General features: G+C 51.2%; 2 protein-coding genes across 3 annotated transcripts; one reads left to right on the top strand and one right to left on the bottom strand.

Moving 5' to 3' along the window:
* Positions 1 to 84: 84 nt before the first annotated feature.
* Positions 85 to 36,890, top strand: SYT13 (synaptotagmin 13). Its single transcript, XM_036259305.1, has 6 exons — positions 85 to 309; positions 25,838 to 26,063; positions 28,612 to 28,746; positions 30,228 to 30,529; positions 34,128 to 34,257; positions 36,354 to 36,890. The coding sequence occupies exons 1-6, from the start codon at positions 127 to 129 to the stop codon at positions 36,656 to 36,658; spliced, it is 1,281 nt and encodes a 426-aa protein (XP_036115198.1). The 5' UTR covers positions 85 to 126; the 3' UTR covers positions 36,659 to 36,890.
* Positions 36,891 to 52,606: 15,716 nt separating this feature from the next.
* Positions 52,607 to 133,170, bottom strand: PRDM11 (PR/SET domain 11). 2 transcript variants are annotated; one of them, XM_036260017.1, is made up of 8 exons: positions 132,936 to 132,956; positions 97,613 to 97,737; positions 97,167 to 97,270; positions 96,366 to 96,628; positions 74,725 to 74,792; positions 60,384 to 60,571; positions 55,889 to 56,515; positions 52,607 to 54,784 (listed from the first exon to the last, which is right to left on the bottom strand). In XM_036260017.1, the coding sequence occupies exons 2-8, from the start codon at positions 97,729 to 97,731 to the stop codon at positions 52,620 to 52,622; spliced, it is 3,534 nt and encodes a 1,177-aa protein (XP_036115910.1). In that variant the 5' UTR covers positions 97,732 to 97,737; positions 132,936 to 132,956; the 3' UTR covers positions 52,607 to 52,619. The 2 variants fall into 2 exon arrangements, with proteins under 2 accessions (XP_036115910.1, XP_036115911.1); XM_036260018.1 differs by lacking the exons at positions 52,607 to 54,784; positions 55,889 to 56,515; positions 60,384 to 60,571 and adding exons at positions 65,752 to 67,909; positions 70,832 to 71,253 and having other exon boundaries at positions 132,936 to 133,170.
* Between the last annotated feature and the right edge of the window lie 9,361 nt (positions 133,171 to 142,531).

The following is a 142,531-nucleotide window of genomic DNA, read 5'->3' as shown; positions in this document are numbered from 1 at the left end:
CTCGGCGGCAGGAGCTGCAGGCGCGCCCGGAGCCCGGAGCCCGGAGCCCGGAGCTGCTGGCGGGCGGCGGGCCGGCCTGGGAGGTGCGCGGCGGCGGGACCGAGCCCGGCTCGGGGAGCGGGCACCATGGTGCTGTCGGTGCCCGTGATCGCGCTGGGCGCCACGCTGGGCACGGCCACCAGCATCCTCGCGCTGTGCGGGGTCACCTGCTTGTGTCGGCACATGCACCCCAAGAAGGGGCTGCTGCAGCGGGACCGGGACCCCGACCCGGAGAAGGCAAGACCCGGCGTACTCCGGCCCGCCCAACAGGTGAGCGGGGCGGCGCCTCGGCCTCCCCCGGAGAGGTGGGGTCTCCGCGGCCGCTGCGGGGGAGCGTGGGGCGGGGAGCCGTCGCGGGTCCTCTTTGTGCCACATAGCAAGGCGGTGAAGGGGGGCTGCGGACGTGGTCGAGGGCCTCTCTGAGGGGCCCCCGAAAGCCGGGGTGGGGGGGGCTGTAATTAGGCGATGGGAGACTTCGGGGATGGGAGAGGAATGGGGACAAGGAGGGCCAAGGCGGAGGGGAGGGGACGGAATGGAGAAGGGGACTTGGGTAGGAATTAGGGCTGGGAGTGGAATGTGGGGGACCGGAGCGGAACGTGAAGGGCAGGGAGGAGTGGAGAGGGAGGCTGGGGTGTGGAGAATGTGCATTGAGGGGCATATGGGAGGGGCTGTAAAGAAGGTGGGGAAGGGGACTGTGAGGATTGGGGGAGACAGAGGAAATGTGGAGAATGGGAAGCTTGCAGAACTGGGGGGAGGAGGAAGGGGACAATGAAAGGGAAGAGAAGGTGGGGGAGGAGGGATCATGGGCTGGTGTAGCTGAGAAAGGGAGAGGAAACCGAGAGGAAGGGCTGCTGTACTGGGGGTGGGGGGTGGGAAGGGGGGCTGGAGAGGAGGCAGCGGGACCAGGAGAGCCTGGGGTCTGGAGAGGCTGGTGAATATGGAGAGGGCTGAGGAGCCTGGCGCCTCCCAGCTGCCCTAACAGCCAGCCAGCCAGAGGGGCTTGCTGTGGCCTCCCGCAAGAGGTATCTGAAGATGTCCCTGGGGACAGGAGGGCTTTTATCCTAAGCATTGACTTGCCTCCAGAGCCCTTTTGCGCTGGAAATAAGTGGTATCCCCATGGAACAGTGCCGCAGAAGGGCTCTGGGAAGAGGTTTGGAAGGGGCTTCCTGCATAGGCTTGAACCCCAGGGTGCATTCCCAAGCAGGGGAGAGCAAAATGTCCTCTGGAGAACCAGCGGAGAAGAGTCTAGTGTGGCTAGAGTATTTGAGGAAGACTGGCCCTGGGCAGGGGCATGACTTAAGGACTTCCCAAGGCTTAGAGTCCGGGAGTGGCACTAAAATGCCGTGATTCCACCTTCCCTTTTCAATCAATTATCCAAAGGCTCTGAGACCTTGTTTCATGGGGCCTGTGTCAGTCACTGCGTAGTGGGAGTGGAAGGAAATGGCTGCTGTCCTTGAGGCGTTTACAATCCAAGAAAAGTGACTTTGACTCAGGCAGGAATAGAAGCCAGCTGGGCAGCAGGATGTGGGACCTGGGATCATCAGGAAATGGCAGTAGTGGGCTCCCTACTGGGGAAGGGGGGAGCGGTGGTTGATGTGTCCTTCTCCAGAAGTTGTGGCCTGCTGCCTCTCAACCTTCTCTCCAGCCCAGTGCACTTAAGGGACAGCCATTCTGCCCTTCTCCGTGGTGGTCCTTCAGGCGCTACCCCCTCCCCTCCCCAGAAGAACCACTGGGGAAGGCGTTGTTGTGAATGAGCCCTGGGATCCCTTGCAACTCTCTGTCTCATTGACGACCCACACGATGGCCAATAATCTCTTAAAGCCGAACAGATCCTTCCTCTCCCAGCTTTAAATCTTCCACAACTGCTCACTGTGAGGAACGAGGCATCGCAAACTCTTCCCAGGCACGTACTGTGCACCAGGCACTGTTCTAAGAGCTTTACACTCAATGAATTTAGCAACTCACTGAAGGACATATCTGTTGGTCCCAACTTTTAGATGAGGAAGCTCAGGCTCAGAGAGGGTAAGTGACTTCCCCAAGGTCACACAGCCTGAGAAGTTTCCGAGCCGGATTCTAGCCAAGCTGGTCTGCTTCTGGAGTCTGTGCTGTTAGCATTCCAGTCTACTCCGTTAGCTCCATCTGGCAGCTCCCTCTCCGGCCAAACTCATGCCAGTTCCTCCTTCATTGGCAGTCTCAGCCTCCCCGGATTTATGATCCCTCTTAAAGACACCAACCCCTCCCTCTCCCTCCGGCTTTCCCACTGATGGCTCCTTCTTCTCCTCTAGTTGTCTTTCTGTTTACATTTCACCTTCTCGGGGAGGATTTTATCTACTGCCACATGTCACAAAGCACCCCCACCCCATTACCCTATTCCGTACATCCATTCCAAATTCTTTTCTAGCACCTGTGATAACTGGGTGCAATCTCTGATATCTGCTTACTTGTATATTTATTTCCAGCACCCACTCAGTACCCGGAACCCCAACAGGAAATTGTTGACAAATAAAGGCATCCCAGTGTCCAGCCGTGTGGGATCATCCTCCGAGCGACTTCTTCACGCGTGCATACGGGCTCCAGGCCTTTGCTGCCCAGCAGGGGTCACATTCCCTCACCTGGTTTCCGCACATGTGACAAGGGATTGGGCAGCCTGGGGCTGAATCTTCAGGCATGATCGTGGTGGGGCTGAGCTCTCGGAGTTGGTTTGCCTGCCATGAGCTCAGACTGATTCATCTGTGACCCAGATGGAGTAAACAGAGAAAAGACAATGCACTTGACATTTCCAAGAAAGTAAATAAAGGAGGCGGTGTTAGGGGTGGCAGGTGACAGAGGGGTGGTGGACATGGCACATGTTGACAAGGGAGAAGACATGGGGAAGGCTCTCTGAAGATGTTTGAGGAGACAGCACGGGGGCGGGGAGGTGGGTCCTCGATTCCTAGAGTCACTGAGGACTGGGATGTCTGTAGGCGGCAGAGTGACTGTCTCCTGACTGCACCCTCGCTGTTGCCTCCTGTTGTGCTTGCTGGGGAAATGTCCTTGGACGTGCAGGCCATGCCTGGGAATCGGATCTCTGGCCCTGAATGGTCAGATGAAGTAGAAGTTTGTGGTGACTGTGAAATGAATTTTGAGGTTTTCCAGGGGTTCATAGACCTTCTTCTTCCCCCACCCCAAGAGGTCTATAGATAAGGGCTCATGATCTTGGAGAGGAAAAACTTACATCGTTATTTTCACTAACTTCTAACTGAAAATTAGCATTTCTTGTAAGTAGGAATATAAACAACATATCACGGAGTATTAACAATATCAGTGACTTTGTCCCCAGGGGAGGTCACAGTTCCAGAGCACACTACAGCTTTACAGGGACTTCACAATATCATTTACGCTCATCTCTGATTCTAAATCACAGCACTTAAGGCTCCTGCTAGATCCTATTACTTAATGAATGAAGACGGAGGCACACATGTAACTATTTCACAATTTGGTGTTATTAGATGTCCCTCTGTAGTCTCATGTATTTTATTTCCAGCTTTTTCAAACATTCAGAAAACATTCAGTCCATAGACTCCTCCAGACAGCTGAAGGGATCCAGGGAACAAAAAAGTCCAGAATTCTCTGCTCCGTGGGAGATGGGAGATGGTGGAGCCCGTGGTCATGTGTCACCTTTCATCCGTCAGCTTCCGTGGTTCCTCCTTGCTTTTCGGAGACACACATTCTGGACCCTTTATTCTGCCTCCTGAGACAGTCCCTCCCTCTCACCCATGTGCGGTCTGTTGGGGGACACAGGAATTCAGTCTCACCATGACACGTGCTCACAGCCTGACAGGACCACCTGGGAGCACCCTCGCTGTTGTCAGCCCAGCTTTCGAAGCTCCATTATTATGCGGTGATGGGACGGTCTGCTTGAGCAGGGAGATAGAGCAGGGAGGCAGACGAACGTGTGAGTGTGCGTGTGCGTATGCGTGATCATCTTCCCTTCGCTGCTGCCTCTGAGTCTGTCTGTCTGTCAGCAGGCTCAGTGCCCCCCCCCCTGGCCCCCACTCCCATCTCCTGTTCAGCCTCTGGCTCGCACCACGTTTCTGGTCCTTTCAGGGGAAGCCTCCTCCTGGCTCACCTGCATCACTAAGAGCGAGCTGCGTTTCCCACGGCCCACTGCCCTGGACGCCCATCACTCAGCGGGGGCCGGGGCCTGTTTCCAGGAAGCTGTAGTTTCAACATCTGATGTTTCTCCCAACACAGTGCTCACCTTGTTGTACCCTTAAGTGAATCTTCTCAAATGTGTTGCAGAGGTCCGCAGGGGGACCCTGGTGCTGTCACATTGAAGCTAACTTGTGGTTAAAGGCTTTGTTCAGGCTGCTTGGCCCCTCAGCAGTGGTCCCTAGGCCTCTTCTGTCAACCTGCACCGTCCCCCACTGCCACCAAACTGCGAAACCCCACCCTCCTTCCAGCAGAGTGGAGAAGACCAAAGTGGATTTTCTTTTTTAAATCCTCACTCTACTTTTTAGATAGAGTGGGAGGGAGGGAGGTACAGAGAGAGAGAAACATGGATGAGAGAGAGACATCGATTGGTTGCTTCCTGCACAGGGATCGACCCTGCAATCGAGGTACATGCCCTTGACGGGGAATCAAACCTGCGACTCTTTGGCCCGTGGGCCGACACCTCAACTGTTGAGCCAAACCGGCCAGGGCCCAGAGTGGCTTTCCATGAACACTGTTTTAGTCCATTTTGGTGGCTATAACAAAAGACCACTGACTGGTTGGCTTATAAGCAATAAAAATCCATTTCTTGCAGTTCTGGAGGCCAGGAGGTCTCAGATCAGAGCTCCCACGGATTTGTGTCGGTGACGCCAGCTTTCTGGACTTTCCCTGTGACTCACGTGGTGGAGGGGCCGAGGGAGCTAGCTAGCTCTTCCGGCTGCTTATAAGAGCACTGGTCCCATTTCTGAGGCCTCCGCCCCCATGACCTAATGACCTCCTGAGGGCCCAGCTCCTAATATCATCACATGGAGGTTAGGTTTCAACATATGAATTTGGGGGGCGGGGACACAAACATTCAGACTGTAGCAAACACTAATAGATTGATTCCAGGATTTTGTGAAATAATATAAGTAAGTGCTGAATTTGTATTAAACAATATGCTATGTATAGCGGAGTCTCCCCCCCCCCCGAATCAGGGAGTGTATCTTTCATTTTTCCTGTACCCCTGACACTGTCTAGTGTGATGCTGGGCACATGATAACTCTTCAGTGTGTTTGAGTTAAAGCATCATCACATGTGACACACGCCAAATAAAAGAGGGTGACACAGGCGAGCGCCTGTTGTTTCCATGTCCACGAGGTTTGAGATGGAGCCAGTTTATTGATGGCGCTATTGTCAGGGGCAGGTGGAGACGGGCTGGGAGAGCGCTTCTGGGCTGTGGTGTGTCAGCTCCGCTGCTGACCCGGAACGGGTTACACAGGTGTGCTCACTTCGTGGAAGAAAACCCTTCCGGCTCTACAGTTACGATTTGTGTACTTTTCTCTATGGAGTTACCCTTCAGTTAAGTTTTGTTAAAATTTGTCATATTCTGACATAATGTTTGTGAACATTAATTTAGTATCGGCCAGTATTTTTATTACCAGGAGGACTTCGGGGCCATAACCAGGAGAGGTGGCCCTCCTTTTCGTGGTCAGTTGCACACGACCACCCTGGCCCAGTCGCTTTCCGCTGCTACTCCTGTGGCCACCTCCTCCTTGGGATGGGACCTCCCGACTGTCATGTGGCCCTGTCCACCCTCCTGCCTGTTCCCTGCTTCCTTGGACCACTGGCGCAGCGTTCAGATCACTCGTCTGAATTCATGCTTGTCAGAGTGATGGATCAGAGCCAGATGCTGCATTTCATTAGCTAATAATGAGTTCATTCATTAAAGGTTAATGAACATTAAAAGTTAATGCTAGGCACTGGGATACAGAAAAGAAAAGACAGACATGTTTTGTGTCTGATAAGTGGAGAGACAGACAATGAAGCCAGCAATTGCCAGGAAGCGTGTTCCAGTTCTACCATGATGGGGGAGGGGGTCATGGGAAACCCCTAGGATGAGCACCCCACCTTCAGTCCAAAGTGGAAATTTCTCCAGTTCTGGTTGGCTTCTCTGCTGAGGTCTCCCCTGTACCTCAGTAATCACAGGAGGCTCCATGAGTTGCTAACACCACTCCCAGAACAGATTTGACTCTGTAAGGTTTGACCTTCATGGAGTCTTACCCTTTGAAATTATTCATTTCTCAGCTGATCTGGCCAGTAGTCTCCTGTTCATATAAACAAGCAAACTAAAAACAGATTCCTCTTCCATAGAGTAATACATAATAGTGATAGTACAGCTAATATTTATCGAGTTCTTTATGTGTGCTGGGCACTGTTTTAAGCACTTTAACCATATTAATTGTATCCTCATGAGCTTCAGAAACCTTTCCCAAAGCTGAGGATTGCTTTGTAGCTTCTTAGGTCCACCAGGCTTCAGGCACTGGGTGCAACCCAGGGCCCTCCAGAGAGATTTACAAAGCAGACATGTTTGGGCTGGTTGCCTAGCAACATGCGAGACAGTATGAATTTTTCATCAAGAAATTAGCATAGATTATTTTAGGGAGATGAGCACACACCTGCTGGAAACCCTAGGCTCTTGGAAACACAATGAAGCCCCTATGTCTGTGTCCCTCAATCCCTTTCCAGGGACCTGTGACATCTCCTTCCCTTCCGAGCTGCTCCTCTAACACAGCATGTAGAGAGGTCTGGCTCTTCTCTTTATGGGACTGGTCTTCACTAGCACCTTCGGTTAACTCCAGCAGACAGCATTGCTGCATCCTTGGAAATGTGCAGATTTTCAGGTACCGACCCAGGTCACCACCAAATACCTGAGGTGCAGGAAGGAATAGAGAGGTCATTGGACCACGATGGAGGAAACACCTGGGAGAGGAATCAGAGGGGAATTAAGACAAGGAAAGGGAGAGGCCATGGGGTGGGGACGCAGCAGACACAGAGACAGAGGACACAAATAAAGAGTGACGGGCCATCCAGAGTCTGGGACCAGCAGGAAAAATCACGGTAAACAGACGATTCCTGTGCTGTCCAGGCTACCTGACTGACAATCTCTCAATAACCAGTAACAGTTCATCTCCCACTTCTGCCTTAGTGTAGCCATGCTCACTACCTCCAGAGCTTTTTTTTTTTTTTTTAATTTTTTTTCTTTATTGATTTTAGAGAAAGAGGAAGGGAGAGGGAGAGAGAGATAGAAACATCGATGAGAGAGAACATCGATTGGCTGCCTCCTGCATGGGGATCGGGCCCACAACCCGGGCATGTGCCCTGACCGGGAATTGAACCGGCGACTTCTTGGTGCATGGGTTGACGCCTAACCACTGAGCCACACTGGCGGGCTGGAGCTTATTTTTTTTGCTAACAAACTTTGGGAAACCCTGCTTGGAGGATGGAGGAGAATAGCTTCACAGAGACAGGTTTTAAGAACTAAGGGATTCTGTATGTTTATGTCACAATCAACATCTATGTTCATACAAAGGCCCCCCCACAATCAATTCCATAAGGAATAATGTTTATAGATTTCTAAAGGAAAACAGGTGAAAGGAGTAGAAATATTCCATCTTCCACCTCCCCCCTTCAATTATGTTTATTGAGCATATACTTTGTGTCAGATACTGTGCTTGGGGGTGTGGAATACATTAGTAACTCCCCCCCTTCAATGACACATTGACCCATTTTCAGTCCTTATGAAACTTCTGGTGGAGTGGGGGTGGCCAGAGTTAATAGGAGAAGAGCACAAAGAGGGAAAGGGTGTGTTGGTGGTAAGTGACCTGAGGGAAAAGTCCTGGTGCTGAGAGTGTGACATGGACCTGACCCGGTCAAGGAGGTTAGGGAAGGCCTTCCTGGAGGGAGTGATGGCCAAGCCGAGAGCTGGAGTTGGAGGACAAGTTAACCAGGTCAGTAGGGTGGAAGGTGAGAAAGGAATGAGCCTGTGCAAAGGCCCTGTGGCATGATAAAACCTAGCACTTAAGAGGGTCTAGGGAAAGGCCAGTGTGCCTGAAGAGCAGAAAGCAAGGGGAAGCCTGGGGTATGATGATGCTGAGGAGTTAGGCAGGGACCTGAGCAGGCAGGGCATTGTAGACCAAGGACAAGTTCATTCATGCGTGCAGCAAACATTTATTAATACCTATCTGAGGGGTATTAATACTTTAGGCATATCATGAGAAGGCAGAATTCTTAGGTAAAGACAGCAATGCTGGGAAAAATAGAAGGCAACAGGAAAAGAGGAAGACCAAATATGCGATAGACTGAGTCCGTAGAAGGAGCCATAGACACAGTCTATAGGAGCTGAGCCGGGCTATGAGGACAGGACAGTGTGGCCATCTCTGATCCTTAGGGTCGCCAGGAGTCAGAGCCTGCCTGGCGGCACATAGCACACACACATATGCGGGGCACTGACCTACGTGCTGATAATACTAAAGTTACTGTTATTTTCAAAGCTTTTTAAAAAATTGAGGTAAAGTGCACATAAAATGAACGATTTTAAAGTGCACAAATCGGGCATTTACATCCACAGTGCTGTGCAGCCACCATGTCCATCTAGAGCTAAGACATGTTCACCCTCCAAGAACCCTCCAGGCCCATTAAGCGGATACTCTGTTCCCCTCTCCTCCCCACGCCCGGGCAACCACCAATCTGTTTTCTCTTGTTATGGATTTGCCTATTCTGGACATTTCATATCGCTGGAATTTTTTTCACTTAGCATAATGTTTTCAAGGTTCATCCATGTGGTAGTAGGTATTAGTCTTTTCTTTTTATAGCTGAGTGATATCCCATGGTATGGGTAGACCTCGTTCATCGGTTGATGGACACACGGGCTGATTCTACCTGCTGCTTATTGTGGACAGTGCTGGTGTGTACATTCCTAGCCACGTGTGTGTTTATCCGTGGTCACTTCTGTCAGGTGTATGCCTAGGAGTGGAACTGCTGGGCCACACCGTGCCTCCGTGGTCAGCTGTCTGAGGAGCGGCCAGATTGCTATCCACAGAGGCGACCTGCTACAGTCCCACCAGCAGAGCGGGAGGGCTCCAGTTACTCACATCCCTGCCAGCAGCTGTTGTTTTGTTGTTGTTGTTGTTAATCCTCACCCAAGGACATTTTCCCATTGATTTGTAGAGAGAGTGGGAGGAGGGAAGGAGAGAGAGAGAAAAAAGCATCGATGTGAGAGAGAGACATCAAATGATTGCCTCCTGCACGACCCCGACCAGGGCCTGAGATCAAACCTGCAACCCAGGTACATGCCCTTGACCAGAATCAAACCTGAGACCTTGCAGTCCATGGACCAACACTAACCACTGAGCCAAATTGACCAGGGCAGCAGCCTGTATTTATTTATTTATTTATTTATTTATTTATTTATTTATTTATTTATTTTATAGCCATCCTAGTGGGTGTGGAGTGGTATCTCATTGTGGTGTTTTCTAAGCTTTTAATTAAAAAACAAAACAAAACCCAAGCTCTCATTTTAAAAACATTCATTGGTATCTGGCAAGTTTTTTTGTGTGTGTGTTTTTTTTAATCCCCACCCCAGGATATTTTTCCATTTATCTTCAGATGGAGTGGGAGGGAGGAGGAGAGAGAGAGAGAAACATTGACGTGAGAGAGACACATGGACTGGTTGCCTACCGCATGACCCCACCAGGGCCGGGGATGAACCACAACTGAGGTACGCGCCCTGGACTAGAATCGAACCCATGACTCTTTGGTCCACAGGCTGATGCTCTAACCGCTGAGCAAAACCGTCCAGGACTGGCAAGTTTTTAATGAACATTTGCTCTCTGTGTGGAATGCTGATAACAACGAGTCCACGCGGGCACATCCGTGCAAACACTTGTTCATGCGTCTCCGAAGAGGAGTGGAGCGTGTGGCTGTCAGGCTCCCCTGTTCTCCCAGCAGGTTTGCACCTGCTGCCCCACCCTTTAAATCTGTTGCATGTTATCGCTGTCGCCTTGCCCACTCTTTCCCCTATGCTTCAGCCCCTCATGGGTCCCAGTCCGCCTCACTCAGGTACCGGGGGGCCCTGCGAACCCAAGTCCAGCTGAGGTCATATCTACTATCCCTTTGATATCATTTCTTCATGGATTGGCGTTGCCAGGTCAGCGCGATGCTGGGAGGAGCCTCGACCCCTACAGGGTCAGCTCTCTGCACGCACTCACACCTTCCCACTAAGGAGTTCTCTTAGGGCTAATTAAGTGCAGAGTTTATAATTTATATTATAAAGAAGTCCCAGGAGGTTTTTTTTTTACATGGTGTTTAAGAGTGTTACATTGATATACAGTGATATTTTGGGAAGCTGATTGGGTTTTTAGGGTAGACATAGAACATATTATCATTTTTCTCATAGAAAATAATAGAATACAAGTGACTGCTGTCTGAAATTCACTAGCCAATATGTTTCCATGAACAGATGAGAGTCAGATAATGAGAGGTAGTTGTATTTATGCAAATGAATAAGAAAAGGGGGAAGGGTGTCCCACGGGAATTCTGTGAAACTGAGTTTTAGTGCACAGACCCTAGTGTATTTTGACATATTTTGACTCCCCCACCCTCCACGTATTAAGTCCAAGACATACTTTTTCTCCTTAGGAAAACTGAGCTTGGCAGAGAGCAAGAGGGGAAATGTTGAGTGACTGCCGAGGCAGTGAACGGGCGGGGAGTGAACGGGGAGGAGGGGCCGCTGCCTCTGCTTGCAGCCAGGATACAAATCACCAGGCCAGGAGGCAGGAGAAGGCGCTGCGCTCGCTGAACAATCCCTGTGCCTGCCTCTGGCGACACAGCAAGGAATCCAGACAAGCTGGGAGGGCGTGACAGCTTCACTTTCTGCTGCTTCCCCTCCTTTTGAATCTCCCTTCACTTGGTAACACTGGAGACGGTGTAAAACCTCTAATACCCAACGGCCACGTTTGACTTGGAAAAGCATGAACCACCAGGTTGGCCTTGCTGCTAAGGACGGCATAATGAGGGAGAGGTGGGTTATGAGGCAGGATAGTGAAGACTGCTTTTCAAATAGGATGAAAATAATGTTTTTGGAGAGAATGGCATTTGAAGATAAAAGGAAGAGTTGGTGGAGAGCCGCATGGGGCGGACAACGCTCACCAGCTCGAAGCTCACTCTGTGCGTCAGCCCCTCCTCCGTTCTCCCAGTGCACCTCATTTTCAGCGGGTCACTCCGCGTAGCAGAAAGGGCAAGGCTATCAGAGAGACATACAGTGATGGTGCGTCCAGAGACAAAACTCCGTAGGAAAATACCAGCATGATCTGGAGGGCTTTTTGGCACATTCTTTGCGATCTCATCATCTGGTGAGCCCTCCCTTACTAAGCAGGTGGAATGAATCCTTTAAGAGGTCATATGACTGTCGCCCTTTGCACAACACCTCAAAACAAAACACACAGAGACAAAGCCCGAGAGGAAAGGAGTGAACAGAGACTAAGTAACCTATTCGGAACCGCGGCATGATAGACTTGAAACCGATTTGAGATACCTACCAGGACTAGTTCTAGGTAGTGACAACCTTGTTTTCTGAGACCACTCAAAATAGGAAATTGCCTCTTAAAATAAAAGTATTTGGCCCTGGCCTGTTTGGCTCAGCAGTTGGAGCATCGGCCTGCGGACCAGAGTCCTGGATTCGGTTCCCGTTAGGGGCACGTACCAAAAACAAACAAACAAACAAACAAAAAATGTTCATTTTATGATCAAGCTACTGAGATATAATAAGAAGCAAATTAGACTTAGACCCCACACCTGCATTTCAGTTCGGCCTCGACCACTTTCCAGCAAAGTGACCTTGACCATTCTGAACCCCACCTTTCTCATCAATAAAACAGAGACGATTATGGTAAGGTTCTCTAAGGTAATGTTAAAGACTATACTTTTGGAAGCACCCAGCACACTCTGCACCTGGCTGCTAATCAGAGTATATTTTAGGTATCTCTGAATCATTTTCTTATTTATCCTCTACCAAAGCAATGACTTGACTGTATGTTCACTGTGTGGGAAAGAGAGAGTTCATTCAAGGTATTCCAGACGTGAAAAACAAAAGGTTTCTATTAGTGTGGGAGGAAGAGCATGAATGTTCCACTTCTTGAATATTCATTCATGCAAAACCTACTTCTTGATCACCTACTATGTGCAAGACACCGAGTTCCCACTAAGAACACTATAGGGACCAGGCAGACAGCACCCCTGCCCCACCGCAGCTCCTGTTCTAGGGGTAGAGATGTTCTCCCCTCATCGTACAAATGAATGGAAATCTACCACTATGTTAGGTGTGTAAGGGAGGTCAGTGTACCTCTCAAGAAGTAATAAGTGATTCATGCTCTGATCATCAACATTTTTGGAGACTCCTTTCAGCAAGAAACTTGTGAGCATGTACCCATTACACATGTATAGTTAATTCTTTGTAAAGCATATATATGCTTATATATTTTCTATGTATATATTTTATATATATTACTCTACTATTATATTATGCACATAATAAAACATTCACAAATTATAAAATAAAACTGTTATTTTCTTCCCATACCCCAAATGGACTTCCTTGCACACAGCTATGGCATACAGTTAGTGGTATTTACTAAGTAAAGGTAAATGGCATTTACTAGGTTGGGATGAGGGGTCCAAGTCCTCTAGGCATAGGGCACGTGCAAAGGTCCTGTGGACAGAAGAAATATAAGGACGGACTGAAAGAAGGTCAAAGTGGGTCGCACAGTGATGGGCAGTGAGGTAGGTAGGCCAGGGCAGAGCCACACAGGGCCTTGTGGGCCACCAGAGGCCTTTAGTCTTTAGCCAAAGAGTAGGGAAAGCTACTGAAAAGTCTTAAGCAAGATCTGACAGGGTCAGATTTGGGCTGTGAAAAGACCCTCTGGATGTGGGAAGAGTGGAAGTAAGGAAACCAGAAGGAGAAATGAAGAGACACTATGGCGACTTAGGCCACTATAGTGGTGGCAGTGGTTTAAAGCGTTAAGAAATAAACTGTCTTTGTCCTTGGGCTGGATGTGGGCTTCGGGAAGAGGGAGGAGTTGGGATGACACCTGAGTGTTTTACTTACCCACCTGGGTGCAATTAGTGAAACAGGGAGCACTCAGAAAAGATGAGGTCATAGATTGTAAGCCATAAGTTTGTTCACGTGTCTCCGAAGAGCGTGGGGAGTCTGAGTCCTTTCCACAAAGACATCAGTCATGCCAGGGGTTCGGCAGATCCAGAGCTCACGGTACAGCTGTGATGTGTGCTTGGGAGCTGGAGATGTAGACTGGGAGTCGTCCGTAGGTGACAGCAGTTGGCTCGGTGAGCATGGCTGAGGCTTCCTGGGAAGACAGAAAACCAGAGGGAAAAGGATCCTGATGGACACCACTGTCAATGAGACGAGGAGAGGTCACCAGAGAGGGAGGAAAAACCAGGAGAATGTAATGTCAAAATAATAATGATGATGATGATGATGATACTACTGTACTACTGTTCATGAGATAAGGAGAGGTCACCAGAGAGAAGGGAGGAAAAGCCAAGAGAATGTAATGTCAAAATAATGATGATGATGGTGATGATGATGATGATGATGATACTAAAGAAAAAGCTTTTTAAGGGGAAGGGAATCATCACCTGGGAAGCCCACTTCTGAGAAGTCAAGTAAGACAAGACTGACAAAAATCCACAGGAATTAGACCATGAAGATTATCGATGACCTTGGATACCAGTAATGGCCTTCAGGGGGCCGAGGGGCCCTTTGGTAATGGAGTGGGTGGTAGTGGGAAGTGAGGACAGCACTCAGCACAGGCAATTCTTCTGAGATGTGTGGGTGCAGAGGGTGGCGAGGGTTAGGGCAGTGTTTGAGCAAGGGACAAGAAGCCACGGGAACACTGAGCATATTTGAAAGCTGATGGGAAGGAGCCAGTTGAAAAGAAAGATGAACATTCAAGAGAGAAGCAAGAAAAATCGACAATAGCCCACGTAAGGCTCACACAAAGGCAGTGGGGATGGAATGCAAGGCTTGGGTGGAGGGACTGGTCTTGGGGGGAGGGACAGAGAGACCCTCCTCCTGTGGTGTGACAGGAGTGGTGGGACAGGCCAGGGCACTCATCCAGATGAAGGAGGGCAGGTTTACACTCTGTTAGCAGGACGCTAAATGGCATCCATTCTCTTTACTTTCTTTTTCTCAGGTAGGAAGCCAAAGGTGGGCTTGAGGGAGGAGTTAAGGAGACAGTGAGATTGCGGGACTGGACCAAGAGTCTCTTTGAAGTCGATGACTGTGAATTCCTCACGGAACCATCTGCCCTGTCGAGTGACTTTCCCACAGTGAAGACTATTGGATCCAGGATCATGGTGTCATGGGGCCCATCCAATGTTGGGTTTACCACTTGGCATCAGGAGAAGGATGGGGAGGCAAGGGGGTTTTAGCCTCTAAAATGATGTTGAAATGGAATCAGGGAAGTTGCCAAGTAAGAACAGGGAGAGAGAACGGGGGGCTCCCTGGTCTGAAGGCTCTTTCAGCAGAGGAATACCTGTGGAGGGCTGGGAGCAGGGCGCTAGCGCCCTGGGCACCCTGGGGACTATATGCCCACCGGTCCAAGTACCAGAACTGAGGCAGGTGGGGTTGGGGTGAGGGAGCAGAGGTAGAGTGAATAATTACTTGATGGATTCAAAGTTGGTATTATTAAGATGAGCCATCAGCTGGTTACGTCAGTGGTCACGTGCCCCAGAGTTTTTCTGGAATTCTGTATTTCAGGAAAACATGAGACTCCGCAGCAGGAGCTCCTTGAACCTGGAACCTCTGAAGCCTACCAGAGGCTTGGGCGGGCGCTGGCTGCCAGCCTGGCTGTCCCGGTGGCTCAGCGTCTGAAAGCGGGGTTGACACCACTGGTATGTGTCCTGTTCCCCGGGACGCTGCCTAAAACCCAGGCAATGTCCGCAGTGCACAGACTGTCCCCAGTGGAGGCACATCAGGCCCCCGCGGGAGCAGAGGAGAAGGGTGACTACTGCTGCCACCACTGGAAGAAGCCGAGTCCCCGTGACTCCTACAGGAGGCCTTTGGGAGGCTGCACTGACGGCGACAGTACATGAAATGGTTACTGGATTAGGAAATAGTATTAACAATCACGTTGGCATTGAAACAGCTGCTGTAAAAGATTTGACTTTGCAGACTAGGTGAGCGGAGAAGATGACGCGCCTGGGCTTTGGGTTCCAGTGTCTGTCTGCCCCTGGCTGGCAGTGTGACAGGGACCTAGCGACTTAACCGTTCTGCCTGCCCCTCAGTGTGGCCATCTGTTAATTGTGTCATTGCCACTGAATTGTTGTGGGGATTAAGTCAGATAATCCAGGTAGTGCAGTGCCTGGTCCCTTTGCATGCAGAGCCACTCTCCATGTCCCCTTCTCCCCCTGACACCCACTCACCTCCACCCCTTCAGGCCAGGTCCGGGGGTGTGAACAGTGCCCAGCTGCTCCTGGTCCCAGGGGACTCTCCCTTCCTGTTGTCCTACTTAACCCTCTGCTTCATGCAACTTCCCTCAACAACCCACTTGAATGTGCCACCTGCTCCTCCCAAACTCTTATTGCTGGGGACTCAGTCAGTGCTAGCTATTATTATAAGCCCTAATAAGTAGTAATGAGAAGAGGAGAGTCTGTGCATCAGAGAGAGTGTGTACAAATTGGCAAAGGGCAGGGCCGACGGTGATAAAGCCCTCTGTTTGCACAAGACCCAATGGTTTATTTTTTTATTAAAAAAATTTTTTTTTCTTTATTGATTTTACAGAGGGAGGAAGGAAGAGAAAGAGATAGAAACATTGATGAGAGAGAACTTTGATTGGCCGCCTCCTGCATGCTCCCAACTGGGGATCAGGCCCACAACCTGGGCATGTGTCCTGACGGGGAATTGAACCAGCGACCTCTTGGTGCATGGGTCGGTGCTCAACCACTGAGCTACACTGGCCGGGTGGCCCAATGATTTAAAACTGCTTTTGTTTCCTATTTGATCCAGCCTTTAGTACAGTGCTCTGCATATTTTGAAGCTTTGATACGTGCTAGCCAATCAGACACATATGCTGATAAGATGGTTCAATTATTATTCTCAAGAAGCTTGAAATGAGCTGAGGAAAAATATTTGATATTTATGGTAACTTGGAACCAAATACTATGATATTATTACTGCCCTTCCGTAATCAAATCGCATTAAAAAATTTTTTTTCCTTTGTTGATTTTTTTTTTAAAGAGAGAAGAATGAGAGAGAGAGAGAGACAGAAACATCATAAGAGAGAACTTTGATTGGCCGCCTCCTGCATACTGGGGATCGGGCCCACAACCTGGGCATATGCCCTGACCGGGAATCAAACCAGTGACCTCTTGGTGCATGGGTTGATGCTCAAGTACTGAGCTACACTGGCCGGGCGTCAAATCCCATTTTTGTGACAACATTTGTAAACTGTCGGAATGTTGACTCATGTGATGCGAAAGGGAAGTCCAGTAGGTTTGCATCTAGTTTAAAAGCAGGAACAGCGACATCCATGGATGATGCTCACCGGCTTTGAGTCTGCCAACATGACAGCTGAAAGGAGAATGTTAGGAGCAGCCCTTAGTGGCTGTCCCTTGAAATCTCCTTTACAACTTAGTGGCCGTCCCTTGACTGCTCAAGAAAGCCACACGGCAGACCCAGTCTGTTACCCAGACACTGCTGTGGCTGTAGACATCTAGTGACGCTTGGGGATTATGCTGTTGACAGAAGGACATCTGAGGGGTGAGAACCGAAGTCCTTTTCTGGTGCGCTCTCGCTTATTCCTCCCTTTCCCCACACATGGCTCCACTCCTAAGCACTGTCAGATCCTGGGAGAGGTCGTGGGCTTTGCTGCTTTCTCTTTTAGATCTTGACAGGTGTTTGCTGGCCTGGCCCTCGCTTCCTCTCACCTGGATTACTCCCACCATGCCTCTGGCTGGTCTTCTCATCCACTGCAGTCGCTCCTGCATGCACCTGCTAGTGTAACTTCCTGAAAATACTGTTTGCTCATGCCATCCTCTTACTCACAAACTGCCAATCCCTCCACCGTTTATAAGAGAGAGTTCAAAATTGTTTGCTGGGCATTCAAAGCTATTCATGGCCTGGCTTCACCATTCCTCTGTAAATCCATTTCTCCAATCCCTCCACCCTTTCTCTTTAGTTACCAAACTCACGATGCCCCAAGTGTGCTCCCTGGACCCATGCTTCTGTCAGTCTCTCAATTTGAGGTACCTCCCCCTCTCCTATCCATAGTTATCTTTGAATGTTGGGCTGAACCCCCTCCTGCAGGAAGCCTTCTCTGATCTCACTGACAATGAGGAGCTCCTTGTTAGGTCTTCTGGAGCACACAGTCCAGACTTCCAGCCTTTTAAGACTACCTGTTATATTTATTTATCCTTTTATAAGTGTGCATCAGGAAGGGCACATAGCTTTCCTCCTGCTTACAATTCTTATTGATTGGTGGTGTCTTCCTGGAGCCCCAAGCTGGACAGGCTGTATCTGAGCACAGGAGGAAAGAATGCAGTACTCGATCAGTCATGTCTGCCATGGGCATAAGGTAGGAGAGTTGTAGCATAAGCACGTCATGTTTCTGGATTTTCGGATGGTGTCCATCACTGGATGGTAAACTTCCTGAGGGCAGGGCCTTATTATGTATCTTCCATGGTCTGTAGGATGGGCGGATACATAGTTAGCAACAAGTATGTGCTGATTCCTGTTTGGCTAGAAATCTGAGGGTTGTTTAATTGAAGGATTTGGGCTTAAAACCAAAATACAAGAAGAATCTAATAAAACAGTCATTGTCCTGGTTTTAAGCCTCACTTCACAACGTGGCTGTGTTTTAAACTGCCAGGTCCGAAACGGATGTGCTTCCCAAGTGTCTGCACACAGTGGGTGATGGCTTCGGCTCGAGTTCTCTGGACTTGTTTTCCACAGCGAAGGATGGCTCTCACACGCTCGGGGTTCTGCAGACTTCACCTCCTCTCTATCCCTCGAAGGAGAGCTTATCAGAACGCAAGAAGTATTGTTATAAGAATAACCTTGAGCCCTGGCCAGTTTGGCTCAGCGGTTGGAGCGTCGGCCTGCGGACCGGAGAGACCCGGGTTCGGTTCCCGCTAAGGGCGCGTACCTCGGTTGCAGTTTGTCCCCGGCCCTGGTTGGTCGTGCGGGTGGCAGCCACTCGATGTGTCCCTTCACGTCGATGTTTCTGTCTGTCTCTCCCTTCCTCTCTCTCCCTCCCACTCTATCTGTACAAAGAATGGAAAAATGTCCTCGGGTGAGGATAAAAAAAAAAGATAAAAAAAAAAAAAAAAAAGAATAACCTTGAATGTGCTCTAACCAATTTTAAAGGGTAAAAAGTATTACATTTCTGTACTTTATTGGTCATTTAAAAACATTGGCATAATACCAAGGTTTCAAAGTGTTGCCTTTGTCATCGGTGTCATCAATTAGCCGGGCGTGGTAGAATCAACAAACCCTAGAGCTGATCTAGAAGAACATCCTGCATTCAGCGTCAAGGAAACCGGCATACAGCCAGATATTTCAGCCGTTAGTACCAAAATGACTTCTACATTAAATACATAGCCCCCACAAATGAGAAACTGAAAAAATAATTGTTTAAAGTATTCAAAAGGACACTGTTGGCTAAGACCACAGAGATCAGTAGTAAACATGTATTCCCATCTGACAGAGTTATTGATGACGCAGGGCTGAAATTTCCCTCAGATATATGGATTCAGTTTCACAGAGAGACTTCTAAGGCCCTAGTCAACCAATACAGTGGGGGCGGGGGAGCACGTGGGAAACTGGGAGGCTTTGCTGAGTCAGAGCCTTTGCCAACAGCCCTGCTAAGGTGGCTGGAGATGGGACAATAAGGATGGGGTGGGTGGGGTGGGTGGGGTGGATGGGGTGGGAAGGCTGTGTTTGCACCCGACATTACTGACCAAAGGGATTTTCTGTCACCTTTAAAAGGTCCCAACTTTGAAACAAGGCTTAGGACAAGCATTAATGAGGTTACAATATACTGTTGACATCTTGGCTTATGTCACAAATGAAACACATTTTCTGCACAAAGAATGTCAAACCCAGATTTAGAACTGAGAGCAGTAACAAAGCTGATGCCCAAACATCCAGGCAGTTCGTTAAACACCCCGACAACTGGATGGGGTAAGAATGAGGTCGTCGCTCTAATGATGTGGCACCTGCAGAAACTCAAACACAGTGTCTGGACATTTCCACCTTTACCTGTTTATGGCTCCAGAGACATGGCCCCCAGGAAACCATGTGACGCAGTGTGTGGTCAGCAGCTCTGGCTTTGGGGTGAACTTGGGTCTGAGCCCAAAGCTGCCATTCATTTGCTGTTGGGATCTTTGGACAAGTTTCAAACTCTCAGAGCCTTAATCTCCTCCTCTGTAGAGAAAAGAATTATTTTTATTTATTTACGTTGGGGGATAGAATGAGGAAACCCTAGGCGCGTGTTTACAGGGCCGAGTGAGGATTAGATACGGTAAGGTCCGCAGCTCCTGCAAGAGCATCTGGGACATGGAGGTGGCCGTGAAGTGGCGGCCGTGCTGCCCTTGCAGGCGTTGGGATTTGACAGAGGAAGTCAGGCAGGATCACCTATGGGAGCTCATGATCGAGGCGCGATCTTGCCATTTTGTGGTCTGCAGTCCCTCAAGAGCTTTGTTTAACTCTGTTGCCCCTGAAAATGTGGGGATAATGGCAACACTCACTGGCCCGCCTCTTCTCACGGCCTTTTAGCTTGAGTTGATCCGTTGTTCTCTGCACGCACCACAGACTTTCAAGCCGCTGCCGTGGCCCAGAATGCCCTTCTCCTAGCCCTCCACCTGTCAAACTGCCGTTCCCAGGGCCTTGGGGGGGGACAACTTACCAAAAGTCAGAACCTCTGAATCTTCCTTAGAATTGCCTCCCCCAAACACATGCCCCCCACCCTGCACCCTCCCCAGGCTGGTCTCCCTCACAGCGGTTATTCTGCTAATCCCCTCATTGCCCCTCCCCCCCCATGCCCACCATGTGATGTGCCAGGGCAGCGACCACTGTCTTTCATGGCCTCCATCACATAAGAGGCTCTCAATGTCGAGCAATGACTGATGGAGTGAATGAGTGGATGGCGGGGGTAGGAGGGTGGAGGTGGGACCTCTCTCCCCCCTCCCCCCCCAGCAGGCTTTTCCTTCCATCTTCCCAAGGCCTTAGGAAGATAGCGTATCATGGAATGTCTGGTCCCGTGGTCTGACTCAGGCGGGAAGTGCATGGATGAGCAGGGAAGCCTGTAGGCTCCACGGTCACATGTCTGGGTGTAGATCCCAGCTCTGTGTCTAGTTAACTGTGTGACTTCAGACTTACATCCCCTGTGCCTCAGTTTCCCCTCTATGAAGTGGGTTTAAATGGAGACCTATGCGTAAGATGATTAATTCTAGATTTTTCTTGCAAATTTGGGGTTAAGAAGTCCTCAAATTCTTAGTAAATACAGCTCTCCCTTCTACCTACCCCGTTCCCATCTGTCTCTGTCTGGATAGTACTTCTACCTAAAACGGCCTTTTTGAACCTCCTGGTCTTCTCCCTAGCCCACTGGCCACGCTCACTCCATGCGGAAAATGACTGGACAGTGTTGTTTCGCAGTTGACCAGCATCTTAGAGATTTAATAAATGTTGAGCAAAAGATCGGTGAATGACTACCAGCCAAGTTTGGGTTTGCCCTGGGCCTGGCTGTTATTCCCAGCTGTGTCATTCCTGCCTGGTTGGGAGAGGCGTTTACCGGACTGACAGCAGGGCTAGTCCACCAAGTACCAGCTAGGGGACAGGGAGTGCTGGTCAACCACAAACTAGCCCTTTTAGACTTTAAAATAAGCATGGAGGGGAAAGAGACTAGCAGGAGGTGAGTCCCCAGGGCAGGGAATTTGAGAAAGGATAGGACACAGGCTTGTAATAAGCAGAGGCTGGGTGTTGGAAGGGATAACAAAAGATGGTGCTGTGGCTTTGTTGCCATGGAAACACTGCTTGGCACCTGGACCAGAAGATAAGCTGCTTCTTCAAAGTGAATTTCAACTTTGCAGCTTGAAATGTGCTCTCCCCCTGGGATCTGACCCTGTGAATGGGCAGATAAGCAGCCACGAAGTAGAGACCATGGTCCCAGCAGCTCCCCAGGGGCTGGAGATCTACCAGACAAATGTTTGTGGGCCGAGAGAACTTGACTAAGAGATGGGGGGCTGTGCCTGTGAGCAGCTCACCATGCATGAGGACATTTCTACATCTACCCGACCTGGATTTCTGGGGTCATCCCCAAACCAGGCATTCACATATTAGCCTCAGGGAGCACTCACACCATGGTCACCCTGGGGGGCTTGTCAGACATGCAGGTTCCTCAGGCTCCACCTAAGACTCTGAGTCAAAACCCTTGGTGGTCGCTTTGGGAATCTGAATTTACATTTTCCCAGGTGAACCTACAACATCAAATGTGGGAACCAGCACTTGCAAGTCTGTTCCTCTGTCTGAAGGGTCCCAGGGATATAGGAAGGGGCAGTGGGCCAGGCAAGGGGCGGCACAGCACCGTGGGTCAACAGAGGGCTCTGCAGTGAGTCAGCCTGGGTTTGAACCAAGTCTCTACTGCTGGCAAGATGTCCATGGGGCCTCACCTGCAGAATGGAACTGATTGCAGTAGTTTCCTGATAGGGTTATTATGAGCATTCAGTGAGTTCAAATCTGAAAAGTACAGGGCACAGATGAGCAGAACCACAGGGTAGAAGAAGCTGCGACTCCAAGTTTGGAGAAGAGCCAGCAGACTCTTCTCAGGCTGTGAGAAATCAGCTTTTAGTGTGTTCAGACACCGAGGTTTGGGGATTGTTTGTTACACAGCATTGGCCTTCCCTGACTAATACAAGGCTGTTAACAAGTGACCTGGTGGCTGTGAGGATGCTTTGCAGAGGGAAAGGGCAGAGGGAATCAAGTCTTTGGGTTGCTTAAGAGCTTCTATGGCTGCACCCCAAATTCTCTCTAAAAGAGTTGTCTATATGGTTGGAAGGAAAACTTCCCACTCAGACTCAGCTTCTAGGAGTTCATCTTTCCCTGGAGGCAAATGACAGTTTCTCTCCGTTAACTTCTAGCTTGACGTGGCCAACACAGGGAGATAGAGTCCTGCTGCTGCTTCTTTTTTTTAAAATCCTCATCTGAGGATATTTTTCCATTTATCTTCCATCAGAGTGGGAGGGAAGGAGGAAGGGAGAGAGAGGGAAAGAGAGAGAGAAACATCTATGTGAGAGAGACACATCGATTGGTTGCCTCCCCCACAACCCCAACCAGGGCCAGGGATGAACCGCAACCCAAGTACGTGCCCTTGACCAGAATCGAACCCACGACTCTTTGGTCCGAGGGCCGATGCTCTAACCGCTGAGCCAAACCAGCCAGGGCGAGTCCTGCTTCTTGATTAGGGGAGGTGGGAGATGAGCAGAGGGACCGTGGTGCCAGCTAGTGTCCTGCGAGTATCCCAAGTCACACAATCAACAAGGGAGACTTTTCATACTAGAACAGTCATATGGAGTCCAATACAAAAAGCCATGTGAATTTTAAGACAGAACTGGAAATTTCAAGAAGGATTCCCGAGTGCTCCAGAAGACTTCCCATTACCCTGGAGTAAGCACCCCCATTTTACAGATGAAGAAATGGGGGGCACGGAAGATTGATTCCGTAGCCAGTGATGGGACTCCAGCCAAGCCATCTTGTTCCAGAGCGGGCACTCTGACCGCCAGGCCATGTTGCAATCTCTTTTACACCTGCTGGTGTGTTGCTGGTCACATGAGAGCCCGGAGTGACAGAAGTGGCGTGCCTCTTCCCTGGCCCGGCTCCCCGCTGAGGGCTTCCCCGTGCGTAGCTGCAGACCCCAGCCGCACTGGCCCACGTTGGGCATCATTCGAATACTCTGTGTCCATCTGTCCCCTCTCCTTTTTTAAAGTTCAACTATAAAGGGCAAAGCAACCTGTCCCTTTTTCGAGCCGTGTCTGCCTCCCCTACCTGGGTGCTGTGATGTTTTAGATGGAGACTCAGTGTGAAAACCCAAATCAATAAGTGGTCCTTAGGTGAAAACATTAGTCATAACGGAAGGGGTCGCCTAAGATCTCTGGTAAAGTTAAGTGTTTGTTTGTAGGTCATTAATTTCGTAATTAATTTATCTTTGCCCAACATGAGCCTCCTAGGGAAAGACAGCGTCTGTCTGGTCACCTGTGTGTTCCTAACATTCAGCATAGGAGCTATGTGTTCATTAAATGAAGGTTTGCCTCACCTCCCAAACCTTCCTGCTTCTTGGGCACTGAAGTTTATGCTATTTAAGTGGAAACATAGATGCATTTGAACGATGTGGTAGAACCAGGGTTTTGAAGTGCAATAAATAAAATTGTACGAGAGAACAAGGTCAGTGATCAGCTGCTGCTGTCACTAGTGAAGAGGCTCATGTAGCTGTCATCAGACTACTCCCCACCTGGTCAAGGGCTCGAAATCACCCTCCACTGAAGACGGTCATTGCTGCACAGGACCTGACCAAGGCGGGGCAAGGCTGAACAGCAGTCGAGGGTACCTTTGGCTGGATGCAGAGAGGCTTGGGGTTGGGGGGCTGGTATCTAACCCTAGGCAGAATTTCTCTACACCTGGGTCATGATCTCCTGTGATGCTTGTTAAAAACAGTGCATCAGTTTGGGGTGCTCTTGGCTGCAAGTCACAGAAACCCCAGTTCGAACCAGCTTAAACAGTAAGAATAATATTGCTCATGTAACTTGAAGAGCAGAGGCAGGACAGATTTCAGGCCTGGTTGATTCAATAGCTAATGACACTGTCATCAGAGACGTGGCTTCTTCTGACTCTCCATCCTGCTGTCTGCACCTTCAGCTTTCTCCTAAGACTGGCTCACTTTGCAGTCCCAAGATGGGCCACATGTGTCCTCTCCAGTAGGGGAGAGAATCTCTTCTACGGCCGTGGAATGCAAGCCCTTCAGTTCTGTCTGGGCTGGCTTCCCAGGATGGGTGCCAACCCCTGGGCCAGAAGCAGTTCCCAGAATGATGCCAAGAATTGATAGGATCAAACCAAATAGAACCCCCACCTTCCCTGGACCTGGGGTTGGGGTGGAACTCAGAAAAATTGAAGGGGAGGGGGGATGGGTATTGGCGACACCCGGGGACAGCCCAGCCTGCCCTGGCTCTGGAGGTCACGTGGGACTCACAGATGGAAACTCGCTGAGTAAGGAGGCCTGCGGACCCACGCTTTGCGGACTTGAGGTGACACAGGGTGGACCTCACTCAAACTGAGTCCAGTAATTATTTCCCCATTAAAAACGCAAAATCAGCCCTGGCCGGTTTGGCTTAGTGGTTGGAGCGTCGGCCTGCGGTACAGAGAGACCCGGGTTCGGTTCCCGCTAAGGGCATGTACCTCGGTTGCGGTTTGTCCCCGGCCCTGGTTGGTCGTGCGGGTGGCAGCCACTCGATGTGTCCCTTCACATCGATGTTTCTCCCTCTCTTCCTCTCTCATCCCCCTGCTCTATCTGATCAAAAAATGGAAAAATGTCCTCGGGTGAGGATAAAAAAAACCCCAAAAAACGCAAAATCAGCCAAATTTGATCAAACTGGGAATTAATCAATGTAGCCTTTTTCTAAGATGATGAAACTGAGATGAAACCAAATGTGAACGCCCAAATGGACACGTGGACCAGTGGTGCGCAGACAGCATCTCAGCCCTCCCTTGTCCTTCACCTTGTGCGGCGCACAGACCGTACACCTGGGCAGGGCGGCCCTGGCCAAGCGTCTGTGCTGCAAGTTCCCCGCAAGCAGACATGGTGCCGAGCCCCAGAGATCCAGCAGGAGCAAGACAAGACCTCACCCTGTGCTTGTGGAGCTCGTCCGCCCGTGGGGGAGACTGTCCACGAGCGGGCTGGCCTGTGACAGAGAGAGCAGAGCGTGAGATCAGTGTGGTAAAGCAAAGAGCAGGATGTGGTGAAAGGAAGGTCAGCTTGGGGGAGGGACTTAACTTCCAGCATGAGGGTGGGTGGTTTGGGGGAAGGGTTGAGGGCCAGAAGCCAGAGCCAGAAAGAGTTCAGCCCACTTGAGCAGCAGGGAGCTCCGTGGCTGGAGGGAGCGCAGGGAGGGGGTTGGGGAGCATTTGCTTAGTGCTTAGAGGTCACTGCAAGGAGTTTGTTCTGAATGTGGTGGGCCCACTGGCATTTCTGAGCCATTAGGTGGAGAAAGGGAGGGAAGAAGAAATGAGAGAACAGGACCCAGGAGAGAGAAAACAAAGAAGCAAGTGGCACAGACAGCGGCAGAGGGAGGACCACCTGAGACCCGCCCAGTTGTTGTAAAGGATAAATAAAATAATGCATATAAAGTGCTTAACTCAAGGCCCAGCACTAGGAAGTCATCATAATATATTGTTATTATTGTTTCTGTTCTGCTCATCAACATCAATATCAACTGGGGACAACTGGGGACTCAGCCGTAGGGTGGATGGAGGGAGGGATGGATGGAGGAAGGAAGAAATGGACGAACAGGGCAGCATCTCAGTGGGCCCGAGCATGACTCGTGATGTTGTGGATTCAGGTGGGTTTGGAACGACGTTTGCCTTCCCAGGTCACGCTCCTCAGAGCAGAAGGGAAGCCCAGCTCTCCCTCTGCCTCCCATGAAAGGTCAGCTCATCGCTACTCCCTTCTGCGGGCGGAAAACAGGCAGGAGGTCCCCTGGAAGACTAACCAGAGTGATTTGTTTGCAGTTCAACATTAAAAAATCCACGGAGCCCGTCCAGCCCCGAGCGCTCCTCAAGTTCCCAGACATTTATGGCCCCAGGCCGGCAGTGACGGCCCCGGAGGTCATCAACTATGCAGACTACACGCTGAGGACCACAGAGGAGCCTGCTGCGCCTGCCAGCCCCCAGGCCCCGAACGACAGTCGCCTCAAGAGACAGGTCACAGAGGAGCTGTTCATCCTTCCTCAGAATGGTAGGGTCTCCTGCACCTCACTCTCCATGAGCAACACTCAGGGGGTTGTCAGTGTCCATGTGGATGCTGGGCATGGCCAGCCCCAGTGTCTGTGACGTTTGATATTGGGCAATCAGGTGGGCACGGGGCCTCGGGGTTATAGTCCTTTATTCCTGCAGACACATTGCCTCATCGCTTCTTCCCAAGGCCCCTAGATTTTCACTGGGAAATGGAGACTCCCTTCAAATCATGTGTACAACTGTTGAGAGCGGATAAAGAGTTGTGGTTAAAACCATGGGTTCAGAGTCATGGGTTCAATTCTCTGCCCTTTTATATACTTGTTGTGTGGCCTCGGTCATGTTGCTAAATTCTTTGGGCCTCAGTTTCCTCATCTGTAAAGTGGGTTCATACTATTACCCACTCAGTAAAGTTGTTGTAAAGGATAAATAAAATAATGCATATAAAGTGCTTAACTCAAGGCCCAGCACTAGGAAGTCATCATAATATATTGTTATTATTGTTTCTGTTCTGCTCATCATCAATATCAAGAATGCAACTCCTTCAGGTGGACAGTGCTATGCTGGGCACTGGGGCAGATATGCAAAGCACAGGCAGTCCTTCACCCAGAGGAGCACACAGGCTTGTATAAGAAGGTGAAAACTACAGCTGGGAGAATGGATTGTGTGGTTTGGGGTTTTGTTTTGTGTGGTTGGAGACAGAGACAGTAGAAGCAAAAGTAGCAGAACCAGCTTTGACATTCACCCCACTCCTAACACATGTCCTGGCCTGGGTCCAGCTTTACCTCACACTGGCCAGTAAACAAATGCCCCTCCAACCTGACTTTGAACCAGAGTGATTAGCCTGGCATTTCTTCAAGAACAAATTCACGCAGTGCCTAGGGCATGAATGAATCCTGGTTGGCTTTTAGCCTCCAGGTTTGCCAGCCTACATTTTAAATAGGTTTAAAAAACACCCACCGAAGACTTGAGAGCTTGAGGTTGGGTGGGAAACCATTTGCTTGAGGACACTTGGGGGCGCTGATTATAATCACAACCATGATGGGCTCTCTTTTCTTGGGAGCCCCAGGTTTCTCAAAGCTCAGAGGAAGCAAGGATTGGACACTCTCCACCAAGGAGAACAGGAGAGTCTGGAACTTTGAAAAATTCAGAACACGTTAGCTCATCTTCTCCTTTTCATGTTTCCTCATTCCTTTCTCATCCCATAAGGCAACAAGTTCTGATTACCCAGAAGTCTATCGAGAGTTGATTGGTTCAGCAAGCATGGACCAGAGGTAAGGGAGCACCGGGGAGGATGCCAGAGCCCTCAGACACTGTGCCCATCGTGTGCTGGACGTGGTCTACTCTGACAAGAGACGATCCTCATCAGCGCCGTGTAGAGCTCAAAGTTCCAATTTTTATTTTATGTTATTTTTTGTATTGGTTTCAGGTGTATAGCTCAAAGTTCCAATTCTTGAAGCTGAATCCATTCCTGCTTCTCCAAGTGGTGCTGGCTTTGGTTTGGTTTTGATTTTGAAGGCTAAGGTGGTCTGAGGGTGGAGAGCTCTGAGTGCCCAATAAGCCTCTTCTGACCCTGACCTTGTATGTGTCCCCGGGGAGCCCTTGGGAGCCACATGAGTCCTGTGCGTATGTGTATCTCACTTTGCACATTGCTCATATCCTGGCCAATCTGGTCTTGTTTAGATGCTCCAGGGACATCTTTCCCTACTTGTAGGAACCCAATAACGAACCATTTTAGACATTAAATACTCTTTTATATTTCTGCCCTCTAGTTTTGAAAATAAATATTTTAATTCCAGTTTGCTTAAAGTGGAGTCTGCTGCAGCTGCCGATCCTTTGATTCTTGTATTACATTTGAATAATGACAGTCTTCCAGATGTTTGACGCCTGTTCAAGTGAGGGACAGAGTGAGAATTAGTTCTGGTTTTAGGAACTTCCGAATTCAAAATAAGGTCATTCATTCATTAATTCAGCAAGTATTTATTGAACATGCACAAAAATAAAATCCATTACCCCTGTCCATGCCCCCAGCATCTCGTCCTGACTCATTCTTTGACATTTATTTCTGGCCATTAACTACTTGGGAGCAGGGACTAGACTCTGTGGGAGAGGTGGAGCCGGAGATGGCTTGGGGATGGTTTGCCCGAGACAGGGTGACCAGAACCACACCAGCTATGACAGTTTTTCTTACTGAAAGCTCACCACGGGCCAGGCCTTGGGCTAAGTACTTCCCCCACTTTATTTTATTTAATACTCATAGTAACTCTAGGAGGAAGGAACGGTTCTCATTCTCACTGTAAAGATGTGGAAACTGAGGTTCAGAGAAATCAAGTATCTTGTTCAAGGTCACATTATTATGTACAGCTTCTGTCTGCCACCAAAGCCCATGCCTTGAGCACTGGAAATGCAAGGCCCAGGAGCACAGGTGCAGCCACCATGCTTTGGCACCTGCCTGGAAGCTTTGGGTTGGGGTTGGTGGCAGAGCTGGGGAAGGTGTGATCTGGAAAACAGGACTCCAGCATGGTGGCAGGAACGCTTTCCCTTCTGAACAGGTGTGGTGGAGGATGTCTGTGTCATGGAGACCTGGAACCCAGAGAAGGCTGCCTCCTGGAACCAAGCCCCCAAACTTCACTACTGCCTGCAGTATGACCAGCAGAAAGCGGAACTGTTTGTGACTCGCCTGGAAGGTATGCTCTCAGTTGACCTTCAGGGACTCCTATGAGTCTGTCTCCCCTGGAGGAGCTGTGCAGGAGGGACGGGAGCATCCACAGCTGGGGGCTGGTGCTAGATTGGCACTCTGTGGCGAATAGACCCTGGAATGTGTGATGGTCAGACATATAACAGTCCAAAGTGGAGATTCCTGGTGGGCGGTATCTTTCCTCCAAATGGTGATTCAGGGACCAGGTTCCTTCCATCTGTGGCTCCATAATCCTCTCGGGCCTCCTTGTCATCTGTATCCAGCAGGGGAAGGCGGGGAAGAACAGGGAGAGGGCACAATCGTTCCTTAGAAACTACCTGCACATGGTGTGCGTCACTCCTGCTCACATCCCATTGGCTGAAACTCAGTCACATGGCCACTGACTGCAAAGGGGGCTGGGAAATGTGGCCCAGCAGGTGCCCAGCAGAAAGAGGAAATGGGGTTTTGGTGAACAGTTAGGCGTCTCTTGCACAGATGCACTTGACACAGGGCTTTGTGCTGGACACAGAGGGGATTCAGCACCCATAGAACCAGGCAGTCTTTCCCAGGAGATCTGGCTGCCCCTGGTCTCTATCCTGACGATCACACTACCATCAGCAAACGAAGCTAAGACTCTGTGAAGGAATCAGGGCTAAGAATGGGCTACTGCATGGCTCCTGGAAGCTGTGGGCAGGATACACTGGACATTTGTATTTCATTTAATTTTTTTTGAGGGAGTGTCTCTCCTTTTTATTTTTAAGAGATTTTTAAGCAATTTTATATACTTTCGTACATTTGGTCTTCACAGGGGTTCCACTTTGCAGATTAGGAAACAAGTCTAACAACATCAGGTGGCTTGTCTAAGTTCCCTCCAACTATTGGTGCCCAAGCCGGGACTGTACCCGATGTCCGCGAAGCTCTGTGGAGAGTTCTTCCTATCAGGACACGTGGCCTCAGTTCGGCTCTTCCTGGGGAACATCAGCGACCGTATCTCACGCCATCATTTAGGGACCAGGCGTAAAAGCACCACAGGTGCAAATACACTCACTGCGAAGCATTGAGAACACCAAGGTTCAGAATAGAAAACAACGTTGGTGACTCACATCACAAGTGGTTGTGTGGTAAATATCTAACGCACAGAACAAACCAATGACAGTGTCAACAGCAACACTAATAAAAGTCATCAGCAGTTTCAGGCTTCGGGCACCTTGGGGAAATCTCTGTCACTAGGTGGGAGGGGCTCAGGGAAGCACCAAGTCTTGTCCCTGTTCCCCAAGGAAGACCAGCGTGTGCTGACCCCTCAGATAAGAGAGCCACCTCTCCATGGCTTTCTGACAGGTGATTCTAGAAAGCCGAGCTGGTCAGCCCTGAGCTTCTCCTGCACACCCCAGGTCTGCCCTTTAAGCCAGATTCCGCAGCGCGAAGCAGGGTCGTGCTTGTCCTGGGTTCTCAGGAAGTTCCATGTCTGTGTTGCTATGTCCTTGGCTGCAGCTGTGACCAGTGACCACGACGGAGGCTGTGACTGCTATGTCCAAGGCAGCGTGGCCAACAGGACAGGCTCGGTGGAGGCCCAGACGATCCTGAAGAAGCGGGAGCTGCACACCACCTGGGAGGAAGGCCTGGTGCTCCCCCTGGCGGCGGAGGAGCTCCCCACAGCGACTCTGACGCTGACCCTGAGGACCTGCGACCGCTTCTCCCGCCACAGTGTGGCTGGGGAGCTCCGCCTAGGCCTGGATGGGGTATCCGTACCTCTTGGGGCCGCCCAGTGGGGGGAGCTGAAGACTTCCATTAAGGTAGGGTTACCTCTCCCAGGACAGGTAAAACCTGTTAGTGGAGCCTGGGATGGCAGGACTGGGCCAGTGCTCATGGAACAAGCTTTAGAGAACTTCCCAGCTCGGGTGTGTGTGTGTGTGTGTGTGTGTGTGTGTGTGTGTGTGAGTGTGTGTGCGCATGTGTGTGTGTGTGAGAGTGTGAGTGTGTGTGTGTAAGCCTGAAATCTGGAATCTTGAACAGGGTGGAGGGCTGGAGCAGATTCAGAGCCCGTGATTTGGGACTCCTGGTGTCTAGTTTTGCTTCTAGCTTGCCATGCAAAGACCTCCACTGCCAGGATGTTATGAGTGTATCGGCTCTGGTGCCAGCAGTATTATCCTCATGTAAATTCAGTTCTAGTTCCTATGCACCTGCTATGTGCCAGGCACTGCAGGGAAGATGAGCAGCAGGTGGTGCTGAGACTCCCCATTTACAGACAAGGGGACTGAGGCTTGGAGTAGTCCAGTCACCCGTGCAGGGTCGCCGTCTGGGACACGGCTAGCTCTGCCGTAGGCCAGGCTGGTCTGGCTGTACTCGCCACCACGCCAAGGCCTGGCTGTGCGAGGCACCATCAGCAGGCGCCTTCCCTGATGGGCGCTGCAGAGGCGGGGGTACACTTTCACCCCTGCCTGCTCCCCTTTTTGCTTCCATCTCTTTCTTGCCTTTCTTTTCTCTTTTTCCAAGGCTCAGAAACTTGACCAACATTGACAGCCACTCTCAGCCTGCTCCAAAGCACACTCCCTAATTAGCTTGTGGTATGGGATTTGTGTGGAGTCACAGCTGGGGGTGCTGGGAAGAAGAACCAACACTTTGGTTTATTCATCTGGTAAACCAGCTTTCTCCAGGGAGGAGGGGCTCCCCCAGAGCCCTGGAGACTTTGGTGCCACCCCAACAGGGCTGAGCTCCAGCCTATATAGGCAGGAGTCTCAGGCACCAGAACTGCTTCTCTCGTTCTCCCTGGAAGAGTAGAACTTACTCCTTCATTCCACCGATACCTTGCCATGTGCCAGGCACAATGCCAGGAGCTAGGGACACAGCAGTAGCTAAGACAAAGCCCTGCCTTTATGGCTCATGCACTCTAATAATCATCACACACGTGGCTGTCACTGTTGTACAATATGCTCTGGCATCCACTTGGCCCACTGGCCTGTTGGCCACAAACCTGAGCAATCTCAGAGGGCAGCCTGGAGTCAGGGGTGGGAGGCGGCACCCAGTGTGTGTGGCAGGAGAGAGCCCCTGGTCTCAGCTGGAGGATGCAGTGAACAGGCAGGCGAAGCCTTCGGTCGCTGCAGCCCAGTATGGGTTAACAAAGGTGCCCACAGTGCCCCAGTTCTCACCGGAAGACACTCAGCCAAAAGTGGCATGTGCGTCACCAGGGACCATACAGCACCCACCCTAAGGCAGCTTAAATGATTCATCGAGAGCTCAAGAGGAAGCTGGGGGGAAGGAGGGGAGGACAAACCAGAAGACAGAAAGGAAGAGGGTTACAGGCACACCTCATTTTATTGAGCTTTGCTATATTATACTCCACGGATGTTGCATTTTTTATGAGTTGAAGGAAAGACCCTCAACCTGCAAAAAGATTACAACTTGCTTTATTGCAATACTCTCATTGCGGTGGTATATGCCTGTATTTCTGTCGGCAGGCACTTAACGCAGCAGAGCCGACGGGCAGATGTGGTGAAACCCTCTGGCTGTGGTGCAGCCGGCCGGGCTTGTCTGGGACTCTTGGCACCCACCCTACGCCAAGGTGACAAGCCCTTCACGGCTGACCGCCCCAGGCTCCTTTAACCTGTCTGGAGCGAGTGGAGCGCTCAAGCCTGGTCACCCTGTGGCTACAGCCAAGACTAACCTTGGACTTTCCATGAGTGCCCATGAATCAGGAGGCAGGTGCCCATCAGCTCTGCCGCCCCTCTGCGTGCCTGGCCACGTCCCTGGGCCTTAGTCCCGTCGCTGTGAAATCTGAGTGTGGAGCAGACTCCAAGGATGCTGGAGAGCAATGGGGTTAGGACTTGGGCTCTGCTGTCAGACCAGACCTCTGTTCAAGGTTCAGCTTTGCTGCTTGCTGGCTACATGACCCCAAGCAGGAACGTGCTTTTTCTGAGCATCAGGGTCTTATACTTAAAACGGAAATAAAATTAGTATTGCTCTTAAGATTGTTGCCAAGATTAAATGGGATGTCTCACCCTTCTTTCTCACAAATATTTACTGTGTGTCAACTGGGTGCTGGATGCTGGGTGCTGGGGATGCTTTGTGAAGCTTACAGCCTAGTGTGATCAATAATGTAATTACACCTGGCACATGGTGAGTGTTTAACGTTAGCTGCTATTGCCAAAGTTCCTGGCAGCTCCCAAATCATTTTATCCTATGACTGGTCGCTTATGGCTAGTTGGATCACTGGGGTGATGTTGCAGACATTTTTCCTGGGTGAAAGGTGTGACTCAGGTGGAGGACTGGCCAGCTCCTCCATCCAGCCTCATTCCCAAAGCCAGACTGGCCCCATTCAGCCAGAAACATTGTTTCCACTTAACCTCAAGAAGCAGTGATTGGACTTCCTTCATAACTAATGGTGATAAAGCCAACAAGTTCCCCAGCGTTAGTGTCAGGCACTGTTGCAGCCATTAAGTATGAACTCATTTAACTTCTACAACCCCATTGGTTGATGTTATTATTCCCATTTTACAGATGAGGAAAGGGAGGCTTGGGAAAGTTAAGTAACTTGCCTGAGGTCAGAGCTAGCAAGTGGTAGGATTGGAACCCAGACCCTGAGTTGCTACTCTTAGCATTTCCTTTGGACTATGACAGACATCTCCCTCCTGTGGGGACTCTTTTCGTCATTTTTGTCCTCCAACGGATTTGTTAAAATTTTCAACAAATTCTTGTAGGAATTTCACGGAGACACTCTGTAAAGCTGCAGACGGGCATAGACGTTTTGGATGCTTCTCGGAGGCCTCCACACCTCCTGCAAAGTTATGGCCACAGTCTAGTGCACCAGCTAACACCTTACGCCTGGCCTTTTGTTGACATGGTTGGCCATTCTGTTGACTAAGCAGGGTCCTGCTCAGCATTAGCACATGACATTGTGGACTCTCTCAGCTCTGGAAGGGCTGGAAGGAATTATCTTTTCAAACAGAGTAATGAACACAACTCCCCACTGTCCCAGGAACCTGGTGGGTCAGGTGGTGCTTCTCCAGCTGTGTTCCCTAGAACCCTAGCATTCTGTAAAGACACCCTCGGAGGCTGGGCGGGGGCATGTGAAGGGTGAGAGGGAGTCCTGGCCCTCTGCCCCTGTCCCATCCTGAGGGGCATCTCTTTGGTCTGTTTTATAGGCTGGGTTTGAATATAAAGTATTTGGAAAATCACATTTGGGGGCAAATGAAACAAACTCGTGTTGAAACAGAAGCCGCACGTAACTCTTCTGTGCCCTCTCCCTTCAGCAAGGGCAGAGAAGGCAGCATTCATGGCTAAATGGTTCCCGGGATGCCTGGGATACAGGTCATGTGGCCCTCGCCTTAGCATTAGTTGGTGGGCAGAGGCCACCCCTAACTGAGGCCATCTCTGACCCTCCTCCTCCCGTCTCAGGAACCTTCTGCCGGAACGGGAGAGGTCCTGCTCTCCATCAGCTACCTCCCAGCTGCTAGCCGCCTCCTGGTGGTGCTGATTAAGGCCAAGAACCTCCACTCGAACCCGTCCAAGGAGCTCCTGGGGAAGGGTGAGTGGGTTGTGAGGGGAGAGAGCCAGGGCCCCTCTGGCCTCTGGGAATGTGTGTGGAGGGTGGAGCAATGGGGGCAGGGAGCAGGGAGGTGGGACATGAGTACACTGTGGAGTCAGCCTCCATCCCAAGCTCACAAATGAATTTTTAAAGGACGCACTCACTTCGTTATGTTCATATCCATTTACTCCTTGGCCAGTCCCATCCATCAAGGCTCGAGTATGAGCTCATTCCTCCCAGGGGCTCCCGACCTTGGAGATCCTCTGTGAGAAGAACCAGTCTGAGCCCTGGGTCACAGGAAGCCAAGGGGCAGGTCGTAGCCGCGGAGTAGAGTGGAGTGGGTTACAGAGGGAACTTGGCCAGACTTTGTCACCCAGACCTGGCTGGGCCCACCTCATGGGCAGGTGTCGAGGAGCCCAGGTTCCCCTAATCCTGTCTCAGCTAGCCATCCCCACCCCACACCCACCCCAGTCTCTTCTGTTTTCTCAGCCTTTGCCAACCTGCCACCCCCACACCAGCTGAGTGGGGGTGATGGCAGAAGGTGTGTGGGTTCCTGGGCTGAGGCAGCCTGAAGCTTAGGGTGTCTATGCCACATATCCCAAATAAACATCTCTTCTAGAAGCCTCGGTTTCTCCTTCTGGATGCCTAGCCCAGGCCCCAAATCAGGGGACCAAACAGGTTCTCCGTCAGAGCAGGGAAGTTTCGCAGGTTGCCATATGGCACCTGGACCCAGGGCCAAGTGCTCATGGCAGCATATAAGTAAACAGATTTTTTTAATCCTCACCTGAGGATATTTTTCCATTGATTTTTAGATAGAGTGGAAAGCAGGGAGGGAGAGAGAGAAAAAAATATATTGATGTGAGAGAGGCACATCAATTGGTTGCCTCCTGCACACGCCCTGACGGGGGCCAAGGATCAAACCTGCAAACGAGGTACTTGCCCTTGACTGGGAATCGAACCCGTGACTCTTTGGTCCACGGGCTGATGCTCTAACCTCTGAGCCAAACTGGCCCAGGCAATACCTAGAAATTATAACAGGACACAAAGACTTGCCGCTGCCTTCAGACTCTGAGCAAAAGCTCTTGGGTGGAAGAAGTCGGAAGAGTTGTCCTTGCTGACAGGTTCCTGAGCCAAGGTCAACATTAGTGCCTCTTCCTCATCCCCTCCAGACAGTTCTTTGCCTCCTGCTCTTTTTGTATAACTCTTGTCAGGACATCACAGCTCAACACTTTGTCTCTCAGATATCTGCTGAAACAAACTCAGTACCCGGGGTGATGATTACAGTAAGAAACGCAGAGGAACAATGGTTCTCTCATTAGCTTGGGGAACCCTGACTAATGAAAACGTAACCTGCGTCCCGAGCCCTGTGATGTACCTGGAAGCTGTCTGGTGGCCTGTTTCCCTGGCGGTGGGGGTTGGGGCGGATTTCCTAGCGGGGCGGCTCCATTGGCATAGTGCCCACGGGGCCAAGGCAGCCTGCCCTCACCCTCCACATGCAGTGGGGGTCCTCAGGTAAAACTTATGAAAGAACGGAGGAGAAGAACTCATTCAACCAGCAGGTGACCTGCTATCTTCTAACAGACAAAAATGCCTGGACAGAGAACCCAGGGCATGAAGACGTGGGGTAGCTTGCTTTTTCTGGACTGAATTTAAAATCAAGCTGCAGGATGTCTGAGCCATTGTCCTGGGCTTAGCTTGACGTGGGACATAAAGGTACCAGAAAGGCTTATGGCAAAGGGCATTTCCCTGGCTGTCCTCCAGCATGACACAATCAGGGGTCACCCAATGACCGGCCTCATATATTATGCCACTGTCTGTTTTCCATACTTGACTATACATTCCCTGAGGCAGGAACTTTTGCTGTATCCCCATGTCTAGGCCAGTGTCCGCCATATGGTGGGCATTTAATAATTGTCGAAGTAATACCTGACCAATGCGGGGTGGGGGCGCGCACAGAGGGAGTCTCAGTGCAGGTCTTAAGCCAGAGACCCTTTCTTTCCATCCCTAAGAGAGAGCATTATCGGGACCTCGCCACATCCCCAAAGCTCACTCTTGACCCTTCTCTCAGACTCTTTTTCCCCTCTGTCCCTCCCCAGATGTCTCTGTCAAGGTGACCTTAAAGCACCAGGCTCGCAAGCTGAAGAAGAAGCAGACGAAACGAGCCAAGCACAAGATCAACCCCGTGTGGAATGAGATGATCATGTTCGAGCTGCCCGATGACCTGCTGCAGGCCTCCAGCGTGGAGCTGGAGGTGCTGGGCCAGGAGGAGGAGGGGCAGAGCTGCACGCTGGGCCACTGCAGCCTGGGCTTGCACGCCGCGGGCTCGGAGCGCAGCCACTGGGAGGAGATGCTCAAAAACCCACGCCGGCAGATCGCCATGTGGCACCAGCTGCACCTGTAGCCAGCGTCCCGGGCCACCGCCCTTCTGGGGCACAGCCCCGCCCCTTCCATCCCAGCTGTCCTCTGCGACCTCTTTGTGCCACATCCTCATTCTGACACCCAGAGGACAGACGTGTTTGCAGAGACCAGGACTGGACCCTGTCCTTTCTCATCACACTCCCGTTTCTAAACAACGAGCAGGGCAGGACTGGGCCGTGTGTGGACATCTGGGTCACACTGAGGAATGCATTTTGTCCATCTGTCATTGAAGAGTGTCATTGAAGAGACACTTGTCAAATACAGCCCATGTGCAGATTTTGCGGGGTGGGGGGTGTCAGTCCAGATGCAGATAATTGGGGGAACAATGAACACAAAGAATGTCGTTTCTTTAAAATGAGCATTTCAAAAATGATAAAGAAAATAAAAGGATCCTGGATCAACTCACAGAATTAGAGGTTGTCAGGATGGAATGAAATTGAGGCAGCATGAAGTCATGCTCCCGACCCAAGGCAGTCATAACCCAGCGGTTCTCAAACCTTAGTGTGTGAAGTCACCAGCAGATTCCCGGGCGCCCCTGGAGACATTCCGAATTGTAGCTCCTGGCCGGATCCCAGGAGCCTGCCTTTTAAACACGCACTCAGTGTTTGGATGCTGAGGTTGGGGCTCTGCCCTTGGAGAAATCCCTTCTACAACATTCCAGACAGGGTTTCGCAGTCCTTAACACCCCGGGGCAGCCAGTTCTGACGCCGGACCATCTCAGCCATCAGTGTGAAATCTGGAAGCTTCCTGTGTTTTTTATTTGATTGTTTCAATTCTTAATATTTTCATTTGTGCTTTTCAGATCTGGCTCTTGGATTGAGTTTGTACTTTTTACTGAAGAACTTTATTGTTTTGTTTCAGAATCAGTTTATATTATATTTGGGGACCTTTCCTTGACAGAGTCCAGGTGGCACACCCCTTGTTAGTCATTGGGCGCTCGTCACATCCACCAGCATCACCAAAGTGACCCTCTGAGACAGACCCAGCCGCTTCAGGAAGCATTCGGTTTGAGGCACATTGTGATTTCGGCTATTACATCTGGCTGTGGAGGTGGAGACGGAGGACCATTTTAAAAAGGAAACAAAGACTTTTGCAAATGTGCCTCCCAGCCTTCAGGGCCTATCACATTAAAATCAGTAAATAACCAGAAGCCAGTTTTCAAATTCCTACCTTATTATTCCAAATCGCTGTCCACATCGTTAAATAATGAGCCTGCCGAGCGGATATCATCTTTGCCCACAAGCGGGGACTCCCGGGTTCTCCCGGGTTCTGTTGCCGGCCACCTGGAGCGCTCTGTGCGAATGATGCACTCGAGAGGTGAGCGCATGCGCTAAGGCTGCAGGCTCTGCCTGGCTGAGAACTAACTGAGGCCACCAGCGGATCATCTTTAAGCTTTAAGTTGGCAGCTGAAAATGCCTGGAGCGTGCCAGAACCACCCCGGGCATTTCCAGAACCATGAATTCTGCATTCGGACTCCTTGATACCCACGTCCAAGCTCTGGGCCTTCCGATGTCACCCCAGTCCTGATCAAAAAGAGAATTCCTAGGCAAGATGGGTAAGGGCTATCCTTCAACCTTCAGCAAGTCAAGTCATTCTTGGCCAACCCCCTGAGAATCTGAGCAGGGACCTTACCACACTTAGTTATCATTTTTCCTTTCTGTACAGAAGTAGAAAGCATTAGAAACAAATTCTGCCCACCCTTTGAAGAAACAGAAAAAATATCTAATCCTTCTTTAATGGGAAAATCTCTCAGATAATTGGATATCTTGATCGCTGAGGTTGATCACCTCCTGCCAAGATTTGTCTTAGGCAAAGCATTTGTTAGTCATTTCCTATATCATGTTTTGAGACACCCCTCCCCGGCCCCACCAACCATCACTCTGGTCTCCTTTTTTTAGTTGGCATGGCTAAAAGAGCTCCAAACATTCCCTGTGTAAACTGACTAGTACTCGCTCCTTGGTAACATCTGCTACTCCCATCTTGGAAAGTCTGGATTCCAGGCTTAAAATCCAGAAACATGGTTCTACTTCCTTATAAATCTATGTACCTGCCTTACAGTCACACCAAAGATGTTTGAGGTGAGTTGGGTAGGGTCTCTGCTCTCAGAAATATCAACTCCACCCATGGTCATTCCACCCTGAGGCATTGATTTCTTTGGGTCTCAGAGGTTTAGTTTTCCAGAATCTATAACATGAAGGTTGCCCCCGAGAAGAGTCCAACGGCACCACGAAGCGTGTTAGGCGTCAGCTACCATCTCTCTCGCCAGGCCTGTACAGAAAGGAAATAGGTGTTACGGGGGTTCGTCTATTGTGTCCCCTGGTATGTTCCATAACCTAGAATAAAGCTGGCTCGTGCGTCCTCAATCAAGTATTTGTTGAATGAATCGATGAGTAAGGGGTGGATAGGGGAGTAGACAGAAAAGTACACTGCAAATGGCATAAAAACCAGGATCCTAGCAGAATCCTCAATGGTAAAGGCATCGGAAATCTCAGTTGGCCTAGAAATCCATGACATCGACTTAATTACTATTCACCTAATGGCAATTCATAGCTCTCTGGGTACTGTCATTGATGATAGAATAGAATCACTGTGGTTTTCTACCCAAACTTCATCTTGGTGAATGTTTTATTATTCAGAGGTATCAGACTGCCAAATCAAAGAACTTCAGTTCTCCTTGCATCAGCTTACCTGGCACCAGATATATTTGCAATTTACTACCAAATTAGAGTAATTGGGTCTGTGTGAGCGCATCTGATCTTTTTGAGAGGAACACCTTGAACTTTGCCAGGGAGAGTTTTCTAAGACGGGCAGGAAGCAGAGGTGAAAATAAAGTCAGAAACCATCTCAGACTGGGCTGTTGCCCACAAGGTGATCTGGCCCCTTTCATAGATACGCTGATGGGGATAAAGAATTGGGAGTCCACCCTCATTAATCTATGACTCCACTTCTTACATCAAATCAGTGTCTATTTGTTGAGCGCCTATTGATCAAAACCTTGCACGCATCTGTCCATTTCAATTTGACGTGACTCTTGCTGTGTGTGGGTTGAGTGACAAATCACCCCAAATGATGCCATGTAGAGAGCAGGAGGGGAGAACAGTTCTTCAAAGGCATTTCCTTTGGGGTGTAAGGAGTCCGGGGTGGTAGGTGGCTATTGCCTTAGCCAAATTGAGGTGAGGACCACGAAAAGCGAGATCTAGCTCTTGTGATTTGTTTCTGCTGCCCGTGTTTCCTGTTGTCAATGCTAAGTGTGTGTTTGTTTGCAATTATGAATCGAAGCACAAAAAGACGCATGAGACATTGTAGTCATATGTCTGGTGTCACACTTTGGAGCAAAAAAAAACCTTTCAGTGGTAAATAAATAATTTCCAACTGCGTTAGCTGCCTGGTCTTGTCTTCTTTTCACTGAACACTTTAGACACACAAACTGCAGAGATAATAATTTGATAAACACTCAGGAACCATGTCAAGCCTTGTAAATCTTGACAATTAGAGTTGACGTTCCCTCAGTTCTTTACTGAGGAGACCATCATCCTGAATTTGAGATTTCTCATCCCAAGCATTTCTTCATCCCTTTACTGCATGTACATGTAAACCCTGGGCACCATAGAGTATTTTTGTGCATTTTAAAACTTCATTTAAATTTTTTGCACTATTTTTGCTCCACATGAAAATTTTGAGCTTTATCTATGCAGACATATGTAGCTCCAGTTCATTTCATCTTTGTTGCTATATAATATTCCATTGTATGGGATGGATATAGCACATTCCTAGTCTGCCATTGATACACATTTAGGTGTTCCTTTTTTCCTTTCTTTCTTTCTTTCTTTCTTTCTTTCTTTCTTTCTTTCTTTCTTTCTTTCTTTCTCTCTCTCTCTCTTTCTCCTTCCTTCCTTCCTTCCTTCCTTCCTTCCTTCCTTCCTTCCTTCCTTCCTTCCTTCCTTCCTTCCTTCCCTCCCTCCCTTTCTCTTTCTCTTTCTCTTTCTCTTTCTCTTTCTCTCTCTCTCACCAAAAGTTCTTAAAAAGGATCCATAGTCCTGGCCAGCACAGCTCAGTGGTTAGAGCATTAGCCCACACACCAGAGGGTCACAGGTTTGAGTCCTGGTCAAGGGCACATACCTGGGTTGCACATACTTGGGTTGCAGGTTTGATCCCCAGTCAGGGCTCATGCAGGAGGCAAACAATCAATGTGTCTCTCTTACATTGATGTTTCTCTCTCTCTTTCCCTCCCCTCATCCCTTTCACTCTCTCTAAAAAAATTCAATGGAAAAAATGTCCTCAGGTGAGGATTAACAACAACAACAAAAGGGATCTATAAAGAAAGCCAAGAGATGTCTTTGCTTTCCAAGTCTGTGCATATAATTTCTTATTTTATATTACACACATGTCATATTTTAATGACAACCAGGATTTTTATTTTCATAATAAAATAGGAATGGGTTCTATGCTGCATAGCCAAATATTATATAAGCTATATTTCATAGGTAACTATGCATATGGCCCATCAGAGCCCAAAACTAATATTTGAGAGTCTGGGTGTGTTTTTTTTGTTTTTTTTATCCTCATCCGAGGACATTTTTCCTTTTTTTTTTTGTTCAGATAGAGCGGGAGGGAGAGAGGAAGAGAGAGAGAGAGAGAAACATCAACGTGAAAGGGACACATCGAGTGGCTGCCACCCGCACAACCGACCAGGGCCGGGGACAAACTGCAACCGAGGTACGTGCCCTTAGCGGGAACCGAACCCGGGTCTCTCTGGACCGCAGGCCGATGCTCTAACCACTTAGCTAAACTGGCCAGGGCGAGAGTCTGGGTTTATATAAGAGAGAAATGGGAGTGGGAGGTAGAGTGCATCCATCACTTTCTACGAGGCTTTCCACTGAACTGCCTTAAATACACTCTGGGCCTGCGCACGAACCAAGTCTAGAGCGCTGCATGTAGGAGCTGAGAACCTGCAGCCCGGCTTGGCTTTGTCACAGGCCACCTCCATGGCTCTGAGCAAGTCACTTGCCTCTGGACGTCAGTTTCCACATCAGTAAAATGAAATTGGATCACTAAGATCCCTTCTAGATTTAAGACTTAACATTTTGTGCTTCTGTGATCTAGACTGGCAACAAGGTACCTTTCACACACATTTTGGCCTCCAATCTCACCCTTAAAACAACGAAGCCAACGTACATGTGCACCTGCCCTCTCTGCCCATGTTGGTAATACTCCCTGGCACCTTCTGACAGTCCTTCCGACAGCCACCCACTCCTGCAGACAATATGCAATGTCACCTGAGGCTCTGTGTCAGTCTCTTCTCATTTTCTTAATTGCTAATGGAGCCGGTGGTAATTTTCCACCCAATAGTTTCTATTTTTCCAAGCCAACTCGAAACACCACCATTGCAGGAGCTCAGATCCCTAGCATCTGTTCTGTCTCCCTCCCGGGGCAGATGCCTGGCAAGGAGAGAGCCACAGGATAGAGCTGTGGATGGATGGAGGGGGCGGGGCCTTTTCTTGGTGTGAGTGTTGGAGAACTCTCCATGTGCTCCCCTCCGCCGTCTCTTGAAGATGAACCAGCACAGATGGTCCATGTTGGGACTATCAGCAGCTTCTCCAAGCCAGAGATGGAGGCAGGTGCCTACCTGGGAGGAGGTGGGAGAAAGCCAGTCTTGCAGGCTGGAAGCCAGGCATTGCCATGGAAACAGGTCTAGTGGTGGCTGCCACGTGATCAGGGTCCTGTGGTAGCTGGTGCTCGGCCGGGGTGGTCTCCTCCCAGGGCAGCCCGGGCTGCGGCAGGGTCTCCCTTCCGGTTCCCAGCGCTCTTTCTTGGTGTTTCAGGGCCGCCCCTTGGCAAGTGGGTGATGGCAGAAACCTTATTTCAGAAACCCAGGGATACAAACCAGGGACAAACAAGGAGAAATGTTTTCCCAGCCACAAACAAAGAAAGCAACCAAAGCTCTGTGCGGTCCCTCCCTGCTCCTCCAGAGCCCGGTGAGATAGCCACCGAAACAGAGAGGTGCCTGCCGGTCCCTCCCAGGCTGAGAAGGAGAAGGTGATCTCCATGCAGGCAGAGGTGTGCATTTCTGTCGCCAGAAGAGGTGTTAGTGGCTCTGTATTAAAAGTAACAGGTGCCTTGGCCAGGTTGGCTCAGTGATTGGAATGTCAGCCCATGGACTGAAGGGTCTCGGGCTTGATTCCAGTCAAGGGCATGTACCTAGGTTGCAGGTTCAATCCCCGGCCCTGGTCACGGTAGTCTGGGAGGCAACCAATCGATGTGTCTGTCTCACATCAATGTTTCTCTCTCTCTTTCTCTCTCTCTCTCCCACGCTATTTAAAAACCAAGGGAAAAATATCCTCAGGTGAGGGTTAAAAGAAAAAGTCACAGGCAACCCCTCATGCAGGCTAACCCCAGGAATTCTGGGTGAAAGAAGGGAACCCTTCAGCACTGAAGACACAGACTCAGATAAGTGACTTGCCCAAGATCTCACCGCCTGTGAGAGGCAGAGGGTCCGTTTGAATCGGGCACAGCTCTAACCCTGAGGTCCAGGCTCTGACATAGCCAGTGGCCACGGGTCTTTCTTGGAAAGGTAGATGAAAAAGCAGTAGCTTCAGAATGCTCCCCAGAACCCCTGACTCTGAGAGTTGCTAAGCTGGAAGGAGATGGAACATTTTTCCCCTGGGGGAGTTCAGGGGCACCTGCCTGGCTTGGGGGGCATTTTCCAAGGGACAAGAGCAAGGTGGATGGCGGGAGAACTCAAGTAAGCACCTTAGAGGCCGCCTCCAGCTTTGTATAGAGAAGGGGCGGGGTCAGGGTCAGAAGTAGCCAGGGTCATTCTGATCAAATAAACAAACCGAGACAGCGACAGGGGAAGCAGAAGAATCCAGGTCTTCCTCTGTGACCAACACAGCACCAGTTATCTGTCCCTTCACTGAACAATGGTTAAGTACCTACTATGTGATAGGAACTGCACACAGTGGTGTTAAAAAGTCTCCATTTCCCCTTGTGGGCACAACATCTAGAGGGGGAAGATCAGACGAAGAATACCCCCCACACACACACACAATAATTGGTTGAAAGCTGAGATAAGTGTTATGAAGGGAAATATCAGGAAGAACAGTGAAGTGCCCTGAGGGTGGCGATTTAGAGAGTGGTCAGGAGAGACCTCCCTGAGAAGGCGGCAATTTTTTGCTGACACACCTGAGAGATGAGAAGAACTCGACCACACAGCTATCCCAGGGAAAACTACCCCAGGCAGACAGCACAGGGCACTGAGAGGTCCAGAGGCAGAAAGGGCTTCATGTGCTTGAGGAACGGAGAGGAGGCCAGGAGAGGAGGCCAGGAGGGGAGGCCAGGAGAGGGGCCAGGAGAGGGGCCAGGAGAGGGGCCAGGAGGGGGGGCCAGGAGAGGGGAGGCCAGGAGGGGGGGCCAGGAGAGGGACCAGGAGAGGGGCCAGGAGAGGGGCCAGGAGGGGGGGCCAGGAGAGGGGAGGCCAGGAGGGGGGGCCAGGAGAGGGGGCCAGGAGGGGGGGGCCAGGAGAGGGGGCCAGGAGGGGGGGCCAGGAGAGGGGCCAGGAGAGGGGGCCAGGAGAGGGGGCCAGGAGGGGGGGCCAGGAGAGGGGGCCAGGAGGGGAGGCCAGGAGAGGGGCCAGGAGGGGGGGCCAGGAGAGGGGAGGCCAGGAGGGGAGGCCAGGAGGGGAGGCCAGGAGAGGGGGCCAGGAGGGGAGGCCAGGAGGGGAGGCCAGGGGGGGAGGCCAGGAGGGGAGGCCAGGAGGGGAGGCCAGCATGGCGGAGCTCCGTGCAGAGGACACAGAGGCCGGCAGACCAGCAGGGGCTGGATCCTGCAGGGCTGATGGTCAAGATTAGGACTTTGAATTGAACTCTGAGGACAATGGGAAACCACTGCAGGGTTTTAAGCAGAGTGGATACCAGGACAGGATCTGTGTTTCCCAAAGACCTCTCTAGAAACTGTCACGTAGCAGCCCCTCAGGTCTTGGACAGCTTGCCCCTCTCCTGAGTCTCCTTTCCAAGGTGAACTCGCCTTGCTCTCCGGTCCTCGGGCAGGGAAGCAGGGAAAGCTGGGAGCAGAGGGAGGGAAGAACATGGACTAGACCTCACCCCCTTACCCTTTGGGGAGACCAACTTCCCAAGTACAGATGGAGGGTCTTTCCTGGTTAGCATGTTCCAGATACGGCTGCAAATGCGGGTCAAATCCAGGTGGCCAGCAGTGGGCTGGGGCTGACCCTGGTCCACCTGGGCTGGTTAGACACCCACAGCTACGCTCCTTCCTCCTCTGGGAAAAGAAAAGAACCAGAACATTCCATGGGGACCAAGGGGTGGCTTTCACGAGCGGAAGCTTCTCACCAGCTGTGGGGGCCTCCAGGGGCTGCGAGGGACACCGCTGGGAGGGGGCGGAAGGCTCTCGGAAGGCAGAGGCTAAGGAACGGGACGGGGGCAGGCCAGATGGGGCGGGGCAGCGGTGATTAGCCTCTGGGAGGAAAAAATAAAAACGCTGATCTGTGTCTTCATTAAATTGATGCCCCTCTTCTTTCTAAAACAATTTGGGTAAAATATCACTTATTGACCACCCCATACCAGAGCCATTAGCAAACTACCGGGAAAGACCCCTCCCCGGGGACCCAGCCTGCAAGTGGAGAATCGCGCGAGGCAGTGGAGAGAGCAGCAGAACAACCTTCTATCTGCAATAGATCTGTGTGTTTCCTCTACGAGTCTTGCGGGACAAATGCATTCGGCGGAGGGAGATACATTTTTAATGGCTGCAGTTATACCTCCTTTCCGCCCGACAGATGAGTCATGCAGGTTACCTGCTGGAAGTGGACGTGAACGATGGAAAAGTGAGGGCAGCAGGAAGGGGCTGACGCCCTCTTCTAGTTCCTTCTAACCCAGCAGCAGGCCGGCTCCTAGTCTGACGCCGAGTCCCTGAGGTGGGACCCGCTCTGAAGGGCCTGAACCCGGGCCTGGGACAGAGGCAAGGAGGCAGACATCGACCTTGGCGAGTAAATTTAAATGCTTTTATTAACAATCTTCTTACATTACAAGGATAATATGACAAAAGGAAAGTTTCTGCGTACATATTATGATAAACCAACATAGCTCTATTTGTATCCAGTGTTCTAGGTCCCGTCACACAGGTACTATAAAGCGTAGTCTGCAAAATAATAACATCAAGATTTTTTTTTCTTTTTTAAGAAAGAAAGTATTAACATATTAATATGTATGTGATAATAGACTCCTAGGTATTCCCCCCACCCCCACTATGTTTGTCCTTTATGACTGAAATGAAATGGTTCAGCAGCGTGGGGTGGAGAGGAGGAGAGAGACAGGCTGAAAGAGACTGAATCAGACTGCTGGCTCTTCCGGGGAGACAAAGTGAAGACGGGGTGCCGAGGGCAGCCTGGCCCTAGTCTTTTAGTGAGCAGTACTGTCACCGGCTGTCCTTGGATGGAGGGCCTGGTGCCCTGGCTGCCCTGTGGCTGCTCTCTCTCTGAGGTACAGTGCATTGTGGGATTGCTATCCGGGGGTGCCCATCCCCTGGCCATGGATCTGATCCACTGCAGTGGGAGGAAGTCTTGGGTTGGGCCTGGCCTCTCTGGAGCCAGGCCCTGGAGGGTTTTCCAAGACCTGGTTGGCAGTTAGCTGTGGCTCAAGAGACCCAGGCGGACTTGGCGGGAGAGGAGGTGGGCACTGGCAAAGCAGACCTTCCCCGGACTGTAGGTATGGGGGGGTCCTGCCGGAGACTGAGGTCCGTTGGTAGGATGGTGGGGGAGAGCAGGACAGGGGTCTGAGGGGCTCAGAGGTGGGAGAGCCAAAAGGCAGAGGCTGGGTGGAGAACAGAGGGGGCAGCTGTCCTCTGTCTCCCTTCATCTGCAACCCCATTAGCCCCTCCGCCCCCTCTTCTGGGGGAAGGAAACTACAGAGAGAAACCTGGAAGCAAACGGGCTTCTGATTCCGTCAGGGCTGCGCAAGCCCTCCGTCATGGGGCATCCGGCTCAGCCTCTGCCTCGAGTCACAGAATCAGAACAGTGTATGTGAACTAAACCTGCCTGTAACGGTGGGGGAGGGGAGGGGTCAGTGGGCCTCTGTGCAGAGGAGGGAAGAGCGTTGTCCTGAGTACAGCCAGCAGCAGCAGCTGTGCAAAATGGGCTGGGCCAAAGCCCTGCTTCTGAACTTGAATTGCTACTGAATATCTGAGTGTGCGGATGTGTCTCTCCCACCCTTCCCGGTTAGCGGGAAGCGGATGCCGCCTGCCCTGGCCAGAAAGCCTCTGGATGATGGGCAGCGCTGGCTGGCGATGCTCATGCTGCCCACTTCGCTTCTCCAGTGCCCTGGCAGACAGTGATGGAGTGCGTGAGGGGGGCCAGGGCGGCTGTACTTCAGAGGTTTGGCCTCTAGGTGGCAGTAGAAGCATATGTAGGGGGAGGGGCAGAATCTTTCCTGGACCACTCTTGGTCCACCTTGCACCTTTCCTATGGCCATCAATGCTGCTCGTTCCGGGGGGGAGGGGTATTAGGGGAAATTGTGCAGTGGTCCCTACACCATGGGTCAGTGATCACGTCCTACTGCCAAGCAGCAGTGACCACCGACCATAGGCTTGCAGGGGGCTGTAGGGGGCACTCCAGCTGGAGCTCAGGGGTTGAGTATCTCCTTCCGACCTCAGACCAAACCTGCGGTAAAGGAGAGAAAGTGCACGAAGAGGGCCGGGACCCGGTTACTCTCCTCTCCACCACTCCGGCTGGAGGCCCCACTCCCGGCAAACCCTGCCTGCTTCACTCCCTCACTGCCCCGCAAAGGCTCTGCCTCCCGCCTCCGTGCAACACAGGCTTCCCGTTGCTCTCCCAGCTCTCTATAGACTCTATTTTTATATCTATTTAAAACATAAAAATGTATAAATATATAGGATATTATTTATAGATATATAGACGTGATTCAATCTCTTACTCTGTGTATACGTACTGTGTATGTCCATATATACAATATATATGCTGTAGCATTTGTATTATACACTGCACATACCCCTGCTTCCATGCACTCTCCTGGGGAGACTGGATTGCATAGGTATTTCCAGGGCAATACCACTTGAAGGGTTGGGGTGGGGGGAGAGCCAGATGGCCGAGGCGGGCCGTACCATTTTCCTCCCCAAAGCGCACTTTTTCTCCCTCTGGCTAACTAACACACAAAGATCACCTCAAAGGCTCATAAAATATCACAGCTCCATCCACTCAGCTAAAGCACCCAGAACAGAGAGCAGAGAGGGGCCTTCCTCCCAGCAGAAAAAGGGCCCTGCATGTCTCTAGACAATCTTCCCTCCGCAAGACCAGACTAGAACCTCAGACCAGGACCACCTCCTGGAAGCCGGTGTCTGGAACCGAACTGTCCGAAGCTCATGTGCCCACCGAACACACCTGTCTCGGCTGAGCAGGCCCGGCCCCCTGCTCGGGCTGTCCCGGGCTGGCCTGGCTGGGCCTACCCCTTGAGGGAGGGGGTGTGAGTTCCAGTGGGATTGGAATCTTCTGCCCAAACTGGGTGTTAGGACCAAGAAAAAACACGAATTCTGTTTGGAAACCAACCCAGACTATAAGCCAAAACCAGCTCTAGATACAGAATTCCTGTCCCTAGAGGGGGTGGGAGGGAAAATGAAGGGGGAAGAGTCTAGAAGAGAATTTCTTCTTCAACCCCCAGGCCATCGCCTGGACCTCATGAGGCTCCAGGTGAACAGCTAAAAGGACCCCAGCCGCACAGCCCTGGCGGGGCCAAATCTTAGTCCATCCAGTCTCTCCGCCATCATTGTCAGCATTGCACATGCTTTTCCCTGTTTTCTCTTTCCTGGCATCATTCCAAACACATGGGAAGTATTTAAGCATTACCTTAAATAACTGCAAGGTCCTTCCTCCGAATTCGGGGTCAACAGAAGCACGTCAAAGAGGGGGGCTAGGCAAGATGACTCAACATGGAAACGTGTAGGAGGGGCTAGGGCCAAGACCCCCGCTGCCCTGGATTCAGGGCCCAGCACTGAACCCCACTATCCAGGGGACCCGCAGCTAAAGCCTATTCTCATTCTCAAGCAAGGATGAGGAAATAAGGAGCCACCCAGAACAATAGGATGTTGCCAGTGGACATTAAAAAACAAACAAACACCAAAAAAAAAAAAGGCTGGTGTTTCAGATGCCTGAACTCATATTTAACCAGTCTAAACTTGGGGAATCTGACACAGCAAGAGTGGCAGACAGGACTGGCTGTCCTCAGGTGTCACCGATGCCAGCTGGCAATGGGTGTTTTTCCCTCCATTGAGAAGCATCATTTTAATCACAAGGGCCTCTGGTACCCAGGCTCTGCAATGCAGCTGCTGGGCATGACTGGCCCCCAGACCTGACTCACTTCCCACCCCCTCCAGAAGCCAAAGAAAGTTGCCAATTAGCCAGCCCAATTATGACGAGTCTCAACCCCAGTGGCACAAACATTTTATTCTAAGCCACTGGTTGTCACTCCTAAGCCAGGGGCTGAGCCAAAGGGCTCGGTCTTGTCCGAAGTCTCCACATTTGGGACGCAAGGACCGCCCAGCCACAGTGTTTCATGCCCATGAAAGGGGGGTTAGGCTAGACAAACGTGGGCTTCCGTGGACTAGACCCCGAGGGTCCCATGAACACAAGAGTCCTTCTCAAGAAGCAGAGTGGGAAATGCCTGTGATAAAAATCATGGGTAATCACACGCCCCGTTCACAGCTCAGAAGCGCTGAACCCCCTGGGTGCATCCAGGCTGAGAAAAGCCCCTGTGTAAATTGCAGTGGTGTGTCACCCTGGTTACTCCCTGTCCCAAGGCAAAGTGGCCTTCAGAGTGTCTAACACGGCCTAGCTGAATTTAGCAAAGGTCATGAGCACCCAGAGTTTGAGAGCCTTGCCAAACTCAACACCCTCCAGAGAGACAGCCCAGCCGGCGTGGCTCAGTGGTTGAGCGTCGACCCAGGCACCAAGAGGTCGCTAGTTCAGTTCAGTTCCCGGCCAGGGCACATGCCCAGGTAATGGGCCCAATCCCCAGTGCTGGGCGTGCAGGAGGTGGCCAGTTGATGTTCTCACTTATCAATGTTTCTCTCTCTTCCTCTCCCTTCCTCTTTCTCTAAAATCAATAAAGAAAAAAAAATTTTTTTAAGAAAAAGAATCTCCGGAGAGCTCATCCTCTCTGTTTTGGACCCTGGCTTGGCAGGTGGCCACCTGTAGCCACATGCAACTAGCAGGAGCTCATGCTTCTAGCCCAGAGGCAGGTGCCTGGCTCCCAGCTCTCTCAGATCATACAGGGTTGACACTGGCATTGGCACAAAGGATGTTTCCCTCTGGATAAACACTGAGCGAAGTTTGACCACGGTCTCTTGAGAGGACACGTTCGCAGCCCTGACTCGATGCTCAAGCAGACACTCTCTTCTTGGTTTACAAATGAGTGGTTCAGAGGGATGACTCCACAGAGGGTCCCAATGCGGTGGGTGGGGAGGAGAGGAGGTGGGGGAGAAGGCCTAAGGCATCTGTTGGCTAGAAGAACGGATCCCAACTGACTGTTTCTGCCCCCACCGAGGCCACCTCGCCAGCCCTCTCTGCCTTCAACCCATCTAGTCTGTGTGTGAGAAAGCTGGGGAGGGAAAGGCAGAGCCTTGTGCTTTGCAATAGCACCCCACTTGACCACAGTTACTGACCCCGATGGGGAGAGTGGGTGGGGGCGGAGACACCAGCTTAAAGGGGGGAAGTGGAATGAGGCTGGGAATTCCAAAGCATCAGAAAGAGCTTGGGGTCTTTCCTTGCCAGTTCCTTCTCTCTCCGGCTTCAGAGGAGGGCGGGGAAGTCCGTGCACTGGGGGAGGGGGGAGGGGTTGCATGTCGCCAGGCAGGGGTGCATTGATTTGTTGAAGAAGGCAGCATATGAGGCCTGGCAGTGGGACGGTCAGAGAAAACCAGGTTTGTGTTTTGTCTTAACATGCTACATCACTGTTGAAACAAACAAAAGAAGTTTCAAAAATAATATATAATATATATAATATATTTATATAATGAAAAGCTATTGACTAGCAGCAATGATTCTAAAGTTATCTTAGCACCAAGACCATGGAGGTGGGGGGAGGGCCTGGGGGGGGTGAAGGGACTGGCGGGACAGGAAGGGGGAGTGACATGTTCAGTGTTGATGACATTTCCACTATGGTTCTCTTTGGTGGCATGAGGCCGTAGAGACAAGATAAACCAAGAAGGAAGGAAGCCACCACAGTTTTATAATGTCTGAGCCAAGCAGGTTGGGGACCCTGGGGCCTTGCCTATGGCCAGATCACATCACCCTTTTGCCACCCTCTGCCAGCCAAGGAGGGCTCCCTAACCGACTGCAGACAATGCGGCTCTTCCTCCCTCCCCCAGATAGGACCTGCACCCACGAAACATAATCTTTGCATATCAGATATGCATAAATCAGGTGTGGAAACACGGACAGAAGTTTTTAACAGCTCACGCACATTAAAAAAAAAACAAACAAAAAAACTCCCTTGCGAGGTATACTGGTAGTTAAATGAATGAAAGAGCATTGATCTGACTCCTCTAACTTAAACCACTACTTGCCCCAGGGAGTAGGCAAGTGGCTATTTCTAAAGCTTATATCGCGGTTGTGTGTGTGTGTGTGTGTGTGTAGGCTGATGCCTTGAGAGTCCTATCTTACCCCTTGCTTATTCCTTTCTTCTAGGACATCTCTACCCTGTTAAAAAGTGGAAGTGTTCACAGGCATACATGCATCACCCAGTTTCCCGCTACCTTCCTGCCAGGCTGTAGGGCTGGCTACCAGCCTGTTGCAGAAAAAGGACTGAATCTCTAGAGACTCTCATTTGCATAATCCAGGGCACAACTTGCATTGACATCTCCTGCCACTGAACTCTAGCAGGCATTTCTTGATTATTAAAGGGGGGGGGAATACCCCCAACACATTATATGATTATAAAGACAAAGTATAAATAATTTATGTAAATTGGATACATATTTTTCATTTTACTTGTTTTTAGCCAATAAATCGCTGCCCTTTGGGGTCTGGATTTCTTGGCTCTTCATTTCTCCAACAGCCCTGGATCTGAATGGAATTAAATTATTTTATCCCACACCATGTAAAAACAGGAATGCAAAATGCTCACCCCTTCCTTTCCCCAGGATTTCAAGCTTGGTTGTCAGGCAATTCTGCCTGCAGTATTACAGGTAATATCTCTAGGATCCAGGGAGGCTGGAAGGAGGGAATCAACAACCCAGGGACGGGACTGGCAACAGAGGTGGGGAGTAGTGGGTGTCACAGTTTGACCGACATGTTTCTAAGACAGTGAAAAAACGCTCATCAGGAAATGAGTACAAATCTCTCAAGCTGAAGTCAGGTGGGAGAGAAAGTCCAAACACCCGATCCAGATACACAACCCACCCTCTCCAAAACCAGAGATCGGATTCCGCTGGACCAGCATGTCAGCAGAGAGGCTGACAAACCCCCAGCATAAAACCAAACGAGAAAAGGAAAGGCAAGAACGGAAACCCCAACCCAAGCCCCTCACCCCCCAAACGAAAACATGAACAAAACGAGCTACCTAAAGGTGATGACAGAGACCCGTCATTTTAGCTTATGCTGTTGGCTGCCCGTCCGGTGGGAACACGTGCGGCCCCAGCACATGCTTCTGTGAGTGAAAATGAGTTGCCACGGATGTTGCAGCTGCCAAATTTTGTAAAGAGTCGGTGTCCGACACTGTTCTTTTCTGAAAGTTCCCAGTAGCTTCTGGTGGATGTGTCACCTTGGTTTTTAAAAAATTTTCAGTGTGGGTTTATATATATATATATGTATATATATATATCATATATATATATAATATAATATATATTTATATAATATATCAAAGCTTATGAGTATAGATTAAAAAAATATTCAACAGCTTAGTGACCTCGACGACGCAGGCTCCCTAAATGTCTGGGTAAAACTCTGACCCGTGGTCCACGGTCTGCAGCGCTGGCTTCTGTTCCAGCGCAGACATCCTGCTGAGGACCTCGGCGGACAGAGAGTAACTGTTGCCAGACTTCTCCTCAAACCAGCTGTCCAGGGCTCGCTTGGCGTCAAAGTTGGCAATGGGCGGGCCGTTCACGGCGATTGTCAACAGGTCGCTGAGCTGCTCCAGGGTCAGGCGGGAGCGGTGGTTTTTGCGAACTCGCTGCAGGGCGTTCCGGCCTTTCTCGCAGCAAGCGGTGGAAGTGGGGAGGACCTTGAGGACCTGGATGATCTTGTTCAAGAGCGGAAACCTCTGTTTGTATTTGCAAATGTGGCCAATCAGGTCTTTGAAGCCATTTTTCGTATAGTAATCAGCCTTGAGTTCTCGCCACTCCAACAGCAGACTCCCCCGGGGGTCCAGGCCTTCCCGACAGATATCCCGGGAGAAGGTCGGGATAGCCTCCAGGTGATCAAATATCTGAACCATATCCTCCTTGCCGTAGCTCATGAGCTCCTCGCTGCTCCTGGGCCAGGCGGCTAGGTCGAACACCTGGCAGGCCTTCACAAAGATCCGGCTGCGGGAATCGAACCTCTGAGCCAGGATCACTTGGGTCTTCTGGCAGATCTTCTCCCTGATGGACTGGAACTTGGCTTCAGCCACCCTGAGGTTCTTCATCGCGATCCCGTTAAAGCTCTCGCGGAAATTCTCCTCGAACTCCTGCAGGTATTCCCCCGGGCAGTCGGCCAGCCGGCTGATCTCCTGGATGGCCTCCTCGATCTTGTCGTCCACCTGGGACACCAGGAGGTACTGGCCCTGGAAGACGTAAGCCAGGCGCGAGAGCACAGCGATCACGTCCAGCAGGAAGTAGATGAGCTTTATGGATTGGTAGTCCATGAGGAACTGCAGCAGGGCCAGCGCAATGGCCGAGGCGTCCGCCCGCTGGGTCTGGCTGCTCACGTCCTTGAGGTGGGCCACCACCTCCAGGTAGTCCTTGATGAGGGCGTTGAGGACGTTCTGCTCGCCAATGATCCACCTCACGGCCCGGATGTCCCCCAGAAACTCCGTCTCCTCACAGAGGGTGGAGGCTGTGGACCGCAGCTCACACATGAGTCGTGGCGAGTACCGGTAGAAGCTCAGCAGCTGCTTCAGGTTGTTCTCCAGCTCCTCCAGGCAGGGCAGCTCCTTCCCACTGATGGCGTCCAGGATTTCCAGGTGGGGCCGGTGCACCATGAAGGGCAGGCACAGCAGCCAGGGCAGCGTCTTGCGGATCGTCATGAACATGCTGGCACGCAGGCTGGCTGTGATGTTGGCCCCATCTATGCCCAAGCCAACAGTTGGCTTCTCATCCTGCAACCGGATGCCCAAGGCAGAAAACGCTCGATCCAGCGCCTGCAGATAGCTCTCTGTGCTAGAAAACCCCAGTTCCTGGAGGGACAGAAACTCCGTGGCGGGGGGCCCATCGCTGCTGGTGTATTGAACGTAGACAGCCACCGTGTCGGCCAACAGGTCATCGCTCTGCCCATCCAGGATGATGCTGAGGCAAGGCGACTGGCGGATCCGCTCCACCAGGTCTTCTCGCAGCGCCCGGGCGATGTGATGAATGAGGACCTGGCAGTCTCCCTCATTCATGTACTGGTCCACCACCTTGAGCTCACACTTCCTCAGGAGCTCAGCCAGGGGCCGGAAGTCCAGGTAGGGCCTGCCCTCAAGGGCCAGGTGGTAGGCGGTGTTGAAGAGCAGGGTCATGTTGCGACACATCTCCTCCGTCTTCTCGGGGTGCATGCGGAGCTTGTACAGTTGCAGGCACTTCTTGTGCAGGTTGCTCTGGCTGTGCAGCTTGATGGTGTGGATCTTGAACTGCTTGGAGCCGATGATGAAGGCCGAAGTGCGCGAGGACTGCACCGTGTACTGGCGGCAGACGTGGCACCACATCTCGTTGAGGGTCGGGGAGTACCGCAGGAACCAGAACTTCTTCAGCCACTCCTGCTTAAAGCGCCGGATGCGGCGCCCGGTGGCCGACGACATCTTGGAGGGCTCATCGGTGGCAGTCATCATATCGTTGGAGACGGATTCATCTGCTGAATCGACCTCCTGGTCATCGTCCTCCATGATGGCGGGGCCGGAGACCATGCTCTCTGAGGCTGGAAGACAAACGGGAAAGAAACATTTACACCTGGAGGGGGGGGAAACATAGGCTTTTCTAAAATGAACAGGAAACACTGCCTGAAAGGTAGGTGCCACACTATGTGAAACACAAGCCATTTCCTTCGCCGGACTGAATCCCAGTCTAGAATTCATTTACAAGCACCTTTGTCATCCACATGTGACTTTCCCTTTGTGGATTATCCATGGTGGCCACCATGCTCCAGGCTTCTGGCCCTCACCCTCCACTAGTGGGCGCTCAAGGAACTTCGATGTTTGGTATCAACTGACCAGCAGGACCAGGAGAGCATAGCAAACATCCCCAAGTCAGAGAGTGAGGACATGGGGCTCCTTTGTCCCACCACTAACATGGTCAGGGGCGCGTGCTACCCTCAAATGGAGGCAGCTTTGGCGTGGCCCCAGGTTATTTCAGGATCCGAACACAGTGAGTTCAGATGCATGCTCTGAGTATCTGCAACACCTCATTCTGAGCTAAGAGATGTGGCTAAAATAGAACATGCTATGTAAATACTCTAAGCTGCAGAGGTGTACTGGAAAACCTTCCTCGCCACCCAGCTCTAAGACATCCAGGCAGCCACAGAAAAGGGCAGAAGCGTGGAGCTGAGCGTCCCAGACCCAGGTCCTTCTAAGAGCCCAGGCGGGGAGATGGGACCATGTGGCAGAAGAGCAAGTCGGGAAGAGAAGAAAGGCTGTGTTCCCGGAGCTCAAGAAGGCCGGGAGCCTACAGGACATCCTGCTCAGGACCGGGCAGAGAGAAAGACTGGGTTTAGAAGTGGGGCTTTGGGGGTCAGACACCACTAGGACCACCAGAGAAAGGCAACGGTCAAGAACACAGCACACACCCCTTCTGCAGCGGAACGTCCTTTATTGACGAGGAGAATACAGGGTAAGACATGAGGCACCCACCGGAGCTGCAAAGCCACCTGTCAGAGGCAGGCACCTGAGGGCGCGGGCTGTGGCCAGAGCTCACGTCCGGGTCACACGCCTCAGTTTCCCTGGAGGCGGCTCCAGCAGAGGGCACCAGGCCACCCTCACACTGCCCACCGTGCGCGCTTCCCGACACCTCATCCACACCGACTTACCTGCGGGGTCTGAGAACTCTGGGAGCTCCAGTACCTGGGCTGGCAGTGCGGGGGGCTCAGGAAGCTTCCCAGACTTAAGCATGTCTAGTTCTGCCTGGAGTTCCCGCACCTTCTTCTTTAGGCGAATACAATTAGGGCAAAAGGAGGTGGTGGGAAGCTCGTGGGGGTCGGACGCAAGGGAAGCCTCGGCAGGACTGTCGGCCTTGAATGACGGAGGCTCTTCTTCTTCATCCTCTAATGGGCCCGGGTCCGCAGAAGCCCCCTGGGGGGTCTTCCAGTCCCCTTCCCCCTGGGTCCGGCTGACATTCTGCACACCGTGCGACATGGTCATCGCACACCGACTATAGGCATCGCCCTGGTACTTGGGGACTTTCCTGATGACCAGCGAGGTGCTCAGGGCCAGCTGGTGGGCTTCCACCTTTGCCGATTCCAATGAGGCCTCCAACACATCCTTGAAAATGAGGTCAATTTTCTTCTTCTTGGTCTGGGGGTGCATGTCCCCCTCGTCAAAGCCACGCTTGTAGGGACTTTTGCCCTGTCTCAACACAGGGAGGTGAATGGGACCCCTGAGGTCCTCTGGGTCATCCAGAGCCTGCTCAGACTTCTCCCTCTGCAACCGCTTCTCTCCTAGGAAGGAAAACCAGGGTGTGAGGAAGTGGGGAAAAGCCCCAAGTGGAGAAACAGGCAGAAAACAAAGCAGGCCTCCAGTTAGGAGGTCGCTTGACATGTCCCTCTGGGTCTGGCCTCATGGGGCAAGTGTGACAAAAGGGGAGAAGCGTGCCACTCAGTAGATCATAGGATCACAGGACCCAAAAGAGCAGAGAACTCTTTTTAAAAGAGACCATTTCAATGGAGCGTTATGTATACAAGCTCTACATGTGCAAGTTGAGAGAATACTATGGGGGAGGGTGGCTGGAAGTTCTTTCAAAGGTCTTGCCATCCTATCACCTTAGAAGATGACGTCCTGCTTGATCAAATGCATGGGTGGTGACACTCCTGAGACTACGCGCGGACGGATTCCCCACCCTCCAGGCTTCTCGTCCAGGCTTAGCAATTGGAAGATGGCTGCTTCGACTTGGTAAAAGGTACACACGCACTAGGGAGTCCCACGGCTTCCTCTCCCTCACATTCTGAAGACAGCCCACGCAGGGCAGAGTCCACCCACAGCAACTGTCCTTTCTACTCCTCCCGGTAACCGGAGAACGAGGAGAGCGTGGAAAGCATGCTGACTACGGCACGAAGACAAGCAAGATGGGGCACTTCGGGGCGTGCGCCGAGCTGGCAGCCTCCAGCACGGTGAGGACCAACGTGACCACATTGACCCAGAGCACCCTCAAAGTACAGCTGTTTCCTGACCGGACAATGCAAAGGGGGCTTCCTTTTCTATTTCTTTCTATCATGTAAAGGACTTAAAAATCCTTGATGAGCTCCCCAACAATAAATTATTTTAGCCAGATCTTGAAAATGGCCGACACAATTTCATAAATTGCTACAGCAGTGTGAATACTGCCTTGGGGACAGGGGCTAAGGGGGGGGTTCCTCAGAAGGTCCTGACAGTGGCCTGTGGAGCTGGGAAATCTTAAAGGCTTCCGAGATGAGGGGCGGGCCCTGGGAGATGCGACTGAGCACACGCTGAAGCTATCCATATGCTGTAATTAGGCTTCTGATAGCTGCCTTTGCTAGAGGGGAAGGCCAAGGGACCTCTGTGTGCAAACCAGATGTTCTAGGCTTCACACAGCTGGCATGGGGTGCTGCGCCCTGGCCCCTGTGTGATTCCAGATTCCCTTAGGTAACAGCACAAAAGCAAGTCATCTATTCAGATGCCCTTCCTCGGCCTTCACGTGCATGCTTAGGGCATGATCTCATCTCCATGGCTCCTGAGGCTCAGGGGACCCCTGCGATTTGCATTTCTGTAACAGATAAGGGGCAGAAAGGGTGAAGAGAACTTTTGAAAAATGCCACGTTTTTACAGATTAGATATGACACTTGCCCATTCAGAATCTAAAAGGCAAGGACACCCTTTCACTTTCTCATGGACCAATCAGGCAGCAAACAACTGAGGATATCTGGAGGTCGAGACTACTCATCACCAGGGATCCTCATACTACTCTGCTCAGAGACAAGGTCATTCACGTGTCCTAGGGTGATCAGAAGACCTCTTTGGACTCAAGGCTTCTAGACAAATCTATGGGTCAAAAAAGACCTTTAAGCATTATGAAATTGATTCTAAAGCTTCCATAAAACATGGGGGAAACACCACAAAGTAAATCAATGGCTCAAAGTAGATAAAATGATATGAATTATTTGAACACATGCATGAGATGCTCCTATTCTTAAAAGATAACCACAAAGACATGATTTATAGTCTCTTCAGGAAGCAGTCCTTGGCACCAACTAATGTCCCTACTTCATAAGGACTAATAATTCATGCTCTGGCCTTTATCAGGGCTCCAGCCTCCAATTATGAGGAAGCCTCCTTCCCTGTAAGACCTTAAGTGATTGAGCATGGGGGATCCCCCTTCCAGAGCAGGACTGTCATGCAGATCTAAGACACCAGTACCCATTTCCAGTGTCTGCCAAAGCTACAGAGACACTACATCTAAAGGCCACTGAGCCACACACCTGCTCCCAAGGACTTAAGGACCAAGCCCACCCACTGCCCTGGCCCAGCCCCATGGTGGCTTTTAGTTTCCTTCCAGTTTCCTACTTCTCAGCCTGGCCAGGAAGAGACATTCCTTCCTCCTGTATCTTCACATGTCTAGGTGTAGCTCATGTCAAGTCTGTCTGCCATGCTCCTCTGAACCTCTCCTGAAAGCTCACTCCCTTCTCTGAGCATTCCCCTCGGGTCTCAGGGCTCTCTGAGGATGATGCAGCTTGAAGTGCTTTGGAGAAGACACTGGGGGGAAAAGGACTTTACAAATCCGGAAGAATTCAAGAAGATTATGGCCAAAGGATGGAACCTGTGTCCTCAGATATGACTTCTCTTGATTTTCTTTTCTTCTGGTGGCATGATTCTTTTAGAGACCTCTTGGCTGTCTTCATTCGTTTCTTCTTTTATCCATTCAACAAAGATTGAGTACCTACTACGTATCAGATGCTTTTATACGAGGCACCTCCAGAGGTCAAATGGAAACCATGGCGATCTTATCATGAAAACATGCCTTACCAGGTGAAATCAGCATGTGCCCAACCCCCCGATCTGAAGAAGACAAGAGATGAGTATGTCTACTGGGTCTCCTCTCACTGCCCATCCAATCACCAGATACCTTTTACCAAGTCAGGCAGCCGCTGTGCACTCAATGTCCACAGTCTGCTTTGTTGTGCTTTGCTTTTAAAGATGGCTTGATTTCAGCGGGTCATTCCCACTCCCTCTCATCTTCTCCACTCATATGCCACAGGAAGCTTTACTTCCAAGACGCAGGTTGGTCATGCATATGATCTAGTGGGCCCTGGGGATAGTATTGGTTCCTGGGAGCAAATGGACTCTGAGTCTTTGAATGTATGGTTTTAATGTAAGGATGGTTCCAGGGAAAGAAGGACCTGAACTCGCTGGTTTGCCCTGGCCCGGCTGAGGGTGGAGTAAAGAGGCAAAGAGCTAGGGACTGGGAGTATTTTAAGCCATTTTCAAATGACTTGTTTAAATGAGTCTAGATGGACATCTCACCCACCAGGCCACCATATACCCCTAAGGTCGCCTCCCTCCACCTGTCTTGTTCTAACAGATGCTGTTCATTCACAACATAGCCTTAGGACGTCCAGGAATGAGACCAGGAGGAAGCAGGGAGATCCTATAACATTGTAGGTTAGAACTTAGACCCTGGACTCTGACGGATATGAGTTAGACTCCCAGCTCTGCCCTTCTTTGGCCATATGACCCCGGGTGAGTCACTGTATTTACCTGATGCTCAGTTTCTACATTTGTAAGATGGGGATAATAATCCACATGAACCATTAGTATTAAAAGTCTACAACTGAGGGCTTACAATGGTCAAGGTAGACACTGTTCTAAATATGTGTTATCCAGCTATTTTCTCAGCATGGGTGCAGGGAGGTGCCACTGTTGTCATGATTTCATGGGTCACCATGGAACACCCGCTTAGCACATATTAAGTCCTAAGCAAAAGTCACCTATTATTGCAGTAATAGGCAGTTTGTAACATCTTTCCATCAATTTGAGGGGGAAATTAGGATCAATTTTGATTATTTATGTAGTTGGCTTTAGGGACTTGCCTCTCTCCCTGATACTCTGAAATGTATACTAAAACATGCATATGTGATCAGGTTTCTGAGATGGTTTCTCATGGAAGGTGAGTGGTGCCCAAGACCCTGCCCCGAGCTGCTGCTCAGACCTGGACCAACTGTTCGCCCGTGGGGTCTCCCCACTGCTGGGGTGCTGTACTTCCCATTGGTTTTCTAGCACGCTCTAGAGAAGCATTCCTGGCCTCCCATGGGGCTCGGCGGCGGGCTTAGCCCTCACCTGGAGGGTGGCACTCACCTCTGGCCAGGTTGCGGTGGATGGTTTCCTGGGACATGCTGTGCAGGCGCTTCATGTAGTCCTCGCTGTACCAGACCCGGAGCCGCTCGCCGGGCCGGATGTCCCGGCACGCCCGGAAGTAGATGTGCTCGCTGTGCTGGAACGCCAGCAGGTTCTGCTCCCTCTCCTCCCGGGAGATGGCCACGTACCTGGGGGCGAGGGGCACAGGTGAGAATGCATGGGCCGCGCCTTGGTGAGCGCCCGCTGGCGCTGGGCATGGTGCTGGGCCAGTGACGTGGTTAAAAGTCCACCAGCGTGTGGACTTGTGCAAAAGTCCTACCGAGGAAAGGAACACCGTTCTGTGTGACCTTGAGCAAGTCTCGGAACCTTGAAGGATCTCTGTTTTCTGAGACTGGAAATGACACCTACCCTGCCTACCTACCAGGTTCTGCCAAACAGGAGATTCAGCTCCAGATAGAAAGGTGACTAGAAAATGGAGAGACCATCTCTCTCTACTGACTTTGAACCAGGGGTCCCCCGATACCTGCAGGCCTCTGATGGTGGTAAGTGTGGGGTCCTTGAACAGCTTCAGTATTTCACAAAACCTGGTAGAAATAACTCACGTGACAAGGATGCCCAAGGGATCAATTAATACATGCTAAAGATCAAAATTGTTAAAAATAGGGAGTCCAGTGGGGATAGAAGAGAGAGGCAAGGAAAGGTTAGCAACCACTGGTTAATCGAAGTTATTTTAAGGTAAGGAAACTGAGGCTCAGAGAGGCTAAGTGACTTGCCTATCGTCACACAGCTAATAAATGGGAGATGAGGCTTTGAGGTCTATGCTTTTCCCATGAGAACTCATGGCTCCTACGTGGGCACATAAAGCGCCCACTCAGCAATGCCCAGATAACCTTTACAGCTCTGTCAAAACCTCAGAATCTATGGCCCTCACCCATCCCCCCTGAGATGACAGTCCACCTCACTCACCTCCACTCGGTGAGATGACACATCTGCAGAGGTGTACAGACCAAAAGGGTAAGAGGAAATTATTTGGAGTTTTAGGGTTCTATACCCGCGTCTAGGAAATTTGTAGTAAAAAAGAAACTTCTTTTCCTTAGGCTATGATGATTTTTTCTCAAAAGCCAGGGAAGAAACCAAAGTCTGTCCAATTGGCATGGTCCAAAGAATGATATTTGGAACAGTCCAGGAAAACAATAATTCACAGGAAAAAAAAAAAAAAGCGGAAAATGAACACAGGAAAAATATTCAGCCACAGTAACAAGAAACGCAAAGTAGCACATTGTCTCATTGGCACAAAATTTTTTTTGAATGATAATATCTGTCTTGGCAAAGGTGGCAAGACAAGGGTCTCTATACTAATGGTGGCGAATAAACTGGCACAACCCTTTGAAAACAACTGGCAAGATGGCCTCAAACAAGTACTTGTACCCCCATGTACACAGCAGCAGTATTCACAATAGTCCAAAGGTGGAAGCAGCCCCAATGTCCATCGATGCGTGAGTTAGATCAACAGGACGTGGTACACACACATGAAACATTACCCAGCCTTCAAAACGAAGGACATTCTGACATGCTACATGAGTGAACCCTGACACATGCTCAGTGAAATAAGCCAGCCACAAAGCAGCAAATACCACGATTCCATTCATATGAGCAGTCAAATTCATTGACAACGCAGAATGGTGGTGGCCAGGGGCGAGGGACAGGGTCTGGAGGGCAGGTAATGGGGATGTAGTGTTTAATGGGTATCAAGCTGCAGTTGGAGGAAGAGGAGAGCTCTGGAGAGGGCTGATGGTGATGGATGCATGACAGTGTGAACGTGCTTAATGCCACTGAACTGTACACTTCAAAATGGTTAAAATGGCAGGTTTTATGTTACGTGTAATTAGCCACAATTTTTGAAACATTAAAAAAAAAATAGCATGCAGACCAAATATGCAAACTGCATACCACCATGCTTCCTATATATCATTTGTAACAATGCAAAAGCTAAAACATCCAAATGTTTGATACTAGAGAAATGATTCAATAAACCATGATGTATTCATACAATGGACTGTGACTCGTCTACAGAGAAATGTTTGCAAGGGATCTCTCATGAATGGGAACTGGTCCTGATACAAAGGGAGTGAGCAGCAGGTCTGAAAGATCGCTGTTCTGTGGTCCCAGCATGCTTTGACAACGAGCCTCCGTAAACTGCCTGAAGGAAATGTACCGAAGTTTGAACGGTGATTATCCATTATAGGTGCATTCACTTCGCATTATAGGTGCACTGTAATTTTCTGTCCTTCCCAAGTTTTCCTCAGTAAGCAATTATTACTGTTCCTCCCACCCCCACCCCCTAAAAAAAAAGAGACAATGCACATGGATGCCAATCCCAGTGTGGGTGTCAATCATGGTGGCCAGCAGCACGTTCACGGTGCCCCAGGCACAGCGCCCTCTAGTACATCCTGTTCTCTCTCATCTGGACCGTCCCCAGTGCACTCCCTCTGCTCAGCCCTGGAGGACACTGTGACCTTATGAAGGGGACCACTCGAGCCCAGGGACCCATCCATTGTGGCAACAGGATGTGGCACAGAACTCAGCAGGACAAAAAAAGAGGACACCAGCTTTGGCTGCTTTGCCTTTTGAGAGAAGCGAGTCATGAGCAACCCGGGGAGGGAGTGGAGTGTGTAAGATTTATGGCACTTAGACCCCCAGAACTTGCTTCTGTCCAGGATCTTAGCATTAACGCATCTGCGTTCCCAACATCCGACCTGAGTGTGCGTCTCCCTGAACTGTGAAGACAATACTGAGATCTCTGTGACACCCAGCCACGCTGTTGTTCACAAAGCATTTTCCAAATTCGTACTCCCCAGGCCCAGCTCTCCAGTTGCAGGCATCTGCCTTTCTCCATCTCTGAGATGTCTTCTGAGTGTGCACAGAACCGCACTGAGGCAGACCCAAACTTTCCTAGTCCCAGATACAGAAGGCAAACCATTCAATCATCTTTTTCTTCGCAGGAAAGAACACACAAGGAGAAAACACAATCTTCTCTTTTTTTCGGTTTCTAAATAGCCATCAAGCTCTAAAGACTGGTATTACTTTTCCCTGACGCTCAACTATAAGACAAAACAAGATGAGGACCACGTAACGATCAGGGATTTCTTCTACAGAGCAACTTCTACAATCAGAAGACTTAGAAAGACTCAAGTCCATTTCTCTTTCCACCTCCTGGTGTTTTCCTACCCAACAAGAAATCAATATTTAGGAAGAGAACCCCAAATCTGTGTATCGGTCACCATGCAGTTGCAAAGACAGATCAGAATTTGTTCAGCATCTGGTTGTATTTGATTGTTTGGAAACTTGACATTTGAAATACGATATATATGACAACTTTTAGTGAATTATAACAACCCATCCTCCTGAGATGTTTATGCTATATGACTTCCGAGGTCAAGCTAAGTGCAGCCAGCTAAATCTCAACATCGATTACTATACCTCGATAAGGTCTTCCCCTTTTAAGTATTTCACAGTAACACCCAATGGGTTGATCCACTCCCAGACCCCTTCTATCCCCATACGACAACCCCTGTATGAAGAGCTACGCCTGTCCAATTCCATGGCCACAGGTGAGCAAGAGCCCTCCCGGGAACAGATGGCTCCCAGGCAGCGGACATCTTTGTGCCGAGTCTCCCAGTCGCTACCTTGCTGGAGAGAAGGCACAGAGTACATCAGAAGGGGCGGGGAATGCTGAACAGACTGTTCTGCAAATGTCAGTGTTCACTTGATAGCCTTTCGAATCCAAGGCATGGAGCTGGAGACCTCAGAAGCAATCAAGGGGGTAGGTGGTAGTGGTGGGGGTGCATTCTGGACTGGCCTCTCATGAGGAGATGGACTGTTTTTATCCAACCTCCTTGCTGACTCCGAGTACAGGACAGATGGGCACTAAGACCACACTTCTCAGACCTCACCCACTGTGTTTTATCAAGTGCACCGTACTTTCTAGCTGGGTCAGGAAATGACTACCAGTTCTAATTCAAGAGAGACAATTGTGTTGAAGGGACAGACGAAGGCAGTGGGTACGTCTCGATGGCAAGGAAGCTGTTCTGGGCATGGAGGCAGAAATGGGCAGATTCGCCAGAGAGAGGTTGGACAATGTTCCCCCGTGCATTTGGGTCTCTGGGCTTGGGGGGGTCTTTGGATCATGCATCCACCCACCAGATGGTCACTCAACCTCTGCAAAACATCACCCAGCCAGCCCTTGGCATGGCCGGGGGCCTCGGATTCTTAGAAGGGACTCCCTATCTCAAGCTGAAGTTGGCTGCCCATTCATTTCCATCCACTGGCCCCGTTTCACCTTCCTGTTTTGACGTGCCAGCCCCACAATCCCCACTGAAGCCAAGAAACTGAAATATTTTCCATCCAAAGTTGACCAGGGTTTTCATCTCTTTGTCCCCTTTGCTTCCAGCTTGACCCCTTCCCTCCTCAGGACCAGAGGGGGAGGCAGGATGGTCACTGCTTGGTAACCTGACCTTGGTGGAACCCCAGGCCCGGTTTCACGGCATCTTTGCAGCTCCCGGAAATCAGATTCTCTTGACTTCGTGGCCATGCTTTATCACCACGAATGGCAAAGGATGACCCAGACGCCAATGGAACCTTCCAGAAGGGGGGTGTATCCTTGGTCAGAACCTGGGGGGTTCCTGCTTGGGAGAATCTGTGTGACTGGTGCTCAGCCCAGGCAAAGCACCTGTCAGGTGGTCCCCTCCCTGCTGAGGAGGCCCCCTCCCTGCTGAGGAGACCCCAAAGAGGAGCCCGAGGAAGCCACTGCAGCTCCTTTGAGAGGCCTCAGATCCAGGTGGGCAGGGCCCTGCCTGTGACAGTCAGATGAGGTCAGTGAGGAGGTGTCCGAACAAAGCAGCTCGTGCCTCAGGGTGGTCCCCGAGGCACCGGGCGAATGCAGAGCCCCTGACCCGTCTGGAGTCACCTGCCAGAAACAGTGATCTCTCCCAGGACCCCTGACTTACTTTGGGGGAAAACACAATAAAATTCACTTAGCAACAGCTCACTTTTGATGTGCAGAGAAATCAAATGCAGCTGAACGGTTTCAGATGTGGGTGCTCTGCCTCCTGCAGCCCTTCAGCTCCTTCCCCTTCCTCCCGGGGCCTCGCAGGGCGGCGAATACAGGGCATCTGGGAGCAAGGGGGTCTGGGACATGCCAGGGCACCTGAGCCCCCCTCGCCAGCACGCTTTCCCTCGGTCACCTAACCCCTGCTTTGGGGGGCCTTGAGGTTTTCCCAGGCAGCAGAGAAAGAGAATACACACCAAAGAAAGATGCTGGAGACTGGGTGTGTTCCAAGTGTGAGATCAATTTCTTTTTATTGCCGTCTTAACAAAAGGTACTTGGGAAGGCAATCTTTGATTCCAGCACTGGAGGGCAGGGCAAGGCCAGGCAATAATCAAGCCACTGGATTGTCGGACAGGGGTGTGTTCAGTGTGGGCAAGCAGGAACCCCCAAAGAACCACAGAACGGGAAATGGAGACAAGGCCACAGGGACAGTGCAGTTGCCCCCCGTTCTCCCTACAAGGGACGAAGTTTGGTCTGGGGTTAGAAGCAGCACTCCAGGAGTGGCCAGGCAGGCACTGGGGACAGCAGTCCTCCCAGCCCCACTATGGCTCTAGGGGGAGGCGTGGGAGGGTGAAGGGCTAGGGGATGAGAGTTTCTGCCAGGGTCAGTCTTAGGCCAAGGAGCAAAGAGGACACAGAGCTGAGTCGCACCCAGGTCAGAGCTAAGCCTGCATCGCCCCCCATGTCCCTCCCTCAGCCTAAGAGCCCACTCTCTCCCCACACTCCAAAACGAAACGTGAAGCTACAGACACGTGTAGCCGATGCGTATGCAGCCCAAGCAAGCAGAGGCAAGGCATGCTGGAGCCTGGAACGAACGGGAGCTCTGGGCTTTGGGCTCCTGGAGAAGCCAGAGGACAGGTGACCTTCTGCATCCTGAGACTTGAGCCCTGCCGCCCCTCAGCCACTGGCCTTTACGCAGGGTAAGGTAGGTGGACTCCCACCTCACCCTGCTGCTGCCTCCCACTCGCACCTCGAGAGCTGAGACTGGGGCAGGCAAAAAGCAACACCCCTCCCATCCAGATCTGGCCTCCGACAGAGGAGCTAGAAAAAATCCACAGACCTGGCTTCTAGTCCTGCCTCCCCCCTACTAACTGCTGTGTTATTTGTCACCTGTGAAATGCAGATGATGATGGCAAGCAAGAGGATAATGATACCTGACTTGGCTGCCTCTCGGCTGTCCTGAGAACCCACTGAGACCACAGCCCTGCAGGTGCAGGGAAAAGCATCCAGTGCTCTCCCTAAGAACGCCAGGTAGTCTTCTTCCTCCAGCATCATCCCATTCTTCTCCCCACTCCACAAAAGGCAAGCACAGCAGCTGAGCACACACACAGGAGGGCAAGCGGAAGGCCAAGGCGGGGGGCACCACCCGCCAGGGTCAGAGCCCTGGGGGAGGGGAGGACAGACCCCTCTTGGAAGGGCTGGGCTCCGCCCGCCCATCCTTAGGCCTCGCCCCCTTTGAAAGCAGCAGAATCAGGGCCTGGAAGGCTGACACAGCAGCCCTGAGGATGGAAAGCAGGGTTCCATTCAGATGCGCCCCACGCTTGCTCCCCCTTCCCTGCTGGGCCTGCTGCCTTGGGGTGCAGACCAAGAGGAGGCTGACCCTCCAGGCCAAGCAAGCATCAAGCAGGGAGCTTTTCCTGCATCTTCAGCAACTGCCAAAGATGAGTAGGGCTGAATACATGCTCTGTTAGAGCACAGGGAAGCCAGCCTGCACTCAGTGAGGAGATGACAGTGCCCCCAAAGTCCTACGAGGGCCACCGGACCTGGGCATGAGACTGGCTCCTGTCTCAAGGTCAGACACCCCTCCTCCATTTCTCTTCCTCTCAGTGCACACTGGCCAGGTTAGAAATTGTGCTTTCTCTTCCGAGACCTGGTAGTCCGTGCAGGGGCTGGTGCTGGGGCTGGTGCTGCGGGAGCCTGTGCAGGCTCCGGTGGGGGAGCCTCGGCCTGGAGTGTCGAGCCTGTGGGGGCTGCTTCATCTGGCCCCCGCTGAAATGCCTGAACCCTATCCCGGATTTCTGTCAGCGTCTGGCACATCTGACCGACACGGCTGGTCAGCTCGGCCATGGCCTGGCTGATGACGTGCATGCTGTTTGCCATGTCCCTGTGCACGGTCACCAGGTCCTGGCAGAATTGCTGGAACATCTCAGTCTGCTGGGCGTGGGCGTGGAGGAGCTGCCAGTCAAGGCTCGTGCCGGGTGGGCTGGGGTGTGGCCGAGGGGTCCTGCAGGAGGCTTGGGCCTGGGGTGAGGGCCGGGGCAGGGTCTCTGGCTTAGGGCCCACTGTCTCGGATTGGTCAGAGGAGGAAGAAGAGCGGAGCAGGGTGGGCCTGGCCAGGTGGGCCTCTTCTTCCAGTGACTGCTGCAGGGATACCCGCATAGCCTGCCTCGAGGGCCCGGGTGCCTCCTCATCTTCATCATCTTGGGGAACAGAAACAAAGAAGGGCAAACAATTACAACAGGGAGAAAGGGGGCAACCCTAGGCTTGGATCCCCCCCCCAAATTACCCTAGCATCTCCCTCCCATCACCACTCAGCCTGGCTCGGCACACACCCACTGCCCACCCACCAGTGGAGAAACACCTGCTCCCCAAATCCCTGAGGTATGTGGGCCAGGCACCCCGGGGAGAGGCATGAGCATGCGCAGTGCCCTGTCTCCTTCCCTTCACAGGAACAGCGACAGGCTAGTGTGAGAGAGCCCAGGTCAGTGACGGCATGTCAACCCGTTCGCTCTCATCTTTCTGTGACTCAGTTTCTGCAAATCAAAGATAACGACTCCTCTGTTTACCTTCCCGACCATTTGCCCACCTAGTAGGCTGTTGGGAAGACTACCCAGAGAACAGACGCAAAGGCACTTGGCAAAGATGACAGAGGGGCACTTGCCAAAAGGAATTCTGACACCACTGAGTTCTAGCCTCCATGAGGCCATTTCTGAGTTGTTTGGGGCCACCTTGTGGCCCTGCTGGAATCTGCACCTTTAAGTCACACAGCAGGTGGGAGGGAAGTATTGAAGAGCTACAGAAGGGAGGCAAGGGATGGAGCCAGAACAGACAAGCCCAGTGCGTGCTGAGTAGGACATTTACTCCTGCAACCTGCTCTGATATCCCCCTGGCCTCTCAAGGCAGGCTGCCTGGACAGACATGCCACTCCTACCAGGAGCGTGTGATGGCACACAGGGACCATCAGACACAGAGCCAGTCACATGGAGAGGCCCAGCCCATGCACACGGAGGTCTCGGCCCCCTTGTGATCAGGTTATAAGCTGATTCCCATGCGGGAATAAAAAAACGTACAGGCTGACCCTACGGATAGGCACACCTGTACCCGAGGGGCTAAATTCAGAACTACCCCCAGGGGAGGTGACGGGAGGGCAGACAGATTTATCTTGCCCTAGCCGAAGGCCTCCCAAGAGCCCTGGGGTCTCAGCTGGGCCAGCACAGTAAGAGCCATTGCCTCTCCCTCTCTCTCGGTGGGACAGCAGCCAGCCCCTGGGACGGGGGCCACCAGATCTGGCGTGGCTGGGCTGGAAGGAGCAGGCAGGGCTGAGATGCTGCTGCTCCTTCCCTTCCAGGGCCTCATCCCGCGAGCCCCTGGCCAAGTACTGGAACAGCTGCTCGCTGCCGGGGAAGGAGGAGGGGCTGGCCCAGCCAGCAGCGGAGGGTCTCGGGCCCCCTGCCCAGCCCAGGTCACATCTGGTAACCTCATCACCTTCACCCTTGATAAGACAGAGGGGTGAACAGGGCAGGATTTAGGGTGCTGGGCCTCCTTCTTTTTCTCCTAATTGGGTTATCCTGAAACTTAGCAAAACACTGATACACAGGAAGCTGGCAGGCCCGGGTCTGAGCCCTGGGTCTGGGGATACTTCTGTTTCTGGAGCTTAGAGGCCTCCTCATCTGGGTAACAAGGAAGTTAGACTAGATGGTCTCCACATTCCTTCCCAGTCCTAAAAATCTGAGTCTGGATGGCCACCTGTCAGGAGCCCCAGCCAAACAGGAAATTAGCAGATCCCAAAAGCAAGGGGCCTGGGAAGGGAAGGCCGGGTCTCTGTGAACCACCTTCCTGTGGGCTGGCCAGCAGCCGGCTTCTGGAGCCCCCCTGCCCCAGAAGGCCAGGTGGCCTCCAGTTGGGACTGTGAGTTGAGGAGGTGGGGGGGGTGCAGTAGCAGAACCGAGGCGGGTACAGCTCCAGCACAGACGGGCCTCGGTTGCTCCCCGTTCTGGGGAGCCCCAGCTAGAAACACACAGGGCTGGTCCAGATCCAGCACCCCAGCCCCTGGGGGCACCCCAACCCCTGGGGGCACCCCAACCCCTGGCAGTACCCCAGACCCTGACGGCACCCCAGACCCTGGCGGCACCCCAGACCCTGGAGTCAAAGTCTGTCCTGAGACACAGGAAGTAGAGGGGACGGGAGGGGACCCACTGAGCACAGAGAGGAATCCTAGGGGGAGCCTCGGGGCAGACAGCAAGGGGCAGAATGCAGAGAGGTGGGAGAAGGCAGAATGGCAAGGAGGGCAGAGATAACACAGAAATAAAGATGTTAGCAATAGACAGAGAGAGAGACTGATCTTTCCGTGGCCTGGGCCCTGAAGACTTGGCTGGCTTCCTCTCACACCCCCTCCCCCTCGCCTGCTCCATGGGGCTTCCCTGGCTCCTCTCTGTTCCTGGAACGTGCCAAGCGCCTTCCTGATGCGGGGCCTTGTACATGCTGTTCTCTGCCTGTGAGGCTCCCCGCCCCGCCCCTCCTCTGCGCCCCACGCATCACGGCCTGCTTAACTCTTACTCACCCTTTGCACCTCACTTCAACTGTCCCTCCTGGGAGCTTCCCCAGCCCCTGTGGAGGCTGCTCCACCACTGCCTGTTCTCAGACAAGGCTGCTACATCCTTTGCAGGGCTAAATGCAACATGAAAACGCAGGGTGCCTTGTTCAAAACTAGGATGAGTTTCGGGAAGGGAGCAGCAGAGCATTTGACCCCGCACGGAGCCCAGGTCCCGGGTGATGGCACAGGTCACACACCCGTGAAGTCAGCCCTCAGGACCCCTTGTACTGGTCCCTCATTCCATCATTACAAATTTCCTTGTGCAATTATTTACTTAAAGTCTGTCTATTCCCACGAGTCTAGGAACTCCCCAAGAGCAGGGCCAGTGTAGATGTTATACACAACTCCTGGCGCAGTGTTCAGGAAATATTCTAGAATGAATGAACGGAAAGGGGTGGAGGAGACAGAGTGGGGACAAAGAGGGAAGAATGGAAAGATGCACGAGACGAAGAGGGACAGAAGAGAGGAGTGGCAAGTGGATGGGAAGCCACCAGGAGGAGCCTGGGGAGGGGAGACAGGTGGTACTCACAGCTGGTCGAAGGGCTGTCGGTGCCGTCCAGTTCTGCCCTGGGGAAGCTGCGGCCGGAGTGGGCCGAGAGCAGTGCTGACTCGATGGCCCTCTCGTGGGCAGTGAGCACAATGGCGGGGGCCCGGCCCCCGGCCCCGGGGCCCGACAGGGACTGCTGCATGAAGGCCAGCTTGTCCTTGGTCCTCCGCTTCATGTCATCCCATCTGTGCTTAATGTCCTTGACAGAGCGGGGGACCTGGCTCACAGAGGTGATTTTCCGAGCTATGCCTTCCCAAATCTTGTCCCTGTCGGCATGGGACAGCCGCATGGTCTCCCTCCCAAAGAGAACAGCTTCGTGGTGGGTCACCTCGGTGACCAGAATGTCCAGCTCCTCCTTGGAGAACTTGGGCTTCCGCTTACGATCAGCCAGGGGTGCCACATTCCTTGGGTTGAATATCCCACAAAGCACAATTGGGTAAAAGACCGTCAACGTGGGTGGTCCTCCTCCTTCCTAATGCTGGCCCCCAGCTGAGGAGCCAGAGGGCACCTGGGCGCCCACACCAGCTCACCACCACTACACCCTGCTCCTTCCTCTACTCCTCAGAAGGCAGAAGCCACGCAGGCACACCGGGTGGGAGCACCGGGCTGAGCCCACCGCCTCGGGTTCCGGGCCCTGCCTTACCTGACTAGCTGTGCCAGCCAGGGCAGTTCTCAGCCTCTCCCAGCCCTCTGTCCCCGTCCAGAGAGGGAATGACAACCACACCCGCCTAGGGGATTCTTACGAAGGTGGGGAAGGCACAGGGATGTAAAAGAGCTTTAAAGCCCTGAACAGGAACAAAGAATGCTCACTGGGGTTCGGATGTGGCCACCGCCTCTATAAATGGCTTGGAGGAGGAATAATTAAACAGGGAGACTATTCATAGTGGCCTTCCATGGTGTGTGGCCTTGCTGGTGACACCCAGAATCAGGGTTTGGTCACAGAGAGCTCATTCTGTCCCGCGGCTGTCTTCTCTGCCCCTGCCCCCAAGTCTCCACTTCGGGCCATGTGCAGGCTCCCCTCCGACTGAGCGCTGGCTGGCAGCCGCCCCTTTTCCGCACAGGCTGCTGCGGCTTCTGGCAGCTCGCGGATGGAAGGGGAGGAGCCCATAAGCGCCCCCCGGAAGGCAAGTTCCATTTCTTCCCTTTCTACAGAGACCAAGAGTGACCTCAGCTTCTACCTGCGAGAGCAGCCAGGGGAGCTCTGGGCAAGGGGAGAGCGTGGCCCTCCCCCTCCTGGCCTGGCCTCTGCTCTGGAACTCGGTGTGATTCTGTCTACCCTTTAGTGCCAAAAAGTCCACCCAAGACAGGAAGTCGGAGAACGGAGGGAGGCCTGGGACCTGACCACTTCTCTGACTGCTGAAGCTTCAAGGAGAGGCCAGGAGCACAAAGACCCTTCATTTCTCACTTCCTCCCCAACCCCCGCCCAGCCAAGGCCAGGTCTGGCACTCGGAGAGACCTGGGACTACAGGCCGAGTCTCCTCTGCAAACCTGTTTCGGTAAAACAAGGGTGGTGACCGCAGGGCCACCTCCCAGGGCCGCCAGGAGGACTGCATGCAGGGGTGTCTCCATCTCACCACTGTTGGCATTTGGGGCTGAAAAATTCTCTGTTAGGGGGACAGGGGTGCCCGGGGCAGTATAGGAGTTGAACTAGCATCCTTGGTTTCTGCCCAGAAGCACCCAGTAGCATCCACCTGTAGAATTGTGACAGCCAAACATGCCTGAAGGGACTGCCAGATACCCCAAGGGCCAAACAGCCCCAAACAGCCCCTGGTCACGGACCACTGACTTCATGAACGCAGAGCACCTGCATCGGCTGCCACAGTCAGCGCTCAGTGCGTGGTGCCCGGTCTCTTCCGGGCCCTCCTTTGAGGAAACTGACTCCTTTAGATCCTCTGCAAGACCCTAGGCTGTGACAGTGCACGTGGCGGTGCCTGCAAATGAGGAGGTGTACAAATGGCAGCTGCACACGGAGGGGCAGGAGGGCGCCCACGACGAACCCGGAGGGGCATCTCCACGGCAACAAACCACACCCCCAGCCCCACCCACTCCTGGAGTCTTCGTGAGATGAGGGCCCCACCGCTGTGACGACCCTGGTGTCATCTTGATCAGAATGACGCCTGGAGCAGGAAGAGGGCGGATCCCAGGCCAGTCGGTGGCAGTGGCAGAACCCACCCCCCACGAGGCTCAGGACGCCCTGCCCTGTGCACAAGCAGAAAGAACACGAGCTCAGAAGTCCTTGTTCTGCCACTGACCGCACGACCTTGCCTTGCTCTGGGCCTCAGTTTACCCCTGAAGCGCGAAGATCGGTATAGAGCAGTGGTTCTCAACACTAACGGCGCATCAGAATCACCATGGAGAGCTTTAAAAACACCAGTGCCCTGGACTCAATCCCAGCCCAAGTAAGTCGGAATCTCTGGGGTGCGGATGGTGGCTCACTTAGCTCTGATGATGAGCCCCGTCTTTGGAGTTGTGGTAAAGCCTCGTTCCCAAGCTGAAAGCTCAGAGGTGGGTGGAAACCGGCTAATGTTTCTGAAGTGACAGGGCAGAGAGGCCTGACCCCGGCTTGCAGACAGCCAGACCACAGCAACAGGCGCCCCTGGAAGGCTCAGTCCAGAGCCCCTCCCCTGGCATCCGGCCCGCCACACACGGTCTGCGCCTCCACTCAACAAATGTTCCAGAAGAAGCGGTTTCCAAGGTGGGAGGTGGGAGTCCTGGGGGGGAACTGGGGGCTGGGAGGGCAGGGCGCCTGGCACAGGCTCTGACTCCCAGTGGGCCCTCAGTGATGGGTGGTGAACTGAGTGCTGACTCACCTGCACCCAGTGGCTGGGGAGGAGGGCGGTCAGGAGCGGGGAGCCATGTTCAGGCCATGGCTGGGGCTCCCAGGTGGGAGCACAATGGGGCAGTGGAGCCACAGAGAAGGGGACAGGAGACAATGTCACAGCCTCCCCAGTCTCTCACCTGCTCGGAAATCCTCACAGTTTACATACAGCGATCTTCTAACCACCCTCTCCCTCTGAGCACGCTCTCAGCCCAGTCTCCACGCATCGCAAACGCACAGATGCCAACAGAGGGTCTGAGCCACAGTGTGCCCATGCCCTTGGGTCCACCATGAGGCCTCCCTTCCCTCCCAACCCAGATCCAAACCCCCGTCACCACAGGGAGGCCACCAAAAAGGCAACGAGGCTGTGACGAGTCAGACCTCCCACACCCACCCACGGACCCCAGCGGCAGGGCGCCGGCACACAGTACAGACCAGCAGCACCGCAGCGAAACGGGGGCCCCGGAGTTCCCAGCTCATCTGAGCTGCCCCCGGGCGGCCCTGGTCAGTCTCCCGCTCTCCCTGGCTGGCCACGAAGAATCCTTCTGGCACAAACTTCTGTCCCAAACACTGGACCACAGCACAACCACTCTTGGAAGTACTCATGCCTGGGCTGCAAGCACCATCGAAAACTGAGCTAGATGGTGCTGAAAACGTCCTTCTCCTCGGGGGCCATTTAAACAGCTGCTGCGGCTGCCCTGGGGCATCCTGCACCACGCCAGCAGTGTCTGCCCCGGGGCGTCACAGCCCAGGGGGAGGGACAGCCCCTGCCCCTGTGGGAATGCTGCCCTGTGGGACTCGTCACACTGAGAAGTACGTACACAGTCTCTAGGGGTTCCTGTAACCTACAGATCTGTCTCCTCCAGAGCCCCCTGATGGAAGGCTGTGGGAGTTAGAGGGTCACCTAGAGCTAGACACATCCCAAACTCTGTGACCAGCAGTCTCGGGTGTTCAGGGGCCTCCGCCACTGGAGACCCCACAGGCCCAGCATGCTCCCTTGGCCTCTTTCCAGAGTTCAGGCAAGCCTCCCAGGAAATCAGCAGACAGTGGGACTCACCTCATCCAGTTGGCTTTAGTCTCGTCTGACCCATCTATGGACTTGTAGCGGTTGTTCTTGTCTACAATCTGGAAGACAGAGAGAGAGTCTAGAATGGGCCATTCTGGGAGGGCGCTCATATTCTTGGGCTTCTCCCCAAACCAGGGCCGAGGGCCTGGCCCCATCTGCTACCACACAGAAACTTCCTTTTGCCCTCCTGCCACCCTGCTGCAGGGCTGAAACCAGAGCTTGGGCCAGCAACAGTAAAATACAGCCATCCATCTCTCTCTCTCTCTGTCCCCCGCATTTCTGTGGGAGACAGAGGCTGGCACTGGATGACTAGACCTATGTGCTTTGAGAAGGCTCCTCTTCTCCCAAATCTCTGAATGTTCAAGAGCCTCAGGGTTTGGGTTGAGCACCTTTATCTTCTGTAAAACTGTCATTATTTCATCATTGCTCTTGAACCAGAGTCCAGCTGGGAATGGAATTTTAGGTAGATTAAGTTTGATTCTCTTTCAGCGCTTTTGAAGATTGTCGAAAAGGCTGCCGCAGGCTCTTCGGCAACCCACTATTAGCCTAACGTTGTTCTTTGCTGGATAGTCTGCCTGTAGTAAATGTCAAGACTTTCTCTTCATTCGTGATTTTCTATACTTTCATTATGTAGTTTTGAAGGGGAGATTTGCCTCTTAAAATTTTCTGCACTACTTGATGAGCACATTATTTGATGACAACTTACCTCTCTTTTTTAATTCTGAAAAATTCTCAGCTGTTACGCTTCTGAGTATGCTTCTCAGTCACTTTCTCCAGTCTAGTCTTCAAGAATTTCTATTAAACATATTTCGGAGTAGCTTGATCTACTCTCCATATCTTTTAACTACCCTTTCATATTTTTCTCTCTCTGGACAGTGCTCTGGGAAAATTTCTCAGAACTCTCTTCCAATTCACTAATTCTCTCTTTAACTGTATCCAGTCCAGAGTTTGTCCATCTATAGAGGTTCTTCCTTCCTTTTCTTCCCTTTTTAATGAGTACTTTCAATGCAATGAATATTTTTCTTTCCCAGAATTTTTAATTGGCTCTTTTTCACATCTATCATTTCTTATTCTGCCTTTTTGTTTCATGTCATGTTCCTTCTTTTTCCTTTTCTAACAGCTTTACTGAAGTGAACGTGACATATAATGTACTATTTGCTAAGTTCTGACAAATGTTTATATCCATTATCACAAGCAAAAAAATAAACATATCCATCATCCCCAAGCGTTTTCTTGTGCCCCCTGTAACCTCTTATTTGTCAGCTGCATATCTTTTTTGGTGAAGTATCTGTTCAAACCTTTTGCCCATTTTTAAAACTGTGGGGTTTTTTCCTTATGTTGAGTTTTGCAAGTTTTAAAAAATATATTTTGGGCCCTGGCCAAGTAGCTCAGTTGGTTAGAGCATCGTCCCAATATGCCAAGGTTTGATCCTCAGTCAGAGCACATACAAGAATCAACTAATGAATGCATAGATAAGTGGAACAACAAATTGATGTTTCTCTCTCTCTCTTTCTTCCTCCCTTCCTCCCTCCCTCCATCCCTCTCCCTCTGTCTCTCTAAAATATATATTTTGGAATCAAGTCCTTAATCAGATATATGATTTACAAATATTTTCTCCTAGTCTGTGGCATGTTTACTCATTCTCTTAATGATGTCAGTCTAAGAGCAATGGTTTTACATTCAAATGAACAAACAAAAACTCACTGTATTTTCTGTTTAATGGATGTTCTCCTTTCTTTATTTCTTTGAGGATCCTAAGGCTGTACTGCTGATTATCCCTCATTATTTATTATCCCCTATATCTGTTGTAATGAAACCCCAAAATTACAACTGGGCGCCTGGCTACCTACTATAACAGAATACATATTTTGGTTTCTCCTCTAGCTAAGTTCTGCCCAATAGGATGTCAATGAAGGCGTCATGTGTCAGCTCCCTGAAAACTTCTTCAAAAGACAACTGATACATGCCCTTCTACCATACTGCTGCCTAGATGTGATAGCTGGAGCCCTAGCTACCAACTTGACTCTGAGGATAATCCAAGCTGAGATAGTGATGAGCTGGGTCTGGCTTGGTTCCCTGAGGACTCAGTGGCGCAGAGCCCCCTCATGAGGTCTAGAATAGTCATAAAAGAAAACAACTCCTCTTTTGCTTGAACTGCTGTTATTTTGAATGTCAGTTACTCACAGTCAAATCTACTCCTGATAGAGATCTTAAACAGTTACTTAAAATTAATTTCTAGAACACTCCACTATTTTTATGGTAATCAGAGTAAATTCATTTGTCATTGATTTTTGGAGGCTTTTTTACATTAATTTTCTTCATTAGCTTTGGAGATTTGGTCTGGAGGCTCATTTTGAGCAGGAGTCTGCACACCTGTTTCTCTCTCTCTCTCTCTCCTTCTCTTTCTTATTTTAGGCAGTCAATCCGGCTGGCTCCACTCTCCACCTCGCACAGGGCACTTCTATTTCACACTGCCCTACAGAAGCTAAAATTCATGACTACCTCTGCCTGCTCTAAACTGGAGCCCTACAGGCCTGTTTTTAGCTCTGTGATCACTTTGTGTTTCTTTCTCTCTCTCTTTTCCTTCCTTCCTTCCTTCCTTCCTTCCTTCCTTCCTTCCTTCCTTCCTTCCTTCCTTCCTTCCTTCCTTCCTTCCTTCCTTCCTCTCTTCGTAATCGTCTTTTGGGGGTGGGTCTCTCACTACAGTATGTTTGTTGACAGGATGGGCTGGGGCTCAAAGCATGACTTCTCGATCTACCTGGACTGCAGGCCACCTTGCCCCTCACACATACATCTTTACCTAAATTCTTTCTCTGGATATTCACATCCATTCTGAGACTCTTGATTTGTTCATTACTCACAAGTTTTTATTTCAACCTCCAGATGTGAATATCTAATTTCCCATATGGCACCACCCCTTGGATGTCTCCTGGGCATCTCAAACTTCACTCGGGCCTCGCCTGTAACCCTGTGCCGCTCTCATTTTCCCCATCACAGTATTAGAAACCGCCACCCACTCAGGTTTGAAAAAGAAAGTTATCCCTACCCCAAACCACTGACTAATGCACTTTAAACGGGTGAACTACATGGCCTGTGAAATATATCGCATTAAAAGTGTTTTTTATAAAAAGAAAGTCACCCTTCATCCCTCCCTCTCTCAACAACCCACCCCCCCATAGCTAATCCCTCAGCAAGTCCTTCAAATCAGATTTCAAAAATGTTCCTCTCCAGTGCTTCCTGTCCCCACCCTGGTCTAAGCCACCACCAGCTCCCATCTAGACAACGACAAGAGATCCTAACCAACCTCCCTGGTGCCGTTCCTAACTCTCCACCAATTCTCCTCAAAGCAGCCAGAGGAATCTCTCGTCAGTGTAAATCGGATCATGTCACTCCCCAGCTCAATGTGGCATCCACTGCACTTATAATGCTGGCACTTAGGGCACAGCCTTCAAGACCCAGCTGCCCTGGCCCCTGGCTACCTCCCCAGCTTCTCGGAGCCTTTCTCTCCCTTCACCTTTCTGCAGCCACGACGAACTGACAGTGAACCTTCACACTGGTCAGGCCGCTGCCTATGACCTCTTTTCCCCCATTCTTAAAAAAGTAATAATTACGAAATATTTCAAGCATTCAGAAATCATAATCAATACGGCAGATAACAGCCTGGTAACCATGAGCTAGAGCCAACAAAAATGACCACCAGCCAAATCTGTCCCAGACCCCTCGCTCCTGCTTTAAGAAAACACCAAGATGGAGCTGAAGACCGTCGCTGTCTCCAACTCCTTCGCCTTCTCTCCCTCCCTCCAAGGGTCACCGCCGCCTCGAAGCTGGTAGGGAGCCTCCCCACTCTGGGTCTATAAGGACTGTTCTAAGAACAATGTACAGAACTCTTCTGTGTGTTTGCGAAGTTCATAGAAATGGCATCCAAGTGAACATACCGTTTTGCCCCCTCTTCCCACTAAAATTTGCATGGCTGGTTCCTTCTTATCTTTTGGGTCTCAACTGCTGTCCTCTCCTCAAAAACAGCTCCTCCTAACCTGCCCTCACTCAGCGTTTGCTCTATGACATCATCCTATTATATCTTTCTGAAGACCTACTTCCGAGGTGCATTTTTGTTATTGATGGTGTTTATCTACTTATCAATTTGGTAACGAACTGTCTCCCTCACTGCACCGTAAGCTAGTGAAGGCAGAGCACACGGTGACCCTGTTCATGAGGCAGCCTAGCCACCGTCCCGAACACAGCACATGGCACATGGCGGAATGTTGGCTGAATGAGTGAATGGTTGGCTAAAGAATCTGTTCTGTAAAAAGCAAGTTAAATAAGACAATGTAGCCCTGGCCAGTTTGGCTCAGCGGTTAGAGCGTTGGCCTGCGGTCTGGAGAGACCCGGGTTCGGTTCCCGCTACGGGCACGTACCTCGGTTGCAGTTTGTCCCCGGCCCTGGTTGGTCGTGCGGGTGGCAACCACTCGATGTGTCCCTTCACATCGATGTTTCTCTCTCTCCCTTCCTCTCTCTCCTCCCACTCTATCTGTACAAAAAATGGAAAATTATCCTCGGGTGAGGATAAAAAAAAAAAAAAGAAAAGAAAACAATGTAGAGAATTCTACCATTTTAGTCAGAATGAAATGAGTGGCGTGCTGTAGCTGGCTTCTCCTGGCTAATGAGAGACTGCAACATGTTCCGGAATTTCATGAACCAGATGTTAAACCCAGCCATTATTAAAAATTAAGTGATATAAGATTACAATTCAATAAGGTATATTTTTAAAAAGGTAATAAATACTCCAAGGTTACCACTTCCTAATCATTTTACTCTCATCTATGTTCTTAAAGGAACTGGCATCGACTGCACCTGTACAGTAGAAATCCTACGCAATAGTTGCTACTGTCGATCTCTTCCCAACTGCTCATTCAGTGCCTTTATGTTGGGAGCATGAAACCAGCCACGAGGGGCGTTTTTCCGCGCAGGAAATCGGGACATATAATCTCACTGCCCCCCACCAGCAGGTTGATAAGCATTCATCAGCACCCCACCGTGCCAATGTTGATATGTGCACAGAAAGGCTGGGAGATGCATTTCAAACGTTCAACTCTTATTACCTCTGGAGGGGCGGAAAGAGGGGAGGGGGATGAGGCTTTTGCTTTGTCTATTTATGCGACCACACTGCCTTGTGGTTTAAAACTCTCAGACAAGAGGAAAGCTTCCCCTCCCCCAGCAGTCTCCCCAGACGATGCCCCAGTCTTTAAGGACCCTCCCCTAGAATCTCCTAGAACCCTGTCCTTTATCATAATCCTAATCATCCTACATTATCACTTTCTGATCACTCTTCTGCCCCCTGGGGGCAAAAGAGGCCTCTGTAGAACTGGATGCCAACAGCAGGAGCACCTTGTGGGTGAGAAGAGCCTGGAGCCAGGGGAACGAACCCCCAGAATCTCAGCCTCATCACTGACAGCTGAGTGGCCTTGGGCAGCTGACTTTACCGGCCATGCCTCCATTTCCTCACCTATAAAATGGGGCGAAAACCAACCTCACAGCCCCGCAGGAATGACTGATGTGGACCGCACTCAGCACATGACTACTATTAGCACTGTGGTCATGATGGTGAATATTAACAAAGGGACCAGATGTTAGTTATGATTAATTCTGAGCGAGGGGAGGTCTGTGGGTCAACACTGGGTTGTTGTAATCAGCTTTTTTTGCAGCTTCAACTGGGCAGAGGGGCCTGGGTGGGAGCTGTACGGGACATGGGAGCTGCCTAAGACCTCAGTTGCTGGGGTCAGATCCTGAGATTCACTGAGGGCTGTTTCTTGGCTTATCTTTCCCACCACGCAGGACTTTCTCAGATGAAGCGTTCATTCATTCATTCAACACGCATCACTGAGGGAGCAGCTGCAGGCTCTGGGGATAAAATGGCAGAGGATGTCTTTGCGCTCACAAAACGCACAGTCCAGGGGGATACCAAGAGGCCACAGCGCCCTCCCATGGTCAGTCCTGTGGTGGGGAACTCTGTGGGATACGGAAACTCAGAGCTGGAGCCCTGTGCCTGGGAGTCAGTCGAGGACCTTCTTGGGGGATGGAATCTACACTGAGGTCTTGAAGAGGAGGGGGGCAAGGGTGTTCTAGGCAAAGGGAGCAGCGACTGGCAGGACCACACAGGGCATGTAGACCATGTCACGTGTCAGCGATGACCCCAGGCGACCCTAAGTAGAGATCGCGATATGGGCCTCCAGTCCTGGGACTGAGATGGTCCTGGCCATCCAGAGCCAGATGCTTGGGACCAAGCTCCCAGAAGCCTGAATTCCCAGAGTCCTCCCTTGTATTATCCCTAGAGATCAACAACTTGGATCCTCTGAGCTCGGGATTTCTGGAACCAGCCCAGGCTCCGAGCACTATGGTGTGAGGACTTTAATAACTTGGACCTGATCAGAGAAGGAGGATCAGCATCGTAATGGGGTCCCTTTGCCTAGAGAAGAAGAGGCCAGAGAAAGCAGAGCCATCATCAAATGTAGGAAGGACTGCCACACTGAGGCAGCAGACCAGGACCGGCTTGCACGTAGAAGATGCAGACGTTGCGAGGTGGTGAGCTTCTTGTTACCAGGAGAATGTAAGCAGTCGCTGGATGAAAATATTACGAAAGCATGAGTTTCGGCCGCCTGAATCAAACATAGTCCATGTGGACCAGAATGCTATTTCTGACCATGGTAATAACTAATAAAGGCATCAATACAACACCAACAGCTGTCATTCATGGAGCAATTTCACAGTGCCAAGTACTATGTCCGTGAATTTTATGAAGTAGCTACTATTATCATCTCCATTTTACAGATTAGAAAACTGAGGTTCAGAGTTGTTAGGTAACTTGCCTGAGACCACAGTGGAAATGCAGGGGGAAGCTGGAGCTCGACCTCGGGTCTCTGCCAGCATAGCCCATGCTCTTAAGTGCTCTGCAGAATGAGGGGCTCTACCCACAAGCCCCCAAGTGACTTTGTCAGAACCAACCAGAAATGTCCTGGAATCCTCTACGAACTCCCATCTCTTCCTCTGATTCAAGCAAATTTGCTATGTGAACATGCATTTAATAGGAAAGAAGATTCTGCCTAGCGACAGAATGTCTGCCACAGCTGAGGATTCGCCGCTGGCGTCCCTAAATGATGACTTAACCGGATGCTGCGGAGACTGAATTTTCAAAAACCCGATTTGCTTGCAACTTTCCAGGAATGCACCGAATCCATAAAACATACCGATCGTTAGCCCCACACCTCGTCTCAGAGCAGAGCGCTTACAAAAAGGATTTGTGAAGCCATTCATGGTTGACAAAGTGCTTTTGCACATCACATCTGAGATGCTTCTCCCAGAACCCCAGGAGGCAGCAGCATCACCTCTGTTCTCCAGCTACTTCCCAGCCCCGCAAACAGAAAAGCAGAGAGATACGGAGGCTGGCCTGAATTTGAACTTGAATTCTGGCGACTGCTACCCCCAGAAACAGAATGAAGAACACTTAAGCTGGAAGGGGGCCTCTGAGATGATTCCGGTCTGAGTACTTAATCTGGTGTCCATGGGCGGGCTTAGGCAAGGGACGGGGGTCCCTTAAAATGTGTACAGCATTTTTTGAATATTGATATATGTATAACGTCCTAGATGACTCAAAAACCATGATCTGACTCTTCCCCTCCCCATTTAACGAATAATGGAATTAGTACTTTCTTTTATCATTCTAAAACAATCTTTTTATTTTTATTTTTTTATCCTCACTCGAGGACATTTTTGCATTTATCTTCAGACAGAGTGGGAAGGAGAGAGGGGGGAAGAGGGAGAAGGAAACATCGACGTGAGAGAGACACATCGAGTGGTTGCCACCAGCACAACCCCTACTGAGGCCGGGGACAAACTGCAACCGAGGTAGGTGGCCCTAGTGGGAACCGAACCCGGGACTCTCCGGTCCACGGGCCGACGCTCTAACCGCTGAGCCAAATCGGCCAGGGCTCTAAAACAAGCCTTTATCAAATTTCAACAAAGCCCGGAGACCTGGTACATGAGGCATGTTTACTGCAATCACAAGTTCCACATGCAGGTTTCACCTTCCGTCATTTCACCCACAACCCCCGGCCTCTCCTGAAACCCACGTGAAGCTAGCTGGAGTTGATGAAGCTGGCTGTGACCTGCTCAGCACCTGCTGCTGCCCAGGCGTGCCACAGCAGTAACATACCTCTCTCTGGTGTTAGACTGTACAAGCCCATTTTACGGATGTGAAAACCAGAGCTCGGAGAGAACAGGTGACGTGCTCAAAGACGCACTTCCCAAAAGTGGTGGGAATGTCTGAATCCAGAGCCCAGTGACCAGCTCGGACAGCTCTTCCCTTCCCAAGTCCCCGGCTGTGCGTGTAAAAGGCACCCAGCCTATGAACCAGCCTCAGGATCAACCACCCCCTACACTGAACACACCTGACTTCACTCTTCCTAATGAACCTGGCTGCCAGTGGAGCCAGTGAAATGGGCGCTGGGCAAGAACCAACCCTGTGTCTTAGTCGTGCCTTTACATGAAGCGTCCTGGGGCTAGAGTAGGGGAGAGGGCCAGGAGATCCTGCCCATCTGGGAGGCAGCAAAAATGCAAATGGGCCTGTGGCTGGGGAGAACTTCGATAGAAATAAACTTTCAATATGATGCTACAGATCGGAAGGGTCTCCCAGATTAACACGGCCAAGGGAAGCGGTTACGAGGGCAGATGTGAGGTGGACGCCACGGAGTTGTTCAGTACGTGACCTGCACATCCAGTAAGGGCGGCTCTTCGTTTCTCTCCCTTAGTGAAATGACCAAAAGATAGAAAAAAAGCGGAGGGAAAAACCAAAGCTCTACAAAGCCACTTCACACCCACGAGGATGGCTAGAATCAAAAGTCAGATAACCACAAATGTCAGCAAGGATGTGGAGAAATCAGAGCCCTCATATAGTACTGTTGGGAATAATAAGGGTCCAACTACTCTGGAAAACAGTCTGGCAGTTTCTCATATGCTAAAACACAGAGTTACCATGTGACCCAGCAATTCCACTCCTACGTATATACCCGAGAAAAATGAAAACACATGCCCACAAAGAAGCTTGTGCACAAGTGTTGATGGCAACATTGTTCATTATAACTAAAAGGTGAAAACAACCCAACTGTCTATCAGTGGATGAAAGAATAAACAAAATGTGGTATATCTATGCAATGGAATATTATTTGGTCATAAAAAATGACACATGCTACAACATGGATGAACCTTGAAAACATTAAACTAAGTGACAGAAACAAGTCAGAAAGACGACACACTGTATGATCTCACTCATATGAAATGTCCAGCACAGAGAAATCTGTAAGGACAGAAAGAAGATTAGTGGTTACCTAGGGCTGGGCAGGAGTGGAGAGAAGAGGTGAGGTGGCACCTGAAAGACAGCTTTTCTTTTGAGGTGATGAAAATGTTCTAAGCGTAGTGCTAATAGTTGCACATATCTGTGAATATCCTAAAGACCATCGAATTAGACACTTTATATAGGTGAACCGCATGGTCTGTGACCTACAGCTCGATATAAGTCTGTTAATAAAAAATTCTGCCCTGGCTGGTTTGGCTCAGTGGTTGGAGCATCGGCCTGTGGACCAGAGAGTCCCGGGTTCGGTTCCCGCTAGGGGCACGTACCAAAAAATGGATAAATAAAATAAAATAAAATAAATTCTGCCTAATATTCATCAGCAGCAATCAGATAAGAAAAGGAGACAATCTTATACTATCAGCTTGAGAAGTATTCTCTAGAGAAAGGGGGTTCCCACGTAAGTGGAGAAGATCAAGTTCACTGAGATATTCATATCTGGGGCTGGATATTAGGAGCTTGAGCTTTCGTTTGAAGTCCTGGCTCACGATTAGCTGGGCACCCCTGGGCAAGTAACCTGGTCCTTTAAGCCCTAGTTTCCCAATCTGTAAAAGGGGGATAATAATATCTAACTCATAGTACGGTTGTGAGGATGCAACACACAAATCTTTTAGTGCCCAATAAATGGCAGCTATTGTTGTTATTGTCATGTTGTTGTTGTCATTGTGTAACAACCCTACTGAGCATTAGCTGAGGACCCACTGGGGTTTAGGGGTGCTGAATTAGGCTCCGGGGGTATAGATCACACAAGACCTCTTCTGGGGGAATTGTCAAACTCCAGGAAACCCCAAATCCCCTATTATTAAAGCAAGAAAGTTTATTAGAAATTAGTGTTTCTCAACTTAGGTTCTTTGGATATAGTCTCAAGATCTGAAAATTCTAAGAACTTTTAATTCAATGTTTTCATTTAAAAAAATCAGCATTTGGAACAAACAAGATTCCCAGCCACACAAAAGTACTGTGCTGTGACCGACTTGGCACCTGTGACGGACTGAATTCTTGGCCCCGTTCTCGTCCCTCCCAATCACCCTTGGCCGGATGACTCTGCAGTAGACTCCATCTTACAGGTGGCCTGTAGTACGTCTTTGCTCCTTGACCTTGGATTCAGCCAGATGATTTGTTTGGCCAGTGGGACATTAACACACATGACACAAGCAAAGGCTTAAAATGTGCTTGTGAAGACGGGCTTGCCCTCTGGGAGCTCTGCCTTCGCCAGGAGAAGTGTTTTTCCAGGGAGCCGCTGTGCCCTTCCGTCTGGGTCCAGGACGAGCACAGTGGAGCACACCTGGCTCGCGGGGAGGGGCCTCGCTCCCGGGACTGAGCGGGAGGCAGGGCAGCCCAGCCCCATGCAGCTAACTCAGCCGAACCAGTCAACCAGCACATACACGGGCAAGGACAACTGATTGTTGTTCTACACTGGGGTCAGCAAACCATGGCCTGCAGGCTAAATCCATCCCACCACCTGTTTTTGTATGGCCCACCAGCTAAAAATAGTTCGTACATTTCCAAATGGCTAAAAATAAATCAAAAGCCCAGCCAGTGGTTGAGCATCCACCCATGCACCAAGAGGTCGCCAGTTAGAGTCCCGGTCAGGACACATGCCCAGGTTGTGGGCCCAGTCCCTGGTGAGGGCATGCAGGAGGTGGCCAGTCGATGTTCTCTCTCATCAATGTTTCTATCTCTCTCTCCTTCTCCTTTCTCTCTCTCTGAAAGTCAATAAAAGAAAACGAAAAAGGAAAAGAAATCAAAAGAAGACTATTTTATTGTGTGAAAAGGTATTTGGAATTGCAATTTTAGTATCCATCAATAAAGTTTTACTAGAACCCGCCACACCGATGGCTGCTCTCACACTACCATGGCAGAATCGTGTAGTTGTGACAATACACTGCATGGTTCACAAAGCCTAAAATGTTTACTACCTGCCCCTTTACACAAAAAGCTGGTGGACCCCTGTTCTATGCCACTGAATCTGGAGGTAGCTTGTTACACAGTAACAGTTGACTGTACTACACCAGTTACTACTGCTTAACGTTAGCCTATGAAGAAAGGACAGATGCCAACTTAATATGTACATGATACATTTGGGCACAGAAAAGACCAAGCAACATTATAGTAGTTGCACTACCAAATAAATCCCCAGTGTTTCAAATAGAGACAAACGAAGAAAATAAAGGTATCGCCTGGCACATAGGAGTACCGGCATGCCAACGGCCAAAGAACATGTCTCCATCGTCACTACTGTATTCAACTTGTAAACAGCAACTTAGCTTCAGGAAAACATCACCCAACATGTTGAATTTGTCCGTTTGAATTTTGTTGGTTTGTGTAGTTCTCGTTCGTTTTATATTTGTAAATCTGTCTTGGTTTTACAGTTGTTTAAAAGCCGTAAGAAGTGTTGTTTCATCTAGCTTTATGTTTATACCTTTTGAAGTAACATTAGAGTGAAATTAATGCAACGATGAGACCCCATGAACGTCGGAAGTCACCCGAACACAGCACAGGTGAGCAACGGCAGGGCTGCGGAGTGCTCGGGGAGGCGGGAGTGAGGAGGGCGAGCTAGGAGCCGGTTCGTACCGAACTACCGGGCAGTTCAGAACCATTTCTCATGCTTTACTTTGGTTCCAACAGAAAGATTTTGAGAATTACAGCCAGAAGTGGTTCACTAGCAGCTTTTATTTTGGGGGGAATTTGTTTGTGATCCAAATACCAAACTACCAGCATTTATAAAATAGTTATAAGCTGAGCTCATTAAACGTTTCTTGTGTTAAGAGGAATCTTGGGGTCGAGGTAAATATTTTGATTCCTGGAAAGAACTGATATTGAATCAAGAGTATCTTAAGATCCATAACATGTTAGAACAGGAGAAAGTGACTTTTTTCTAGCAACTTCTTTCACTTTTCCTCTAAGCACACTCTACTTCTGCTATACCCCGTTACTATCCCCAACCTCAATATTATACCTGTGCCCCTGGGCCTTTGTACATGCTGTGCCCACTGCTTGTGATTCAGGTTCCCTCAATTCCTGACTCTGTAGGCCACTCATTTCAATTCATCCCTCAAAATCTAGTTCAGGCCTAGAAGCAACAATGTGCACACCTATCGCCTGGATACGCTGGTTTAGTTCCTTTTCCACCAAAATGAACCTGAGCTCCTAAGACAGATGGCCAGAACACCTTTTTGCACCACAAAGTATGGAAGTGCTAATATAAAAAACAAGAAGTCAGTGTGAACAAGCTCCCAATGGTCAGTTCTAGAGCAATTTAAACATCAAAAAGAACAGTGACAGTAATTGACTAGAACACATTGAAGAAAAAAATAATTCATGAGTCCATACTGATACCAAAAATAATTTTTAAATGGGGGGTAGGGTAGAGGAGAATTTGAGCACTTTAAAAAAAGTTGTTTTTAATCATTGATTTTTAGAGAGAGGAGGAGAAAGAGAGAGAGAGAGAGAAACGCTGGCGTAACAGCGAAATGTCGATTGGTTGCCTCCTTCCCTTACGGGCCCCAACTGGGGATCGAACCCCATCCTAGGCGTCTGCCCCAACTGGGAATAAAACCCGTGACCTTCCAATTTACAGGACGATACTCCAACCAACTGAGCTACATCGGCCAAGACTAAGCACTTTTTTTTCTTTTTAATGAAATAACGTCAAGTAATAAATGTAGAAGGAATGGTTGAAAATCATTTTAAACCATAATAATTGATATGGGCAAAAATCGTCAATCATTGCTAAAAAAACCATTTGGTGAAAGACAAGCAAAATGACGTCTATAGTGCAAAAGACATGTCGACTGCACCAAAAATCTATAATTTGAATCGATCATGAAGAAACAATCAGACAATCTGAACTGTGGAACATTCTGCAAACAACTGGCCTAAACTCTTCCAAAGCATCATCATGAAAGAGAAAAAACAATGCGGGGGTCTGTTCTAGAATAAAGGAGGCTAATGAGACATGACAACCAAATGCAGTGTGATGCTTGAGTCGTCCTGGGGGGAGAGGGAGAGAACTATAAAAGGACATGACTCGGGGCAACTGGGAAAATATGAATGTGAATTGTAGTTGACACAATACTGTACCCACAGTTAAATTTCCCGAGTGTAATCATCACACTGCGGCTCTATGGGACAGGGGTGGAGAATCACCGCCTGCAGGTCAAGTCCAGCCCCCAACTGTTTTTGTACAGCCTGTGAGCTAAGCATGTGTTTTTGTATTTTTTTAATAAATAAAAAAAAAAATTTTTTTTTATCCTCACCCCAGGACATTTTTCTGCATTTATCTTCAGATAGAGTAGGGGGAAGAGAGAGAGCGAAACATTGACATGAGAGAGACACATCGAGAGGCTGCCACTCACACGACCCCAACCTGGGCCGGGGACAAACTGCAACCGAGGTACATGCCCTTAGCAGGAACCAAATCCAGGACTCTCTGGTCCACGGGCCGACGCTCTAACCACTGAGCAAAACCGGCCAGGGCAAAAATTTTCTTCATATACTTTCATTGATATGATTTTCAAATTTATATAAAATTCAAATTTTTGCGTTCATAAATAAAGTTCATGTACTGCCTATGGCTGCGTTCGCCCTGTAACGGTAGAGCTGATAGTGGTGACAGAAACCGTATAGCCCATAAAGCCTGATGTATCTCAAACAGTTCAGAAGAAAAGAAAACAAACAAACAAACGTGTGTGTGCATATGACTGTAGGTGTGTATATACATAGAGAGAGAGATAAAGCAATTGTTATAAAATGTCAGCAATAGATTCATCTAGATACAGGGCGTGTGGGTGGGTACTCATTGTACTGGTATAACTCTTCTACAGGGTTGGAAAATTTCAAAATAACGAGTTCACAGAAATTAACCAACGAGCATGAAAAGCACTTGCTCACGCCGGTGAACACATACATGCCCAACCTGTCTCAAATGTCCCTTCTCTTCTTCCTGGACAAGCCCTTCTTCTCCCCTTCTCTGAGCTCCCCCACACCTGCCCGAACCTGCCCGTTGGCATGGACATCCTGTGGCATGGCGAATGTCTGCCCGCATTGTCGAGCCCAGCTACTTAGAGGTTTGCACACGATGTTCTGGAGGGCCTGCCATGAACTTTTGCACATCCAATTTCAAGTGTTAAAATAAATCCCCATTTTACGACAGAAGCTGAACTGGAAAACACTGCACCACCATTTCACGGCTGCGTTCCCCCGGGACAGCAGGAGTCTGGTGAGCAGACAGGCTGACCGACAGCAGAGGAGCAAACCCACCACCCAGTGTCCTCCGTATAAGGACCCCTGGGACGTCTCCTGTCCAGTACCCAGAAGGGCTGCCCTCCTCTGGAGCCCTGGGATTCTCAGGTAGGGACAGAACACACTGGAGGCTGCCAGGCTCGCCTTTCCCGGCGGCTGCCATATGTGGAACCCACGTACCAGAAGCACATATACAGGTCATTACGGTATACATTATTAGCCTCATTCCTGGCTCCGTTTAGGGCCTCCACCCTTGTTTTTCTTCCTTCTCTCTCCCAGTTTTAATATGCTATCATGTTATATTTTATATATCCTGCTAGGCTGCCCTAAATCCCTTCTGGAACAAGACTAGGTCCAAGTGAGAAACTGAAGTAGAAACCGTGCCTGGGCCCTGGCCGGTTTGGCTCAGCGGTTAGAGCGTCGGCCTGCGGTCTGGAGAGACCCGGGTTCGGTTCCCGCTAAGGGCACGTACCTTGGTTGCAGTTTGTCCCCGGCCCTGGTTGGTCGTGCGGGTGGCAGCCACTCGATGTGTCCCTTCACGTCGATGTTTCTCACTCTCTCTCCCTTCCTCTCTCTCCCTCCCATTCTATCTGTACCAAAAATGGAAAAAATATCCTCGGGTGAGGATTAAAAAAAAAAGAAACCGTGCCTGGCCTCCTCGTCCTGCCTCGTCACCAGCCCACGTGGCTGCGCAGCCTCCGCAAGCGCCTCGTGCCTGAGCGTCGTCTCTGGCCTGCACGTCTGAGGGCGGCTTAGCAACCTGGGCAGTGATCTATGGAGTTTATAATTCCCAAGGAGCTGAGAAAGCAGGTAAGGGGGGGCGGGCATTTCTCTTCTAAGTAGCCAGAAGTGAGTACAAAACTCCTTCCAAGGAGGCCAGGCTCTGAAGGAGCGGTGCAAAGCGGAAACGGCATTTTGGTCCACCTGAACCCAGGCTGCACCCCTACACCAGTTGCACCCACTGGGACCAGCTCTCCCTCCGGTCGAGCGGAGACAGAGAGGGCATGTGCTGCAAGGGAGAGACGACTAGAACAGAGTTGGCCAAGGAGGTAGGACAGGTGACAAGAGGGAGGGAGGTGAAGAGGACCAGGAGGCAGAATGAGAATGTGCGTTCTGGAGTCACACTTCCCCTGCTCAGTGAGACTCACGAGCTGTTTAGCTTTGTGAAGAATGACTCACCCTCTCCAGACCTCAGTTTTCTCAGCTGTGCAATGGGTAGAGTGATACCTGCTTCATAGGGGCATCACTAGGATCAAATGAGATCTTGCTCTAAGGTGCTGAGCACAGACCCAGACACGGAGCAAGTGCTCGATAAACATTAACAGCTATACTACCATTAGCGCCGCCGTCATTTCTACCGGAGTGGAGCGCACATGCGGAAGAGTCGTGGAAGGAAGTGTGTGGTGTTGGATGGGGGCCAGAGTGTTTGAAGGCCGGCCGAAGGTCAGGAAAGGACATCAAGTATGGCTTTGGAACAGTATCTGACATATAGAATGCAGCTTATTTAGAATGTGGGGCTTCCGGATCCTGATCCAATCCATCGTCTGAGACACACACACACTCAGGCCCTGCTTTCTTCAGCCTTTGCACATCTGTTCTCTCTAGGCCTTTAGGCCTCTCACTTCTCTGGATCACGAAGGTCAAAGCCTCCATATGCCACCTCCAGCCACTCCCTCCCCTCACTTACCCACACACTACACAGCTCACAGACCCAGGAAGGAGCCGCAGGGTGCACCACGGGCCCACTCCTGAGCGGCCGAGCAGCTCTGTGACCAGGCTGCAAACCCCAGGCCTTCCAGGTCTCCCCTTTCTCCAGATTCTGGATCCACACCAGGCCATGCATCTGGGGAAGCTGCCTCTTTACAGACCTCAGCATGTTTGGCTGGGCTGTCCCCAAGTGCAGATTCGGACTCTGGGGGGCCGGGGCAGGGGAGAGGATCCTAGCAGCCCTTCCCTGGGCACGGCCCCAGATTTTCTCCCCGGAGATTTTCCTGCAGGCTGACGCCAACAGCCTCCTCTGTTGAACGTATGCCCATCCTTCAGGACCCATCTCTAGTCTGCCCTGCCCAAACCAGTCCCCTCTCCTCGCCCGAGAGCCCTCTGCAGCACTACAATCACCAGCAACACGGCCTCCTATTACTTGGCTGGGAATGAGCTGCCTCCCCCCTCATCCACCTGGGCCCCTGCTCCCCACAGCTGGACCACAGGTTCTTGAAGAACACGGAGCAAATCTCATGCATTTCTGTTGGCCCCAGAGCTGCCTACCCAGCCCCTAGTGCCTGGGAGCAGCTGTGACGTTGGACACATAACCATATTCACTGCTCTACCCTCCACTGTCTTCCCGCGAAGACCATGTCCCCATGGAGAGGCGCTACCTTTGAAAGAGCCCAAGTCCAGCCCTGGCCGGTTTGGCTCAGCGGTTAGAGCCTTGGCCCATGGACCAGAGACCCCGGTTTGACTCCCGCTAAGGGCATGTACCTCGGTTGCAGTTTGTCCCCTGCCCCGGTTGGGGTCGTGTGGGTGGCAACCAGTCGATGTGTCTCTCTCACACCGATGTTTCTCTCTCTCTCTTCCTCCCTCTCTCCCTCCCGCTCTATCTGAAGATGAATGCAAAAATGTCCTCGGGTGAGGATAAAAAAAGAAAGAGCCCACCATGGACCAGCTATGGCCGTTCAACCTCTTCAGTCCTGGGTGCCCTCATCTGAACAAGAAGAGCACAACCTCCAACTGTGGGACTGTTGTGAGCAGGAATGTGCTATGCACCCGGCATATAGTCATTGCTCAAGGATCAGCCAGACTTGTAAAATAAGCCAGCTCCCCTTGCTGGGCCCCTCTCCTCACCTCCCACTCACTCACCCCTCAGCCCACGGCAGTGTGGCTTTCGCGAAACTGTGTGCTGAGACCTCACTGCCTGAGCCAAGTGGGCTCTAGTCCTCAAGCTTCTCACCCTCGACAGCGCTGACCCCATCGCCCACCCTTCCCAGGGCTTCAGTGCTTCAGTGCATCAACGTGTATGTTAGTTTCCCCCTCTATCCCCTCGGCTGCAGACCCAGGCACCAGTGAGCCTCTGGGCACCTCCAACTGTTTTCCCAACCTGGACTCGCCTTCCTCACCCTTTTCAGTATCAGACTACTTCTCTACCTGTCCGCACATTTTAGCAGATGGCCCCAAAATACGTAAGCCCACTGGCTTAGTTTCCTGTATCTGCTGTGACAAACCACCACAAACACAGTGGCTTAAAACAACACATTTATTAACGTAGAGTTCTGGAGGTCGGAAGTCCTAAAATCGAGATATCAGCAGGGCTATAAGGAAGAAGGGGTTTCCTTGTCCTTCCTAGCTTCTAGAGGCTGCCTGCCTTCCTTGGCTCCTGGCTCCTCCCTCCATCTTCAAGGCCAGCAGGAGAGCATCTTCCCATCTTTGCCCAACCCTGGCTCTCCTGGCCCCCTCCTGTAAACATGCTCGTAGTTACATCAGGCCCACCGGATAACCCGAGACAATCTCTCCATCTCAAGACCCATAATACAATCACATTTTCCAAGTCCCTCTGCCACATAAGATAACACAGTCACGAGTTCCTGAATCAGGACATGGGCATCCTTGGGGGGCCAATATTTGGCTGGCTATACTTACCCCCCCCTCCATTTGCTCCAAATCTCTAGAATATCCCTCCAGTGACAGAAAAAAATGTTGACCCACCTCCTTTCCATATCCAATGTCTCCATCTGAACAGTTTCAGGTCATATGAAAGCTTATCCATCATGTCTTTTCTCTACTCTCAAATTCTTCCCATTGGGTTCTTTAAGGATGTTAATTCTGTCATTAACAAACTCCTTTGACCCATATCTTCCTCCAGCCATCACCCTCCCTATCTCCTCTCTCTCTCCTCCACTTATCTCTAATCGAGTGTCTGAGAAGTGACTCTACTGGTCATCTCCATTCTAGTAAGGTTTCTATCTCATCACTCTTGTGCAGGGTTCTCGAGCACAGCACTACTGACATTTGATGCCCGATGATCATTTTTTGTTGTGGGAGGCTGTTCTGTGCATCTCCCTTCTAGATGCCATAGCATCTCCCCATCCTGAGTTGTGATGGTCAAAAATGTCTCCAGGTTGAGGACCATTGTCTTATAGTAACAGCTCTTGCTGAAGTTGCCCATGATTTCCCTGGCACTAAATCCCATGGACACTTTTCAGTCCTTCTCTTGCTCGGCTTCTCAGCAGAATCAGACACTAGTGGCCATTCTGGCCTCCCTACCTCTCAAGCTGCGCTTTCTCTGTCTCCCTTGCAGGATCAAGCTCCCCATCTGAACCACTAACGGTTGAAGTTCCTCGAAGCTTAGTCCTAGGCCCTCTCCACCTCTCGCTCAGCCTGCTCTCCCTGCAGGGTGATCTCCACACCCTGGCCTCTCTGGCCACCTCTGCACAGGTGACTTAAGAAGTGACATCTCCAAACCTCCTTTACAAGCTCCCCACCCACATATCTAACTGCCTAGTTGACACTGCCACTAGGATGTCTTGATGTTACCCCAACTCAACAAGTCCAAAACCAGGATCGTCCGCCCATCCCAGAGCCCCTTCTGGCAATTCCCATTTCTCAGAGAAAGGCACCATTCCTGACCTTCCGGGAGAGGACACTGCAGGGGTTGTTCTCAACACTTCCCTCCCCCTTCCTCAGGCCAATCTGTCTGTTTCCAAGTCAAATCTCTTTCACCTCTGAAACAGTTCACAAACCACTGCACTGTCTCCGTGTCTCTGCTCCCACCCTGGCCCAAGCCTCTACCAGCGTTGACTTGGAGAATGACCACAGCCCTCTAACTAGGGTGTGAGCATCAGTTCTTGACCAATATCCCCACCCTCCATCAGTTCTCCATGCTGTGGCCGAAGTCACCCTTTCAAAACAAGTAAAATTTTCCATTGTTCTTAAACTAAAGAATAAAAGTCCCAATTTGGACCACCGGGTTCTATATGGCCAAGCCTTCGTCTGCACCTCCAGGGCCCTGTGTAGGCCACACTCCAGCACACTGACCTTCTCCTGTTGCTCAAACATGATGTGCTCTCTCCTGCCACAGGGCCTTTGTGCATGCTATTTCATCCATCTGGATGCCCCTCACCAATCTCCATCTGGTGGGTATTTTCTTCCTTCAATCACAGCTCAACTATCAGGAAGGCTTCTCTGCCCTCTGGCCTCATCAGCTTTCTGGTTGTTCACTTTGCTCCTAGCCACTCTCTCCATTACCTTTCAGAGTCGTACTTTTCTTTCTTTTAAATATATTTTATTAATTTTTTAGACAGAGAGGAAGGGAGAGAGAGATAGAAACATCGATGTGAGAGAGAAACATGGACCAGCTCCCTCCTGCACGTCCCCTACTGGGGATGGAGCCTGAAACCCACGCATGTGCCCTGACTGGGAATCGAACCAGGACCTCTCAGTTCATGGGTCAATGCTCAATCCACTGAATCACGTCTGCTGGGCCAGAGTCATACTTTTCTATTTATTTATCCTATTCTTTGATCCATTTCCTCTCTGACACAGTAAACTCTATGAGGGCAGGACTGGCATCTGATCAGGCCCACCACTGTACTCCGGGGCCAACCTGGCACAAAGAAGACCATCAGGAAGTGTTTACTTAATGCATAGTGAACGCTCCACCCACCTCCGTGCCTCCCTCTCTCTCCTGTCCCACATGCACCCATCTCTGTTCCAGCTCGACTCTTAGAGTTCTCTAGCATAATTCTTCCTCTTTGTCTTTGAAAACCCTTCTTCCTCACCTCCACATCCCATCTATCACTATATCCTGGGGATTCTCCCTCCTAAATCTCTCTACTGTGTCCACCTCTAGCATCTACATTTAACCCACCATCTTTCCTTACCTGGATCCCCACCCAGCTTCCCACTTAGAATCCCAATCCTCCGAGTCACACCTCTGCTTGAAATGCTTCAGTGGCTTCCCCAGGCCCAGAGGAGGGATGATGCACTGACCCCGACTTATAAGACCCCTGGGATCTGGGCCTACCTTCCACTCCTAGCCACTCTGCCTCCTAGGTTCATTGCTGTCGCCATGCAGGACTTCTGGGAACTCCTCTCTGGGCTGTCTGTCTCCACAGAGCATTTGTCCATCCCCCTTCTACTACGGCTGCTCACTCTCCATGTCTCAGGCTAAAGGAAATCTAGCCCAAACCCCACATGTAGGCGAACAATAATAATAATAGCTGACACTTGCTGAGTACTTACTAAGAGCAAGCACGACGCTAAGAACTTTACAGTATTGACTCGTTTAATCTTCACCATCAGCTATGATTATCCTATTACAGAACAGGCACAGAGAAGTTAAATGACTCATCCAAGGTCACATTAGACATTAGACAGTAAACAGCAAAGCTGACTGACATAATGAACTTGAGCTCCAGGCCCCAAATTTCCGAACACTAGGAACACTGGCATCTCCCGCTGTTCCCAGAGTGTCCTGTATGCCCCTTCAGTAGCAATGATCACATGTGCACAGACTTGTTCAATGCCTGCTCTCCCCATTCCCTGGAGGCAGGGACCATGTCTGTCTTACTGAAGGCTTTACCTCCAGCAACTAGCCCATTACTTGACATTACTGCCTTTTTAGCTGAATGTCATGCTTTGCATCCCCACAGCCCCAGCTCCAAGTCACCAGCTCCAGAGGAGGGCATGGGCGAACCCTTCACAAATGCCACTGAATGGCCCATCAGACACATACAAGGAGGATGCACAGGGAAATCGCCCCACCGCTGATTCCGCTGACTACTGCCAGATGAGTTCCTCAGCATGGCCTTCAGCCACCAAGGGTTGCAGCCACTTCTTTAGTGAAAGGGGGGGACAGTGAAATTCATCATCCACAGTCAGAAATGATGGCAGAAAAGCTTTTAAGCCAGGCTGGGCCAGCAGATGGCTCCCCCTGCTGGTTCCCTTCCACGTTCATCAGCACCCTCTCCCAGGGCACTGCCCAGGGGACACTCACCAGCCAGGAGAAGAAGCCAGCTGATTTGTCCTGGGTGGAGATCTGTCCCTCATAGGGGCCGAAGATGTGGCCTTTGGGGATAACCTCATTTATGCACCGCACGTCATTCTCCCCATTGGCGTCCTTGACCACCTCCATGCCCTGTGGAATGGTGAGGGCAGCCCGGTCTGGGATGCCCACAGGCACCGGTGTGTCAGACACAAACACAGGGGGACCATGTTTCGGGCATTCATCCACAAAGTACTCCTGGCAAGACTCGCAGACTGGAGAGATGAAAAGAGGAGAAGCTCAGTTGTTGTGGGAGGTAGGACCCCCATGGAGAAGGCTGAGGGGCTGCTGGGAAGCCCACCCTGAGGACGGCACAGGGCAGTGGAAAGCGCTGCATGAGCCCCAGCCCTGGCTCCACGCCAGCCAGCTGTGGGCCCCTGAGTCTTCAGTAGCAATAACCCAGTACCTTCCCTGAGGGCTCAAGGACATGCCTGCCAACACTAAGGAAACCAGTGGCTCCCTTTGTTTCAAGTTTGAAAAAGTAGAAGAAAGAGCATGCTCTGGAGTCAGATGGGTCTGGGTTTGAATTGCAACTATCTGTGGGCTGTGGGCCCTGAGGCAGAGTTCTTAATCCTCACCAACCCTCAGTCTCCTAACCTGGAAAATGGGACCAATAATAGCCACCTCAGTGGCTAACGGGGAGGATTAACTGAGGCATGAACCTGTGTCTGCAAATTCCCTAAGCAAGATGGGCTCGGACTGGGGGTAAAGAGAGTAGGAGTAGCCCAGGAAATAGCCCCAAGCTCCACTTACACCAGAAGTCCACTTGCTGGAAACTTTTGGGCATGATGAGGTCACGCTTCCCCTTCAGTTTCTTGGGCTCCACTTCCATGGCCGAGGGGTCTGGTCTCCTAGAGCTGGCCAGAGCAGGGGCCATTAAAGAGAGCAAAGAGGCCATCAGGCAGGGAGAAGCTGGTAGGCAGAGAAGCCAAGGACCTGGCCAGGAGGCCATAGGAGCGAGACAGGTGGAGGAACCCCAGCCAGCCTGCCCGTTCAGTGCAGTGGTTAGTGGAAAGGGAGGAGTCCTGAGACCTGGGCCTAGGCCTTCTTGGGCCACTTTGGTTCCGAGAGCTGCCTGGAGCAGGATAAGGAAGGTGGGCAGGGAATGGGAACTCTGTGCAGGGTCTCCCACCAACCAGACCAACCCAATCCAGCGATTCTCCCCTTCTCCCTCTCCTGTCCCCACACAGGGGCCTCACCAGGGCTGGCCATACTCCTGGTCACGGAGAGGTGAGCAGACTTCTGTCTTCACCACGGTCACCATGTCCCCCACAGCTGCCTTGGTCTGCGCCAAGCACTCCTTCATGTTCTCAGTCATTCTGTTCTGGGGGCGGGAAGGCAGGACCAGCACAGGAAAAGGATCAAAGAGACAGGGGAAGAGGGGTGAGTGGTGGAGAGGGCAATCGGGGGTCCCGTGGAGTCTGGTTACCCTCCCTGCCATCCCCAGAGGAAGCGCTTGAGAACACAGACAACAAAAACAGCTGTAGCCTGGCCAAGAGGAAATGCCATTTCTATCCCGGGCTGGTCCTGGGGACGACTGGAGCCACCAGCCCCATGGGGTCACGGGCCAGGGGTAGCTCAGGCCAGGAAGCAGGGCTGTAGAGCACAGCCTGAACCCCAAAACCAAAGGGCAAAGGGTATGAGGAACCCGCAGGAGCCTCCGCACAGAACTGCAGTGGGGAGCAGGGGAGGGATCCAATCAAGTCCAGCTGGGGCCAAGGAAAGTGGGCTGATGAAGGGGGTCCTCAGTGCCTCGCGAGGAAGCCCCTAGCCCAGGGAATGCAGCCAGGCCCGCTTCCCCGGCTCCTGGCAGGTACAGGCGGGGCCTGGGGGTCCTGGTGTGGGCTGGCCCTGACTCCAAGCTCCACCCTGCTCTATCTAGAGGAGTCTCCGCAGTCGCCGCTTACCGCCCTCCTCCACCACTGCGCCGGGCTTCAGCCCCTCCCTCGGCACCCCAGGGTCCTCATGCCAAGCCCGGGGACACTCTTCGGGCCAGGACAGTGCGCAGCTCAGGCTGGGACCGCGCTGGCCCCGGGACTGGGCGAGCAGCGTGTGTGACTCACTACTCAAGGCCCCGCTGGCCACACCCCTGCTCCTCGGCTAATCAGCCCCCTGCTCCCCACCGGGGCCCCAAAGCCGGCGGCGGCAGAGAGGGGTGTGGGGAAACACGACGGCCTGCCCCCTCCTCGGAGCCGGCGAGGACGGGGGGTGCGCGGAGGGGGCGGGGGCTGCCCGAGCGGGGCCGAGCTGCCCCGCTGCAGTCCCAGAGCCCGCGGGGCGTCCCGTCCGCGTGTCGGACGGGGAAAGTGTGATGTGCCGCGGTCAGGCCGGGCGGCGCACGGGCCGGACGCAGGGGCGGCGCGGGGGGCCGGGGAGGGCGCGGGCTGGCTCTCTCCCTCCCACCAACCTTCCCGGCGGGGCGCTCCCTGCCTGCCCGGCCCGGCCCTGCCCAACGCCCGCCCCCCGCCCGCCAGGCCCGGCATTCCTTGCGGGGGCATGTGGCTTCTTGCCGGCCCCGGGGGCACGCAGTTGGCTGGCGGCCGGGAGGGGGGCGCGCGGGGAGCGGGAGGAAGCGAGCGCCCGGGAGGGGCTGCGGGAGGGGGCCTCCTGGGAGGAATTCCAGCCCCTCCCGAGGGCCCGGCCCCCACGCGGGCCAGGGGGCGCCGCGCGGGCGTCTGCTGCGGGTGATAGCGCGGGGGAGGGAGGCTGGGCCCCGTGGCCCGAAGGGTGGTGGAGCAGGTCTGCAAAACGCGCGCGCCCTCCCGGCCTCCGCGGCCGACCCGCTCCGCTGCAAAACGGCCTGCTGCGCCACCGGCGGGGCCACTGCCACCCAACTCGCCGGCCGCGCTGCGCCCGCCCGCCCCCTTCCCCACCTGCGCGGCCTAGAGTGGGGGACGGGCGCCTGCAGCTCGCCTGCCTCCCGCCAGCGGCTCCACGCTTGGTGCTTGGCCGACCTCATAGCCCATGAATGAACCCCAGCCACCCCTAAGAGGCAGGAACTTAGGGCTGGAAGGTATCAAGTGACTTGCCCAAGGACAAGCAGTCCATTCCTGGTGAGGTCTGGACTGCAGCCTGGGGCCACCTCTGAGTAAACTGGAAACAGAACCCCCAAACTCAAACGTGCGGTTGCAGGTCTGGTTCTCCTCCATGCCATACCCTCCAAGGGATCGCTGGGATGCCCCTGGGGTGGGTTCAGTCCTCAACCCACATGGCCAGCCGCCAGGTGGGGACAAGACCCGCTGGGTTTGGAAGGGATCAGCTGAACACCTCTGCCCGGAGGAGCACTCTCACTTGGCTGGCAACATTCAAACAAACATCCTGAGGCAGTTAAATCTAGTGGTTAGGAGCCTGGGATTCAGAGCAGCACTGCCTGAGTTCAAATCCCACTGGTTAGCTATGTGCCCCTGGGCAGGTGTTATGGACTGAATGCCACCCCACCCCCAACTTATAAGTTGGTGCCCTAACCCACGATGTGCCTATATTTGGAGACGGGGTCTGCCTGGAAGTGCTAAAGGTTAAATGATGTCAGAAGGGTGGGGCCCCTAATCCAATAGGGCTGGGAGCCCATATAAGATGAGGAGACACCAGAGCTTGCTCTCTCCACCGGGTGAGGACAGTGGGAGGTCAGCAAGCCAGGAAGAGAGGCTCCACCAAATCAGTCAGCACCTTTATTTTGGACTTCCCAGCCTCCAGAACTATGAGAACTAAATGTCTTGTCTACGCCATCCAGTCTGTGGCATTTTGTTATGGCAGCTCTACCTAAGACAGCCAGTTATCTAACCTCTGTGCTCCAATTTCTTCATCTGGAAAATGTGGCAAATATTGGATTCTATCAGACATTTCTGTATTAGACCGAGATGAGTTTGAAGGGAGTGAGGCACAATCTGTGTGACACACTGAAGAAAGCTGATCAGAAGGTGGCATGAGGGGCATCAGGTTGGGGAGGGTTTGAATTCTCTCCACTGGATTGGATTTGTTCTTAAGTCAATCATGGGCACACTCTGGCACTATATTATAAACAGACTGCTCGTGACCATACTGCATGGGCTCCCCTGCTTTGGCTCTTTTGCCCTCCGCTAGCCCCACCTGTACGCTGTGCGCCACCCTGCCATGGGGCCTGTGAACTTGCTGTGTCCTCCACCTGCACACACCTGGAGACGCCTCCCCCATCCTTCAGCTCTCACTGTCCCCCGTACATAACACCCTCTCCAGCCTCATCTCCCTTTCTTCGTGGCACTTGTCACACTTAGAATGGTCTATCATTAGACTGATTATTTCATTAATATCTATTTCTCATAAGAGATTATAAGCTCCCCAAAGGCAGGGTGCAGGCCCTTTTGCTCATCACTGAATTGCTAGTACCTGTAACAATGCCTGGCACCAGGGCAGAACTAGCCAAAGACAAGCAAGGTGCTAGGCCATAAACTTGAAGGAGGCACCCACTCTAAGGGTCAGTGCAAGAATGGCACCCAAGAGCGTTGCCTTCTTAAATTTTGCACTGTACGTGCCTTGCTTGCCTCATCCTGGTCTTAGCCCAGCCTGGCACACAGCATATTCTAAATAAGTATTTGCCAAATGAATGAATGACCAAATGACCCATGTCATAATTCACTGCCCCCTCTAATATATATATATATATGTCTTATTGGCCCTGTTGAGAATCTCAACTCTAAAAGAGACCTTAGAAGGGGAGATAGGTTGGGGAGTTCTGTTTGGAATCTTTCTTAGGACGCCCTCTCAGTGATCTCTGCCAGGCAAGGTGGGTGACACTGGCATTAAGAGGCAGTGAGATGTAGTGGATGAAATTAGACTCCTGAGGCCTGGAGCCTGAATGTGATAGAGATGGTAAAGTATAAGCTGTGTGGCCATGGGCACAGCACTTCAACTCTCTAGGCTAGTGTCTTCCTGGTAAAATGGAAAGGATGACGATTGCCGGGTTATCCCCCTGAGGAATAAATGCGATAAAGGCAGGGGGAAGGTCTAGAAAAGAGCCAAGTGCTCTGGGTTTGTGAGGAATATTAACATGAATCTGGCTGCCCAGAGTCAAGGGGGTGAGCAGGAAGAGGAGAAAGCAGACAGGGGATGGAGGAAAAAAGGACTATGAAGGAAGGAAGGAAAAGACAGAAAAGCACGTGGCAGTGAGAGAATAAAAGATGGAGGGGAAGAAGAAGAAAAGAGAGGAAAGTGGAGAGAAAAGAGTAGGTGGGAAGGGAAAGGAAGACTGGGAGAGACAGAGGAAAAAGGCACACAGGTATGTTTCTAAGTCTTACATGGGCTGAGGAAAACCAGCCCCTTCGGAGGAAAGCGTCCATTCGTATCTCAAAACAGAGAGGTCTGCAGGCCACTGCCTTTCATGTCGTTTTTCACTTACAGCCCACCTTCACCACATAAAAGAATTGTAATGATTTATTACACACACACATACTCAGCAGGACAGCCGAACAACCAGAGACCTCATGGAGAAAGAGTGATGCCAGTTACACCCAGAATCTGTTTTAAGATAGTGATCCAGCTTGCCAGCCAGTTCTGAGCCTCCTAGCAGCTAAAGCAAAAAGGAAAATACGATGGGTTACAGAGTCCTCGTTATTTGACACCTGTTTATTGACTGTCTGCACAATTAAGTTCCCTCCATTCTTGGAGGAGTCCAGTTGCCTGTAGAACCAGAATCAAGCCTCGCTCGCATGACCGATGTGCATTCCAACTCCCTCCTGTGTCTGTAAGGAAGGCCGTGGGGCAGGGAGAGAGACATGGGATGTGGCAGGATCAGATGAACTTCCATCTGGGAAGAGAGAGAATACGGACGTGTGTTCTTCGCTGAGTCTATCTCGGCAGGCACTGTAAGGCCTGAGCAGGTGAAGCTCCAGGAACCATTTCTGCAGACTGCTCTGACCCTGCTCGCCCAGTGAGGGACTTGGGGGAGGGGTGGTGGGCAGGCCTCACGGAGGACTCTGAGTTGCTGGCAATGCTCCCTCTCAGCTGGCTCCTCTGAGTCTGCACACGCAGAGATTAGGCATGTTGCAAACCCAGCAATGAGATGCAAACCAAGAGGAGGGGGCAGAATGTGGCCCAGGAGCCTGCAGCTCTGTTTTCACCCTTGGCAGCATGCCAGGATCCTGGAATGCCCAGCAGCCAGTGTGGCCAGAGGGCTGGGAGCCTGTGCCCATTTGGTTTCCCTTGAGGCCGGCAACATGAGAATCTGGCAGGTCTGTTCTGGTACCACCACGGCATCTTCTGTTGTCCCCTCTGATAACAAAGGACTAGGAGGTTAGGGGGCCCCAGTCCCACACTGACCTGGGCTGGGTATCCTGAGCCCCAGGTCTCAGTCCTGGCTGTGCCGTAAACATTTTAGGTGACTTAGAGCAAGATCTTGCCTTACCCTGAGCCTCAGGTCCAACATGGTTCTTAACAGTAAGTCCTGGGGGTAATGAGGGAGAGCATGGGATTACTATAAGTTGTTGCTGAATGGAGAGAAAAAATTATATGACTTGAACTTCTATGCAGGATAGATTTGCAAATATATATAGATATTTTTGTGATGAACAAAAGATAAGTTTACTAAAAAGTGTGATTTCATAGAAGCTCTAGATCACCATGTAGTTTGTTCATCAACAGCATGGCCACTCACAAGCTATGGAACCTTCAGAAAATTAATTCACCACTCCTGCGCAGTTAATCAGTTTCCCCATCTGTCCAATGGGACTGATGTAAAAATTTATCTCATAGGGCTGTTTTACATAGCATAATGCCTGGCATATAGTAAGATAATATAGTTACACATATTAGTTCTTATTACCATTCATTTTATTTATTATTTTAAAAGTATACCAGACATCAGGTGGGCACAGTGGTGACAATTTTTGACATTAAAAGAGAGCCTTCACAGAAGTATTTTAGTACCCTTACTAGAAAAACACTTTTACTAAATCTACACTTTAAAGATGCTTATCCCAGTAGAAAAAATAGAAAAGAACATGAAAAAGCAAGTTGCAAAAAAAGAAAGACAAATAGCCAATATGCTTTATGGGAAACTGCAAAACTTTAATACTCAAATATGAATTAAGACATATAAATATCATTTTCCTCTATTAAGTTGGCAAAGATTAAAAATACGCATTCAGAGTTGGCAAGAATGCGGGGGAAATACCCTACATGCCCTACTCATTGGAATATAAATTGGTCTATCCTTTCCGCAGGGCAATCTGGCAACACATAGCAAAAGCCGTGAAATAGGCAAAACCTTTGTAGGCGCAATCCCCAATCTATCCTAAGGATAGGATGAAATTGTGTGTAAAGATTTACCTACACGCCCTGGCCAGTTTGGCTTAGCAGTTAGAGCGTTGGTCCCCGGACCAGAGAGTCCCGGGTTCAGTTCCCGCGAAGGGCACATACCTCGGTTGTGGTTTGTCCCCAGCCCCGGTTGGGGTTGTATGAGTGGCAGCTAGTCGATGTGTCTCTCTCACATTGATGTTTCTCTCTCTCTCTTCCTCCCACTCTCCCTCCTGTTCTATCTGAAAATAAATGCAAAAATGTCCTTGAGTGAGGATAAAAAAAAAAAAAAAGATTTACCTACACTATTTTTAGTAGCAAGAAATAGGAAACAATGTAGACCTCAAAAATAGAAGAGAAATTAATCTGTAGCATACAATGAAATACTAGACAGCAATTCACAATGCTTTGGAAGAATATTTATTGACATGGAAACACATGCTCAACATATTGTAAAATAAAAATGAAAGTTATTATTAAGTAAAAGAAGATAATTCAAAAAGGCCACATACTGTATGATTCCAACTATATGACGTTCTGGAAAAGGTGAAACTATGGAGACAGTAAAAAGACCAGTGGTTGCTAGGTGTTAGGGGTTGGAATGGATGAATAGGAGGAACACAGAATTTTCAGAACAGTGAAAATACTCCGTACGATACTATAATGGTGGAATCATATCATTATACATTTGTCCAAACCTATAGGATGCACAACATCAAGACGAACCTTAATGTAAACTATGGACTTTGGGTGATTATAGAGTGTCAGTGTAGGTTCATCAGTGGTACAAAATGTACCACTCTGGGGCGGGATGTCCTTAGTAGGGGAGTTGTGTGAGGATAGAGGGTATTTGGGAACCCACTGTTCTATCTTCTTAATTTTGCCATGAACCTAAAATTGCTCTAAACAATAAAATCTGGTTTTTTTTTTTAATGAAAATCATGAAAGGATTCAAAATAATACCATTTAATATGCATATGTATAGCCATGTAGATTTGTATGCAGGGTTCAAGAAACTACACTCATTTAGCTCAGAAATTACTAGAGAAGATATCTAAGGTTCTTCCATGTCACTCACTTGTCATTAGATGCTGAGATCAAAACCAAATTAGAGACTGAATACCAGGCATGTAAGTGGCACCGGATGTATACTGGATGAATGAATGAATGAATCAATCGATTGATCAATAAGGGCCCTGGTATTTTCACCATGAAGCACCTCTGTTTTTCGTTGTCTTTATGATTCCCATCTTTAAAGATTGTCCCTACTAAACAGATTGCATGCATTGTGTAGTAATTTGTTCATTTTCCTAGTTTTTCCTAGACATACATGTTATGCAATAAGACAACACACTAGTTATTTGCTGTCATTCTAAGCAAAAGCAAAGAAATTTGGCACACACGTTCACTTGCCCTGTTGATTAATATTAATTAATAGGGAGCTGTTCAATATCCATTAAGCTTCTTTATGTTTTAAAAATGAGTCTGGATGGCCCTGGCTGGGTAGCTCAGTTGGTTAGAGCATTGCCCTGATACGCCAAGGTTGTAGGTTTGATCCCTGGTCAGGGCACACACAAGAATCAACCAGTGAATGCATAACTAAGACAGGCAATGTTTTGCTCTTTCTCTCTCCCTTCCTCTCTCTCTCTAAGATATCAATAGATAAAATAAAAATTAAAAATAGGTTGGTAGAGAATACAATGTAGAAATGAGAATAAACAAACTACAACTATATGTTATTTATTTATTTATTTCCTCACCCGAGGACATTTTTCCATTTTTTGTTCAGACAGAGTGGAAGGGAGAGAGAGGGAGACAGAGAGAGAAAGAGAGAGAGAGAGAGAAACTGATGTGAAAGTAACACATTGAGTGGTTGCCACCCGTACAAGCCAACCAGAGCCGAGGACAAACTGCAACCGAGGTACACGCCCTTAGCGGGAACCGAACCCGGGTCTCTCTGGACCGCAGGCCGACGCTCTAACCGCTGAGCCAAACCGGCCAGGGCTACAACCATATGTTATAGTATGGATGAGTCATAATGCTGAGAAAAAAAATGAGACCCCAAAGAGTACATACTGTATAATTCAATTTACATAAAGCTACACTCCGGTGTCAGAGCAGAAGTGGTACTGACTATCCTTAGGAATAACTAGAAAGGGACAGAAGGAGGGCTCTGGGGTGCTGGTCATGTTCTACTGATCTTGATGCTGGTCCCCTGGGTATATTAAGCTTGTGAAATATAGAGCCATGCTTTTATATTATGTGCATTTTTCTGTGTGTACTGATATATTAATAAACACAAATAATATATCGGCAGGCAGGGGAAGGACAAATGACTCCTACAGGGGAACCTCTTCCCTGTGCAGCCCTGATTCTGTGACTGGGGGACTGGGTGGGCGGGGTTTCAGGCCTTCCTCGGCAGCAGCCAGGAGCTGGCTGGGGACAAGGGAACACATTCTCCCAAGGTGGTTTTGCTTCGGCAAGGCATATTAAAAAAATTAAAATAATAAAAAAATAAAGGCAGAACCTTTTAAAGATAAAAGGTTGACTCAAACATTGGTAAGACTTTGATTAAGCAGAAGTTGGGGGAAGCAGTGTGCAAGGTTTGAGTCAAGTGGAGAAAGTAGTTAAGGGCAGCACCTTTATTATATGTTTGCTTCCCACGGAGGACACTGCTGGTGGCTTACCTGGATCCTAGTCCCCCTTTCCTGCCCACTAACAGAACTGGACATTGACGGGCGCCACACCTCCCCCACAGAACTGACTGAGACCTGGGAGAAGCTGAGGCTCGGCTCCAGGGGTGAGTTCCGATTAATCGAAGCCAATTATGGTAATACCATCTCCCTTCCCAATTATTAGATCGTGAACCTGGCCTTTAACTAATCACCTTGTCACCTCCTGAGATGACACCTGACCTACTTAGGTCCGTCAAAAGATGGGGAGAACTTTTATTCCCTGAGTCAGACGAGAAAGCATGCAGCCATTGTTGCAAATGACAGCCCTGTCCTGCGGAGGACCTGGCGGGAAACACCTTCAGGACGAAGCTAGGACATCAGAACAGAAGGAAGGTGTGGTATAATCAGAAATATATTTGGCCATTGTCTCCAGTTCCTGGCATGGAGCTCCTAAAAGCCCCAGAATTTCCCAAGTAATGAGTGCCTTACCATCACACCTGAGTTTATGCTAATGAGGTGACTTGGGATAGGGTCCCTAGGTACCCTTAGTATGGGACAGGTCACCAGAAAGACTGAGTGATTATAGTTAGAACTTCCAGCCCCAGCCACCGGCCTCCCTCCTAGGAGAGAAGGGGTCTGGAGACTGGGCTCCACAAACAATTTTGTATTGAGTCATAACTGACATAAAAACATTATATTAGTTTCAAGTGTACAACATAATGAGTTGATATTTGTATACATTGGGAAATAATCACCAAAAAATCTAGTTAACATCTATCACCACACACAGTTACAGAATTTTTTTCTTGTGCGGAGAACTTTTAAGATCTAGTCTCTTAGCAACTTTCAAAGATGTAATACAGTACCATTCACTACAATGTCCATGCATTACATGCTGTACAGGGCTTATTTATTTTATAACTGAAAGTTTATACCTTTTGTCTCTTCACTCACTCCAGCTACCTCCAACCCCCTGCCCTGCCCCCAGCCTCTGGCAACCCACAATCTATTGTCTGTATTTATGAGTTTGTTTTGTTTTTTTAGATTCCACATGTAAGTGAGATCATATGGTATTTGTCTTTCTCTGTCTGACTTATTTCACTTAGCATAATGCCCTCAAGGTCCATCCATGTTGTTGAAAATGGCAGGATTTCCTTCTTTTTTATGGTTGAATAATATTACATTGTATATGCATAAAACCGTGTTTTCTTTATCCATTTATTCATCAGCGGACGCTTAGGTTGTTTCCACGTTCTGGCTATTGTAAATAATGCTGCAATGAACATAGGGGTGCGTATCTCTTTTCCAGTTAGTTTTTGTTTTCTTTGGACAAATACCCAGAAATAAAACTTCTGGATCATACTGTAGTTCTATTTTTAATTTTTTGAGGAACCTCCTCACAAAATAATATTCTCACCAACACATAATTTCTTGTTGTTTTGATAACAGCCATTCTAACGGGTGTGAGGTGATATCGCGTGGTTTTGATTTGCATTTCTCTGTAGGTAAGTGATGCTGAGCCCTTTTCATATACCTGTTGGCCATCTGTATGTCTTCTTTGGGAAAACATCTACTCAAATCCTCAGCCCCTTTTTAAATAAGATTGTTTGTTGTTGTTGTTGTTGTTTTGCTATTGAATTGTATGAGTTCTTTATATAGTTTGGATATTAACCCCTATCAGTTATATGAGTTGCAAATATTTTCTCCCATTCTGTAGGCTGCCTCAAAAATTCCTGAACAGGATTCAGAGAACAGCTGGTTGTGAACACACCAAGGTCCTGGAGAGAGCACGGAGGCCCCACGCCCTGTGCTCGCCCCCGCCTCTCCTCCATCTGCTGTTCCGAGTGGATCCTTCATACTAACCCAGTAATAGAAAGAGTTCCGTGAGTCGTTCTAGCAAATTGCAGGCCTTGAGGAGGGCTTTGCAGAAACCCCTGATTTACGTTGGTCAGGAAGCGTGTGTATCCCAGGACCTGTGACAGGAGTCTGAAGTGGGGAGAGTCTTAGGGGACTGAGTCCTGGACCAGTGGGCTGTGTGCTAACTCTGGGTAGTTAGTTCTAGAAGTGAACTGAATTGTGGGATCCAGCTGGTGTCAGAGTATCAGAGAATTGGTGGGTGTTGGAAAACATCTCAGAGACGGGGCCTTTGACACAATCAAGGCGCTGCATAAACGAGCCCTGGAATCTGCCCTATTCTGAATTTCCTGTTACACCTCTTTGTGACTCAAGCCCCTCTAGGACAGGGTTTCTATGACACAAGCCACAGCCATCCTCAATGCTACCTGTCCTACCAAGGTGCAGCACCCGCCTCCCGTGGGGCCACTCCCGCTGGGTCCAGAACTCTGGCTGTGGCTCTGCAGTGGTGTCAGCCTGCAAAGGGGCAAATCAGGTGGGCCCACAGCCACCTGCCTCGCCTCACCCCAAGATCTGACCTGAAGCTATAAGCTGAGCATTCTCCCCTCTCCAGCACTGCTGGGGGAAATGCAAACTGGTACCTCTATGGGGAGCAATTTAGCCCTGGAAAACTTTTTTCTCCCTTTATTGATTTTAGAGAGAGAGGAAGGGAGAGGGAGAGAGATGGAAACATCAATGAGAGAGAACATCGATTGGCCGCCTCCTGCATGCCCCACACTGGGGTTTTGGCCCACAACCTGGGCATGTGCCCTGACCGGGAATCGAACTGGTGACCTCTTGGTGCATGGGTTGATGCTCAACCACTGAGCCACACCGGCTGGGCTGCACTGGGAAATTTGAAAAAGCACACAACCTTCGATCCTGCAATTTCACTATTAGGAATGTCTCTGAGACACGTGTGTAGGAGTCACTGTAGCACTGTCTGGAATAGCAAGAGACTGGAAAGAGAAAATGTTCCCATCTGGAGGCTGGTGAAATACACGGTGGCATATCCACACACAACAGGCAGCTGTTTCAGAGAAGGAAGCAAAGAAGTAAACTCCACCCCCAGGGACACCACCCTCGTCTGGGCCACCTCGCCCTCTGGTCTGAGGGTTGCAGGGGCAGCCTGACTCATCTCCCTGCTTCCATTCTGCCCCTCCTGTCCATTTTCCACCCCACAGTCAGGGTGAACCTGTAATAATCTAAGTCCGATCAGACGGCCCCCTGCTCAAACCCTCCACCGCGTCCTACCTCGCCCAGAGTAAACAGCAAAGCTCGTCAGTGGCGTGCCAGCAGGACATGTCTGCCCATTCCCCCTGAGACCTCATCGCCAACTGCTCCCCTCACTCCCACCACAGCACGGGGGCTGCCTTGCTCAGCCTGAAACAGCACATTCCCGTCTTGGCGCTTTGCACTGGCTGTTCCCGCTGCCCGGAATGCTCTTCCCCCAGACCGCCACAGGACTTGCTCCCTCCCTCCTTCGGGCCTTTACTCAATGTCACAGTCTGTCTGCCTAGATACCCCTGCGCCTCCCTTCGGCTTTCTGCCTCTCCTTCCTTGTTCGATTTTCCTCCAGAGCACTACTTGTTGACAATTGATGCAGTACTCATTTATCTTATTTGCTGTGTCCCCAGCTAGAACGTAAACTGCAGGAAGGTAGAGCCGGTTACCTGCTCTGTTCATTCCTGCATCCTCTGCGGCAAGAACGGCGTCTGGTGCGAAGCAAGCGCACTGCGCACATCTGTTGAATGGATCACGTAATGGGAGGTGAAAACAAACTTGAGGGAAAGAACAGCATGTGCCATTTGAGAGGCAGCAGAAAGTGATGGCTGACAGCATGGATGCTGGTATCGGGCTGCCTAGGTTCAGCTCAGAACTGCATCTTACTGCTGTGTGATGTCAGGGAGCTCCCTAACCACTCTGTGCCTGGGGATAGTAATAGGACCTACCTGGTAAGGATTCACTGAGTTAACATTTGTAATATACTTAGAATGGTGATGGACACAAAGTAAGCCATGTACTATGTTATGTAAAAGTAAAGTGCCCCATTTTAATAAAATAAAAAGGACACACATTTACATGTGCTCATGGAGGTGACTTCTAGCTCGAGGCCGCGACAGCCGCTGCTCCTGGACTGAGGGCCAAGGGGAGAGCGGCTCACGTCGCACTGACTTCTACACCAGGTGCATGCATTTCTGGTTTTAAAATAGGTTAGTAATGCATGGGAGTTACTCATTATTGAGGTACCTGGATGTTCATTATACTCTTCTATCTATATTTTTTGCATAATAAAGAGTAAAACAATAGAGAGTAATAATAGTTTATAAGTAAGTCCCAGGCTGCCCTGCCACCTCCTTGCAGCAGGCCAGCGGTGGAGCAGGAAAAGAGAAGGCATCTGCCGATGGAGGGAGGATGGGCCGAGGGGGCTCCTCCCAACCACCTGCCGTCCCCCTGGAAGGGGACCCTGAAGTCCAAACAAATTCCCTGAGCCGACCAAGGGGCTCCAGGACTCCAAGCACAGCCAAATAAGGCTTGAGAGAAGGGGTGTCTGTGGAGGGCCGGGTCAGGCTGCAAGCGGTGCAGTCTCTGGCCTGAGGATACCAGGGGCTCAGGGGGACCACACTTGCAGGTGACAAAGTGGGAGGGTGGGAAGGTCAGGAGCGAGAGAGGCCGGATACGGAGATTCATTTAAGGATAACAGAAGCCATGCTGCCCTGATGCCCAGAGACCTGTCACAGCCTCTGGTTTCCTCAGCAACTTACCCCCACGATGTTAATGCGAAGGCAGAGAGTTAAAGCGATCTGTCCCCTAGTCATGCCTATGGCTCTTAAGGGACAGGGCTGGGTACACTGTGCTCTCACATCTTCCTGCCTCCTGCAGGCTAGAGCTGAAAGGGTGCTCCCAGGCCTCCTGTCCCAACCCCTCCTTTCCAGAGGAGGAAACTGAGGTCCAGAGGGGAAGTGACTTGCTAAGACCTCCCAGTCAGTGAGAGACAGGAAGCCACCACCATCGTCAGTGCTGGGCGGCCCCCACCCCGTCCTCTGTATGTTGTGTGCATTCTCGCACCTACACTCTATTGGACCCACTGAGCTGGAGACTCTCTCTAGTGACTTAAGAGCCTTAAACACCATGTGGTGTTTTGGCCACAAGGAGAGGTCCCGCTGCCTGTACCCTGAGACCAGAGGGGAAGTCCTACAGAGGGAGGGGCTGCAGCCCCAGCCCCAGCCTTTACTTCCCTAGTCTCCTCCTCCTCCACCTGTCTGTCCCCGCCATGCTCACTGCTGCTTCGGCCCAGGCTTGCCCAGAATCTCAGAAGTTACCCAAACCCTTGCTTCTCGTGGTGTGGTCTCCAGACCAGCAGCACTGGCATCAGTGGAACTTGTTAGAAATGCAGAGTCTGCAACGACACCCCAGACCTCCCCGGAGGGGGCCTGTCCCAGACTCTGTCCTCTAAGAACCCAGCTGCTGGGGAGATAGGGATGCTGGGGGGACCTTGCTGGCTTCCCAGCCTCTGCTCACTCTGGCTGCTCTCCAAAAAAAGGAGATGCTCAGGTGACTTGTATGCAGAGTGGAGTCTGAGAAGCCCTGGTCTAAACTGCAGGATGATCAAAGCCACAGTACATATGACCACCAAGCATGCGAGAGCGCCTCCAACAGGGAACTCACTGTCAGGCAGCCAGGCCACCGTTCTGGCTGGCTTTGGACAGGTGTGTGTTGCCCTGGCCGGTTGCTCAGTGGTTAGAGCATCTGCCCGTGGTCCAGAGAGACCCGGGTTTGGTTCCCGCTAGGGGCACGTACCTCGGCTGAGTTTGTCCCTGCCCCGGTTGGGGTCGTGTGGGTGGCAACCAGTCGATGTGTCTCTCTCATGTCGATGTTTCTTCCTCTCTCCCTCTCATTCTATGCAAAAATGTCCTCGGGTGAGGATAAAAAATAAATAAATAAATAAGATGTGTGTGTGTGTGATGGGAGAGGTGGTCCACCATGGGTTCTGAGCATCTCTTCTGAGTATGTCAAACTTAAGGCCTCACCATCCTCTGACCCACAGCCTCTTCAGTCACTAGTCTAGACAATCAAGTAGGTCAAGGCGACCACAGCGTGACTACCGTGCGACAGCTCACTCCCGGAGAAGGGGAACTGGCTTGTTTTCTGTCTGCAACAAAAGGTGCCGAGTCCTTCGCCCTAAGTTCCAGTGCAGTGTAACCCACTGTCTGAACAGTCACATCTGAGTCCACCACGTTGCTCATGGTACTTGGGGGCGGGTAACCGGTGCTGCCACGCCGATGAGCCTGATGTTTGCTGTGCTCTAATATGCTGATCTGTGGAGTCTTGGCCAGATTTAGCATCTGCGTATGAGACGGGTTCTTTCCTGGCTGTGTGTGTGTGTGTGCCATTAGTGGCCATTTATTAAGAATTAATTATCTTCCCACATACTCATGGAAAGGCTTGTATGTGGGCTCACACTAAGACTTCGGTTTGAGGGGATTCAAAGAGAACCTGGCCTTTCTTGAGCACCTACTTTGTGCCAGGTATTGCACTTTATCGTCTCATTCAATCCTCTCCACACTCTGCGGCGTGGATTATATCCCCTTTTTCATTTGATGAAATTGATGCTCTGCTGGCAGCTCAGTCTCAAAAGAGCAACAAACGCACGTTCTCTAGACACAGGCAATAAAGAAGTAAACAAAGAGTGAGATGGATTCTGACAATGGTACCTGTGAGTGCGAGGTGGTGTGATCACTAATTACCGTAATCACTGTCTGTCAAGCTTACCCAAACAAACGGGTGCTCCGGGGCTTCTCGGGCCAAGATGAAGCTCCACACCGAGGAGGCACTGTGGGACCGTGACACTCACCAGGGGGTGAGCCTGGCAAGGACAGACCTTCATCCTGGTCCTCCAGGAAGGTGGTCAGAGGGGCCCACAGGTGGCTGTGCCGGGTTTTGTGCAGGGTGTTCCACATGCACTGGAGGACATCCGTTCGTTCACTTGTGCCACGTCCACGTGCTACAGAGTGCCAGCGCTGTCCTCGGTGCTGGGGATCCCGAGCGTCCTGGGTCCTTGCCTCGTGAGGCTTGTGGCCTGGGCAGAATGTCTTTTCCTGCTGGCATCCATTCCCCCCTCTGGCGCCAACTCCCCCGGTGTCTCCGGGAAGAACCCTACCCAAACGCCCCACTCCGGGACAGGAACATGGCCCTCTCTGCAGGTCATACTGAAAGATGCAGGGAAGGGCATAGGGCCCAGCCAATCAGGAGCTGCAGTTGGGGGCTTGGAGGAGTCTGCTGAGAGGGGCTGCTGAGAGAGTAGAATATAAAATGAATCTGCTGGCAGTCAGTCACTGTGCAACCACGCAGGGCAGTTTGCCTCAGAATGGAGCCGGCACAGTAGAACGCAGAGTACGATGAACAGACCATGTCCTGATGACACTGTGTGAGCCCCTGGATCTAACTGTGCCTGAAGCTGTAGATGTTCCTGGACTTCTCACTTTGCTGAGCCCATAAATTCCATTTCGCCTAGTCCTGCTTGACTTGGGTTTCTGTCTGACTGTATTTGGTTCTTTCAACAGCCTAGTGTGTACAGTTTTACTTTACTTGCTTTTCAGATAGAAAATGGAGGCTCAGAGAGGTTAAGTGGCTTGAACAAGGCTGCACAGCAGGTGCCTGGAGTCTAAGTCAAAGTCCGTGACCTTTCCACTACTTCTCGGTGGGGTGGTGACAGCTACCACTGGGGGTGGGTTGGGGTAGGGTCTTTCCTGGCAGAAAGTGAAAAGATTTCCCAGGAGAGGTGCCCAGGGAGGGATCAGGAGACCGAGAACCTGCTCCCACCAGAGACAGGACTGCAGCGAGATGACAGAAGAAAGGATCCACAGGTTACAAACTGGCAGTTGTTTTCTCCCCCAATTTTTATTTTTGCTTTAGTTGCCAACTTCGAACAAACAGAAGATTGCGTGTAAAACCACGGATGTTCAGCTTTTCCGGAAACTCAGCAGCCCTGGGGACACCAGGCAGACAGTCCCATGTGGCAAGAGCTTTCTGCAGCAGGGTGGTGCCCTGCTTGAGGCATTTAATCTCCAGATCTGCAACCGGCCTGTGTCACTCAGGTATGTCCTCTGCCTGGGCTGGGCATCTGAGTCTGCAGCCTGCATCGCGGAGACTACCATGCTGCGTGGACACTGTCCTCCGGGAACCCAGCTGCCAGGCGCATGGGGTGCTGGGCTGGGGCCTCGCTGGCCTCCCAGCCTCTGCCCACTTTGGCTGCTCCGAAATCTCCAGTGCCCAGAATTGTTCCTGGCACCCAGCAGGGGCTCAATAAATACATGCAGTTGTCCCTCAGTATCGGAGGGGAATTCGTTCCGGGACCCCAGAGGATATTAAAACCCTCAGACACTCAAATCTCTAATGTAAAGTGGTGTAGTGTTTGCATCTAACCTATGCATATGCTCCTTATACTTTAAATTAGGGGTGGGGAACCTTTTTCTGCCAAGGGCCATTTGGATATTTATAACACCATTCAGAGACCATACAAAATTATCAACTTAAAAACGAGTCTGCTATATTTGGTCAGGCTAATTGGGTGAGGCCTGTGATGTTAGCTGGTATTGACTTCCCAGGCCATGCAGATGTTCCCCACCCCTGCTTCAAATCATCTCTAGATTACCTAGAACACCTGTTACAATGTAAATGCTATGCAAATAGTCGTTACACTGTATCGTTTAGGGAATAATGACAAGAAAAAAAGTCTATACCTGCAACCACTGCAGGTCTAACTACATAGTACATGTCAGCAATAATATAATATCTTTTTCAAATATTTTCAGTCCCCAGTGAGTTGAGTCCGTGGATGCAGGACCCGCAGATGAGGAGGGCTGACTGTACTTGGTGAATGGAAGAAAATGAGAGGATGTGAGTGGGGAGGCTCCAGGACTACTTCACGGCGACCCTGGAAACCCACCCCCGGGGGCACGGCAGGGCGAGAGGGCACAGCAGCTGGCAGCCCACTGGCAAGAGCAGCTTTGAAACGTGGACTCTGGAGCGAGACTGCTCGGGTGCGAATTGGACTCCACCACTTTCTACTATGTCACCTGGGGAACTGAGTTCACCTTCTGTGCTGTCAGCGACCCCTCCATAAAATGGGGATAATAAGAGTGAAATAGGGTTGGTGTGAACAAAGTGGCAAATGATCAGTAAAGAATGAAGTACCGCCCTGGCCGGTTTGGCTCAGCGGTTAGAGCGTCGGCCCGCGGACCAGAGAGTCCAGGATTCAGTTTCCACTAAGGGCACGTACCTCGGTTGCAGTTCGCCCCCAGCCCCAGTTGGGGTCGTGTGGGTGGCAACCACTCGATGTGTCTCTCTCACGTCTCACTTCGATGTTCCTCTCTCTCTTCTCCCCCCACGACTCTCCCTCCCGCTTTATCTGAAGATAAATGTAAAAATGTCCTTGGGTGAGGATAAAAAAAAAAAAAAAAAGAATGATGAGACCACCTCTTCCACTGACTCACTGACCTTGAATGAACTGCTGCTTTCTCTCGGTCTCAGTTTACCCGCCTGTAGGAGGCAGCTAGCTTGGACTCGCTGCGAGGACCAGCCCTCGCGTCTGTGACTAGGCAGTCAGCGCCTGCAAACTCCTGGAACTGCGCCAGAGAAGCACCCCGCCGGTCACAGGGTCCCCCTGCTAAACCACTCCACCACTCCAATCAAAACAGACCCTACCGATCATCATGGTAAAACCACCCGATTCCAAACTCCTTTAGATTTAGCCAAGTTCCAGACCTAGGATCATTTCATTCCAAATTCCTTTAGATTTAGCCAAGCTCCAGCCCCAGGACCGGCTGCGGCTCATTTACCCCAAATCATGATAACCCGAAGGCACAGGGACACAGCTGGAAGGAGCTGGCCCTCGGGGCTCCTTTCTGGGGGCCCTGGCTGGCCCGTCCTTGCTTCTGAGAGCACACAAGCAGGGCTCACCATGGGTGTTTCTCTGCGGCTGGCGCCCGGGCATCCAGCTGGCAGGGATGTTTCCATTTCTCTCACACGCCCCCAGATGGGAAATGATTCATGAAAACCAAGAAGGTAAAATTAGCCCAAAGGCTGCCGAGTAATTTATGCAGCCAGCAGCCCCGGGAGGGAGGGGAGGCCCCTGCTGCCAGCGCGGTGTGGCCTCCCAGCTTGGCCACCAGGAACCTCTGTCTCTGGGGTCTTCTATTTATGGACTCGGCCTCCAGGGCTGTTAGCAAGGCTTCCGGAGCCTTCTCTGACCCCCACCCCACCACACTCAGTAGGCCCGGGCACGCCACGCCATCGGGCCCTGCTCAGGGCTGGCGGGTTGCTGGAGAAACGCGGGCATTTCATCTGCACCGACCTCCCCTAGTTTACATGTGAGAAACGCACGCGGCCAAAGGTAAGTGGCAGAGCCTGAATTCAAACCCGGATCTCGTGGATGCCGAAAGCTGTGCTCCCCCTCCCCCTCCCGCTCCCCACTGGGTGTTGTCTGCCAAACCTCGAGGTCTCAGGGAGTGATCTGTCAGGGACTCTGGCAAGCCCCCCACACCCCGACATGTGTGTTTCAGTTTCAAGACTCTTCAATACCAGAACCTGGTCCTCAACTAAGCCCAGTTGTCCCAACTGGCAAGGTGGCAGGTCCCCAATGTCCCAATCTCTTTAAAGGGGCTGAGCTCACGCCTGTCTAGGCCGAGGCCCGAATCATACCCCAGAAAGGAGGGATAGCAAAGGAGGCATCAGTGAGCCGCACGGTCTCTGTAGAGGCCTGAGAGAGGAAAGGACTTGCTCAAGGACACCAAAGCCTGCCGGGAGTCCAAGGAGAGACCCGCATCTCCCGAGTCCCGCTGCAGAGGACCTGCTGCCACAAAACGAGCAAATCTGAGATGAGTCCCTACACGTGGGGGCAGCTGAGATGGGGGTCACCTGAGACCTGGTTCTGCCCCAGGCATCTGCCCCTGCCTTTGGAACCCACAGGGGATGCATGTAACGGGGAGGGCTCCTCAGAAGGCAGGAGATGAGGCAGAATCCTGCTCCATGCCCTGAGGGCGAAAGACAGGCGCAGTTGACAAGGAAATGTGTGTGTAAACCACCCAGCAGGCTGTGACTGTTCCACAGGAATGCGAGGGTCCCGCATGAATGTGGTCATGGTGCTTGCCCTCAGCCCCTCTGGCCCTGGGCTTTGCCCAGGGGAAGCCCAAGGCCAGCCACAGGTGACATCCCACAGCCACCCATGCAGAGAGAACATGCCTCTGTCCCCCGAGGCAGGCAGCTGAGTGCCAGTGTGACAGCTCAGAGCAGCACCACCCACTCCCGGGACACAGTTCAGAGAAGCTCAGTGGCACCGTCTCCCCAGAGTGACCGCAGCTGCCATGGCCTGAGCCCTGAGCTCAGCACTTCCAAATACACCACACTGGACCCTTCCCATCAATGCTGGTGGCTCAGAACTCACCGTACGATGAGTAAGTGCCATTCCGAGAGGCCGGGTCGCTTGTCCAGAGCCGCACATTCATTCATGCAGGTATGCATTTGACAAAGGGATACTGAGAGTATGCCAGGTGTCAGGCACCACGTCAGGACTAAGACAGGTGCTATTGCCCTCGTGGCCCTCCCAGCCATGAGAGGCACTGAGTGGCTCACACACGAACCCCAGAACCACGGGGCCAAGGTTTAAATCCCAGTTTCACCCTCATATGATATAACCTTGGGAAATCACTTTGCCTCTCTGTGCCTCAGTTTCCTTGGCTGTGAATGGAAAATAATAATGGCATCTACCCCGTGAAGTATTTCTGAGGATTAAATGAAATATAACAGGTCAAGACTTAGAATAGCACCTGCCATATAGTATGTGCTCAATAAACAGAAACAGTTATTACTGAGCCAGGACCCAAGCCCACACCCCTCTGAGAGCAACGACTCTGCTCTTAACTCAAAGCCAGGCAAGGTCAGTCTATGACTGGTGAGGGTCTATGTCTGGAAGGAGGTGGTTTGAATTTCCCTCTGCCGGCCACCACCTCAGACCAGCCCCTGGGCCTTTCTGAGCCTTACTTTCTCCAGTCTTGAAATGGGCCCCACAGTGGCTACTCTCTTGCCTCTCTGGGAGAAATACTCAGAGTCCCAGGGTTGCTGCAGCCCCTGCCCACACCACAAGACAGGCTCCGAGGGCAAGTCCTTTCCCTAGCAGGGCAAATGACCTCAGCGGAAGCAGCCACATTCTGTCCCCTGCCACCTCTGGCTGCCAAGGTTTGTGGCTGATGCTGGGGAAGGGCTGGGCCCCGGTCCAGCCATGGTGCTTCTCACCTCTCAGGAAATAATCCCAGCCCTCTGTGCTCACCGACCACACATGCCACTGCCCAGAGGGCAAGAGGTCGAGCAGGGCTGCCCAGCTGGGCACTTCTGCCAAGACTATCACACTGGGTGGCCTCGTGTAGAACCGGAGGAGCCAGATGGCCTGGGTATATTACTAACTCTGTCAGCAGCGAACTGTAGTTTTGGGAAAGTCACTTAACCTCTCTGAGCCTCAGCTCCCACGTCTGTGAAATGGCCTGGGCTGGGCTGCCTGATTCCGAGGCTGCTGAGAAACTGGTTAGGTGGTGGCATAAAGGTGGTTCAAAACCTGCCTGGGGGGAGGGGGGTTCATAAGGAAAAGAGCAAAAAGGTCCTTTCCAGCACTGAATATACAATCACCTGCAGTGATTTGCCCCAGGCAAACCCAGGCCTCGACCAGCCAGTGTGGCCCAGAGAGGCCCCAAGACTCCCAAGGGAGACGCTGGCCCCAAGCTGCTTTCTTCTCCTGCCCACCGTGCGGGCCAAGGGAGATCAAATTCCCGGCCACAACAGGCTCCATTGAGAGCCGGTAAATCTGCCCAGGGTGTGGGGTTACGTTACCAGGCTCCTGGCCACCACCGCCAAGCAAAGGGTCAGGCTGACCTCCTTCCCTCCCCGTAGGCCCGGGTCCAGAATCTGCAGGGCCAACCTGGGCAGACACCTGATGCCCGCTACACTGCCTGGCAGCAGCCTCCTCTGGGAAATCAGTGGGCAGTGGGATGAAGCAGCTGAAAGGCTGGAGCCACCCCAGGCTTTGCGCCAGGAACGGAGGCCCTCTGCCCACAGAGTAGGGTCTGGAGCTAACACAGAAGAGAGAGCCAGGAGCATAACATCACTGGGATTTCACTCCCTGCCTGGCATGGCGCTGTGCGCTCTCCACGCTGGCTGACTTGGTCCGCACTGCAGCTCAGGACAACAGAGCGATGATGCAAATGCTGTTGTCATCTGTAGCCGACAGAGGACGAGACTGAGGCACAGAGAGGCTAAGCAGCATCCCCCAAAAGATCAGGATGTGAACCAAGGCATTCCGACTCCAGAGCCCACTTACCGCCGCAGCCACCCAGTCACCCGAACGTGAAGGAGAAAGGCTCCAGGGGCTACGGCCACTGTTCCCAGCTCTCTGGGGACCAGCGGGGACATGGAAGCAGACGTTCTCTCTGGCTCTAAAGAAGAGACTCAGGAACAGTGGAGGATCCACAGGGTGACAACTGGTTCTGTGCAAAGGCTCAGTGGACAGATTTTAAATAGTGTTCAATAAAAAAAAAAAATACCAACAGTAGTTTCTTTTGATATGTCCAGGGAGGCACACGAGAACCGATTCAGAATAAACCTGAATGTCCAGCCGTAGAAGAATGGTTAAATAAATAATGACCATCCTCTCCAAATCCACTGTGTATCAGTGAAAAGAGAGAGACAGACAATTATGGTAGCTCACTGTGTAAAACCATGATTAGATTCCCTAGATCCAAAGTTAAGTGAGTAAAGCAATTTGCAGAATGACTACATGTATATGAAACACACACACACTATAATGGTATATATTCCTAAAGTGTGGCAACGTACAGGAAAAGATCTAGAAGGATCCATAACAAAGTAATAACTGTGATGATTAATCGTGCAGAGGAAGCTGGAATGTTGTTATCAAGGAAGAGAATATTTAGCTTTTTAAGTAATATTTTATTTTTTTACAGTAAAAATGTACTTGTATACCTTCCATAATTAAAACTTAGTAGAACAACACAGAAAAGCCTTGGCTGGTTTGGCTCAGCGGTTAGAGTCGCGGGTTCGATTACCTGTCAAGGGCACGTACCTTGGTTGCAGGTTCAATCCCCGGCCCTGGTTGGGGTCGTGTGGGAGGCAACCAATCGATGTGTTTCTCTCATATGAGATGTTTGTCTCTGTCTCCCTCTCCCTCCTTCCCTCCTACTCTATCTGAAAAAAAAAAAAAAAATCAATGGAAAAATATCCTCGGGTGAGGATAAAAAAATAAAACAAAATAACAACAACAACATAGAAAAGCCACAATGAGCTGGCTGCCTTGGGAACCAGTGAGCTACTACCCCCCGGAGGTTGGCAGGGGTGGGGGGATGAGAGAGCAGTTGAATACCACAAGGAGTGGTGGGTTAGCAGGCCCTTCTGAACCTCAGAGCTTCATGGGAGCAAGGCCCTCGGTCCTCGGTCCCAAGGCCCTGCAGGAGAGTGGCTACGGAAGCTCAGAGCCTCAGACCCTGGAGGAGGGGAGGCAGGAGCGGCGGGCCCTCACTGTGACTCGGTCAGGGGTGCACAGGCCAGCTACTGAGAGCCGGTCTCCTGCTGCCCGCCTCTCCCTCTCCCCTTCCCCCAAGGACTCCTGGCCCAAGCCCTGGCCCAGCAGCCCCCAGCCTTGGCCTGCATGCCCTCCTTTAGCCTGACTCTCAGGGTAGAGGCCTATCTCTGGGAGGAACTCCCAGTGGGGGCGACAGTTCAGGAAGTAAGAGGAGAAAGTGGATGTGAAAAGCTAACAGGGCTGATCATCCATGACTGTGACACTGAGCCCCAAGGGGCTGGGCCCAGCCCTGGGCACACCCCTGGCCCTAGCCAGGCACTGGCCCCTGATAATATAACAAGTAAAGATCAATGATGTTCTTACCTTCAAGACAGCTATGAGGTTAAGAGAAGAGCCAAGAGACATGAGTCTGAGTCCCAGCTATGCCCCTGACTTCCTACAAGACCTTGACAAAGCCTGAACCCCCCTGGAGCCTCGACTCTCTCATCTGTGAAATGGGCTCATAGTACCCACCTCCCCAGCCTGCTGTGTAGACAAAATGGGATATACCCGCATAGCCTCCGTGAGAGCCATTCAGACTTCACAAAACGTGAGGCCCCACCTCCGCCGTGGACACTGGGCCCTGAGACGAGGCGGCAACCACCGAGCTCGGGAAGAAGAAGGACTTCCTGCGAGTCTGGGAGCCCGGGGCTTGGCCGGAGAGCAGCAGCCGCTGACCCCAGGCAGGCACCGGGAAGGAAGCAGGCGGAGGGGTTCTCCAGGCAGAGAGAAGGGCGCAGGAGGCAGGAGTGAGTCCGAAAGGGCAGTGGAGCGTTTCTTGGCCACTGTCCTGGGCCGAGGGCCAGGGTGCTCGAGGAGGGCAGGGAGCCACTGGGAGGAGTGCGCCAGGGAGGGGTCTGGTTTCTACCTGAAACTGGGGGGAGGGCCCCCTGGAGCGAGGAACTGGGGCAGGGGCAGGCGACCAGCTACAGGGGCATCACGGACAGGAAGAGCGGAGCTCAGTCCCCGGGAGAGCTGACGGGCTGCACAGAGCCAAGGGCACGGCCGTGGAGGATCTGATCTGGGAGGTGAAGCCCGGGCCAGGCTCAGGAGGTCCTGCGAGGAGAGGGGTCACTGAGCAGCGAGGAGGCTGACCTGGGGCTCAGTGAAGTCACCAGGTCTGGGACGCCGCAGCAGCAGGACAAGCCTGAGCTGGGTTCAGCTGCCCCAGAGCTGCCCTCCTCCACCTCAAGGAGACCCTCGGGCTGTGACAAGTGCCGAGTCCAGCCTGTGGCCAGCCCACGGCAGGGAGCCAGCGAGGTCTAAGCACTTAAGCCACCAAGAATGACCAAGGCCACTGTCAAAAACAAAGCACCTCAGTGACTCTTGGCCCTAAAGCCTGCGCCTGGACAGACTGTGAATGCCTGCCCGGCCCCATCCCACGGGTCCCAGGCAGCTGGACTCCCCCGAAAGGCAGCCAGACAGCCTGGCCTGCTGTGTGGGGCCCAGCTGACAGGGAGCTGCGGGGAGGGAGAGGCTGAGCCACCCTGAACAGGGGCCCCAGAAGGAACGCTGTAGGTGGGGCTGGCAGGAAAGGCACTTCCCACAACTCCCTCCCAGGCAGGCTGGCACTCTCCACGGACTTGTGGCCACATGCAGGCCCAGGCACAATGTGGTCTGTTCCCAGCAGCCCCAGGACAGGGCAGGTCTGCTCCTCTAGGGACGGGAGGTTGCGTAAGTTGCGTGGCCAAGGACCATGGCAGCAACCCGCAACAATGAGCTGTCTGCTCCCTTGAGCTGGCCCAGGTTGGGCCATTAAACATTCCTCACTGCCTCGGACGAGTCACTCCTCAGCCCCGGCCCATCAGAGGGTTCCCGCAGGAAGCAACTTTAGGCCTTCGTCCATGCTCACCTTCTAAACGGACCACACACCACCACACACAGGCTCCCCGTGCCGGGCCCATCCCCCGACCTCAGCCTCAAACCTCGGCCCGCCCTCCTCCTTGACAGCACACTGCACTGGCTGCTTAGGGCATTGGGGACGAGAGGGTTCTGCCGGGGCCAGCCAACCACACCAGATGCCAACCTCCTGACCAGGGCAGCCTGGGAAAGCCTGCCACTCACCCCGGAGAACTGCCTGCCTATCCAGCCAGGACTGACTCACAGGGCAGCCAGGCTGAATTAGGGGGCTGGCTGCCTCAGTGGGGACACGGAAAGGCCTGCTCACCAGCAACTTACTCCACTGGGCACCAAGAAATACCTTCCTGAAGGCTGAAAACCAAAAGGAAACACACCCGCATGGCCCCTAAGTCCTGTAAAGCACCTACTCAGCTGGGACCTTATCTCCCCCACTTCCCCTGCCTCCAGAGCGTCTTCGAGGCTCGACTCCTTAGCCTGGCGTTCGAGGCCTTCCCAGTCTGGCCCCAACTTGCCTCTCCAGGGAGGTCTCCGCCACCTCTTCTCCAAACACCCCAGATCACTTGCCATTCCCTGAACCACAGGACCCTCGCGCCGCCTGCCTGTGCACACACTGTTCCCAGCACCTCAAATGCCCTGCCCTCTTCCTACACCTGGCAAACTACTCCTCCTTCAAGGTCCAGCGCAGCATCACTTCTGGGAAGCCTAACCCATGCTCCCCTCCCCCACTGCCTATGGCACAATGACGTGCTCCCCTCCCCATCACGCTCCCCGATCACGATCACCAGCAAGTAGGACACTTCCTACCTTTAATCACAATTAGGATCTGGGCCAGAGCTGTCAAACTATTTGTGGTAAAGAGACTTTTTTTTTTAAGTTTTCCAATCTGTTCCCAGCTGATGTGTTTGTAAATTACAATAAAAAAATGAGGTAGCAATGTTGTTGCAATGTGAGTTTCTCATTATTGACTCTCCATGTCTGTACCTCTCTTGCTGCAGACCAGTAACACTGAGCTCACGGGTGGGCAGGGGTCTGCAGACCACCCTCTCTGTGGCACTGACAGGGCCCTACACCTGGGGTTCCAGAGGAACCTGCTCACAGGGCCTATCCAATCGTGCGTTTATGTTTGGACCTCCAGGACTCCATCTGCTGACCCAAAAATTGAATGGGATGGTGCCAACAACTCTGTAACTGGGCAGCACCTGTGCGAGGCATCCCCGTTTTCCAGGTGAGCACACAGAAGTACAGAGAGGGTGCCTGGCCTGATGCCACAGCTGGCCAGTGTTGTACTTGCTCCATACTACCCAGCTTCACGAGGCCGACACTTGGAACCTGCGAGGCCTCCAGTCTACCCTCCCTCCCAGCGCAAGCTCCTGGCAGCATCTCCCTCTGCAGTAACAGTGAGGCAGCCCCAGGCAATGGAGAGGAGCTCGGACTCCAGAATGAGACAGATTGGGTTCAAACCTCAGCTTTCACAGCTGTGTGACCTTCGGCAAGTCACTTCACTTTTCTGGGCCTCAATTTCTCTTCTGTAACCTGAAGCTAATAACACCAGCGTCACGTAACAGCACGCTGCTTCAGGCAGGACCATACACACCTATAAGCCTCATTCAGGCTTGGCTATTGTTTTTTTATTATTATTCCTCTTCAGACAGAGTGGGAGGGAGGAAGAGAGAGAGAGACAGAGAGAAACATCAATGCGATAGAGCCACATTGTCTGGCTGCCTCCCACACGACCTGACCAGGGCTGGGGACAAACCACAACCGAGGTATGTGCCCTTGACAGGAATTGAACCCTCGACTCTTTGGTCTGCAGGCCTGACATTCTAGCCACTGAGCCAAACCAGCCAGGGCAGGCTTGGCTATTATTGATGTCTGTAAAAGTTTGGGGAGACCCCAGCCAGAAACTTTGCCCTGGATGCATGCTTTCTGCTTATCTTCTCCCCAAAACCCAACTTCTCTCTGGGGTAAATTCTTCCCTTGCTGCTAAGCTTGCTGATTTCCTTTGAAGATTTCACCTCCCCGCCCATCCCCTTTCCCAGGCTAAGGGGCTTCTTTCTCACCTACTCTCTTACCTGGGACACCTTGAACCTCTGATCCTCTTTAATTCCTCCCCAAATATCAGTCCCTTCTGGCTTTCCCTCTGGAACACAGCTAGTCTGAGGAGGGACCTTGAACTGCCCTGAAAAACACCACCCTGTTTGATTTGGGGGCAGTAAAGGGCCAGGCTGTGAGGTCAGGGATGGCCCCAGACTACAACCTCCTCCCTACCCACCCACCCACCCGGAGCCCATCGTCTCTGTACCTTAGGCCATGACAATGCTGAGTCCGCCCCAGCTGGGTCGCAGTCAGCTGCCCAGGCCCCTCAGCCAACCTGGAGACTCCCAAGCCAGCCATCTCCATCCCCAAGATATCGGGTAGCAGGATCTCTTCCTGCCCTCCACCCCTATCCCTTGGGGAAAGTTCGAGACAGTGGAAGGAGCCACTCTGGGAAAGCTGACATGTGGGGGCGGTTCCATATTTACTTGCTTAGTGACATCCATGCCAGCCCAGTCCGTGCCAGCCCAGCTCGGTGCCCGAGTCAAGCTGATCCAGCCTGCTCGTCCCTCTCTTGCTGAGCCTCGCCATGAGCCGGAGAGAAGGAGCCCCCTAGTCACTACCCCGCCTCACCCCAAGTTCCTCCAGGCACGTTACCCGGGGTGAACTCCTACCACTGCAGATAATCAAGCAGTGTCCAGACAGCCGCTCCTTTGGGAGAGTGGGGCCCGGAGACAGCCGAGCTCTCTCGGGGTCCCCATTCTGCTGTGATTCCAGGAGGCAGACTGGAGTGCAGAGGAAGGGGTGCTAGATTTAGAGGTAGAATTTTAGCTTGGTCGCTCCCTAAATCGTATGACCTTAAGCAAGTCACTTCCCCTCTCTTAGCCTCAGTTTCCTCAATTGTAAAATGGGGGTCATGAGCACTGACCTGCCCTTCTCAGGCTAACGACAGAGGATCTGGGAGAAGGTGATGGTGGGAAGAGAGTTCTCTCATGCATCAGGTGGGGTAGGGAAGGCGGGGAGGATAGAAGGGAAAGCTCTAGAAGACACTGAAGGCTCCAGAGGCCCAGTGCCTCGGTTTGCAAACAGGGTCCCCACCCCTCTGCACCCACCCTTGAGCCGAGCTGGTGCTGAGGGGCAGGACAGCCAGCAGTGTCGTTGCATTGGAGGCTCTTGGTCTGTCCAGATGTGCCTGCCAGTTTGACCCATGAAGCTCCCAGGAAGGGGAGAGGGTCCTGAACGTGCAAAGCAAGAGCTTATAAATCAAATCCTGTGTTCTAAGCACCCAGGAGACCTGCTAGGAGTTGTTATGTAACAAGGAGGCGACTCTGAAGACTTCCTTTATAAATGTGAGTTTCTCAAGGTGATTGGAAAGATTAGGTCATGGCTGTGTGATGTGGAGCTAGTCACTTAACCTCTCTGAGCCTGTTTCCTTGTCCATAAATGGATGTGGAGGTGACCTCATGGGGCTGGTGTCAAGTGCCCTTTGTGCTGAATACACGTCCCTCTTAAACTTTGGTCCTGAAAACATGGAGGAACAATGTTCTTCCACAGAATGTACGGCAGACCTGACAACACTGTCTCCACTTACAGGAACGGAAACTGAGGTCCAGACACGTTTGGCCTTGAACACGAGTCTGTGGGGGGTGTGGAAGTGTCTGAAGGTGTGAGCAGGCCAGCTTTGGGTAGAGACACCTCCGTGAGGCTCCCTCTCTCGTACCCAAGCTCTAGTGTCTCCAGCAAGGGGTACAAGGTTATTTCTGGCCCTGTGGCACGCCCCCCCTCTGGTCAGGACCTCACACCTGAGGAGGAAGTCCCAGAGCTGGCCCTCTGCCACCCATCGCTACTTGGGACTTCTTTCTCTGAGGCCTCCATGAAACCAGTCACCCCAGCTTTCCAGATGAGGAAACAGGCAACCCCAAGGGGACAGCCTCTAGCCCGGGTCTCTCAGCTGCCAAGTGGCTGAGCAGAACCGAACCTGAGGCCCACACCGCCTCCAGGCCACCGCGTGGCCCCCACCCACACACCCTCCTGGTTCCCTCTCCCTAGAGGCCAGCCCAGGGCACTTTGCCATGTCTTGTCTGGGGGTGCCCTGGCTACTCAGAAACAGAAACCAGGCACACTAGGGAAACTGTGCCCCCCAAGCTGTGCCCTAACCCACCCACTCTGAGCCCCAGTATGGAAAACCCCCAAACTTGCCCTTTGCAATGGCCACCACCAAGCCCTCTTCCTCCTCCTCATCCTCTCCTACCTTGATTACTGCAATCATCTCCTATCGACCTCCCTGCCTCCAGCCTCCAGCCTCCAGCCTCACACTCAGGCTGTTGCTGCTGCAGCTGACCTCCGGGACTTGGATCCGATCTCCCTGTGGGCTTTCTCTTCATAAAACCCTCTGTGGTACCTGCAGCCCCCCAGCGTGTGAACTCCTCAGCACAGTAGTCACGACACTTCACAACCTGGAAAAGCAGCAGGGTGAGGCAGGAGGGCTCAGGAGCCAGGCAGCTGGGGTTCGAATCCCAGCTGTGCCGCTTACCAACTGGGACACCCGGGGCAAGTTACTCCACCTCTCTGAGCCTCAGTTTCCTATTTCCCCTAAAGAATGGGGAAACCACAGTACTATAGCAGGGCTCCGCTGAGAAGATTACATGAGAAAATACATGTAAAGTACTTTGCATAAAGTAAATTCTCAATTCCCCCATTCCACACATATCTGATGCCCTACTCTGTGCTATGCACTGTTCAAACAGCAATGAATAAAACTGACAAAAATCCCAGCTCTCTAGGAATTTACATTACAATTAAGAGAGGGAGCCAAAGACAAAAGAAATAAGTAAAACTTAGGGCACGTTATCCTTGCTATGTGCTAAGGGAAAAAAGCAGGGAAGTGGGGCATGGGGATATGGGTTGTGATTTTAAACAGGAAAGTGCCCATGAGAAGGTGATATCTGAGCAAATCGGAGGGAGGTGAGGGAGCCTGCTGTGGTGATAATAGGTAAGATTGTTCTATGGAGTGAGAACAACCATGCAAAGGTCCTGAGGCATGGTCAGGACTGGTGTGTCAGTTATTATTATTTTTATTATTACTATTATTCTTTCCCAACCTCATCTCCCTCCACTTCCTCCCTTACACACACTCTCCAGCCAAATGAACTACGAGAGCCTCTCCAAACCCTTCTATGTGCCACGACTTTGCACAAGCCATACCCCATGTTGGAATGCCTGTTCCCTCTGTGCTTTTCAAATCCTGCTCACCCTTCAGCTGAAAGGCCTCCTCCTCGGGGAAGCTTTCCTTGACTTGGAGTCCATGGCCCTACCCTTGCACCCTTCTGCTCTGACCTGTAACTGCCTGGTTAACTACCCACCTCCCATGCTGGCCTGTGGGTTCCATGAGGAAGGTCTGGGTTCCCCAATGCACCCCAAGCCAGCACAGTGCCTGACACAGGCGAAGCACATGGCCCTGACCACCTGATGAATGAATGAAGGGCTGAAGGAGGCCCCAGGATCTCCCTCTTACAGAGCCTTGGCCTAGGGACGCCACCACGGTGTGGCTGGCTGCGCTGGGGGAACACAGGCTGGTCCAACACAGATACAAATCTGCAATAGGAAATGAGCTTTTTAAAAATAACAGCACTTTTTCTTTTTTCTTCATTGTTTTTTTTCTCTTTCTGCATGGCTTATTTTTCCGGTGCAGCCCCTGGGCCAGCTGCAGGGAAGCTCCTCTCAGGCCCCATGGCTCTGAGAACATGGGCTCAGGGGCCCCAAGAATGCTGAACCCCAGCAGGGGTGGAGGTGCACCAGATGGTCCTAGACCAGCCCTGCACCAAAGCCCCCAGGCACCTGTGAGCCAGAACCCCCTTGCTCAAACCAAAGTTGGGGGGGTGCCTCCTGGAAACCTGTTCCCCAGTGAGGTCTTTATAACCCAATGTGACATTCCCAAAGGGGCTTCTCCTTGGTGGGCCTGCAGTTCTATGCCCTCACTCTAAGAGGACATCCCTAAGGAGATGACGTCAGACTGCCAGGGTTCCAGTCCTGGCCATATCTCTGTAACCCTGGATCCCTTACTCCATACCTCTTGGGTCCCCAGTTTCCCCATCTGTGAAATGGGAACACTAATCCCTACTTTGTGGAGCTAGTCTCCGAATAGGGATGTGACATGCTTAGTACCAGACCAGGCACACAATAAGCCTTCCATAAACATTAGCTGCCTTCATCATTATCTTCATCTTCATCGTCCCTGGATTTCCCACCGTGTGGCCCTTCACTGAATCATTCTCTCCAGATCAGCAGAGACCTCAAAGTTCTGTTAAACCTCACACTCTTGCATTCCTGGAATTTCTTCTCATACATCCCCCCAAAATGGTCCTTCCAGCTAGACCCACCTGCCCATATCCCAGGAATGCAGGGTCCATTAATCTTGTCCTTAGCTCCCAGCACAAAGTGAGCCCCCAGCCAACGCCCGGGGACTCATCAAAAGGTATTTATCCAGCAGCTCATGTGCAGACACTAGAAATACAGGGGCGCCCACAAGTCAACCCAGGCCCTGCCCTCGCAGAGTTTATGATCTGATGAAAGAGTAAGGCTGCATTCAATAATTTCATCAATAAATGTAAAACTGCACTACGATGAGTGCTATAAAGGAGAGGTCCATATAGGACCATAGGTCCTATATATGAGAGGTTGCAATGGGGGATTTGACCTAATCAGGGAGGGTTTCCCTGAAGAGATGATGCTGAAGTTGAAAGCTGAGGAATGAGGAGGCCTAAGCAGCAGAGTGGAATGTGTGGTCAGAACAGAGGACAGCATGAGAAAAGTATCACGTTAGGAGGGACTTGACAAACAGAGGGATGCAAGATGCTGTCCCCATAGGGTCTTGAAGCAGCTTAAGGATTTCTGTCTTTCTCCTAATAGCAGTGAGAGTCCCTGACGGTGTTTCAGGCAGGGGCTGATAAACTCAGATTTGTCAAAAAGGTCACCCTGGCTGTGGAGGATGAGCCTTCCCAAGTCTATGTGTACAGTTGACCCTTGAACAACATGGGTTTCAAAATCCACATATAAGTGGACCCGTGCAGTTCAAAACTATGTTGTTCAAGGGTCAAGTGTACTTGTCTCTGCTGGGAACGCTCCACTAGTTGCTGTGTTAGTCAGGACAAGCAAGGCTAGGTTATGCTGCAGTAACAAACAACCACCAGATCTCAGTGGTTTAAAACAACAAAGGTTTAGTCATCACTCGTGTTGCACATCCATCATGGGACATCAAGGGGCTCCACTGACGTGGTGATGTAGGGACCCAGTCTAGCAGAAGCAGCCACCATCCACCTACTGCCAGTTGCCATGACACAGGAAAAGAGCACTCTGGAGGGTCTATACCAGCAAGTAAATGCTTTGGCCCAGAAGTGACATGTATTACTATAGTTCACAACTCACTGGCCAGTCACATGGCCCTACCCAAGCACAAGGAGACCTAGATTCAATCCTACCATGTGAACTGGAATGAACTGGAATGAACTGGAAGTATTTAAGGGACCCCCCCTTTTGCCCTTTGCCAACCTTAACGCATTCATTAGATAGACCACAACGGTTTCAATATTCCAGAAGGAGGGACAAGTAAGTGCAGGAGAGAACAAGGCTTGGTGTACAGGGATCCAAGGGAGGGTGGGAGATGAGGCCGAGGAAAGGACAGGGGCCAGATCACTCAGAAGCTTTTAGGTCATAGCAATAATTTGGTTCTTTATCCCAAAAGCACTGGGAAGACTTTTCAGTGGCTTAAGCGGGACATGGGAGGCCTGATGTAATCTTTGGAACAGACGCTCTGGCTGTAACGCTGATGCTGAGATTGGCATGGTGGGGAGGTTGCAGGTGGGCAGTTAGGACGATCTTGCTCTTGTCCTGGGGAGAGACAGCAGTGGCTTGACTAAGCAGCTGGGGAGGAGGAGATGGGAAGAAGTGGACAGAATCTAGGTATAGGCTAAAGTTCCCTCGATCTGGAGATGGAATGGATTGGGGTGGGGGAACAGAGGCATCAAGCTTTCTGCCTTGAGGACTAGTAGGATGGTAGTAGCCTTGGCCAAGATCAGAGCTCTGGAGGAGTGTAAGGGAAGATTATGACATAGCTGTGGACCCCATGTCTTGGTCATGTCTATGAGATAGCCAAGAGGGCAGGCGAAGGAGGCAGATGAACAAGCAGGTATGACTCCTGACTCCCAGTCCAGTGGTCTTTACTTCCTTCATACTTGCCACTAACCTAGAACTGGGGGGGTGGGGGTGGGGGGGATTCAGAATACAGAAGCCTTAACTCAATACCAATGAGAACAAACTTATGAAACACATCAATCCAAGGGATCTAAAGGGCAGAATTATAACTCAAGTCAAAACAGTATATAAATGGTGGTTGTGATGGCTGATCAAGGGCTCCTGGGACAAGTGAGGGGAGCCACACATCTTTGAGAATGTCACTAGGGAAGGGAATTAGATCCTGCCCCAGCTGCTCCTTGGAGGCCCTTTTGGGATTGGACAGATCTGGGTGGGGCCTGTCGGGCAAATTCTGATATTCCCAGGATAGTATATTCTGCACTAATTCCAGCGAGAGAGAACAACACTTAAATCATGTGTCAGCCACGGGCTAGGCATTTTATTTCTGCCGTTTCACTTGATCTCACAACTGCCTTGCCAGACAAGCTTTGTTGGCCCCATTTTAGCGATAGAGAAGCAAGGTTCAGAGAGGTCAGGTAACAGTACCAAGGCCAAGGTGGCACAGTTATTAGGAGGAGGAAGGATTCCAACAGAGAAGTCCCTTTCCATTAAACTAATGCAAACTGCCAGGGCTCTATTCCCAGAAGGGAGGGTTTTCAAGACATGTGTCCACAGAGCACTCAACTTGACCACCTCTCAGACTTGGTGGGCAAAGACCATGCCCCACTCTCCAGGGAAGGTGACCCACAGCCTGTTAATTCTGGCCCATGGATGCCACCCTACTCCAAATACCTTCCTTCCCCTCAAGGGGAATGTGGGCAAAGACAAGCTTGGGTGCCACAGGCAGGATGCTCCTTGCAAAAATTTTGCCCAGCACAGACAAAACCCCAAGTTTATAGGATTTCCAGGCATCAAGAGCAATCGCTCATTATTGTCTTCTGTCCCCGCGCACAAAGAACTGAGTGTGTTTCCTTTCAGCCACTCTAAATTATATACCACAACCTTTCTCTACATGAAGCAAACGTGTAAGAAGGAAGAGAGGTTTAACATTTTCCTCCCCCAAGTCCCAGCCCATTCCAGGGGGGAAAGGGGGTCTAAGCCCATATAGCCTAACCCCTTTCAAAACAAGCAACTTTTCAAACAGCATCATCCAGCGCCCAAGACATTAGTACTCTCCTTGCAGCGACTTGCCTTGGGCGTGCTGGCCTTGACCTGAGAAAGGTCATCGGCCTCGGCCGCGAAGTTTCCGCAGTTTCTGCATACGAGAGTACCTTGGGGATTGCGGTGGGGGGTGGGGTGGAAGGGTGGCGGCTACACTCTGGTGAGATTTTCCGAAGAGTCCACACCGCAACTAAGATTTAAATAGATTAAAGAAACGACCTCCGGCTCGGCCACGTTTAGCGGGAAATCGAGGACCGCAATGGAAAAAGCCCCACCGCATCCCGCAGAACCCGAGCCCCGCACATCAGCCCCAGGCGCCCAATCGCAAGTGCCCCCTAGAAGTAGGCCAGCGGCCGCAGCAAGCCCACCAGCCTCCCGCGCCCCGCCCCGCCCCGCGCGTGTCGCCGCGTTCTCATTCCGAACGCTGGGCCCGGGCCGCCGCTCTCATTGGTCGGCGGCCACGTCCGTCAGCGGGCGGAACGTTCGCGCAGAGAAAAGGCTACATTGTAACAAGGCGAGCGAACGAGGAGCTAGCGGGGAGGAAGGAGGCGGAGGGGCGGCCCTCGAATCCCGCAGCGGCGGCGGCGGCAGCAACTACCTGCCGAGGGTTAACCCACCTCAGGGCCGGAGCGAACCGCCCCCCCAGGCCCGCACCCGCGCCGCCCGGGCCCCCGCTCCGCCCGCGCCGTCCCCGGCCGCCCGCGCCCCCCGCAGCCGCTTACAGCCCCTGCACCGGCGGCCCCAGCGCTCGCTGGCAAACTGCCGAGCGCTTTCCGAAGCCATTTTCAATGGCCACATTGGCTACCGGGGCTGACTCACCTTCCCGGGAATGCTGCGGCAGCTGCGGGGCCCAGGCGGCGCGGCGGCCCGGCGGGCGGCTCGGCGGAGGCGGCGCGGCCCCGGCTGGCGGCCCCCGCGGCGGGCGCGGCCGCGCTGCGGGCGCGCTGGTCCCCGGCGAGGCAAAGTTTCAGCGCCAGCCTCGGCGCGGCAGCGGCGGCGGCGACTCGCTGCTGCTCTCCTCCCCTGCTTTGACCACCATCTTATTAGTACAGGAAATGACATGGAAAACGGAAGAAAGCGGCGTTTGGGGCAGACGCGGACCCCCCAATTCAGGGGCCGGAGCCGGGACTCACCAGCCGCGTCCCAGCCCGGCCCCGGAGAAAACTCCCGGAGCCCCCGTGGCCCCCGCCCCGCGCGCGGCCCGAAGGGGGAACCTGGCTCCTCGAACCCAAAAAGAGAGGGCGAGTTTTATAATCCTGCCCGCGGAGAAATCGAGAAAAAAATAAATAAATGGAAAAAGAAAAGGTTAAAAGAACTTTCGAACCGGGACACTTTTTTTTTGGTCGGAATTAAAAGTTCTAGAATTGTGAAAAGTCGTTCCGTGGGGGGGGCTCCCAGGCTCTCGGGGTCCCGTCGCTGCCCACTTTGAACCAAATGGGATAAATGCGTTCATATTTTTAACCCTTTCGAGGCTCCGCCGCCCAAGGCAGGCCCCTTCCCAGTCCCTTTTAACCCTTTGAATGCCCAGCTGTTCGGAGATACAAACTAAAGTTATAAAATATAAGCTTCCCGCTGAAAGCTGCGGGTAAGGGGCTTGGGGGTTCGTTTAAAATGTTAACTATTTACGTGGGGCAGCGGTTTTCAAGTCGGTAACTGCACGTGTTCTTCAAATGGAAATGTGTTACCGCAAATGAGATTCTGAGAACAGGACAGGCTGGTCCCTGGCTGGCCTGGAAGAGATGTTTAAACTGTACTCACTTGCTCTGTGCCTCGGTTTCTCCATCTGTGAAATGGGATTCAACGTCACAGAGAGACTGGAGGTAGCGAGGAAAACACGGGGAATTTTCATAAAGACAAAATGCTTAAAAGTCCGAAACTGCTTCCTTTGGTGCCTTGAAAACCGACCGGCTGGGACAGGGCGGAGGACACCGCGGGATGGCGTGACGCGGACAACCATTCCCGAAATAACCCCTTTCCCTTGGCGGTGCCTGCAAGGCGCGTGGCAGAACTGCCAGGTGTCTCCTGCCAGGGAAGGCTATGCTGTGCTGGCTCTAAAGCGAGGGCCATACCCCAAGTCGGAGGTTGATGGGAGGGATTTGATCTCGGAAAGGCGCCTGGGCACAGCTGCCCAATGAGGGGCAGCGGCTCTACCACAGCGTCCCTGGAAGCCCTGCACGAACTGGCACAGGCGGCTGCAGGGTACCACCCGAGGGAGGTCTCCCAGGGGCATGGAGTTCCTTGTAAACCTCTATGCTGGCTGGGAGCCTGACCCCCAGATGGGCGTCCACGGTCAGGCTCCAGAATCTGCTCTTGGCTCTTGCAGTCTGTTGGGGACTGGGGAAGAAGCACTTTGTGCGCCACATCTTCTGTTTCCCTTGACTTTGGTGCCACAAACAGCTTCTTGGAATCCCACACCTTTTACTTGCTGTGTGACTTAAGTGATTTACCTGCTCTGAGCCCCAGTTTTCTTACCTGCAAAGTGGGGTATACTAATAACCCATATTGCTGACTCTGTGTGAGGAGCCATGGGAGTGTATTTAAAGGACCTACTACTGAGCTGCTCACAGTAAATGCTCAAGTAACAGTAACTGATACTATAATTACATGACATTTAATACAACTACATTTTCCTGAGCTCTATCTGCTCCATGCCAGGCAGAGTACTGGGTACTGGGGAGTACCAAGATTAGTTAGACAAAGTCCTTTAAGGAGGACTCGTTCTGGCCAGGAGATGGAATCACTAACAGCTAACAAATTAATTCAGTAACTGATGTACACTCAGCTTCGCTAAACATTACATGGAGGCCAAGGGCTTGGGCAGGGGGAAGGGCACTGAGGAAGGAGCCATTTGTTTCTTTTGAAGAAGAGGGTTCACTGAGGAAGTTATATCAGAGGGTGGCCTTGAGAAGGGTTTGGAATTTCCACCAGGGGTAGGATCGCATTCCAGCACCGTGAACGTCACTAGCAAAGACTTGCAGGAGTCAAAGCGCCCAGGTGTTTGTGGGATGGTCAGCTGTGACTGAAGTAAAGAGTGGGTGGGGCTAGAAAGCCAGTAGGTAGAGAGAGAGTGTGGTCACATCCTCTAAAAAACAAAAAGGTCTCCGAGAGAATAAGCTGGTAAAGAGACCAGGAGGGAATTTCTCCTGCAGAACTGCTTTTATATTTCAGGCTGGAGTGAGGGGTGGGGCTGGGTCCTTCAGCTGCAGGCTGGGGAGTCAGCTCTTCAGGTATCATGCTTGGGAAGCCCAGAGACACTGCATGGTTCAGGGACCCAAGTCTAAGGGGCCTGCCACTCCACACTAAATTGTAGGACATGACTTCTCCTGTCTAGGCTCCAATTTCCTCTGTATGACACAAAGGGTTTGGATGAGCGGTCCTACGTTCTGCCCTTAAGAAGCTGCCCTACAGGCAGGTAGTCAAGACGAAGGCACCGGAAGGAATCTGGATCAAGGCTGAGAGAGTTGCTGGAACCAGCTCAGAGGGAAACCCAAAGCAGCTAAGGGTTGGTACAGGTGCTCTGGGTCAGTGTGGGCAGAAAGTGGCCCTGGGGCCTGAAGGTAATCACCACAGACAAGTGGTCTGGACCAGGCAGGTCTTGTGAGACTGTGCTGCAGCTTCCCCCAGTGGGCCGAGTTTTGCCTGAAACATAGAAGTAGGGATGAGGTGGGAGCTCCTCAAAATTCTCTGAGAATTAGTGGGAAGGGTGAGAAGAAGGGGACTGGGTGAATAGAGCACATGGCACACACTTTCAGAGACACTACCTTTTGACTCTCAGTAATTCAAGGCAGCTATCATTATCACTATTTTTACAGATGGGGAAACCATGCTCAGAGAGGTTAAGACAATTGCCTGAGACCACACAGCTAGAGGTAGGACAAGACTCAAAGCCAGGTCTGCCTGACTTCACTGCTCAATGTCTTCCACTCTTGGAACATTTCTGGTTCATTTTCCTTTTCCATATGCAGCCTTTCAGCCTACTGGTTGATAAAATATTTCCTGAATTTCTCCCCCAGACATATCACGCATAAGGAGCTGACCAGAACTTCGTGGTGTGAGGTCAGGTATTTCATGACCTCCTTCTGCAAAAACTGTGCTAAAAATCCAGTCAACTCCAGGTCGCTGTGAGGACACTGAGATGTTCTAAGGGCATGAAGCTCAGCTCGTTGGAAGGAAAAGCCAACGTGGTCTTTCTCATCTACTACTAATAAGGATACTTAAGCAGAACATACATGCATCCAATGAGGTGCAAGTTAAATGGCCACATCACTGGAGATTCACTTCCTGCTTGCTATAAAACAAGAACAGTGTTTATTGCATCAATTAATAACCCCTCCTAAAACCTCATGGGAGAGATTTCATTCAGGATTTAGTGCCTGGAAAAAACTAATACTGAAAACCAACTGCACTTCCCTCGAGGGCCTGGCAAGCTTCTCCTTCACTAATAAGAAGAGCTCCGTAACTGATCAGGTTTTCCTTTTTGCATGGGCTGCCAGGAAGCTCAGGGCCAAATTCCACCCCCATTCCCAATAACTTTGGCAATTGCTTCCTCCTCATTCCTTTCTTTCCACTTCTAATCCTACTGACTCAGCCTTGTTTTCTCTGCCTTTTATTAAAGATGTCCCCCATTTTTAATTGCAAGAAATAAATGTTTACAATAAATTCACATTTGGAAGAGTTGTTGAAGGGACCTGGATTCCATGGGTCTTGTGTTAAGCCAGGCACGGTTCTGTTCTGGTCTGGTCTTGTCCACTCGCTCAGCAGCTGAGGGATCCCTCTCTTGGAAGGAAGGAGGGGCTGGCTTAAGACCAAGGGATTCCTCACCCAGCTGCCGATGACAGCTAAGATCAAATGCCCTGGGTCAGATCATCATTGCTATTTTTTGTTCTACTGACAAGCAGCTTGCCTGTCTCCTGCCTGCTCCCCAGGAGCACAAACCACTATCCCCTACCTATCCCCAGAAAGTGTACCTCATTACTTCCTCCTGTTGAGGCGGGAAGGGACTCCTCTTTTCTACATCAGCCACTGCCGCTTACAGACTGCTTACCACGTGCCCAGCAAGGACGTGATTGGGGTGGAGGTCGGGGATGGTAGGGTCGGGGTGAAGGAGCAACTTGAGATCATGAGGACAAGGAAGACCTCTCTGAGGAGCTAGCCCCACCAGGAGCTGGTAGGAGAGTTCCTTGGCAGGCGGCACAGCCCACGCAAAGGCCCTGAGGAAGGATCGAGCTGAGCTCATTGGATGGGGTGGCAGAAGGCCAGTGTGCCCAGAGCATGCAGGGGATGCAGGGACGGAGCCGAGGGGGAGAAGTGGGTGGGATCTGAGCCATGCTTTTCCATGCTGTGGAATTATTTGAACTGCAATGGAAGCCACTGGCATCTTCACAGCTGGGGAGACAAGCAGGACCTGATTTATGTTTTCACACAATCTCCGTGGCTGCCACGTAGCATCTGACATTTACCGAGTTCCAAGTGAGTAGGTAAGCATGCTCACAAACCATCGTATTTCATCGTCTCCGCATTAGAGATGAGGTTGCTGTGGACATGTCTCTCTTTTCTGGCTGCCCAGCACCTGATATCCCTTCCTGTGACCGGGGAATTCTCACCTTCTAGCCTTGGGGGGAAGCAGGGTGTGCCCTCCCTTATGCCCACTGGAGAAGCTGAAAACACCAGTCACTTCCTTCCCAGAGCTATATGAAGGTGTGTGCCTCTCCCCCAATTCCTGTGTTGAAAACTAATCCCCAGTGTGATAGTATTAGGAGGTGGGGCTTTGGGGAGGTGATTAGGTCATGAGTGTGGAGCCTCATGCATGGGATCAGTGCTGTTATAAGAGACCCCAGAGAGTTCCTGGCCCCTCTCTCCATATAAGGACACAGAACGTCTGTGAACCTGGAATAGGGTTCTCACCAGAGACACCGAATCTGCTGGTCCCTCGATCTCAGACCTCCAGCCCCCAGATCTGTGAGAAATAATTTTCTTGTTTTTAAGCAACCTGAACGGACTAAGACAGTCTTCCTGAAGGTACAGCACAGGTACATGAAAGAGACTCAGCCAACCGCACGCGTTCCCCAACTTCGAACCGGAGCTAATGACACACAGGCATGGACCGCGGGCAGTCCTTTCTGGTGAGAGTGGTGACGCAGTGGTCAGTTCTCAGACGGGGTGCCAGTGGCTGGATGCAGCTGAGCTGGGGCACGGGTGGTGCAAGCTCCAGGATCTGTTGGCCAATTGGGCACCGGCTCTGTGGCATGATCTTGGCTGTGGCTTTGGCTCTGTGCACCCCGCACCTCGTTCTCCAGCCTTTCAGAGGGTCATGAGCTACCTGAGATATCAGTATGTCCCTGTCTGCTTAAATTGATGTACTAGTTGTCTATTGCTGTAAAACAAATGATCCCCAAACTTGGCAGCTGAAGATAATATCAATTATCTCACAGTTTCGGAGAGTCAGGAATTCTGGGAGCAACTTAGTTGGATGTTTCTGGCTCAGAATCTCTCCTGAGGTGAGTCAAGCTGTCAGTGGGGCTGCAGTCATCCGAAGGCTTGCCTGGGGCTGAAGAATCTTCTCCCAAATTCCCTCAAATGTGGGGCAACCAACAATCCAAGTTGGCACAGGAGTGAAGGTTTCCCAGGACATGGGACTTGCAGCTTTAAAACCAGGTTGGTCCCAGGCAAACCAGGGTCATTTGGTTGCCCCATTCATGTGGCTGTTGGCAGCTGTAGCAATAGGGCTGCCCATGGCATGCAGCTAGCTGGTCTCCCCTAGAGTGAGTGAGAGAGAGAGAAGAGGTAGGGGCAAGAAGCAAGCTGCAGTCTCTTATAACCTCATCTCAAAGTGACATACCTTCTGCCATGTGCTACTGGTCACACAGATCAGCCCTGGCACTGTGTGTGTGTGTGTGTGTGTGTGTGTGTGTGTGTGTGGCAGGGGACTACAGAGGGTGTGAATATCAGGAGGCTGGTGACCAAAATGAGCCAGAGCAATTTCTGTTGCTTGCAGCACTAAGCCCTAAGAAATTATGTACCTTGCAGAGGCTGCACAGCTATTCTCCAGAATTCTCGACAGTAGCCGTAGCCAGGGGAGCAGGCAGAAGGAACCCCCTGCTCTCGGGTGAGGGCCAGCTGTGGAGCTGGCCTTGCAAACTGTCCTCAGGCACAGACAGAGAAACTGTCTGACTACTGCTTCCAAACCTGTCGGGGCGACACCCCGCGTGTCAGGGGACCTCCGCTGTGGAGAGTGTTGGAACTGGCGGCTTCTATAGCTCTGTTTCCAAGTCTCACTCTCCTCATCTGGAAATTGGGGTGGGGATGTGGGAATCACTCCTCATTCAAAAGATGAAATGTGTTTCTAGTGTTACTGTTTTCTTCCTGTCCATTCGAGCTAGAAAGGAGGGAGAGCTGGAGATGAGGCTCCAGAGAGACTGTTTTCCAATCCCAGAAAACTCTAGCATAAGACTCCTGAATGCCACACAGTCCTAAACCTGCAGGACCCGATGGGGATGAGCGGGAAGATTCAGGACTGCCGGGTGGAACCACATTGAGACAGATTTCAGCTTCGGGAAAGGAAAAAAAAAAAAAGAACTGCCTAAGAAACAGAGTTCTTTCTCCCCTCCACTTCATGCCCCCCGCAAAGGGGCTGTTCCTGCAAACGGTGAGCTTCCTGTCACTGGAGGTATGTAAGCAGAGTGGGGGTGGGGGGTGTCTTCTGGAGATAATTTATGCTCAGGTCGGATATTAGATTTGATGAGCTCCAGAGTCCCCACCATAGGTGAATGTTCTCGACCCTAGGAATAGTGCAGTCATGCTGTGAGGTCGTGGGCACTGTGGTGAGGACAGCTCTGGGCCAGGAGTCAAGAGGTGCAGGTAGTGGTTCTCTCCCTGCCATTTGGCTGCAGGGGTACTACAGTCAGGTCTCATCACAGAGCCTCAGTCTCACAATCTGTAAGACAAGGGACCGGTTTCCACATGCCACGCCCCAGAGCTGCCTCTGTTGGAGAACATTTCCCTGGTCTGAGAGAAGATGAAAACCGTAATGTAGGTCGTTTTCATAAAGCTAAATCTATTGCACCTACAGGACGATCTTATATTCTGAGATTATGTGTTCTTGATGGCATATGTAAATGATGGAGGTAGTTTTGTGGGGGTTTTTTTTCCCCCTGACCCGACTTGGCAAAATAAAAAGTTGTATGGTAGTTCCCTCAATTATTTTAGAATGTACATGAAATTAAGGAGCATGAGAATCACTAGGTGATTCCTAATAACCTCCAACAGTGTTCTCCTTCTTTATTTCTCTTCTTTCATCAACTCACTCACCCATCCATCTGTTCCTGAAACATGTACTGAAGACCCACACACCCCAGACACTGGTGCCACTTCCCAGTGGGGCTCCCAGGGTCCCAGGGACGCCAACATAAAGGCACGTAAACAAATGGATATTTGGGTTCCTTCATATCCTTCTGTCGTACAAATGCTGATGTAGATGGCCTTAGATGTATATTTTGTGTGCTTCTCTCATTATTCCCTTGGAATAAGTTCCAGAAGCCTAATTTCAGGGTCAAAAGCATATGCCAAGCTTTACATCCTGAAACATTTTACCAAATTGCCCTCCAAAAAGATTGTACCAATGTCAGTTCTCAATGACTTTGTAGGAGCATGGCTTTCTCTATGATGAATGAACATCATTCATCTGCTTATTCTTCTAATTTGAAGTGTAAGTGATATATCTCATTGTTATTTTAAATTACATTATATCATTAGCAAGATGAGCATATTTTCATGCTTACTAATCTTTTGTGCTTTCTTTTTTAATCCTTTTTATTATTACTTTTTAAAAATCTTCTCTCAAGGATATTTTTCCATTTATCTTCAGATAGAGTGGGAAGGGGAGAGAGAGAAAACATTGACATGAGACACATTGATTGGTTGCCTCCTGAATGACCCCGACCAGGGTGGGGATCAAACCACATCTGAGGTATTTGCCGTTGGCCATAATCGAACCCGAGACTCTTTGGTCTTCGGGCTGACGCTCTAACCACTCAGTTGTGCTTCTTTTGCAAATTGCTTGATTATATCCTTTGTCCATTTTAAACTGGGGATGTTGTGCCTTTTATTGATTTATAGATGTAGTTTACATATTAAGGATAACAAAAGCCTCTGTTTGAAATATAGAGTGCAATTTATGTTCTCAATTCAGACATTTTTTGTACATTTATTTATGATGTCTTTTGCTATATGGAAATTTAAGTGTTTTCTGTTTTTTTCTTTATGGTTTTGTGGGCTTAGTTAGAAAGACCTTCTCCTTCAGAAAATTGTTTTAAAAATTCTCCTAGACTTTTTTCTAATGTAGTTTTGTTTAAATAGTTGATCCACCTGGGATTTATTTTGGTGCAGAGTATAATGTAGGACTCTAACTTTATTTTTTTCTTCTATGGATAGCTAGTTGTGCCAACACCAATTATAGGGTAATTCATACATTTCTCATTGCTTGGTGATGCCATCTGTATCCAGTGCTAAATTTCCATATCATCATGTGCCTATTTCTTGTCTCTCTATAATGTGTCATTGATCATTAGTCTGTTCAGTGCCCACCTGTTCCATTGCTGTGGCTTTATAGTACATTTCATATTAGAAAGGACGTAGCCCCCACTTTTTCTTATCTTTTTATTTTATTCAACTTAGTCTACTTCCTAAAGGCAGCAATTTTAACTCTTAGCTGGTATTACCTCTATATTCCTAAATTTTATGCTTCTATTGATAGTTTCTGATTAATCCACTCTGGACTCTATCTATTGACTTCTTGATGCGGTAGACGAGAGTCCTTGCTTCATTTACTCCATTTTCCCTGATGCCCCGCCCCCTTGCACCTGCCACCACCATGGGCTGCATCGGTCAGATCTCGAGGTCGTGTCCCCCTTGGTGTTTGCATTTGTAATGACCGCGTGAATATTGTGACCTGCTGAGCCAAAGACACACTGTAATTAAACTTTCCTTCTATTACAGCTTTTTGTTTTTCCCAGAACTCATAATAGATATCTTTTTTCATTTGTTTAGCTTTTCTTTAACATTTAAGATTTTACACAGCCTCCGGACACTGTAGAATACCATTCACTACAGTTTTCAGCATCCTCAAAACTATTATATTATATACCAGAACCTTTTGTTTTTTCTAGAGATTTTTTTTCTCGTAGCAGGGACCAGCAAACTTTCTGAAAAGAGTCAAAGAGTAAATACTGTATTGGCTTTGTGGGCTACCTATGGTCTCTGTCACATATTCTTGTGGTGTTTTTTTTTTTTTTTGGTTTGGTTTTGGTTTTTTTTTTCACAGCTCTTTTTTTGCTCAGCATATTTTTTTGTAATGCTTTTTTAAAAAGTTTTCATTGATTTAGAGAGAGAGAGAGAGAGAAACATCAAACATCAACTTG

The sequence above is a fragment of the Molossus molossus genome, unplaced genomic scaffold (assembly GCF_014108415.1).
Source record: "Molossus molossus isolate mMolMol1 unplaced genomic scaffold, mMolMol1.p scaffold_m16_p_13, whole genome shotgun sequence".
Classification (NCBI taxonomy): Eukaryota; Metazoa; Chordata; class Mammalia; order Chiroptera; family Molossidae; genus Molossus; species Molossus molossus.
This window is presented reverse-complemented; position numbering and strand designations above follow the sequence as displayed.

Bases quoted from the DNA above. Each gene is read 5' to 3' on its own strand.
- SYT13 (XM_036259305.1), top strand. From the start codon at position 127: ATGGTGCTGTCGGTGCCCGTGATCGCGCTGGGCGCCACGCTGGGCACG. The intron at 310-25,837 runs GTGAGCGGGGCG...ATTTGTTTGCAG, and splicing joins TACTCCGGCCCGCCCAACAG to TTCAACATTAAAAAATCCAC. The intron at 30,530-34,127 runs GTAGGGTTACCT...CTCCCGTCTCAG, and splicing joins AGCTGAAGACTTCCATTAAG to GAACCTTCTGCCGGAACGGG.
- PRDM11 (XM_036260017.1), bottom strand. From the start codon at position 97,731: ATGACTGAGAACATGAAGGAGTGCTTGGCGCAGACCAAGGCAGCTGTG. The intron at 96,629-97,166 runs GTAAGTGGAGCT...TCATCTCTCCAG, and splicing joins CCAGCAAGTGGACTTCTGGT to TCTGCGAGTCTTGCCAGGAG. The intron at 74,793-96,365 runs GTGAGTGTCCCC...TCTGTCTTCCAG, and splicing joins CTGGCTTCTTCTCCTGGCTG to ATTGTAGACAAGAACAACCG.